The 144179-nt window shown below is 37.2% G+C and overlaps 2 protein-coding genes and 1 pseudogene across 3 annotated transcripts; all 3 read right to left on the minus strand.

Moving 5' to 3' along the window:
* Window positions 1–13396: 13396 nt before the first annotated feature.
* On the minus strand, window positions 13397–24151 carry Plekho1 (pleckstrin homology domain containing O1). Its single transcript, XM_047522959.1, has 6 exons — window positions 23783–24151; window positions 22983–23129; window positions 19212–19352; window positions 18409–18513; window positions 17959–18060; window positions 13397–16860 (listed from the first exon to the last, which is right to left on the minus strand). Exons 1-6 carry the CDS (start codon window positions 23810–23812, stop codon window positions 16156–16158), a joined length of 1230 nt encoding a protein of 409 aa, XP_047378915.1. The 5' UTR covers window positions 23813–24151; the 3' UTR covers window positions 13397–16155.
* Window positions 24152–28373: 4222 nt separating this feature from the next.
* Vps45 (vacuolar protein sorting 45 homolog) lies at window positions 28374–94583 on the minus strand. 2 transcript variants are annotated; one of them, XM_047520958.1, is made up of 15 exons: window positions 94408–94582; window positions 93679–93813; window positions 91069–91129; window positions 86444–86523; window positions 85368–85436; window positions 85115–85252; window positions 84587–84697; window positions 81682–81816; window positions 81171–81284; window positions 80624–80791; window positions 71537–71695; window positions 71192–71299; window positions 70077–70198; window positions 47596–47727; window positions 28374–29001 (listed from the first exon to the last, which is right to left on the minus strand). In XM_047520958.1, the coding sequence occupies exons 1-15, from the start codon at window positions 94498–94500 to the stop codon at window positions 28914–28916; spliced, it is 1713 nt and encodes a 570-aa protein (XP_047376914.1). In that variant the 5' UTR covers window positions 94501–94582; the 3' UTR covers window positions 28374–28913. The 2 variants fall into 2 exon arrangements, with proteins under 2 accessions (XP_047376914.1, XP_047376920.1); XM_047520964.1 differs by lacking the exons at window positions 85115–85252; window positions 85368–85436 and having other exon boundaries at window positions 94408–94583.
* Window positions 94584–110885: 16302 nt separating this feature from the next.
* Window positions 110886–111519, minus strand: LOC124988958 (GTP-binding nuclear protein Ran-like; annotated as a pseudogene).
* Between the last annotated feature and the right edge of the window lie 32660 nt (window positions 111520–144179).

Consider the following 144179-nt stretch of genomic DNA (forward strand, 5'->3'; position numbering starts at 1 on the left):
TTAAATTTAATCCCATATTCTGGATAACAAGGTGCTATTCTTTTAAAAGAATTATGCAAGAAAACAACAACAACAAAAACAATGCTGTCTCCTTTAGATTTTGATGTTCAAGGGCAAAGCATATTCAGCTCCTGTGGTGAAGCTGGGGCAGAGGCCCTAGGAGGGAGGTAACCAGATTTGGGAGATACTTAGGAAGTATGATATGTGAGTAAAACTTTGGAAAGAAATGATTTTTAAGTTTTTTTTTTTTTTACTTGAAACAGGAAACACACTCTATAGTAAAATCTGAATAGTACTAAAGATAAACAATGAAAAGTAAGTCTTTTTAATGAGAGTAAACCACTATTAATGTTTTTTGTGTATTCTTTAGGAATTTTTTTGTGCTTTGTAAGCTTATATTTCATATTTTTCATTTTATTTATTTATTTATTTCTGGCAGTGGGGTTGCCTTCTACCACTGAGCCACATCCCTGACCTTTTTAATTTTTAATTTTGGGACAGGGTCTAAGTTGCTTAGGGCCTCATTAAACTGCTGAGGCTGGCTTCAAATTTTGATCCTCCTGTCTCAGCCTCCTGAGCCACTGAGATTATAAGCATGGGACATCACACCCAGCTGGGCATTTCTTACAAGGATGAACTGAAGCTGGCCCAAACTGCTCCTTCACTAATTAAAGATCTTTCAGGGGAGGAGGCTGTCACTGTTATGAACGTTGACCATACTCCCAGCAGAAATGCATTCTTGCCCATCCACAGCTGTCGTATCCTAACTTGACCTACTACCATAGTTGTTTCTCTGGACACTCTCCCCATAATGAGAAATATGAAGTATTTATGAAAGACACAAAATAGGTTTCCTGGCTTGAATAGGAAATGGTGTCAGGGAAAAATGAGAAATGAGCCACTTGTTTAAGGTCACCTCCCATTAGTTCCTCCTTTTAATTTAAGCACACTTGGTCCTCTCTCTGCTGATATTGGAAGGATTAGTTTTAGATGTAGCCATTTACCAGTTTCATAATCTTGGGTAACATCTCCAATCTTCAGTTCCCCATGGTAAAGTGGCATAATTCCCAGCTGGCATAAGTGTTGGGAAGATTTAATGAACCAATTGATGGAGGTGGAAGGGCCTATGTTTCATTTTACTTTTTCCCAAGGCCGTGCAAGAATGGAGTTTATAATACAATGCATTATCTGACCCAAGACAATAGACAGAAGCATAGTCTTTTTTTGCCTGGGATGTGGCTGCCCTTGTCAGCCTCCCACACATTGTGTGCTTTATTGAAACTATTCCTGAAAGTTCATTACATTCAGGGCATTCTTAACAGATTTATTTATATTTGTGTTAGTGCTTTATGGCTGCCAGAGGGACGTCAGCAACAATTATCTAATTTGAACCCACTAAGAAACCTTCTGGGATAAGGCATATTTTGTTTCAGTGTAACAGATGATATAACTGAGGTTCAGAGAGATTGATATAAAGAAATTGAGTTTCAGAGTAGGCACATAAATAGTTGAAGCTAGAAATAATTCATTTCTAGATTTCAGATGCTCTTCCACTTACGATGGGTCATGTCCCAATAGTTGAAAAAAATCACAGAGTGAAAATGTTTTTAATACACCTAACCTACCAAACAGCTTAGCCACACAGTATACTGTAAAGGATCAGTCAGGTTTCCCTCCCCAACCCCCAATGCTGATTGTTGGATGTTTGGAGACTGTGATTCACTACTAACTGTCCAGCATTGAAAGAGAATATCTAATGCATTGTAGCTAGCCCAGGAAAAGATCAAACTTCAAAAATTGAAGTATGATTTCTATTGAATACACATTGCTTTTGTACCATAGTAAAGCTGAAAAATTCTAAGTTGAACCATTGCCATGTAGAGACTGTTTGTACTTCAAGACTGCTAAGGGAAGATATGGCTTCCCGGATCCCACTCTGCTTGGGATTTAAATTCTTGAGTGTGTTTCTCCAGTCATTTTGCTTTCTAAGGAAATGCGTGCCACTTCTAAAATCATTTTTTTGTTGTTATTGAAATAATAATACCAGCAAGGTATGTTATAGTTTGCAAACACTTTAAAATCCATTGACTCATTACAATGATCCTGTGGGGTAAGTAGAGAAAGTATGAGTAATTCCATTTTTTCAGATGAGGAAATAGATTTAGGAGTTGACACTTGTCCAATATCAACCAACAATAAGGAATAAGGCCAAAATGGAAACCTGGCCTTCCACAGCAACTTCAATGCCTTTTTATACTTTCATTATTATTGTTATTATAGTTTTATTATGTTTTCATTTTGCTCTGTAATTCTTTTTTTTTTTTTTTTAAACTAGTTAACTTCTTGTAGATATTATTAAAAACATTTATTGAGCACCTGTGTAAACTGCTCACCATCTAGTTTGGAGAAAGGTAAATAAACAAATGGTTACACTTGAAGACAAAACATACTTTGCAACTTGGAGACTTAATAAATGTTTATGATGACAGCAGGATGACAGTTTTTACTTTAGAGTTAATAGCCACTATCACATTTTGCAGAGTGGGAGAAAGAAGCCACATTCCGCATACCCCCACACACTGAGTAACCCACCACACACACCAGTGAAAGGCATCTGAAGTCTACATATGAATAAGTCACTGGCATTTTCTTGGTGTGTTAATCTGTAGGAAATTACAGTCTGTAGTGTTGTAGTGTATCATCAGAGAATGTCAAGTAGATTACAGTATTACATACTCTGATGTCACTGCCCAGCATTGTTTTGGTCTTTTTCTTACTAACAGATACATTTATTAGAACTTATTTCATATAAAAAAAAAAAGAAAGAAAGAAAGAAAGAATTTGAAGTAACTTTTAAAATAAACAGCACATCTCTTGTTTGATAATAAGGATTTTGCTGACTTCTGTTCTCTTGCTCTTTTCAGGTCAGAGCTCATCCTTTTAGTGCTCCAGAGCAACATGTGACCTGAAGCAGTATCTAAAAGTGGAAGAATGGGTCAAAGACAGAGTTCAACAGGATAGTGCCTTGAGAGCTCTAGATTTGAAATTAAAACAAAGAATGAAACAGGGAGTTTACAGCCTTGGCTGTTTGTTACTGAGAGATGATCTCTTGGCCCCGGGAATGTCTCGCCTCATAGACTGTCTTTGTTTGCCTGGGAAATTTGGCCACCACATGGTTGAACAACATGATTTGTAATGGGGGCTTTGGAATATGCCATATCAGTTCTGAAGGAAGTGGAGACTAAAGGTCAGCCATGTGGGTAAGCCCCCAGTAAAAACTCTGGACACCAAAAACTTGGATATGCTTCCCTGGTTGGCAGTACTGTTGAGCATTGTCACATACCAGGGTCAGGAGGAGGTGGCAATGTCTAGAACTCCAAAGAGAAAATGGAAGTTTTATATTTGGGCCCCTCCCAGATTTTGCCCTATGTGTCTCTTTTTTGTGGCTAGCTCATTTGTACCCTTTGGCTAAATAAAACTTTTCTTGTAAGTATCGGGCTTTTCTGAGTTCTGTGAGTCATTCAGGCAAATTATCAAACCAAAGAGGCTAGTGAAACACCTGAATTTGTGATTGGTGTCTGAAGTGAAGGCATCCTTGTGGAAGACTGTCCTCTTACCCTGTGAAGTCTGACCTAATTCTGGGTAATTGGTGTCAGGCATTATTGCATTTCCCAAAACACACTTTTAAATTTAGATTTTGGTACTTTCTGGTTTGGTTACTTCCCTCAGCTTCAATTTTTAAAAATCCTTAATCTGGCGGTGATTATGTTTTATTTTCTTCACAAGGTTAATTATAAAGGTCAAAAATTAAATAATGTGCCAGGTGCAGTGGTGCCCGCCTGTAATCCTAGTGGCTCAGGAGGCTGAGGCTGGAGGATCGCGTGTTCAAGGCCAGACTCAGCAATGGTCGAGGCACTAAGCAACTCAGTGAGACCCTGTTTCTAAATAAAATACAAAATAGGGCTGGGGATATGGCTCAGTGGTCCAGTGCCCCTGATTTCAATCCCTGGTACCCACCCCCCCCAAATTAAATAATGTGTATAAAAGTTATTATGAAAACAAAAATATGCTATTTTAAATATTTAAATATTATTATAATGGAACTAAATGGTGGAGATCGATGTGGCAGAGGTATGGCTGGCTTAGGCAAGACTTCTTTTTCTTTTATTTTTTAGTCGTAGGTGGATACAATACTGTTATTTTACTTATTTTTATGTGGTGCTGTGGATCGAACCCAGGGCCTCATATGTGCTGGCGAGCGCTCTGCCACTGAGCCAAAACCCCAGCCCAAGACTTCTTTTTCAATTATTTATTACACAAATAATAATTGAATTATATTGCATGTAGGGCCTTGGAACAGAGGACAAGTAAGGGCCTTGCCCCTGTGGGGCTTATGTTCTACTCAGTGAGAGAGATAATAACAAGACAAATGAGGCGAATAATTAAACTGCAGTCATTGTGAAGGTAGCAAACAGGATAATATTGGTAACAATCCCATTGAAAGAGGAGCTTCTCAAGACAGGGTGGACAGTAAAAGGTCTCAGAGGAGCTGATGTTTGAATAAAGATTTTAAGGAAGAAAACAAAAATATTTTATGCAGAAGGAAGAGCAAGAGCAAAACCCTGAGGTGTGAAAGAGGTTGACGTGTTTGAATAACAGAAAGGAGGTCTACTCAGAGGACGCAGGTTGGAGATATGTGTGGGTTAGATGAAAAAGGGCCTTATGTATCAAGGAAAATATTTGGATTTTTAAAAGTTATGTGAAGTGTGGATGATTTTTTATTTTTAGTTGTTGATAGACCTTTATTTTTTATGTATGTATGAATGTATGTATGTATTTCTATGTGGTGCTGAGAATTGAACCCAGTGCTTCACACATGTCAGGCAAGCACTCTGCCACTAAGCCATAATCCCAGCCCAAGTGAGAATGGTTTTAATAGACAAGTGGTATGAATCGCTTCAAGAAGATGTGCCATGGGCTGGAGATGCATGAAGCCCTAGGTTTGATCCTATACCTAACACCACAAATAAATATATACAACAGTGCTTTAAAAAAAAAAGAAAAAGAAGAAGAAGAAGAAGAAGAAGAAGAAGAAGAAGAAGAAGAAGAAGAAGAAGAAGAAGAAGAAGAAGAAGAAGACATGCCAGCTGCTGAATGGGAAGAGGAGAAACAGCGAGAGAGATCATCAGAAGACTGTAGCTGTCAGGTGAGGGTGGACAGAGAAGAGACAGAGAAATGGTCAGATTTGAGATGTGCTTTAAGGTAGACGCTCTAAAGACTTTCTGATGGATTAGAGGTTGAAGTTGGGGAAAGGGAGAGAAAGAAAGGTATGTCAGTTGGGCCCTCTGGGAAGCAGATGATGAGGAGTTAGGAGTGTAATAGCCATTTGAAGGGGTAATGCCTATAAAGGAAAGGGGAGTGGGACATGGTGAAACATGCCTGCATTCCCAGTGACTTGGGAGGCTGAGGCGGGAAGATCACAAGTTTGAAGTCAGCCTGGGCAACTTAGCAAAACACTGTCTTAAAATTAAAAAAAAAATAAAAAGCTCAGTGGTAGAGCATTCCTGGGTTCAATCCTCAATAAAACACACACATACACACACACACACACACACACACACACACACACACACACACGAAAGAGGAGAGGAAGCAGGGGGTACCTCAGACTGAAATCCAGATAAATGTTTGGGCAACTCATGGGGGAAGTCCAGAGCAAAGGTGTTTCATAGAAGAGTTCCTACTGGGCAGAAATTTCCAGACCCTGGTAACCCTTCCACTCTGCTCAGTCATTGGCCAGGGGCTGCCTTGGAAGGAGTAGGCCTTGGGTGGAAATCTGAGACAGATTCTGAAGGCACTAAAAGCTGGAGGCTGGCAGCTAAGTGCATCTCTTGCGTTTGAAAGGCAGGCTCTTTTTCAAGACAGAACTGGGTGGGGCACTTCTGTGGCTACCAGAATCTTTTTCTTATTCCATGTGAATCCACGTTTTGGTACACATCAGGAGTTGCTCTTTTGGACTTCCAGTTGGCTCTTTTCTTAAAGAGACTTAAAGTGGGATAACCACAGACTGTTGCGGTTTTGGGGCTGCAACTGGTACCTTATCTCCTTCCATTATCCATTCTAAATTCCATCCTCACTCTCTGCTAGAGATGATACCATTATCATCTCTGCTGGTCTTGATGGCTTACCTGGTAATGTAACATAAACCCTTATTCTCAAGGGGGTAGGAGGCCCTGATAACACTACCATCTATAGGCTAGGCTGCACTTACCATTGATGCCACAATAGGTCATGAAGATAGTGCCAAGAGGTGCCCAGGTGGATCATCTTTCCACACATATTCTAGTCCTATGGTACAATAGCAATTATAACTCCTTTTGATGATCAGGCTCAATATTCCTGTCCCAGTCCCACTCAAAACCTCAGCCTTGCATGCCACTCAGCATATAAGGTGAAGCAGTATTCTTGGATGTGGAATATTTTGTCTTCAGAACTCAGAGGTCCTCCTGGCATTGTGTTTCCATCTTTGTGTGTGTAAGAGGGAGCAGTTTGTCTTTTCTTCTAGTAGTAGTGTCCTAGCACACCCCTGACCATGGGACACCAGAAAATTTTACTGAAAGGGCAGGCTTCAGTGTATTTTCAGAGTTTATGTCCCACTTTCTAAAGTGCATGTTTCTTACTGAGGCTTCCAGGTGCAAGTCACTTCTTGCTCAGTTTTCCCCAATCAACCTGTCATTGATGCAGTGGGTTAATGCGATGTTCTGTGGGAAGTACAGTTGGCCTAGATCTTTTCTGAATATATCCTGATATAGACTGGGAGAGTTGCCATAACTTGGGGGTAAGGAAAAACTAAATGAATATTGTCTGCCCCCTGCAAATATTGTTTCTGATTCTCTTTCATTATTGCGATGAAGAAGAATGCATTTGCCAGATGAATGGACACAAGTTATGTCCTTGAAGCCATCTTTATGTGTTCTAGCAATGAGATCAGATGCAGTACAATGGCTTCAATCAGGACTTGAGCTGTCAGTAGTCTCCAGGACCCATGTGTTTTCTGCAGGAGCCTGATTGGTGAATTAAGTACAGGCATGATGGAGACCACTTTCCTTGATCTCAAGGAAGCTGAGAAAGTGGTCTCCATCATACCTGTACTTAATTAGATAGATTTCAAGTCTGAAAACTGACTCAGATCTAGAAAATGGGCAAGAAATTATGACTTTTCTTTTTGAGTATTTAAAAAATATTTTTAATTGTGGTGAACAATATAAAATTTATAATCCTAATCATTAAGTGTAGAGTTCAGTAGTGTTAAGTATATTCACAGTATTGTCCAACTGAGCCCCAGAACTTTTTCATTTTGTAATACTGAAACTCTACAGCCATTATACAATGATGCCTCATTTCTCCCCACCCAAGCCCCTGGTAATCACCATTCTACTTCCTCTTCCTATGAATGTGATCACTTTACATACCTTATATAAGATGAATCATGCAGTATTTGTCTTTTTGTAACTGGTTTATTTTGCTTAGAAAAATTTCCTCAAGTTCATCCACATTATAGTATGTGACAGTATTTCTTTCTTTTCTAAAGGTGAATAATATTCTATGTTCATACCATATTTTATTATCCATTAATCCTTAGATGGACCCTTAAGTCGCTTCCAGCTCTTGGCTGTTGTGAATAATGCTGCCATGAACATGGGTATGAAGATATTTCCTTGAGCTCCTTCTTTTAGTTCTTTTGAATATATGCCCAGGAGTGAGATTACTGGGTCATATGGTAATTCTCATTTTAATATTCTGAGGAACCATCATACAGTTTTCCATAGTGGTTGTACCATTTTACATTCCCATTAACAGTGCACAAGGATTCTAGTTTCTCTACTTCAGGATTTTTTTGACTTTGCACTGGGGCAACTGTGACCAATCTCCTGCTCATCTATTATATATATATTAAATTTCATTGTGTATATTGAGCAGTGTCCTTGTTGGTTTTCCGTCCATCTATTTTGTCCCTGGGGTTATCAACTTTTATTAACAAACTTAATTCCATGTGAGTTAAGTTCCCTTGACCGGCTGTTTGACTTTGCAGACCATTAAGATAATTGTGATTCCCTGTGTTCTACTACTGCCACCTGGCCTGCTTGCTTGGCGTGGGATTGGGAGTATTGTTTCTACTGCTATTAATAATCCCAGCTCTGTTACTCCCTCTCCTACCTTCATGCCTAGCCTGCAGAAGAGAGCCATCCATTGAGCTTAGGGCTGTTGGTGTTTCTCTTATTTGTACACTCCTTCATATTGTGGTGAATGTTGCGTCTCAGGGTCTTCCATGAAGCATAATCCCATGGTGAGTCTCAAATAGTAGATCCATTTCAGCATGTCTGCTTCCCTAAGCTTCTAAATTCCTTCCTTTACAGCTGATACGGCAATTCATGAATTTCAACTTTGCTTAGTGTAGGGCATCACTTTTTCTAGGATTCCGTAGCACATCTGAACCATCTCCTGTGGTCCATGCTGAAGTGTAAATCCTGTATCCCAAGAGGGTACCCTCCAACTCATAAACTCTTTCTTATTCAGGATTATATTCTGGTATTATCAAAATCTAGATCCTGGGTTGGGGATGTAGCTTAGTAATAGAGTGCTTGCCTAGCATGCACAAGGCCCTGGGTTCAATCTTCAGTACCATCAAGGGAGAAAAAAAAAAAAAAATCCAGATCCATGTGAACCTACACAGATCCTGTTGAAACATGTTGGGTATTATTTTCTTTCCTCCCTAATCAGGTCCAGCATGTTCTTGGCTGAATTATGCTGTGACTTGGCCCTAGTTATCATTTTGGCAGCCAGGAGAGGAGATGGGGCAGATCTAGAGGGGCACTTCTGTTACCTTATTAAAAAAAAAAAAAAAAAAAAAAAAAAAAAAAGACCTCTGCATTGTTTTTCCTGAGTGGCAGATGATGTTGCCTTTTAATGGGGAGGGGTGGGATGCTTTTGAAGGCTATGAGGGTTGAGGGGAAACTGCAAATTAAAAATCTTTGGTTTGCATCAAATGTTCCCACTAATGTGTCAGGGTTCCAGTTCAGATTTCCTCAACCAGAACCCAGATCTTGGCATGGCAGAGCTACCTGCTTCACTGGAGGGTAGTTCTTGAGGCTCCACATCTCTATTAAGCTCAGAGTTAGTCGTCTTCTTACACTCTTCTCCTACCTTGGCAGATAATGGCCTCTTTGTAAGTACCAAAGAGGACACTGACCTTCTCATACAGTTTCAATTGTTTGTTAACTGCTTTCCCTTATCTCTCTAAGATACCAAGGCAGTTTAGTAACAACCAGCCATTTCCATTGTCCTTGTATGCATTGTACTGCTGTACTTTTCAAATGTCCCATTTTTTTCATTGGCCAGGGTGGTTCCTTAGATCAGATCATCTTCTTAAATGACTACTGGTGAAAGTTGATATATATATTTTTTAAAGCTGGAGACTGTTCATATCTCTGTTTTCCTTCAAATATTGCTTACAAACTGAAAAGTTCCTTTTACTTCATCCTTCTAATAATATCATTCATAGCTAAGGAAGCCTTATTGGTACTTTCACCATTATGCCTGGAAATCATCTTAGCCATCTCCAGTGAGTTTCTTAGGTACATTTTCACTTCGACAGGTAATATAAATCACTCCATTTCTATAAAAGATGGCAGAACCTTTCTCTAGTTCCAATAGCAATTTCTTCCCTGATCATCCAGCCTCAACTAACATGTCCATGTTGCCCTTCTAGTCCCTGCCGCTGGTTCCAAGTCAATATCACATGTTTTAGGTTTTAATTATGGCAACATCCTACTTCCAAGAAACAATTTTTTAGTATGAATTGCTGAGTAACCAAGCACCCCAAAACTTGTCTTAAGTCAACAATGATTTATGATTTCCTCAGAATTCTGAAGGTTGACTGGGCAGTTTGTCCTCCAGTTTTACTTGGTTCACAGCCTTCAGTTGTATTTGGCTGGAGGCTTAGATGTTGGGATAGAGCCACATGGTTTGGGGGCCTCTTTCACCACATGATGTCACATCAAGGATACTAGGCCTGCCAAATGGACATGCAACTGAATTTTAAGAGGACCAGAGTGGAAACTACAACTTTCCTTAAGGCCTAAGCGCTGGAACTTACACCTATGGTATGTTCTATTATTAGTCCAAGCAAGTCATGAGATTTGAGGAGCAGTTGGAGAAATAACAATGCCTCTTGAATAGAAGAAACAGTAAACTCACATAATAGAAGAGTATATGGAAGGTTGATTGACGACTTTTTTTTTTACACTGAGGACTGAACCCAGGAGTGCTTAACCACTTAGCTACATCTCCTGTTCTTTTTTTTTTTTTTTTTTTTAATTATTTTGTGGACTGGCTGTGGTGGCATACACCTGTAATCCTACCAGCTCAGGAAGCTGAGGCAGGGGGATCACTAGTTCAGAGTCAGCCTCAGCAACTTAGCCTAAGTAACTTAGTGATACGCTAAATAAAATATTAAAAAAGGGTGGGGTGCTGGGGATGTGGTTTGGTTTTTAAGTGCACCTGGGTTCAATCCCTGGTTACCCCCCCAATTTTTTTTTTTTTTTTTTTTTTGAGACAGGGTCTCACTAAGTTCTTTGGCACTTGCTAAATTGCTGAGGCTGGCTTTGAACTTGCGATCCTCCTGCCTCAGCCTCCCAAGCTGCTGGGATTATAGGCGTGCACTCCTGCACCTGGCTGAGGACCATTTTTAAATGACCCATCACACTTACAGTGTTTAAGATTCCTTTTAGACAGGTAGAGATATCAAATAGGCACATGGCTATGAGGGCTTAGATGGGGGAGGTTTGGGACTTAGGCTTGAGAAATGCATTCAGAAGTCATCACCGTATGGACATGGCACATTATGTGAATCATCCTGCTCTCTGGGTTCTTGGTTACTGCCTAAGTCTGAATTGTGCAGGAGGCGTAGTGCTAGCAGAGTGCTGCCCTCTGCAGCCAGGGCTGGTGGAGGTTGGGGGTGAGGGGAGGAACAGTCTGTTTTTGAGGTGGATCTAAGTCCACTTCTCCTCCTGCACATAAAGCAGTTCACTAACCCTCTTCCTCCCTTCCTCCCTCCCCCTTCCATCTCCATAGAAATACACATTGGAGGTTAGGACACTGGGCTAAAGACAGGACAAGAAGCTATTCCACTATCTTGCTTTGTATCTAAGGAAAGGAACCCTGGGACCCGATCCACATGCTTGTAATCCCAGTGACTCGGGAGGCTGAGGCAGGAGGATTGTAAATTCAAGGCCAGCCTGGGCAATTTAACAAGACCTTGACCCCAAATAAAATACAATAAAAAGGGCTGCAGATGTAGTTCAGTGACAGAGGTCCTGGGTTCTATCTGTAGCACCAAAAAAAAAAAAAAAAAAAAAAAAAGAAGAAGATGAAGAAAGAAATATTGGAAGGGGATGTTTGCACTCATGGTTTTAATATCTGGAGAAAGGAAGAGGAAAAATTGAAGTTAAGTCTCTAGTATTCTGAAAAAAGGGGTGATTTCTAGGTTATCCCAAACAAATTGGAAGCAAAGAGAAGGAGAAGTTAAGAGCTGAAGGTCATGACTCAGATCTGGAGTTCCAGTGCTTGCTTTTCTATGAATTACTGTTCCTCATATTAAGTCTTTAGGAAAATTGCCTGAAGTCTATCCTTGCTTTAGTGGTATCAACCTCTATGCTTATGATCATTTAGGAGGAGATGGGAATCTGTAATTGTCCAACTGCTCCCCAACCTTAACACACTTCTCTCCACACTTGTTAACTCTCCAAGATCCTATATTTAAACTGGCTCTGCTAATTTTTGCATTCTCCCCATTCCTGCTTCCAAACCCTGGGGTTGCAGTGGGGTTGGGCTAAGGCATGTACACGACTTTCAGGCTCCATCTCTCATTTCCTGAGTGGAGTTGGGCTGCACTAATTGACCTCGAGGGTCTCAGCTGTGCTAAGTTGGGTGTTTGTTAGATCTCGTTAGGCTTGTAATTAGTGCAGGGAATCTAGGTCAGAGACAACCGTTGGAGTGATGGTCTCCTGGGGCATGAATAAAAGTGGGGAATAGCAAACAGGTTCCTCATTCTGTGGGTGGGATGAACTGGGGACAGTGGAACTCATGTGATACACACAGACACAAGATCACGTGCAGAAATGCACTCAAACTCTGGGGTGTGTGTGTGTGTGTGTGTGTGTGTGTGTGTGTGTGTGTGTGTGTTCGCTCCCGCTTTTACTCGGGTTTCCTTCCAACCTCTCCATATATGGTGTTGCTCCAGAGCAGGCTGGGGATTGGCTGCTGTTGGAAGGTAGAAGGATAGCAGAAAAAGAAATAAACCAAGCTTTGGGAGGGAGTGAGAAAGCTGTATGTGTGTGTGTGTGTGTGTGTTGGCGCTGGGGGGCACGGTAGCCCAGTTCTGAGGGTGGTAGAATGGGCTAGGTCTGCTCGCCTGTGAGGGGCAGATAGGGGAGAGAATCTTTTAGACTGGTTTCTGGGGAGAAGGAGGTAAATTACTGTTGGCAAAGGGGTTGGAAGAGTGGGTGAGGAGGAAGGCAAGAGCTATTTCCCTAGGGTTGGAGTTTTAAGCCTAGCATGGTGTTTATGAAAATTGGAGCAGGGGTTAGAAAAATGTGCTTTTTTCTTTTCTTTCCTTTTCTTTTTACCCTAGACAACCTACTGCTATGCTGTGGAAATTGCGTGCAAATTATCTCATCAGCTTTCCTGTCCAACATCTCAGACATTCTTCCTAATGGAGGAAGATCAGGACTGTGCCTTTATCAGCTCCCCCAACCTCTCACAATTTAATGGGGAGGAACAGGAAGAGCTGAGAAAATATCGCTGAAATGTGAATTAAGCATTTGGTTCTTTACCTGTCTTTATCTATCGCTATGTTTCAACTCTACTTCCTGGATTTTCCCTTCTCCCCATCCTGGGGCCACCCAAAGGTGTTTCCCTTCCCAGTTCATTTTGTTAAGAAAAAACATATAGCAAAGTTGCTGGGAGGGACGAAGGTAGGAAAAATACAAACATCCTGAAAAATGCCTGTTGGCAGCTGTGTAATAAGAAAGTTGCCCCATGTAGCCATGGAGCTCTTCTTTACTCAGTCCACCCATTTACTGCATACCACAGTTATTAGGAGGAAGTAAGGGAAATGTTGCAGAAAAATGATTTGGAACGAAGGGAGGGAAGAGAGGCACTGGGTGGAGGGGAAATTAGAATAATGCTTGATGATCCTGCCATGGTGCCTAAGCTCAAAACAGTTTACGTTTACAAAATTTTCTTTATTTTGCTAGGGCCTTCCACATGGTAAGCAAATGTACTAACTGAGCCAAATCCCCAGACCAGAACTCTTGATAGTAGCCCACCACTAAGGTATGCTTTGTTTTTCTAGTGGGAAGCCTGACTTTGTGTTAAGTTTTGAAATTCTTGAAGACCAGGAATAGTGTTTTCTCCCTCTTTATAGCTGGCACACTCTTTCCTTTGAAGAGGTATGAGCACAGCTTGTGGCCTGATCAAGTGTGTGGACTGAAACTAAGTGAAAATGATTTACTTTGTGCATTAACTCTCAAACTGGGCTCAGCCCCGTAAACTCCATGTGAACTTACTATTCATTGCCCTCTGAGCCACACTGGTAATAGCAGGCATAGCAGCCATTTATTGACTGACCTGCATTTTTCATATATCTACCTTACCCATTTAACAGTTCTAGTTTACGGATGAGAAAATTGGCACTCAGAAAACTTGTGTCTTGCCCAAAAAGGGATAGAGAACTTGAATCCAGATCAGTCTGGTTTCAAAGCCAGGCTCATGCCCCCAATCTTGTGATCTTGGATATCCTAGCAGTTGCTGGAGAACTGAAAGCCGCTAAATTTGGGGACTGAAAACCCTAGGACCCAATGCCCAGTTCTTGTCTCCCAAGGTAGCTGACATTTCTTTTTTGCTTCCCCTCACCTGCCATTCCTCTCTCCAGTGTCTCCCTTCATTTTCTGGTTCCCCTGGGAACCACAGATGATTGGCATGTTGGGACACATTATGTCATTCTTGCTTTTGTTTTTTTCCTCATTATGTGGGAGTGATAAGGAAGAGAGAAAAAGAAAAATGCTGATAAAATAAACAATACAAAAATGGAGACTCATAAGGAGAAAATAAAAATTTAACTCAGACTTTCAATATTTGTGGCAATGGGTGACTCTGATGACCAGGTTTGGAGTTTTGGAGAGTGAAGTCTATCTGGAGGACAGAAAACCTGAGAACTAGGTTCCCTAATCTCACCACCTAGGAGATGCTGGGAATGACAGTAAGTGCACTTTCCCTGACTCCAATAGAATACTTTTTCCTCCAAGAAGAGACTAGATAACTATAGGCTACATCTATAGAAAACATTCATGACAGTGAGTGGTAGGGAACTAAAATGAGAGCAAGAATTCCTTTTTCCTAAACAGTTTAACTTGGAGAGATCCCCTCATCTAATGTGGTTGTAGAAGCAATGTCAAGAATAGAAGAATGGGAATCGAAGGGTCTCTTTTTCCCCAAAGAATTTGCCTCTCTCCTTCCTACCCAATCTTCCTAACATCCAGCAGGCTCATGGCTAGTATCTGTATGTAGTTTATCCCTATTTCCTCCCCCTTTTCCCCCAGTGAAACTTTAGGACTTGGCTCTTGGGTGTGAGAACAGACCTAGGGAAGAGGATCAAGAAGTTCACAAGGGATGTATTTTTTTAATCCCTCATTTACTTGGTCCATGAGGTTCTCTGACCGCTTCTTTCCAAAAATCATTCATATTTTGCCTTCACAACATTTTTTCTAGACCTTAGCACTGTTACTAAACCTGATCTTAGAAATTTTAGAGAGCTGGGTGTGGTAGAACATATCTGTAACCCCAGTGACTCAGGAGGCTAAGGCAGGAAGATTGCAAGTTCAAGTCCAACCTGGGCAATTTAGAAAGACCCTGACTCAAAATAAAAAATAAAATAAGTGCTGGGGATGTAGCTCAGTAGTACAGCATTGGCACTCCTGGTTTAATCCCTAGTACTATAAAAACAAAAAAACTTCAGAGAAAAACAGCAAATGAAATGAGTTGTAGGGGACCAATCATAGATAAGCATGCAAGGACGAATGGCCACTCAAGGCAGTCAGGCACAATGGTGGTGTAAGCAGATATGTTTTCTAAAGCTGGTCTGCTTAGTGGTGGGAGTAGCCGGAGGAAGGACAGGGAGTGACTACAGGAAACCCTCACTTGGCAGAAAGAGGAACCTAGACCCAGGTTTGGGTTTCCCCTTCTTTCTGCCCAGCCTACAATTGCAAATCAGTTTCATTCTTAGTTCAGTTCTTCCATGGGGTCAGCTGTCCCCATTTCCCCTATGTTAGTCACTCCCTAGTCAAGTGACCAAGCCAGGCCCATCATCCAAAGGTGTATCTTTGAATCCATGCTTGGAAGGGCATGAAAGATGGATAAAGCACCTCACATATGAGATTCTAGCAGTTCAAACTCTCTTTTTTAAGATACTGGGGGTTGAACTCTGCTTCTCATGCATGGTGGCAAATGCTCCACCACTGAGCCCCAGCCCCAGTCCAACACAGTTCAATTCCAACCAGAGACCATTTTGGGGGAGAAGCCAGTGTTGGGCAGGGAGATTTTAATTCCACATATCCTCCTCAGGGCTGGGGTAAATTTCACTTCTCCTATGGCATGGACAGGTGGCACTATCCTCCGCATTCCTGGAACTAAAGTTGGGCAGCTGAAATTTCACCCTCAGATTGAAAACCCGAATGGGACATACGAGAAACTCTCCTCTTCCCCAGCTCCCTCTAAACTTAGAAAGCTGTGCAAGTACTTGACAATTTCCCACTGCCTGGCAGGTGGGAGGTATGTGTAAAATGAGCAGACTATGTCTTTCCCTGTGCAGGTGAAAGCTCCTTATTACTGTTATAGGGGTCGGCTCCTTCTCAAGTCTGAGGGGGAGTTAAGTAGGGAAAGAAAGGCTTAGGGGGTCAGGCATCAGCAAGAGCAATGAGTTTGATTGTGTGTGGTTTTTTTTTTTTTTTTTTGAGGTAAATAAAAAACTTTATCCTGCAACACTTGGAGATAAGAATCTGTAAGCCCCCCACAAGTTCCAGACCTTGCTCCTGTCCTTCACATCAGGCTTTTCCGGTACTGACTGTGCTGGGTGGTCTGTTTGAGGTGGGAGTCGGGGGTCTGTAGGTCCATCTGTCTGTACAGGTCCCTCAGCTCCCTGACTTCCTGCAGCACTCTCTTTGCCTGGCTCCAGTTCGATGACGCCTCTCCTAGCAGCCGCTCTGTCTCCAGCAGCAGCTGCTCAGACTCAGAATCGGGTGGAGACCGTGGGGGGTCCTTGGCCTTTCGTTTGCCATCTCCCAGTCCCTGAACTTCTGCCAGCAGCTCCTGTGTCTTCTCGAGTTTCCTTGCTACCAGGTCCTGGATCCGGGACAGCTGCCCCGGGTGGGGTGGGCTGTGGGCTGGGGATTCCTCAGCCCGCAGTTGGAGGGTACGGGTTGGGGCAGCGTCCCGCTGAGACAGGATTTCCTCCAAGGAGGCACATCGACCTTTCTCTGTGGGGGTCAACTTCTTGGGTGCCTGGGGGGTGTAGGTGGCCCCCTTGTCTGGCTTTTCCCAAGGTCGAGGGAAGCTGCTTGCCCGGTCTGAGGAGGACTGGATCCGGTCAGAGTCTGCTCTCCGCCGACTGCCTGCGAGCTGGGCCACAGACTTGTCCAGGTCCACCCGAAAGCTCTCGGCACAAGAGGTTGGCTCCTCAGGGGAAGGGTCTTCCTCTTGGATCAGGTCCAAGGTCAGCATCCCATCTGAGGTAGAGGTCGAAGCCTGGGGAGAAGGGGTAGGAATCACGGGGGTAAACTGTCATCAGTAGAGACTTCAGCAATAACAGACTGACAGATACAAGCTGCTGTCATTTTCCTTCTCACTGTGCCTTCTCTGAATGAGACCTCTTCACTCTAGACTAAGCCCTTCTATTTTATTTGCAATTTCTTAATTCTTTTGATGGTGATTTGAGCTTTTTATTTTTCCGTGACCTAATTTCTCCTGCTTGTTTCCCATATTTTCCCCTTTGCTACAAGCTTCCTCAGGAGTGTCTACTTCCTCTGTACTGTGGACTCCAAGCACAGCACTGGGCTTGGCACAGTAAATATCCTTTTCTATCTGCATCCTCTGAGCCACATACCTCAGCCACCAGGCTATCCTCCCAGCCAACTTGTATACATTTTTTTTTGAAACAGGGTCTAGCTAAATTGCTAAGGCTGGTCTTGACTTTGCAATCCTCCTGCCTTAGCCTCCCAAGTCACTGGGATTATAGGTGCACACCACATGCCTAGCCAAACCTTGGTTCTTATTTCCAGAATACTGTAACTTTTAAAAAGTGGTAATATTCAATACTTCATATGTAGTTTATAAATGTGTTGTTTCAATCACCCTTTGTAGCAGCCCTTCAAGGTAGTATGACTGTCCCATTTTACAGACATGCTGTTCCAAGGAACCACACAATTAACAGCAAAAGTTACGTTCTGCCTGACTCCAGAGTCTTTGTTCCTTCTACTGTATCTGACCGCTTCTCTCTCTAGAGACTTAGAGCTCAGATGAATGAAAGAAACCATTGCTTTGTTATGTCCACAGGGGTTTGCTGTGATCCTTCCTCTTCTGAATGCATGTAGTTTTTAACCTTGTTACCCATCAAGATACCCACCATACAGTTTATTTCATCTTGTATGGTATTCAACTCCTCTACTTTTTACTTTCCTGGGTAGTATTTCTCATTTCCCCCAAAAGACGATAAAATTACTGAGAGCAGAGATGTCTTAGCTCATGGTAGGTGTTGAATAAATATTTCTGATAAATAAATAGTTCGATCTGAGACTGACACAGAATCAGTCTTTTGGCAATGTTTACTTTCTTAGGCTTACATACCACAGCCATGAGGTGTCCCCGAGTTGGGGGGCGGCGGGAGTGTTGGATTTTTGCTCTGTCTCGAGTGGGGTGGGCGAGATAGCTATCCTCTTCGACGGTGACCTGAAGCGAAGTACCATGAGTAATCGGTCCTCTTCAGGACTATCTGTCCCAACCCAACATCCCCCAAGGCCTGAAAATGCTTGGATTGGGAAATAAGCTCACCCTATAAACCACTTTGGAGCAAGTCACAGGCAAAGGGATTTACTGGATATGAGAGGGTTCCCTAAGGCTGGCTCATGCATCATGATGTGGGGGAAGGAGTTGGCAGAAAAGACTCAGAATGTAGAAGGAGAACAGGGATTTCAAAAGGGAGAGAAAGAAGAAGGGCTAGTGGGAGAGCAAATAAATGAGGCCCCAAATAATAATCCTCTCTCTCAGCATCCTTCTCCCCACAGTGAGCCCCCTGACCTCATCCAAGATGCGGTTCTTGGCTCTGGTGATAGCAGAGTTGAGGGCATTGATCCACGACTCCTTTTCTTCTGGACTCACTGCCAGGAAGATCAGGTTGGGTGCCTGTGAGGGGAAGAGTCTTGTTTCAGCCTGGGTGTTAGAGTTGGCACCTCACCTTGACAGTGAAGAAATAAGAAATCATAATCTCATTCTCTTAGACCCAGCTCCTGGAAGGAGAGAGATTCTGTTTCCAGAGTCATCCATAACTCAAAGAAACCCAGCTTCTACTCCTGCAAAATGGCATAGCTTGGATGTTGTTTTAGAAATGACCAAAGAGGAGCTAAGAAGGGTATGTGGCACTGGAAATAAATAAAGGAGATTTGATAAAAGGACAGATATTTGAGATCTTTATATGTTTGAGGAAGTAGATGGTGACAGAAATGGCTTCCCTGGGTTTCCTTAGATGAGAGGAATCAGATTCAGAACCTCAATCACCTCAGGGCACAGAGACCAGTGATTTTTCTCCCAAGAGATATAAGTGTGTATGCAGGTATGTGTGTGTTAAGAGTGGGGAAGAGAGCAAAGGGGAGGCTGCTAGGGATATAGACAAAGGATTTTTGTGGTTGAACAGTTTAAAGGCCTGGAGGGAAGAAAATGGCCACGATAGTCCCTGGTTAAAAAATAAAAGCCAGCAGGAGAGTAACTCAGGGCCTCTGAGCCAAGACAGCTCAGAAAGGAGAATCTGAAGGGGGAAGGTATTCTCTTCTGACCCTTCCAACCCCATCAGTACCCTAGTGTCCAGGGTGGCAGGAGATACCTACTGTGTTGCCGGGCTGTTTGGAGTGGGCGAGAGTAAACTTGCTATGATTTTTCTTGCTCCTGCTCTTGGATTTCCGGAGCTCTTCACACTTCTCATAGTCACTCAGGTCAAACACCTCTTGAATATTTTTCTCATCTTTTACCTAGGGGAGATTTGGGGATGGGGTGAGAAGGATAAAATTACTTAGCCCCTCCCCCAAAGTTAGTTTAGATAAGTCTTGGGAACCCAACAATGCCTGAGGGGAGGGGAGGACAATGGGACAGGAAGGTCCATCCTATCCATGCCATATACATCACAGGTTCCAGACTGGTACAGTCTCCAAGTCCTAAGTCCTCAGGCAGCTTTCTCTTTAAACCACTAACCCTACTCTCCTCAGTCAGGCTACCATTTCCAGAGCCTCTCTTTACCCATGAACCCACTCTACTCCTGAAGGACACAGTGCCCAAGTTCAGAAAAGGCTCAAATCCTTAAAGGGACATGGTGAATGGGTGGGTATGATCATTTCCAAGTAAGGAAGACCTGCGTAGCCCTCAAAGGTTCAGAAGGAGATTAAGATGGACCCAGTATCAGGATGTCTGGAGGGAATGAAGGGCTGCCTATGGTCTCTCGATGGTAGCTTTCTTGCCCCCATCCTGTTTCCACCTCTAATATATGCTACTCTAAAGAGACTTATAGAGCCTGAGCAGTCTGTCTACCCTCTTCTGCTCAGTTAGAAACACCTCAGGAATTAGTTGGTCATGTTTCCTGGGATGAAAAGTAAAAACCACCAGCACTTGTTTTGTTAAAATTAAGTAAACTTGTTTAAAAAAAAAAAAAAAAAAAAAAAGGCAGCCTCAGGTCTTCCTTGGAAGACATTTACTCTTCCTGACTGGAACTGTTTTACAAAAGAGCCCCTACTTCCCAAACTCCGGTGTAAGAATTGTGGGAGTACGTGGCAGTGACCTCATCTATACTCTTGGTTATTATCAACTTTGAAGCTGGGTAGAGGGTCTCTCTTCTGTTCTCCATCCCATCTAGTATCTACCCATCTTTCTAAATTGTTGCTGGACCCAGGGGGTTGATGATAGTCACACAGCTCCCTTCAGGTGAGTGAGGGCTCCTTAGTCTATCTCTCTTTGTTTGGGCAAGGCTTGGCTCCTCTAGGGCTCTCTCCTTCCCAGCCATCCCTGGCTTTGGGCTGAGAAGTGACCAGAAGCCTTGAAGGATTATGGGTGGAGGTGAGACAAGGTGTTGCCAGGGGCATCCAAGAACAATTCCCAGAAACACAGGGCCAGGATGCAGGATGACGCATTATCCCTCCCCTTCCCCCTCTCCCCAGAGTCAGACTATCAGTAGAGGCCAGAAACCTTGGAGAGGAAAGTGCTGGGTGTGTATATGTAGCCAGGGGAAGAGAGTAACTTGTTCTGTTTTCCTTAGGGAGAAGGAAGGGCAGGGAGTTCTGGCTTGGTCATTGGCTGATAAGGAGCTCTGGGAGCAGGAGATGTTGACAGAGGTTAGCCACTGGTAGGGGAGGGGTAGGAAAGGAGGTGAGACAAATGGTAGGACAAGCATATTCTAATGCCCAGAAAAGAAGGACACTCCTGGGAGCCTTGTTCTCCACTGTTTTCTGTCCCCTCCCCCCAGCTAATTCTCAAAGTCTCATTTATAATTACTCATCTTCCAAATTAACATTTCCTTTCCTCTGATTTTTCACCCATTGCCCATAGGAAGGAATTTTTCACATGCTTGCTAAAAGTTGTCTAGAACCTGACTTCCTCTACCATGAGGTTTCCCTAAGGTCTAGCTCAGAAGATGCCCCAGCCCTGAGAAGGGGCACCCTTTGAGAATGAAGAAAATGATTCACAACAACACAGACAGAATTCTATGAGGGAAGTAATTGTTGGAGACCTTGCCTTTCTAAGTGGAAATTATAAAACTGATTGATGTAAATGCTGGGAAAAAGGGTTAGGAATTTTTCTAATAAATTTATAAATAAAGGTTAGGAATTTATAAAACAAATTACAAACATGCTATGCTTTTTTATTTTTGTTTAAATCTTCAATCTGTTGGTTCTGGAGCTTTTGGGAAGTGGACAGAATAAAACTTGGGAGTCTTTGGTCAGTTTCACATTTAACTGAGGCCCATGGTAGCATGCAAACTGGCTTTGAAGAAAAGTAACATCAATATGCTGTTCCCTCTTTTGCTGTGCCCTTCCCAATGGGGGGCAGTTGTCCTCAGGACTAATCAGATGCTCCTGACTCATAGGACACCATGCAGAGGTCATTGCATCCTTTTTCTGGCTTTGTATCCCTTCCTCCACACACAAGGCTCAATCAAGTTCTTTCACCCACAAGCTCTACTGTTTGGACAAATAAACATGAAAAAAAAAATGTCTTGTTTCTTCTACCCTTTCACTGTTCTCTAGTTTCTCCTTTGACGTGTAGGAAGTTCTCTCAATTGCTCACTGGAGTTTCCTGCCATTATCAAGTTGGGGAAAGACAGGAGATACACTTTGACTCTTTCTCCCTCTTTCTTTTCAAACTGGAAAGTCAGAAAACTGTGGAAAAAACTTTCTGTAGGATTTGTGATTGGCAGAGGTGACCCTTAAAAATAAATCCTCCTGTCGAAGTCTTCCCTTTACCTCACTCCTAAGACTCTCCAACAGCAAGTTCCCAACTTAGAGTGAGTAGCTAGGTTCAGACATCCCAAAGAGGGATCTCTTCAGCCCTGGCATGGCTTTGTTCTTCCCTCCTTGCCTCAGTAGATACTGTTTCCAGATGAGTACATTCTCTTGGGCTGCACATGTGTCTGTTTCAATACCATAAAAGGATTTATTTACCTAAATATAATCTACTGAATAAGAGTGCCTACTGCCAAAAGCAGAAGAGGTTAGACTCAAGGAGGGCTTCCCAGCTAGCCTGGGATGAGGCATCCTAAGGGGAGTACAGGACAGTCTACATCAACATAGTCACAGAATAGCAATTTCAGTTACTCAATATTACACCATGTTATCCATCCCAAGCATTAGGGACAAAAGGGAGAAGAGCTGGGATTTAATGATTTGAATGCTGGTTCTGACCAAATGTGGTCTATGGTTTTCATGTTTAACTACACAGCCAAAACCATGCAGAGACATAAAGGAACTCATAATTCCATTTTTCTTCCCTCTGATATAAATAGGGGTAGGCAGGAAGGGGGCAGAACATGAGCTAATTGCCCCCTCTTTTTTTAACTGGAGCAGTGGGGTACAGAAAGCATATTGGTTAGGGACACTGACTTCTACAAATATAACTATCTGGCATTCACAGATACACTACCTGAGGTCACAAGACACCAACTCTGGGTTGTGTATTTTCTATGATTCAGGGTGGCTGTACTACTGTTAACCCTACTGCAGATAGGAAAAAGAAGCCTAGCTGGGTTAGGGTAGTGGGACAGAACAGGGAAAAGCTGAACATCGTGTTTCAGCAACAAGAGCAAAGGGGGAAAATATCCCATATTTTGGGAGGCCAGCATAGGGTAGGAGGCACAGCAAGGGACACTTAGAACTATGGGACCTGTTACGAGGGGACTGTCGCTGCTGTCAGAGAGGTAACTGCAAAGAAAAATCATTTATAAGAAGCAAACTCAACTTCTGATTCTTACTCGGATCTTCTCACTAAAGGGTGACCTTTCTCTGCAGAATAAGATTGGGTACAGACTAATGTGACCACTGATTTTTCTTGGAGACCCTGTGGGCACAAAGTGGGGAATACTAGAAAACAGGGTTAAGTTAGAGGTAAAGGGCACCTACCTCCTTCTCAGAGATGTAGAGCTGGTCCCCTTTTAGCACCACATAGCGGTTTTTCCAAATCTCCCTGAAAATCCCTTTCCCGCAGAATTTCCGAACCCAGCCGACCTTCTCTGGCGGTGCAGACTGATGATTTCCATCCTGAAGTCCCTGTCCGGGGGACAAGATAAGAACCAGACCATTAGGTGATTATGGCTCGTTCAGTCTCCTAAGGCGCCTCTGAAGACTGGAGCCGGGAAGCCCAAGGTCCGCTCCCCACTTCTGCAAAGGTTTTCGCTCCGAGCAACTCTACATCGCTCCCCTCCCCCCTCCCAAATAAACAACCGAAACTGAGAGAGGAAGGGGCCAGGGCCCGGCCAAGTCAAGCCGAGTGATGGCTCTCGGATCTCTACCCAGGCCCCCTCCCCCCTCCCCCAGCCTCTCCTTGCAGCGCCGGGACTAACGGCATCTTATTTTATTTCTCATTGTCTTCTCGTCACCGCAGAGCAAGATGCAAACCGCTGCCTGTCGCCCAGGAGAGGAGGAGGGTGCGGGTCGGGCAGAAACTAAGCCAAGTTAAGGCCCCCCAACGCAAGTAAACAAACAAAAGCCCCCCTGGCGGCTCGGCGCGGGGCCGGGCGCACCGGGCCGTGGCGGAGGGGACCCAGCAGCCGGGCCGGGAGGAGCGGGGGCGCGGCCAGGGTTGGGGCTGGGGGCTTGCGCAGGCCGCCTAGGCACCAGCCCCGCAGCTCACAGCCCCGACGGGGCCAGGGTCCTGGCAGCACAAAGTCAGGTGCGGTCACGGGGTCGGCGGACGCACTCACCCTCTTGGTGGAATTGTTCTTCTTCATCATTCCGGGTGGGCGCGGGCGCGGGGTGTGGGGCCCAGTGGCGGCCCCGCGAGGGGGTCGAGGCCGCTTGGAGGGGCTCCTTCCCAGCGGGAGGGTGGCGGAGATGTCCCGGCGCCGCCGCTGCTCCGCCCTCGCTCCCTCCCTCCCTCTCCCGGACTCTCCCCCTCTTTGTAGCTCCGGTTACACTAAAGGCCGGCCTCCCTCGCACTCGCACTCGCACACACACGCACGCCGGCTCCCCGCCCCTTGGCGCCCTCCATCCCAGAGCCCACGCGGCCGGGGCCCCCGAGCGCGCCCCCGCCGCCCACCCGCCTGGCCCAGCGCGGCCGCTCCCCTGGCCCGGCGCGCAGTGGGCGGCCCAGCCCGCGCCCCGCAGCTCCATCCGCGGGCCCGCTGACGTTGCGAGTTCAGAATAAAGGGCGAATCGCGGAGCCGCAGCGAGTGCGCTCCCCCCGCCCCCCCTGCCTTTGTTTCTGACTCACGGAGGGTGAGGAAGACAGACCTGAACCCCGCCGAGACCCAGACTCAGACAGTCCAACGAGAGGTGGAGCCAGAAGGACAGACCGCCCTACCTGCGGAGACACCCTTCCGAGCCGGCCGAGTGGATAACAGAGACACACCGATTTGGGAAGACCGGAGATAACCAAGATCGAGATCATCTCCCTCTCAAACCCAAAACAAAAACAAGAGCGTGAGCCTGCAGGGCGCGTCACCAAGAACTAGCATCGGAAATTCTCTCTCCCTGGGTAGTAGAGAGTGACCTGGGCAGGTCAGATGTTGGGGAAAAGTTTTATGCTTCCAAGGGTATTGTGTTGGGGATGGAGTGGGAGAGAAGTTCCTATTAATACACCTCTCTTCCAGTTTACAAAGCCTCAGGCCTTATTTGAGCCGCTGAATAACCCCAAATAGAAGGTGGATCTTATGATCTCCATTTCACAGGGAGACAAGTGAGACTCAGAAAGACTGAGGATTTGCAGACGCAGCCTGCGTAAGTGCTGGCAAGAGAACTCTTGTTTCCAAGGCCATGATCCATTATACCAGAGGGCTTTAAATATAAGCTCCAGGTGAGGCTTAAACTTCCTGGGTATCCCTGTTGACCTGCTTTGTAAACATCAGATCCTGTCTACACACTGGAGTCCAGTGAAGGGAAGGGATCAGTGCCCAGAGGATGCTCTGACTAGGGGAACCTCGGCTGAACCCTCCTACCCAGATCTGCCTCAGAGCCTACAGGACACATCTTAATAACTTCATGTCTTTCAGTACACATGTACAACGGGAAAAGGGCGTTTGACTACTGGTTTCATCACGACTCTATGGTCTTTCAGCAAGTCACTGAATTTCTTTAAGCCTCTGTTTCTCTACATATTAAATGGTGAGGGATGAACAGCCATTTCCATCAACAAGGAAAAAGGAATATATGAGATGACCTGTGAAAGTCCTTCGAAGATAGAAATTTTCTTCTCTAGGGCTAATCATGAGACAATAATAAGCTAATAAACCCGTTGCCTAACATATGGTAGGCACACAATAACCACAAAATGAATTAAGAGTTTCTGGCATGGAAGAACAGGAAAAAAAGCAAAATTCTTTTTATGGAGATGTCTCAAGATAAAAGGTTGACTAAATTTGTGGATTGAGGGGCTGAGGATGTTTTGTATTTTTCAGGTATCTTGTCAAATTAAAGGGGGATACCCTCTCTGTTCACAGACCCCCCCTTTCCTCTTAACCCAGTAATATTCTTCTCAATCTCTTTCCATTTACCATACAAATGAACTAATTTATTTTAGCCGGATACAGAACTTTATCCTTTCAAAATACTCATCATTTCTTTAAATCTTTAGTGCCACCTTGTGAGGCATATAGAAAAAGTATTAATATCCCCACTTGGGAAATTAAGATATGGTATGGGGAATCTACTGACTTGTCCAAATTTACACAAGTTACTGGCTAAATGGATTTGAACCCAGGCTTTCTGACTCCAACTATTCAGATTTTACACACACACACACACACACACACACACACACACACATTTCTCAAACCATCCTCTCCACTTCCTACTATCTATTTCCTATCCTGCTTAAAAAGTGGTGAAAAAAAGAATGAGAAAATCCTGGATATCTTCATATAAGAGCAAAATGTACCAATATAAGGACAGTGGTGAAGAAATCAACCTGTATGATTTTTTGAGGGCTACTGGCCAGGCAGATTGGAATGGTTTGGATTAATAGTTTAAGTAGGGGTTGAGGGTGTAGCTCAGTGATAGAATACTTGCCTAGCATGCACAAGGCTCTGGGCTTGATCTCTAGAATTGGGGGGAAAATAAATAAATAAATAAAGTTCAAGTAGATTCTGGCTTATGGGAAAGAAAGATTTAATGACTTGACCCATCTTCCTCCCTTCACAGTAGCTCTTTTAGTCAATACCTGAGTCTCTTCTAAAGGCAAGGTATGGGGCTCCTTGTGTACTGCATCAGATCGGAGGTACAGCTTTGTGAAACATCAGGCAGAGGGACCCATAAAAAGTAACCCTCCAAAGTAATTTTCAGATTCTAGAGCAGATGCATGTGGGCTGCAAAACCTTCTCTGCCTGTCTGCTCCTTAAGATGTTACATAAATCTCTGGCTGGCTCTCTTTCTCCCTCTCACTAACCTGAACCATTGCACTGTTTCATCCTATCATCCTGCCCCTACCTTCCCTCACATTTTCTCTCTTTGTCATGCCAGTCACCCCTCTTTCCACATGCCATACTCTTACCCCAACCTGTTCTTTTTTTATATCTAACTTTATTTTACTTATTTTTATGTGGTGCTGAGGATCGAACCTAGTGCCTTACATATGCTAGGCAAGTGCTCCACCACTGTCCCTGCAAATCTGTTCTTAAAGCTAATTTCTTTCTTACCAAGTGAACTCATAGCATCTGATTTTAGATCTATGGGGGACTGTTTTCCAAAAGCTTAAGTGAGAAGTTGGAATAAGCACTCTTGGGTTTCTTTACACATTTTTATAGCACTGTCTCCTTAGTGAGCTTGATGCTACCATATACACAAATGACAAAAATAACTCTCAAGCTCTCAAGCCAATTTTTCTCTTTGGTAAAGATGAGATACTGGGAGGACTTATGATGGGGTTACCTCCCTAATTATGTCCATACTTAAGATATCACTGCCAGTAATTTTTCAGTTGAATATTTTATAAGTAACTGTACTTACGGGAAAGAGAAGACTACCAGAGGTAAAAACTTGTGAATTGCTGCCTGCAAATTTACTGAGCAAAACTGTTATCCAAATAGTTGTTTAAAAACAAATATCTTTGGCTTTTGTAAACGGGACACAGGTTTTCACTAGGGTGTTTCAGTCTATGGGGGGAGAGGGTTATTAACAGTTTAATTAAAATGATGTTTTTAAAAGGGAAAATTTAGTAATAATGGAATCAGCTCTATAAATCATATATAAAAATGAGTCATTGTTAGGAAAGAAATGCCAATTTTTTTTGACAGTGTTATTAAAAAAAAAATCCTGTGGGTAGTTTTTTAGATTTCTAGATATTGCTAGTTGAAAAGGCACAATGGAAGCAAGCAAATAATGAAGAGAATGATATAAAATTTTTTTTTCTTTTTATTCCAAAAATTTATTTTGCCAAGAGGAAGGGAAGCACAGGTAATTCTGTTTGAAAGAGGATGGAACTTTCCATTTTTTTTCCAAGACTATGTAACTTGTAAAATGCTGCATTTAACATACTGCCTCCCCAAGTGCAAAGTGTCTCAAAAACTTACAAAAAATGAAGAATTAAAAAAAATTATTAAAAAAAGACTTTGATCTTAGCTGTAATGTTACTAGAATCCTTATGGCTTTACATGGGTGAATGTAAAGAAACAACAGCTGAGAGCTGAGAGGAGTGGAGAAAAGTGAGATGGACACATTTTTCAGCTTTTCCCTGTTTGTTTCACTGCATTGGAAGCGTTGACAGGAATCCAGTTATTTTACACAGTAATTCTGTATTCCCCCACTTAGAGAAAGGAATCAATATTATTTATCATTATTAGTTAAATTATGTGCGAACAATGTTCTAAGCACTTTACATGTATTATCTCATTTAATCCTTAAAAATCCTATGAGGAAGGTACTGTTATTACTCCCATTAAATAGATAAGGAAACTGAGCCACAAAAGCCTAAAGGAGGGATTATATTGTGGTGTTTTTGCTATGATGATTTGAGAGTGCCTTAATTTCCTGGCATCATTGATGTTACCACTTTCTACTGCTTTCAAGAGAGGCAAATTGGGGATGGGCTTGTAGCTCAGTGGTGGAGCACTTGCCTACCATGTGTGAGGCACTGGGTTTGATCCTCAGCACTGCATATAAAAATAAAAATAAAGGTCCATTGACAACTAAAAAATTTTTAAAAAGAGGCAAATTGATACCAGGATTAATCTTTGCTTTGGTATACTTTAGGTAGAGGCAATGCCTGCATTATGTTTGGTGTAAAGTCATCTCAAGCCTCACCGTATAAATTTCCACAAAGGAACCCCAAAGAAATAAAATCAAATCACTCATATCTTTTCACAAAATGAATTTTTTATTGTGGTCATACATGGTTTCTTAGTGCCACAGAAAATTCCAAGGTACGGACAAACAATTTTTGGATGGCTCTCTAGAGAAACATGATGAGTTCTCAGAACTGAGTTGTGTAGGAATGTGGTTAATAGAAAGAAAAAAGGTTCAAGGGGAGAGGAAATTGAGGAAGGTGGTATGTATATTACATGATTAGTTTTTAAACCCCTCTTGGCTCTGACAACCCTTTTCCCAAGTAAGATCCCAAGAAAACCCATCACGAACTGGAGTGATTGTACTACCAAATACACAAAGAATACATTTACTTGATAAAGAAACCACAAGAAAAGTGGGTTGGGAAGGTTCAGACTTATTCTCAGTGCATCACTGGGAGTCTTGGTGTTTGTGCCAGCAGTTCAGGAATCGCAGGCTACCAGGAGATGAATTCTAACAAGAAGCACAAGACCCCTCTCCAAGCCCTCTGGTCAGTAGGGAAGGCCTGTAGTGGAGGCCAGAGGGGAAGCTGTGCTATACTCTTTGCTCTCCATCATCTCATCTTCTGCTTGCTGACCTGGAAGGAACTTGAGAGCTCTCCTTGCTTCGGCTGTGTAGTCCAGAAGCCAGAACTTCCTCTAGGAAACTAACAAAAACACTTGAGGTTACTTAAAGGAAAAAAGAAAGTATCAACAAAAACAGAATCTCCTTTGTTAAAAAAAAAAAGAATCTCTTGCTCATGACATTGAACTACATAGATATGAATAGTATGCAAAAGTACGGGTCTGAAAAAAAATATTGCCACTGAGGAAAAAAAAAAGTACAGGTCTGATATTTGGGTATAAAATACAAGTTATCAGTTGAGCCTTAACACATCCAGACTAGAAGGAAAGCCCCTTTGTGTTCTTCTCCAGGGTCCTCATTGTCTTTTTTAGATTGAATCTGTAAGGTCTGTTAAGATTAACATTTTGCCCATGATCCCAGTGACTCAGGAATCAGAGGCAGGAAGTTTTAAGTTCAAGGCAACTTGATGAGACCCTGTTTCAAAGTGAATATGTGGGGATGTGGTTCAGTGGTAAAATAACCCTGGGTTTAGTCCCTGGTACTAAAAAAAAAAAAAAAAAAGAAAAACAAAAGAGATTTTAAGTTTGAAATTTCTAGTTAGGAATCCAGAATTTTAAGGGGCAAGGCTCCTATATTAACTTGGGATCATATTACATCAGCATCTTCTATCTATAGTCTTAAAATTGCCTCAGAACTTATATTGTGCCTTAAGTTTCTTCCTTATCCAATCTACTACAAAGAGGCACCAGAGTAACTTTTCTAAAATACAGATTATATCCTATTGCATACTCACCTCTTCTTTAAAAACCTTTTACTTACAGAAAAATGTATATCAAGTTCAAAGTCCTTCATACTGTAGCCTGATAATAACTAGAATTTACATTTACTGTAGCCTGATAATACGTTGTATTTATTTTGTTCTGAGAATTGTTTTATCCATGTATATGTACATATATATGCATGCAGCCCTATTAAATAGCTGCTCCTATTATCCTTATTTTAGAAAATGAAGAAACAAAGTTATAGAGAGGTAAGTGACCTGTTAGGGTCACAACAGCTAGTGAGCGGCTTAGGTGGGATTCAGACCCATGGTCTAGAGACCATGCCCTTCAGCATGATGTAAGGCTGCCTCTCACTTGTCTAGGTCAATGTCCCACAAGATAGCCTGTACCATCCATGCCCAGCAGCACTCACTCTTCCCTAAACATAACACAAGCTTTCACACCTTCGTGCTTTTGCTCTATGCTCTATGTCTGAGATGTAAGGTTGTCCCTTCTCTCTTTGCTAAAATCTTTTTTATCTTTAAGGCTAAGAATCAAAAATCATTTTTTCTGCAAAGCCTTCCCAGACCCTTCCATGCTGAACTACCACTTCTACCACTATTATCACTTAGTCCCAGTGCTATTTTAGCACTATATTATTAACTTGGTACTGTATATATTCTTGTTGCCAAAATAGACCATGAACTCCTCAGGATGGGAATAAATTTTACTCAGCTTGTTTCTCCAGGGCTTAGCAAAGGTACCCAATAAAGGTAGGCTGAATAAATGAATTAATTAAAATAGCAACCCACTGGCAAGAGAACCTTCTCTATAACACAGGGGTTATTTGGCTGGTATTTGTAAGTATGCTCAGGACTTTCTTAGGAGACAGATCTACAGAAGACAAAGTGCTGGAAGAATGACCAGGAACCTTATTATTATCATTTTATAGTTCTAGACTTGGAAGATTCTGGGCTTGAAGGATTTAAATTCCAAACTCCTTTGAAAAACAAAAAATTTGGTACAGGGAAAGGAGTAAGTTAAATTCATTTACTCCTTTACTGAAATAAATATAGGCAACTCTTGTGTGGCGTGGTCTGTTAGCCAGTTGAACTGAGAACACTTGGAGGTCAGAAAACAAGTGTTAGGGAAAGAGGTAGTGCTGCTTTTTTTGAAAGAGAACATAACAAGTCTTTGATTAGTGACTTCTAGTAACAATGAAACAAATGTGCTGGGAAGCTCTATAGGAATTTATCAGGTGATCTTTGCTTCATTTCCAACACTGCTACAAAGGAAAAAATAACTTTGCTAAAATTATACTTAAAGATCCTCCTCTGTATATCAACAAGACCCTACATTCCTGACTGCAAAAGGAAAACACTATATTTTCCAAATCTAATTTTGCTTCTTACGGCCATTGTGACTTAAAAAAATCTATTTGGGGACTTTGGTGAGTCATTGCACAGAATGCTTAAAAAATTATGGGCAGTGAACATATTGGTAGCTGTAACCCTAAATTTAGTCTATGTTTAAAAGCAAAACAAAACAAAAAGAATGATTTTTCTTTCTAGATTTGTTTTAAACCAATCTTACTTAAAAAGCAAACTCAAAAATCCCCATCTCCTGTGGTGCTTTAATCCAATTCAATTCAGTTTAATTCAATTTAATGAATATTTACTGAGCATCCATTGTGAACAGACATTAAACTAGGAGTATGAATGAACACCTGTTATGATTCTTATCTTAAGGGGCTCTAAGTCAGAGACACAGAATCATAGCTCAACATGAGACATGGTATAAACAGAGCACCAAAGACTCACTAACCCAGTGAGTTAACACTACTGCTCTTCTTGGTTTGTACTGTCATCAAGGGTGCTTTCCTGACTATGGATAGAGGAAGGTGGGTGGGAAAAAAAGCGAATCCTCCACCCCTGATTTTAAAAAGTCATCCTCAAACAGTCTTGAGTCACACATCAATAAACAAGTGTCTTCACTGTTAAAGTCTCTGGTATAGGATTAGAGACCAACACTTACAGAATTAAAAATTGTAATTACTAAAGTAATTCAGCTAATTATATCCCTAAACTAGGCTATATAATATAACAAACAACATATGTGCATGTATCTATACTTAAAATATATACTCCTTTTTCACTATAATCCACAGATAAAAATTATAAGTGATGGGAGAGGGAACAAAGGGTTGACCAGTGTATACTAAGTTATAGTTAGATAGGATTAAGAAGTTTGGGTGTGCTACTGCATAAGAGTGATTATAGATAACAATAATGTACTGTATATGTTAAAAAGCTAGAATAAAGGATTTTAAATGTTTCTGCCATAAAGAAGTGAGAAAAACTTGAGAAGACAGATGTTTATCCTGATTTAATCATCATACAATGTATTCATGTATTGAAAGGTCATATGATACCTCATAAATATGTATTTTTATGTTTTTAGGTATCATTGAAAAATAAATTTCAATTAAAAAATTACACAGGAGTTTCTTGTAACAAAGACAACTTAGGGAACCTAAAATATGAAGAATGGTATGGTTAAAAAAAAAAAGGTGGGGGGAACTCATAGGCAACAGGAAAGTAGAAAAAGACTTTCGTAAAAATGAGAAAACCCCAAGGTATTAGCTTCCAATTAAGCTAAACACTTGGAGATGTTTGAGTATGGGAGTTGGTGAGGGAGAAGAATAGGAAGGAATTTTTAATAGCTTTAAACACTGAAAGCTCCCCTTCCTTCTCCTCCTGGTTTTCAGAGACACTATTATGTTTCATATATTTTTGCTTTTTACACATAATATTCCTTCTGCTTCCCATATTTTGTCTAGTAGAACTATGCATCTTTTAAAACACACCTTTCACATGATCTCTCTTTTATGAAGCTGTCCTTACCTGTACTTCCTTCCCCTTAAAGTTACCTACTTGCTTCTCTGTATCTTATACTATGTTGTTATTTGTCTACATGTCTATTTTCCATGTACACCTATGAGTTTTTTGAGGACACAAGTGATACATGAATATTGTAAGTTTTAAATAGCACACACAAGATCTCATGTCGTCCTTGAATATTCTTCCCATTATTCTTTTCAAAGATAAAAATGGATTTCATCAACAAATATTTATTGAGCACATACTGTATGCTAGGCACTGTGTTAGAAGCTATGAATATAGCAATAAAGAACATAAAAAACCCAACTCTGGACTCATGGAATTTATATTCCAATGGGGGAGTAAGGAAGATAAAAGTAATTAATGGGTAAATTATAATAACACACAACAAGAATAAGGAAGAAACTATGCCACTTTACAAAGAAATTGAGGCACAGAGAAGTCAGTCTTTTATCTTACAATACCAGGCACTCTAGCTTCAGAATTTGTTTTCCTAACTATGATGTTACACTGCCTTGCTACAGTATGTTAGATGAAGGACATGCTATGGAGAAAAATAAAGCAGTTTTAAAGAATTGGAGATGTTGTCAGTGGTGTGAGATTTTAAATTCAGTACTCCTGGATGACCTCACTGAGAAACTGACATTTATAAGTCAAGACCTGACTTATAGCATTTATCTGGGGGAAGAGCATGTGCAAAGGAACCAAGGCTCAGAATGTTCACTGAACAGAAAGGAGGTTGGTGTGGTTGAAGTGAGTAAGGTGTTGGGTAATAAGGAATGAGATCAGACAGATTAAGGAAGGAGATGGAGGGGAGTATGAAGATGAGATCGTTTAAGACCTGCTGATTCTTGTAAGAATTTTCATATTTTGGGTATGAGGAAGGATGTTTGTAGGGTTTTTCAGAGTGACATATCCTAAATTACATATTTTCACAAGATCATTGTACTCCTGTAATGATGATGTGATGGATCCAGGCAGGGAACCAAGAGGGCAAAAGATTCTGGACTTATTTTGAAAGTAAGGCTCACAGGATTTACTTATAAATCAGGACATAGATGTGAGAGAAACAGGGGCGTCAAGCAAACAGCAAGGTTTTTCACCTAAGTAACTCAAAGAAATGAAATGCCACTGAGTTGGGAAATCTGAGAAGGATTATGTTTAGAAAGAAAGATTATAAGTGTGTGTATTTTTAATCAGTACTAGGAATGGAACCTAGAGCCTTATACATGCTAGACCAACACTCCAATAGGTGGGTTGTACCTCTGGCCCCAGAAGTTTGTGTTTGATCTCATTAAATATGGATGTTTGTTAGACATTCAAGTAGAAACGACGGTATAGAGGGAATATGGGTATAGAAGCCTGGAGTTTGGGGAAGAGGTTCAGACTAGAAACAGGGTTTCAATGAAGGTGGTAGTATTTACTTTCAGGGGAATATATGGTAATTTCTGGTCACGTGTTTCAACATCATAATTGGCATCTAGTGGGTAGAGGTCAGGGATATTGCTGAAAATTCTACAATGCAAAGGGCATTTTCCTACAACAAAGATTATCTGGTTCAAAATATTACAGTGTTGGGGTGAGCAAGAATGGAGGAAGGGTGGATTGTATTGAGGAAAATGAAGGGTGGGGAAGGGGGAGGGAAGAAAAGATAATAGAAAGAGACAAACATCATTACCTATGTACATGTATGATTACACAAATGGTGTGACTTTACATTGTGTACAACCAGAGAAATGAAAGCTGTACCCCATTTGTGTACAATGAATTAAAAAAATACTAGAGTGTTAAGGTTAAGAAACTTTGGACTAAAAGTAAAAATTTGGGAGTCAGCAGTGGAGAAAGAGAATTAAAAGCCAGGATACCAGATGAGATTGTCAAGGCAACAGATGTAGATATAAGAGATGGTCTAAGGACAGCGTCCTAGAGATCCCCAAAATAGGGAAAAACAGCAAAAAAGAGAGAGAAAGAATGGCCACTGAGGTAAGAAGGGTAAAACAGTATAATTCCTGGAAGCTAAGTGAAAAAATGATTTCAGAGACTTTGGGTGTGTAGCTTGGTGGTAGAGTGCTTTCCCAGCACGTGTGAGGCTCTGGGTTCTAACCCCAGACCCTGGGGGTGGGTGGCGGGGAGGGAAGGTTTCAAAGTAAAAGAACTGACCAAATGTGTCAAATACTGCTGAAAGATCAAGACAAATGAGGAGTATATTCACTCTGGGTTCAGCCATATGGAAGTTCCTGGGGACCACGATAAAAGGATTTGAGGAATGAGTGGAGTGGTGCAGGAGAATGTGGGTTGAAGAGGGTGGATGAGGGGAGGAATTAGAGATAATGAGTATAAACAACTTTTGGAGAATTTTGCTATAAAAGAGACAGAGGGGCTGGGAGAACAGCTCACGTGTAGAACATGTGCTTACCATGCACAAGTCTTGGGTTCCATTTCCAGCACAAGGGGAAGAGGGTGGGAGGAAGAAAGGGAGAGGACACACAAGAAAACCCTGAGGGAAAAAGGCTAAAGAGAGGGTTTTAAAGGAAACGGTTGTATGTTTCTGTTTCTATGAATGATCCATTGAGGGGGGGGGATGATTTAGGAAAGAAAGGGGACAAGTTTGGGGTGATACTCTGGAGTAGGTGAGGCAGGATGGGATCTAGTGCCCACATTTTAGAAGGGCTGGCTTTAGCCCAGAGCATTCATCCAATGTGACAGGATGCAAGGTAGTGGGAAGCAGTGGTCGTGGAAGCTGTGGACGGTCTTTCCTAATGGTTTCTCTTACCAATTGACATATGTCTTCAGCATTACCATCTTCATGTGTGTATCCTTAGCATAAGGTAGGTATTGAATTAAGAGTCTGCTGAATGACTACATGAATCAGATACACATTTTTAAAATAAGTTAAGACCTCCCAGTATAGATGTCACCTACTACAATACATACCCAATAGCAATTGTAACAGGAACAAAGAAAAAAGGCTGACTTTCGGCATCTGTCTGAAATGCCAGGAATCTCATACACAGAGATCATCCTGCTCCATGGTGGATATATACTTTACCCATAAAGAACTTCTCATTATGTCTCAAGTGTGCTATTTTCTTCTTCTTCTTCTGCCTTTTTTTTTTTTTTTTTTTTTGTTACTGGGGATTGAACTCAGGGGTACTTGACCATTGAATTACATCCCCAGCCCTATTTTGTATTTTATTTAGAGAGAGGGTCTTACTGAGTTGCTGTTTTCTCAGCCCTGACTGCTCAGTCTTCCTATGGAAATCCTATTTATCCTTTAAGGTCGAGCTGTCCTCTGTGAAGCACTTCCTGATTACTCAGTTGGAATTTGTTATTTCTATGTAGGACACATTTTATTTATATTCATTGACACTTCTCAATTTTTTATCAGGCCTAAGAATGCCTAATAGCAGAATAAAACAAATTTCTTGGTCTCAGAGGTGTAGACAGGATTAGTACACCAGTTTATACCTTTCGTTGATTAGGGTTTTAAAAATGCATGATTTTATGTCATTGTTCATAAATTGACTTTTAATTATCAGTTAAATTATTTAATTCTTCCCCACATATCCCTCCAAATTATAAGAAAATGGTCACTGTAAAAAATAATATAATCCTGCCTCTAAATTATGTTAAAAGATGTGTCATGTTTATTTTGTGCCTTTGTGTGTCCCTAGGACTAATAAAATCCTAATTTGAGAAAAACAGATTTGTTTTATTCCCCCTCTGGATCATAAAAGATAGGCACATCCTACCTATTTTTGTATTTTAGCATCTACCTTGAATAGTAGCTTATAGCTACTCAAAAAATATTCTCCATCCTTGCTCTCAAGCAGTATAATAATATTCTCTTAATTCTCTTGGTTCATATTTCTTCTGTTACTGAAAGAAGCAACAGTGATAGTAAAAAATAAAATAAAAAACCTTAAGTGTCTATGGACAGGTGAATGGAGAAGAACACTGTGGTATATTCATATAATGAAATCTTACACAGTACTGAAAAATGAATGAACAAGGTTACATGCAATAATACTGATAAATCTTAGAAAGCAATGTTTACTGAAAAAAGTATAATACCATTTTTATAAAGCTCAAAAACAAGCAAAGTTAAACATGTTGTTTAGAAATACATAGATAAGTGACAAAAATACCACCTTCTTCCACCAAAGCAAGGGAATTAAACACCAAATTTAGGAGAGTGCTTACTTGTTAAGGGAAGATAAGGGATGTAATTGGAGAGAAACACATGGACAGATTTATGTTACTGACAATTTTCTAGTTCTCTCTTGAGTTAAGTGAACAGTTCAAGGACGTTCATTATATAATTATGTTAACTTACATGTTATATATCTTCTTTTATAAATACCACATGTTATACTAAAATACAATAAAAATCACAAAAGTTGGGGGCTGAACAAGATTCTTTTTCTTTTTTCTTTGTTTGTTTTTGGTACTGGTGATTGAACCGAGAGGTGCTTTACACTGAGTCACATCCCCAACACTTTTTATTTTTTACTTTGAGACAGGGTCTTACTAAGTTGTTTAGGGACTTGCTAAATTGTTGAGGCTGGCCTCAAACTTGTTATCCTCTTGCCTCAGTCTTTCAAGTTGCTGGGATTACAGATGTGTGCCAAATGTGCCCAGCCACAGTGAGATTCTTTTTTAAAAAATAAATACGCAGGACACAATACCTTTATTTATCTTTTTATGTGGTGCTGAGGATCAAACCCACTGAGCCACAACTCCAACCCCAGAGTGAGATTATTTACTCTAGATTTTCTCAGAATCTTTAACATGCAAATGTGAACTGTGATTTTCCAAAAAAGGGAAACAGCATTTTCCAAACTTGGTTAACTATAAAATCTTTTTAAAAAATGGAAAAACTATCAGAATCTCCCCAGATTTTCTATAGAATGGATCCGGGAAACAATTAAGGTATAAAATATTTCCTTGACTATAATCAGTTCCACTGAGGTTACTTTACCTGTGATACTTTCTTCCAAAAGATGTAACTGCCTATTAAAAAATATAGCTACTCCTCCTTCTCAAGTCCCACCTTTTTACTGGACACCTGACTTATGAAAAAATAAACACTGAGAAGAAACAGGACAAAAGAGAAAACAATGGAATTCTACATGCATACAGCATTGTGCATGTATTATTCCTTAAAATATCATGTGAAGAGAAAGGAAGAAATTACCCTTAGATTCCACAGGTAAAAGATGGATTCCTCGAGACAGAAATGCCTGTAATATCAGTCATACAGAGGTCTGAAAGGAGGTTATCATCTGAGAATGAAAAGAGCTATAGATGTGCTTTCCCACCACTGGGAACATTCAAGACCACATTGATTTGTCAGAGCAACCACAACTGCAGGAGTAGAATCATGCCCTCTATTAAAAAAAAAAAAAAAAGAAAGAAAGAAAGAAAGAAGGAAAGAAGGAAAGAAAGAAAGAAGGAAAGAAAGAAAGAAATAAAGAAAGAAAGAGAAAGAAAGAAAGGAAGAAAGAAAGCCCGGAATAACTCAGCTATAGCAGCAATGGAGGGTTAAGACTTTGCAAATCTTTAATTATAGAGGTACTGATGCTGGGGGCTTCAAAGGGAAAATTTTAAGTGAGCACAAATGGAAATGGAACTACTAAAATTTTTCTCCTCACAGACCACAAAGGTCATCTGGCATCTGGACTACCTCCACAGTAAATTTTATCATTGCCGTGGTATATTTCCACTTGGAATAATAATAATGATAATAATATAACCCTGCCCCTGAATCACGTTAAAGGTTCTTAAAATAAGCAACACAGTTTTGGTAGAGGAATGAAGTGACCCACTAAACAGAGTTAGCATTTTTGAGTTTTTTCTTCCATTTTAAAGTTTTATTATTTTACCCAACAAATCCTGGAAGAAATTTGCAAACATTGTATTGGATTTTATACACTACACAAAAAGGCATTTCTTGCAAACTTGTGAGAGAGAATGTTTTCCTATAACATTTTCCCATAAGTCAACATTCTGGTTGCAAGAAACAGAAACTCATTCAAATTAGCTCAAGCAAAAGAAAAATGTTTACTATATGGCACTGGAGGTGGAGTGAGGAGTGATGAATTGGAAGAGTGCTTTGGAACCAGACAGCCTCTACCTCTCTGATTTTTGTTTCACTCTTTAAGTTTTGCACTATTAGTCTAGTTCATTCTTCTTTGCATCTGGGTTGAAGTAAACTGGTTTTTAGCCAATCTTTTCACATATAAATTGGAGATTTACCAATTTAAGTATCATCAGCAGCTAACCTCAGTGCTGGCAAAGGCATGATGTGAAAGTATAAATATACTTTTAGGTATTTACATTATAAAGGTATAAGAAAAATTTTCTGGCTGTTAATTTAGTAATTCAGCATCTTAAAAATGCTTATATCCCCTGATGCAGTGATTTCATACAACATTGCTAGCATACAAATTTGAGCCTGAAGTCTAGTTTTATACTTCCTAGCTATCTGATCTACTTCAAACTACTTAATATCTCTATGTTGTAGTTTTTTCATTTAAAATTGTGATCATAATAATCTTACTTCTTAGATCATGATGATTAAAAGAGATAATATACATAGTGAATTAAGCAGACTGCATATAGCTTAAGTAAACAACTGAACACGTGTATAAAGATGTGTATATAAAGTGTTGTTTATTATTGCACTGATTATACAAATAAAAAAATTAGTATTAAACAATATTTTGTTCCCAACTATATGTCCAGTCTCAAGATAGTTCCTGGAACTTGGTGCATAGTAAGTATTTGTTGAAGGAACAAAAAACTGAGGACTGACTAACTAATGTGGCACAATATAATAGAATGTGATTCAGTTATTAGAAATGACATAGGTAAGTATTTTCATTGAAAACACATTAGTATACTTCCTTTTATTAAAAAAAATATATATTTATAGAAAAAGTCTATGCATCAGGATGCTGACAACATTCCCTATGATGGGATGGTGGCAGTATGGACACTTCTATTATCTGCTCCTTGTTTTTTTTTTTTTTGTTCTTATTTTTTCAAGCCAGGGCCAAGGACCAAACTCAGAGCCTTGAGCTTGCTAGGCAAGTGCTCTGGCCACTGAACTAAATCCCCAACCCCTATTATCTTCTTTTTACTTAGCTGTATTTAATATTTTTCCTGCAAGGATTATGTATTAACTTCGCAATAAAAATTTATTTTTAATTTAAAAATACATTATGTACATAAATAAACTGGAATCAGGAACCATATCTAGATTTGAGTCTTTGATTAAACTCAACTTTAAAAGAAGGATCTTATTAGATCTCATTTATATGTTTAATTTTGCATTAGACATTAAGATCTTATAGGTGTAGAACATGTCTTTATCTTTCTAGCACCTCGAACAAAACCTTACACATAATGGGTATTCAATAAATGCTACATTCTATCATGACTTCTGCAATGTTTGTTTAATACTTTGGTCAAAGGAGGAAAATAAACTCCCAAAGAAAATCTTTACAAAGAAGGTAATGGTTTCAACAGTTTCAAACAGGATCTTGAAATGCCCATAAGTGAAGAAGAGAGTTCTCTGGATTCTTTTCTCTTTGAAATGCAAATTCTGTCATAGTATCCTAATTTTTCTGTAAATAATTCAGAGATCGAACCAACTTGTGGTTACAGGAGAAGGTCCAAGTTTCTAGTGTTACTTGTTTAGGTAGAAATCTATAAAGTACCTCTTGATAACATGAATTGGCCTCTTCCTGGTTTCAAAATTTTCTAAGCTTTTAATTGTGTTCTCTACAAAAAGATTAATGTCACTGATTCACTGTCACAGAATCATTTTTAAGATTTAGACATCATTTCAGATAGTGATGAAAATAACAGCTATTACTAGTTATCAATTTAATCACTTTTATTCAAAGAGCAACATGGTCACTTAAGTCTCATTCTAAATCTTTCGTGTGTGTGTGTGTGTGTGTGTGTGTGTGTGTGTGTAAGCGCGTGCGTTACTAGGGATTGAACCCAGGTGTGCTCTACAGCCAAGCCAGAACCCCAGCCATCTTAATTTTTTATTTTGAAACAGGGTCTTGGTTATTGAGACAGTTGCTCTTGCTGGCTTGGAACTTGTAATCCTCTTGCCTCAACCTCCTGTGTTGCTAGGATTACAGGTGTGGGCCACTGTACCTCGCTCTTAATCATCTTTGAATGACAAAAATCACTTTTGTTTTATTTTCCTTTTGCTCTGGTTTACAGTATTTTTTAGTAGACAAAAAGTTCACATTTTGTCTATTTGGTAAAAATAAATTTTGCTGACATTAAAAGGGGTTAAAAAGAAATTGGCTAGGCAGATCTTCTACAATATTTCAATTGAGTGCCCACACACCCAGACTAGAAACAGACTGTGTTCAATTCCAACTTTACAAATTAGTTTTATGATTTTGGGTAAGATATTTAATGTCTCAGTTTTCTCAAATGAAAAACAAGGTAGATGATGATAATAAAATTATTTATCTGGGTTGTGACAAATGAAACTGAATGCATAAAGTATTTGTAAATCACAAACAAGGACTGCATAAGTAATTTTTTTGGCATGCACATGCTAGGCAAATGTTCTATTACTGAACTACACTCCCAGACCATGCATAGGTAATTTTAAATGTTTTGATAGTCACATTTATTTATTTATTGGCGTCAGGGATACTTATCACTGAGCCACATTCCCAGTCCTTTTTATTTTTTATTTAAAGACAGGGTCTTGCTAAGTTGCTTAGGCTTCCAAGTCACTGGAATTATAGGCATGTGCCACCATGCCAGCCTGAACTGTATCTTCACAATGCCATATCCTTCAAAAAACTCAACCCTATAATGCTAACTCATAATGAAAATCAGTCCTTGCAACAGTCTACAATGCCCCTCATGATCAGGCCCAAGGTGACACTCGTCAATTTTATTGATATGGTTCATTCCCTACCACCTTCAACTCTTCGCACAAATCTCATTTTACTGAGACTTTCCTGACATCATATTGAGTAGTGGTGACATACTCCCATTGTCCTCAAGCACTACAATTTCCCTTTACCCTGCTCTACACTTTCTTCCACAGCATATATCATTTTCTGATTTTGAAATTTATGCATTTATTAAGTCTATTATTTATTTCTGTCTCTCCCACACTAAAATGAAAAAAAAAAAGCCTCACAAGGGATAGGATCTTTATTTTATTCATGTATTCAATAAATATTTATCTATTCTAGAACTCAATTAGGGCAATATGACTTCTGACTTTGGTGAAAATACTTGTGGTGCTATAGCAATGATTGATATCACATATAATTCCTAAAAATTGAAATCTGACATCTCCCCGCAACTGAGGATCTATTAGTCTAATATGATTAATGAGACAAATTAAGAGGGAAATAGTAAGGGGAGAAAAATAATCCCATAAGCAGGGCACTACTGAGAGAGGAGAATGATAGTCTGTACATTGCAAGCCTGCATGAATTCAGAGATATACTGGACTGCTTAGGGCAGGCACTTGCATACGTTCAGATCACTTCTCTGCCTTAAAAAAAAAAAAAGCATGAAAATTGTACCTTTAAAGAGTTCTCTGTAATTGGTTAGTATGTTTTATTTCTTTATATTTCATCATATACAAAAAGGAAAGCAATACAAAATTCATATTAAATTTCATATGGCTATGAAAGAAAAAAATAATAAAATATTGACTGCCTGTCTTAATTCAGAAGGCAATTTCAGAAGGCAATATTGCTAAGGAGATAAGTCCCTTCTACATAGTTCTTTGGTATCTTAGCTGCAAATATATGCCTTTATTTTAAATGGTATTTAAATCTAAACAAAGGTAATCACAATTATAACTAATCAGAACAGGTCCTACAGAAACAGATTATACAACTACAGAAGGCCTGCATATATAGAACTCAGTTTCATTATAGCCGGTACTAGAACCACTAAAAACAAAAATCATAAAAGAATTGTCTTAAGTTAAAAAGAACCACTTATAACTTTGGCAACATATATTTCAGATTAAACTAATGCATACTTCCCTTCAAGATATAAGGGATATGTAATTCCAGGTACCTTCTGGGTTAAGATGAAGAAACATACTTACACAAAAACCTTAGTCTTTCATGAAAAATCATATTCATTTCTGGAAATATACCAGAGAGGGAAGGCAAGAATTGCTTTTCTTCTTCTTCTTCTTCTTCTTCTTCTTTTTTTTTTTTTTTGCTTTTATTCTTTAAGTTTTGTTTACAACTAAGATTTTGCTTAAATTTATAGTAAAGATCATCTTGATGTACGTTAAAAATAGAGGATATCTCAGGATGAAGAGTGTTAAAATTACTAAATGAGGGACTAACAGTATAATTTTCTGGAATGCAGGAACTAATTTTGACACATTAACTCATTACATTAAGTAACTCACCTGAATCATAAACTCTTATGGTTTATGTAAGTTTTATTAAGTGGTGATTTTGAATTTGACTGCAGAATAGATCTATAGTAATCTCAGATTTTATTTAAGAGTCATAAAGATCAGGGAAGCAAAGTGAACTGTATCCCAGAAACATCCCACAATAATTATTTGCCACTCTGAAAAGACAGTGGCTTCTGTATCAGCACGTCATACTGTGGTGACAGGATATGATTTATATCCTGCTCACTGGGGTACCCACTAATGCTGATCCTAATGGGGCAGCACATACTATAACTTACATGATTCCAAGTATAGAAGGAGGACATTCATCATGGCACATCTAAAAGCAGACTGTTTCCTAATCTCCATATTCTCTCAAAGTAATACTTCTGTGCTGTGGAGCTCTTGAAATTAAGGCTATTTCTTTGTTATTTATTCCTTTGACCTTTTTCTTAAGAAATAACCTATATATTACATTGGGGGTATAATAAAACCCCATTAAAATTAAGTTCTAATAATTTACAGCCACAAATGACTCAACTTTTTCTTCCCCATCAAAATTTTTGTTAGGACAGAGCAGTTTTTACTATCTCCAGCTTAATACCTGGTGGTTTTTAAAAAAAAAACACTGGCATTTCTCTTACTGGGAATATAAGATTCCCCCTGTCCCAGGGCTTTGTGTATGTCAGGCAAACACTCCACCACTGAGTTATCCATTTCCATTCCTAGGATTTCAATATGCATTACAAGTTGGATACACGGGCACAATGGTGTACAGCTGTAATCCTAGCAACTCAGGAGGCTAAAGCAGGATGATTGCTTGAGCCCAGGAGTCTGAGGCCAGCCTGGGCAACATAGAGACTCCACTTACTCAGTAGATTAGTAAGTGGTAGACCGCATTCATCATGAAATTGAGTCTTTCTACTAAAAGCTGAAACTGTCGCTTTCCATTTCTTAAGCCTTTAAACTAACTAGTCTCTGAAATGTAGGTCTTCTTACTGATAATGATAAATTTTACTATTTACTTATTGTTTAGAGGCTACGTATTTATAAAAGTATACTATAAAAATCTACTATTAGGTCATTTATGCACTGCAAACATCAACTAACCCACCTTCCCCAGTTTGTTAATTACCATAGCAACTCCTCCTTCCTAAGTTTTTTTGGTCTGAAGTCAATAAATAATCCTGCCCAAGATTTTGCTGAATCTCCTATTGTTATTTGCTCAAATGTGAATAGTTTATCATACTGTTAGGTTAGACAAAGAAATACAAAAGCTGGTTGAAGTTGGAAGAATCTGGCAAAAAAGTTTTTGCAGGGATGACTCAACTCTTAATTTTACATAAAGGATTTTTTTGCTCAGTAACCTTAGACACTAATCTAAGGAAAAACCTAGGTGTTTAGTTTTTTCTTTTCCTTTTTTTAAACAGCAAAATAAAGTGTTATTTACAGTATTATTAATTAGACACGTGAAAATATGCGCTTTTATTAGTATGCATTGAAATTAAATTACAAAGGTATATACAAATTGCTAATCTATTTTCCATCTAAATTAATTTTTAAATTTAGATAGAGATGCTTAGTTTTAAATTTCTGATATTTCAAGTTAAAGGGAAGATGCTACAATTCTTAGGCACATGGAGTTACCTTAAAAACTCAATAGGAATATTAACACTCAGAATGATCATTTTAGGGTTAATTAATCTTTTCAAATGATGATACTAGAGCCTATTTGAAAGCATATGATTATATAAAAATACTTGAGAGAACTCATTTGGGTCAAGAAGATAAAATCTGGGGGGCTGCAGTTGTGGCTCAGTGGTAGAATACTTGCCTAGCATGTGTGAGGCCCTGGGTTCAATATTCAGTACCACATGAAAATAAATAAAATAAAAAGATTCATCGACAACAAAAAAAATTTAAAAAAAGAAGATAAAATCCCATGTGGCTATCAGCAAATAAACAAAACCTGTGGAACTTAAATTATTAAATATTATTTAGAGAACAATATAGTATCAGGCATTTAAATAATGCTTATAAAAATGCATATGGGGGCTGGGGAGATAGCTCAGTTGGTAGAGTGCTTGCTTTGCAAGCACAAGGCCCTGGGTTCAATCCCAAGCACCGAAAAAAAAAAAAAAAAAAAAAAAAAAAAAAAAAAAAGCTTATGGTTTTCAATACTGGACTATGAGAGTTATATTAGCCATGTTTACTTGAGTGTGTAGTTAACCACTCTGTGCTTCAAGTTTCCATACAGAGATGATAGCATATACAAGCATTAAATGAATTAATATAAAGTACCTAATACAGTTCCTAGAGCATAGATATGCTTAATAAGTGTTAACTATCATTATTTATCTTATCAGCAACAGTAGCAAATGGAAAAACAAGAATTAAATGGTTGGAACAATATTGTGTCATGTCTGTGATCAACAATGTTCACGGTTACCCCACTGGCCACTGAATTATGTATAAAACCTACCTTTGTCATTTTTGGATGCAAGGCTACCCATCTACACAATAACATCTAATAGTTCTTAAATTAAAGTTCATACAATGTCACTACCATTTTATATTCTCCCAAGATCATAACTACACTGACATTTCCATTTCTGGACTTAAGGCAGATTATATAAGGTGAAAATTGTCTTATAGTAAATACATAGAAAGGCAGGATAAAAAGCCCAAACATCCTTTAAATGAATATCCAACCTCTTAAGGAGAAAAGAAATCTCCAAGGGTTATCACGAATATGGAATCAGGCTGGGCATGGTGTTGCACGCTTGTAATCCCAGTAGCTCAGGAGGCTGAGGCAGGAGAATTGTGAGTTCAAAGTCAGCCTCAGCAAAGGCGAAGCACTAAGCAACTCAGTGAGACCCTGTCTTTAAATACAAAATAGGGCTGGGGCTGTAGCTCAGTGGTCGAGTGCCCCAGAGTTCAATCTCCAGTACTGGCCCCGCGAAAAAAGATACACAAAAGGTCAATGAGCTCTGGACACTGACAAGATGTTAAGTAATTTGCCTGAGTTTAAAAAAAAAAATATATATATATATATATGTATATATATATATGTGTGTATATTTAACACTAAAGGTGTTTCTATCAAACTATGAAATGGAAATTTTAAGGCAGAATGTACAGTGAGATCTATTTCTGTCCATATACTCAACATAAATGTCTGTACAGGCTTAGAAGAAATCTGAAAAGACCAGTATGTAACAGTGGTTAGATTATGGGAGCTTTGTGTTCTCTATATACTTATTGAATTAAAAAAAAAACTTCAGAATAAGCATATATTACACATCATTGCCCTATGTAAACGTATGATTACACAAATGGTATGCCTTGACTCTATGTACAAATAGAGAAACAACATGTATCCCATTTGTATACAATAATAAAAAAAAAAAGAAAAAAAATATATCAATCACTAAAAAAAAAAGCATATATTACATTCATAATAAAGGTGAAAGTTATGTGCATATATATATATATATATATTTTTTTTTTCTTTTCTTTTCTTGCAGTGCTGGGGATTGAACCCAGGTCATTGTGCTTGTGAGGCAAGCACTCTACCAACTAAGCTATATCCCCAGCCCAAAGTTATATATATATATTTATTTAAATCAAACAATAATACACAATGAAAAAGGACACAAATATCTCTAATGATTCCCAGTTATCCGTGCATTGCTCTCTCAGGGTCGCTAAATTCAACCATCTTGCCCCAGTTCTCCAGTTTCTTTTTCTTCTACTCTTTGCTGCCAAATGAATCTTCCTAAAGTACTGTGACCCTCTTAAAATTTCATTGCTTAAAACCCTTCAATAAAGTCCAATTTTCTACATAAGAAAGTAGAAATTCCTTAGCCTAGCATCTAAGCTCTTCCATAATTATGACAAGCAATCTTTTTACTTTAACACACATTCCAGATAGTAAATTACTGTTCTTTGTATGTGTATGTTGCCTACAGCTTTCATAAATTGTTCATGTGGTTAACTCCACCTACAATACACTCTTTCCATATGCGCTAATGTTTTACCTAAAGCTTAGTCTGTTTACTGTCTTCTCCATGAAATGTTTGCTAATTTCTTATAGCCATTCTAAGAATCCATAAGTCTCTTCTTTGTCTCACACTTTTTTTCTTACTTTTTTGTTCTATCTTTCCTAACAGACAATGACTAACTTGGGACAAGATCTTCAGTTTGTTTATCTTTGTAGTCTTCTTATGAATACTTATTGAATGAACAAAATAGAAAAACTGACCACTCAATGCCATTATGCTAGATATTTTTAAAGTGCCAGCCTATGACTACTGGGTTTCTCCTTTGAACACAGAACACACAAATTGTTAACAGTACAAGATGGTTCTCCAGGTCTTTGACCTAATAAAATGACTGATAAACTTAATGGACTATAGATCCTTCATCTCACGAATGCTAAATTATTCTATGAACTGATGCTACATACACATAGCATTTGGTTAATAGCAGTTTGGTCATCATTGATCAATCTCTTCAACATATTAGGAATTTAAGCTTTCTTTTCTGGGAAAAGGGAAAGAGTTGTAGGGATGATTGTTGTCTTTTACCTTTTTGTATTATGCACTGTGGTTCCTCCCAGGACAATCCTAACTCCAGGAGTGGTACGGTTCAGGGTATAAACTGTTAGAGCCTCCTCATAGGTGGCTCCTCCAATTACAAATACAATGATATCCTGAGGTCTGCAAAAACCAAGATAGATAATGTCACAGGATAAGAAAAAAATTAGGGCAAAGATTCGTTGTTATTATTATATACAGAGTTTTAATTTCTTAATCTTTCTTTTTTTGGTGGCGGAAGCAGAAATTAAAGCAGAATAGAATAAAAGGTTTAAAAAAAGTTTTAATTATCTGAAATTGGCAGGAAACAGAGCAGGAAATGCTGAATAGTGATTTGCTTTCTGTTTATGAGCGGATGTCTTATAATTTCTGTGCTGTGGATTTCAGAATAGCACAATAGTGTTTGCTGGAACCAAATGTAGAAATAGTCTTTCATATTCAAGAGGCTGCAGACCACCACACTGTGACATGATATCAATATAGCACTAATCTGTGCTTGTACCATACATCTCCTTTCATGTATAGCCCTGTGTCAAATACTTGGTACAGTGTAATTACAATCACTTCTGTCCAAGGACCTCAAAGCATTTTGGAAAATAATAGTATATTTGGATATTCCCATAATATGGGAAACATTTAGTATTTTGAGTGTATAAAAAGAATGTAATGCATAAATTAATGGCACTTCCAAGAATTCTACCTCTTCTTAAATTTTTTGTTTTGGAGTCCTTTGATATGCAAGAAAAAGAAACCACGGAAACCAAAAACCAAAAACAAAACAAAACAAAAAAAGAGTGGGTGGAATCTTATTTTTGGCGGTGCTGGGGATTGAACCCAGGGCCTTGTGCTTGTGAGGTGAGCACTCCACCAACTGAGCAATCTCCTCAGTCCCTAGGTATAATCTTGATACTGGACATGTTGACATATCACATATTAGCTCAGCCACTAGCTTCATTTGGGTGGCACTATGTTGTTTTACTATATTTCAATCTTTATCAAAATGGCTTCATAACAAATGAATGGTTCTCCTATTAGTTTCATTTGCAGATATCAACAAGCAACTCATATATATATATTGTGTGTGTGTGTGTGTGTGTGTGTTGGGGATTGGACCTAGGTCCTTGTGCATGCAAGGCAAACACTCTACCAATTTAGCTCTATCCCCAGCCCCACAACTCATATATATATATTTTAAATTTATTTTTATTGTAAACAAATGGGATACATGTTGTTTCTGTTTATACATGGAGTAACAGCATACCATTTGCATATTCATACATTTACATAGAGTAATGATGTTTGATTCATTCAGTTATTTTTTTCCTTCCCCCCACCCCTCCCACCTCTCTTTTTCCTCTATACAGTCCCTTCCTCCATTTTTGCCCCTCTCCCACTCCCCATTATGTGTCATCATCCGCTTATCAGTGAGATCATTCATCTTTTGGATTTTTGAGATTGGCTTATCTCACTTAGCATGATATTCTCCAATTTCATCCATTTGCCTGCAAATGCCATAATTTTATTATTCTTTATAGCTGAGTAATAATCCATTGTATATATATACCACAGTTTCTTTATCCATTCATCAATTGAAGGACATCTAGGTTGGTTCCACAGTCTGGCTATTGTGAATTGAGCAGCTATGAACATTGATGTGGCTGTATCTCTGTAGTATGCTGATTTTAAGTCCTTTGGGTATAGCCCAAGGAGTGGGATAGCTGGGTCAAATGGTAGGTCCATTCTAAGTTTTCTAAGGAATCTCCACACTGCTTTCCAGAGTGGCTGCACTAATTTGCAGCCCCACCAGCAATGTATGAGTGTACCTTTTTCCCCACATCCTCTCCAACACCTATTGTTGCTTGTATTCTTGATAATCGCAATTCTAATTGGGGTGAGATGGAATCTTAGTGTAGTTTTGATTGGCATTTCTCATATTACTAAATATGGTGAACATTTTTTCATATGTTTGTTGATTGCTTGTAGATCTTCTTCTGTGAAGTGTCTGTTCATTTCCTTAGCCCATTTATTGATAGGGTTATTTGTATTCTTCGTGTAGAGTTTTTTGAGTTCTTTATATATTCTGGAAATTTGTGCTCTATCTGAAGTATGAGTGGCAAAGATATTCTCCCACTCTGTAGGCTCTTTCTTCCCATTGCTGATAGTTTCCTTTGTTGAGAGAAAGCTATTTAGTTTGAATCTATCCCAGTTATTGATTCTTGCTTTTATTTCTTGTGCTATGGGAGTCCTGTTAAGGAAGTCTGATCCTAAGCCAACAAATTAAAGATTTGGACCTACTTTTTCTTCTATAAGATGTAGGGTCTCCGGTCTGATTTCAAGGTCCTTGATCCATTGTGAGTTGAGTTTTGTGCAGGGTGAGAGATAGGGGTTTAGTTTCATTCTGTTGCATATGGATTTCCAGTTTTCCCAGTACCATTTGTTGAAGAGGCCATCTTTTCTCCATTGCATATTTTTGGCCCCTTTGTCTAGTATGAGAAAATTGTATTTATTTGGGTTTGTGTCCGTGTCCTCTATTCTGTACCATTGATCTACCTGTCTATTTTGGTGCCAATACCATGCTGTTTTTGTTACTATTGCTTTGTAGTATAGTTGAAGTTCTGGTATTGTGATACCCCCTGTTTCATTCTTCCTAGTAAGGATTGCTTTAGCTATTCTGGGTTTCTTATTCTTCCAGATGAATTTCATGATTGCTTGCTCTATTTCTGTAAGGTATGTCATCGGGATTTTAATTGGAATTGCATTGAATCTGTATAGCACTTTTGGTAGTATGGCCATTTTGACAATATTAATTCTTCCTATCCAAGAACATGGGAGATCTTTCCATCTTCTAAGGTCTTCCTTAATTTCTTTCTTCAATGTTTTGTAGTTTTCATTGTAGAGAGCTTTTACCTCTTTGGTTAGATTGATTCCCAAGTTTTTTTTTTTGTTTTTTTTTTTGAGGCTATTGCAAATGGAGTTGTTTTCCTCATTTCCCTTTCAGCTGTTTCGTCGCTTGCGTATAAAAATGCTTTAGATTTATGCGTGTTGATTTTATAGCCTGCTATTTTGCTGAATTCATTGATGAGGTCTAGAAGTTTTCTGGAGGAGGTTATTGGATCCTCTAAATATAGAATCATGTCATCTGCAAATAGTGACAGCTTAAGTTTCTCTTTTCCTATTTGTATCCCTTTAATTCCTTTGGTCTGCCTAATTGCTCTGGCTAGATTTTCGAGGACAATGTTGAATAGAAGTGGTGGAAGAGGACATCCCTGTCTTGTTCCCGTTTTTAATGGGAATGGTTTCAGTTTTTCTCCATTAAGAATGATGTTGGCCATGGGCTTAGCACAAATAGCCTTTACAATGTTCAGGTATGTTCCTACTATCCCTATTTTTTCTATTGTTTTGAGCATGAAGGGGTGTTGTATTTTGTCGAACGCTTTTTCTGTGTCAATTGAAATAATCATATGATTCTTATCCTTAAGTCTATTGACATGATGGATTACGTTTATTGATATACGAATGTTGAACCATCCTTGCATTCCAGGGATGAACCCCACTTGATCGTGGTGCACAATTTTCTTAATATGTTTTTGGATACAGTTTGCCAATATTTTGTTAAGGATCTTTGCATCTATATTCATCAAGGATATTGGTCTAAATTCCTTGATGTGTCTTTTCCTGGTTTGGGTATGAGGGTGAAATTAGCTTCATAGAATGAGTTCGGTAGGGTACCCTCCTTTTCTATTTCCTGGAATACTTTGAGAAGTATTAGAATGAGTTCTTTTTTGAAGGTCTTGTAGAACTCGGCTGAGAATCTGTCTGGTCCTGGGCTTTTCTTGGATGGTAGGTTTTTAATGGCTTCTTGTATTTCATTGCTTGATATTGATCTGTTTAAATTGTGTATGTCCTCCTGGTTCAGTTTGGGAGGAGCATATGTCTCTAGAAATTTGTCAATGTCTTCAGTAGTTTCTATTTTGTTGGAATACAGATTTTCAAAGTAGTTTCTCATTATGTTCTGTATCTCAGTGGTGTCTGTTGTGATATTTCCTTTTGCATCATGTATTTTAGTAATTTGAGTCTTCTCTCTCCTCTTTGTTAGTGTGGCTAAGGGTTTGTCTATTTTGTTTACTTTCTCAAAGAACCAACTTTTTGTTTTGTCAATTTTTTGAATTGTTTCTTTTGTTTCAGTTTCATTGATTTCAGCTCTGATTTTAATTATTTCCTGTCTTCTACTACTTTTGCTGTTATTCTGTTCTTCTTTTTCTAGGGCTTTGAGCTGTAATGTTAGGTCATTTAGTTGCTGACTTTTCATTCTTTTCTGGAATGCGCTCCATGCAATGAATTTTCCTCTTAATACCACTTTCATAGTGTCCCAGAGATTTTGATATGTTGTATTGTCATTCTCATTGACCTCTAAGAATTTTTTTATCTCCTCCCTGATGCTTTTTGTTATCCATGTTTCATTCAATAGCATATTATTTAGTCTCCAGGTGTTGGAGTACAACTCATATTTTTTTAAAACATTTTTTAGTTGTAGATAGATGGACACAACGCCTTTATTTTATTTATTTACTTTTACATGGTGCTGAGGATCGAACCCAGTGCCTCACGTGTGCTAGATGGGCACATTACCACTGAGTCACAACCCCAGCCCATATTATTTTTAAAGCTGTTATTTGTCTTGTTTTCTTTTTCTTGTGCCATCAAAAGAAGATACAATTATGTCAACTTAGTAGGAAAGCAATTTTGGAAATTATTTAAAACTACATCAAGCAGAAGCACCCATTTTGGAGGTTATGGCATAAAACTCAACAGAAACATCTTTAATCAAGAGGTACACGTTTATGTATAAACTTTGAATAAAACTCCACATTTCCTTTCTGTTTGTCTGTCTCTTTCTAAAACACCTTGAAGGAATTAATGTAGAGGGTATTTGTTTTTGTGGAACTTCATGGAAACAGAATCAGATATTGTAGCTACTTAAGTATGTTCAGATAGTCAAATTTCAGAGATTTCCCAATTATGAAGAGGTGGTTATTTTGGAATTAACAAGGTAGTAAAGAGTCAATTATTACATTTCTATGTGGATTTGGGACTTAAAACCATACCTTTGAGACACTAAATTAACCTAACTGTGATTCTCTTGCCTCAGTCTCCAAAGTAGTGGGAATTATAGGTGTGTGCTACTGTATCCAACTTCTAAATTTGCTTTATTTTTGTATTGAGTATTGAACACAGGGGTCCTTTACCACTGAGCTATATCCCAGCCCATGTATTTTTTTTTATTTTGAGACAGGGTCTTCCTAAATTGCTTAAGGTCTTGTTAAATTGCTGAGACTGACCTCAAACTTGCAATCTCCTGCTTCAGCCTCCTGAGTCACTTGAATTACAGGCATGTGGCAATGCACTGGACTAAATTTACTTTTTAAGACAAAATAAACATCATTCAAGACTACCTACCTGAACTAATATCCTAACACCATATCACTTTAAAAGTTAGACTATTGTGTATATATCTAAAATTATATTTTGTTATTTAAAAAAATAATGGTTTTTAACCTCCTCCAGAAAACTTCTAGACCTCATCAATGAATTCAGCAAAATAGCAGGCTATAAAATCAACACGCATAAATCTAAAGCATTTTTATACGCAAGCGATGAAACAGCTGAAAGGGAAATGAGGAAAACAACTCCATTTGCAATAGCCTCAAAAAAAAAAAAAAACAACAAAAAAAAAAACTTGGGAATCAATCTAACCAAAGAGGTAAAAGCTCTCTACAATGAAAACTACAAAACATTGAAGAAAGAAATTAAGGAAGACCTTAGAAGATGGAAAGATCTCCCATGTTCTTGGATAGGAAGAATTAATATTGTCAAAATGGCCATACTACCAAAAGTGCTATACAGATTCAATGCAATTCCAATTAAAATCCCGATGACATACCTTACAGAAATAGAGCAAGCAATCATGAAATTCATCTGGAAGAATAAGAAACCCAGAATAGCTAAAGCAATCCTTACTAGGAAGAATGAAACAGGGGGTATCACAATACCAGAACTTCAACTATACTACAAAGCAATAGTAACAAAAACAGCATGGTATTGGCACCAAAATAGACAGGTAGATCAATGGTACAGAATAGAGGACACGGACACAAACCCAAATAAATACAATTTTCTCATACTAGACAAAGGGGCCAAAAATATGCAATGGAGAAAAGATGGCCTCTTCAACAAATGGTACTGGGAAAACTGGAAATCCATATGCAACAGAATGAAACTAAACCCCTATCTCTCACCCTGCACAAAACTCAACTCACAATGGATCAAGGACCTTGAAATCAGACCGGAGACCCTACATCTTATAGAAGAAAAAGTAGGTCCAAATCTTTAATTTGTTGGCTTAGGATCAGACTTCCTTAACAGGACTCCCATAGCACAAGAAATAAAAGCAAGAATCAATAACTGGGATAGATTCAAACTAAATAGCTTTCTCTCAGCAAAGGAAACTATCAGCAATGTGAAGAGAGACCCTACAGAGTGGGAGAATATCTTTGCCACTCATACTTCAGATAGAGCACTAATTTCCAGAATATATAAAGAACTCAAAAAACTCTACACGAAGAATACAAATAACCCAATCAACAAATGGGCTAAGGATATGAACAGACACTTCACAGAAGAAGATCTACAAGCAATCAACAAACATATTAAAAAATGTTCACCATCTTTAATAATATGAGAAATGCCAATCAAAACTACACTAAGAGGGGTTTTCAAGATGGTGGACTAGAGGGCGGCTGCATTTCATGTTGCTCCAGGACACAGGATTCAAAAGAGGAGATAGTGAGAGACTTCGGACCAACTCAAAGCCGCCGGGTGAGTCTCTCCCGTTGGGGAGGCATCCCGGATGGGGCGGTAGCCCTGGAACGCAGGGAACTTTGTGAAGTGGGGTTGCTCGGGGAGATGCCCCTCCTCCCCGCTGGAGCGGTAAACACGGACAACTGGGATCATAGTAGAGGAGGCGGCTCAGCACAGCGCTTGGACTCGGAGCAATCACTGGGGCTCCGGGCGGCTGCCTGAGGAGGAGCTGCGTGGTGAGCTGTTTGGACTCAGAGTGATCGCTTCTGAACACCTGGGGGTTGCTGGGAGGAAGAGGAGAAGTGCGGCGGGTCGCTTGGTCTAGGAGTGACTGCATCAGAGCTACAGGCGGCTGCCTGAGGAGGAGCTGCATGGCGAGCTGTTTGTACTCAGAGCGACCGCTTCTGAACATCGGGGGGTTGCCCGGAGGAAGAGGAGAAGCGCGGCGGGTCGCTTGGTCTAGGAGTGACTGCATCAGAGCCACAGGCGGTTGCCAGAGGAGGAGGCGAGTGGTGAGTTGTTTGGACTCAAAGCGACCGCTCCTGAACACCGGTGGCCTGCCTGGAGGAGGAGCATGGTGGGTCGCTTGCTCTCCGAGCGACCACTCCTGAACACCCGGGGGGTTACCCTGAGGAGGAGGAACAGGGCAGTTCACTTGGACTCAGAGTTACTGCCTAGGGCTACGGGCGGTTGGCGGGGGGAGGAGGAGAGGTGAAGTGAGTTGCTTGGATTCCTAGTGATGGCGTCGGAACACCGGGCGGCTGTCCAGAGGAAGTGGTGTGTGGCGGGTCTCTGGGTGTTGGAGCTATTGTACGGGGCTCCAGGTGGCGGCTCAGAGGAGGGGCCGCATAGCCAGGCGATTAGGTGCAGAGCAGGGTCCCAGGATCTAGGCGGTTTCTTGGTGGAAGAGCCACACAGAGACATGCCTAGGGGCAGAGCGAAGGTTCCAGGACTGCGGGCAGATTCTCTGAGGAGAGGCAGCCTAAGGAGACTCGTCTGTGAAGGGTGAGGCTCCCAGGCCCAGGAGGTAGATCCGGGCCCCTGGGAACGTTGCAGAGGAAGACAGCCCAGCCCAGGCGGTAGTTGTAGATTGAGGGGAACCTCTAGGAGGGGAACTGACCAGCGAGACCTCCCCACTGGGTAAGTCTTCCCCGCCGGTTGAGGTTTTCCCACAAGGACGGTAAAAACAGAGACACAGGTACAAACAGGCCTTGCCTCAGCCCACAGCCTAGTTCCCCTTTGGATGACCATTGGTCCACAAGTGGAGGCACCTTTGCCCACTATCAGGGAATATACCCCACCTGAGGGTCACCAACCCTAGAGAGGCAGCTTCCTTGTGGAGCATCGCATTATCAACTTCCTCCGAGACTTCAGGCTACTGAAGGATAAGAGGGGATATACTAGAAATCTTCAGGGACATTATAAGTCAATAGAGGAAATCTGCAATATCTTAATGACCCACTGATTCCTGAACAATATGAGAAAACAAGGGAAGAAAATCCCCCAAACAAATCTAGATGTTACATCAATAAAATTCAATGACAGCATGGCAGAAGAAATGACAGAAAGGGAGTTCAGAATGTACATAATTAAAGTGATCAGGGAAGCAAACGATGAGATGAAAGAGCAAATGCAGGCATTGAATGATGAGATGAAAGAGCAAATGCAGGCATTGAATGATCGCACCAATTGACAGTTAAAAGAGCAAATACAGGAATCAAAAGATCAGTTCAATAAAGAGTTAGAGATATTGAAAAAAACCAAACAGAAATCCTTGAAATGAAGGAAACAATAAATCAAATTAAGAACTCCATAGAAAGCATAACCAATAGGATAGAACACCTGGAAGACAGAACTTCAGATATTGAAGACAAAATATTTAACCTTGAAAACAAAGTTGAACAAACAGAGAAGATGGTAAGAAATCATGAACAGAATCTCCAAGAACTATGGGATATCATGAAAAGGCCAGATTTGAGAATTATTGGGATTGAGGAAGGCTTAGAGAAACAAACCAAAGGAATGAACAATCTATTCAATGAAAGAATATCAGAAAATTTCCCAAATCTGAAGAATGAAATGGAAAATCAAGTTCAAGAGGCTTATAGGACTCCAAATACACAAAATTACAACAGACCCACACCAAGGCACATTACAATGAAAATACCAAACATACAAAATAAAGACAGAATTTTAAAGGCTGTGAGAGAAAAGAACCAAATTACATTCAGGGGGAAACTATCAGCAGATTTTTCAATCCAGACCCTAAAAGTTAGAAGGGCCTGGAACAACATTTTTCAAGCTCTGAAAGAAAATGGATGCCAACCAAGAATCTTATACCCAGCAAAACTTACCTTCAAATTTGGCGATGAAATAAAATCATTCCATGATAAACAAAAGCTAAAAGAATTTACAAAAAGAAAGCCAGCATTACAGAACATTCTCAGCAAAATATTCCATGAGGAAGAGATAAAAAACAAAGAAGCAAATCAGCAAAGGGAGGAATTATCCTAAAGGAACTGTCAAATAAAGAAGGAACCAAGTTGTGTCAAAAAAATAAATAAATAAATAAATAAAATTTAAAAAATGAACCAAATGACCGGGAATACAAATCATATCTCAATAATAACCCTGAATGTTAATGGCCTGAATTCATCAATCAAAAGACATAGACTGGCAGATTGGATTAAAAAGAAAGATCCAACAATATGTTGCCTGCAAGAGACTCACCTCATAGAAAGAGATACCCATAGACTAAAGGTGAAAGGATGGGGAAAAACATACCATGCACATGGACTCAGCAAAAAAGCTGGAGTATCCATCCTCATTTCAGATAATGTGGACTTCAAGCCAAAGTTAGTCAGAAGGGATAAAGAAGGACATTTCATACTGCTTAAGGGAAGCATAAATCAGCAAGATATAACAATCATAAACATCTATGCCCCAAACAGTGGCTCATCCATGTATGTCAAACAAATCCTTCTCAATTTTAGAAACCAAATAGACCATAACACAATAATACTAGGTGATTTTAACACACCTCTCTCATCACTGGACAGATCTTCCAAACAAAAATTGAACAAAGAAACCATACAGCTCAATAACACAATCAATAATTTAGACTTAACAGACATTTATAGAATATACCATCCAACCAAGAGCGAATACACTTTCTTCTCAGCAGCACATGGATCCTTCTCTAAAATAGACCATATATTATGCCACAAAGCTAATGTTAGCAAATACAAGAAGATAGAGACACTACCTTGTATTCTATCAGATCATAATGGATTGAAGTTAGAAATAAATGAAAGAGTAAAAAACAGAAACTACTCCAACACCTGGAGATTAAACAATATGCTATTATATGATGAATGGATAACAGAAGATATTAGGAAGGAAATTTAAAAATTCCTAGAGGTAAATGAGAACAAAGAAACATCATATCAAAATCTCTGGGACACTATGAAAGCAGTACTTAGAGGAAAATTTATTTCATGGAGCACATTTAATAAAAGAAGTAAAACTCAACAAATAAACAACCTAACACTACAGCTCAAAGCCCTAGAAAAAGAAGAACAGACCAACACCAAAAGTAGTAGAAGACAGGAAATAGTTAAACTCAGAGCTGAAATCAATGAAATTGAAACAAAAGAAACAATACAAAAAATTGACAAAATAAATATTTGGTTCTTCCAAAAAATAAACCAAATTGATAAACCTTTAGCTACACTAACAAAGAGAAGACGGGAGAAAACCCAAATCACTAAAATTCGGAATGAACAAGGAAATATCACAACAGACACGACTGAAATACAAAACATAACTAGAAGCTATTTTGAAAATCTATACTCCAACAAAATAGAAAATTTCGAAGACATCAACAGGTTTCTAGAGACATATGAATTGCCTAAACTGAACGAGGAGGACATACACAATTTAAATAGACCAATCTCAAGTAGTAAAATAGAAGAAGTTATCAAAAGCCTACCAACAAAGAAAAGTCCAGGACAAGATGGGTTCTCAGCCGAGTTCTACAAAACCTTTAAAGAAGAGCTCATTCCAATACTTCTCAAAGTATTCCATAAAATAGAAGAGGAGGGAACCCTCCCAAACTCATTCTATGAAGCCAATATTACCCTGATACCTAAACCAGACAGAGACACATCGAGGAAAGAAAATTTCAGACCAATATCCTTTTTTTTTGTTTGTTTGTTTGTTTTTTTTTGCAGTACTGGGGATTGAACTCAGGGCCTTGTGCTTGCAAGGCAAGCACTCTATCAGCTGAGCTATCTCCCCAGCCCCAATATCCTTAATGAACATCGACGCAAAAATTCTGAACAAAATTTTAGCAAATCACATACAAAAACATATTAAAAAGATAGTGTACCATGATCAAGTGGGTTTCATCCCAGGGATGCAAGGTTGGTTCAACATTAGGAAATCAATAAATGTCATTCACCATATCAATAGACTGATTAAAGTCAAGAATCACATGATTATTTCGATAGATGCAGAGAAAGCATTTGATAAAATACAGCACCCCTTCATGCTCAAAACACTAGAAAAAATAGGGATAGTGGGAACATTCCTTAATATTGTAAAGGCCATCTATGCTAAGCCCATGGCTAATATTATTCTAAATGGTGAAAAATTGAAAGCATTCCCCCTAAAAACTGGAACAAGGCAGGGATGCCCTCTTTCACCACTTCTTTTTAATATCGTCCTTGAAACTCTAGCCAGAGCAATTAGACAGACCAAAGAAATTAAAGGGATACGAATAGGAAAAGAAGAACTCAAACTATCCCTATTTGCTGATGATATGATTATATACTTAGAGGAACCAGGAAATTCCACCAGAAAACTTTTAGATCTCATAAATTAATTCAGTAAAGTAGCAGGATATAAGATCAATGCACATAAATCTAAGGCATTTTTATACATAAGTGATGAATCTTCAGAAAGAGAATTTAGGAAAACTACCCCATTCACAATAGCATTGAAAAAAATAAAATACTTGGGAATCAATCTCACAAAAGAGGTGAAAGACCTCTACAATGAGAACTACAGAACACTAAAGAAAGAAATTAATGAAAACCTCAGAAGATGGAAAGATCTCCCATGTTCTTGGATAGGAAGAATTAATATTGTCAAAATGGCCATACTACCAAAAGTGCTATACAGATTCAATGCAATTCCAATTAAAATCCCGATGACATACCTTACAGAAATAGAGCAAGCAATCATGAAATTCATCTGGAAGAGTAAGAAACCCAGAATAGCTAAAGCAATCCTTGGCAGAAAGAGTGAAGAAGGGGGTATCGCAATACCAGATCTTCAACTCTACTACAAAGCAATAGTAACAAAAACGGCATGGTATTGGTACCAAAATAGAAAGGTGGATCAATGGTACAGAATAGAGGACACGGACACAAACCCAAATAAATACAATTTTTTCATACTAGACAAAGGGGCCAAAAATAAGCAATGGAGAAAAGATAGCCTCTTCGACAAATGGTGCTGGGAGAATTGGAAATCCATATGCAACAGAATGAAACTAAACCCATATCTCTCACCATGCACGAAACTAAACTCAAAATGGATTAAGGACCTCGGAATCAGACCAGAGACCTTGCATCTTATAGAAGTAAAAGTAGGTCCAAATCTTCAACATGTTGGCTTAGGATCAGACTTCCTTAACAGGACTCCCATAGCACAAGAAATAAAAGCAAGAATCAATAACTGGGATAGATTCAAACTAAAAAGCTTTCTCTCAGCAAAGGAAACTATCAGCAATGCGAAGAAAGAGCCTACAGAGTGGGAGAAAATCTTTGCCAATCATACTTCAGATAGAGCACTAATCTCCAGAATCTATAAAGAACTCAAAAAACTCTACACCAAGAATGCAAATAATCCAATCAACAAATGGGCTAAGGAAATGAATAGACACTTCACAGAAGAAGATCTACAAGCAATCAACAAACATATGGAAAAATGTTCAACATCTCTAGTAATAAGAGAAATGCAAATCAAAACCACCCTAAGATTCCATCTCACCCCAATTAGAATGGCGATTATCAAGAATACAAGCAACAACAGGTGTTGGCGAGGATGTGGGAAGAAAGGTACACTCATACATTGCTGGTGGGGCTGCAAATTAGTGCAGCCACTCTGGAAAGCAGTGTGGAGACTCCTTAGAAATCTTGGAATGGAACCACCATTTGACCCAGCTATCCCACTCCTTGGCCTATACCCAAAGGACTTAAAATCAGCATATTACAGAGATACAGCCACATCAATGTTCATAGCTGCTCAGTTCACAATAGCCAGATTGTGGAACCAACCTAGATGTCCTTCAATTGATGAATGGATAAAGAAACTGTGGTATATATATACAATGGAATATTACTCAGCTATAAAGAATGATAAAATTATGGCATTTGCAGGCAAATGGATGAAATTGGAGAATATCATGCTAAGTGAGATAAGCCAATCTCAAAAAACCAAAGGACGAATGATATCGCTAATAAGTGGATATCATGGGGGGTGGGAGGGGTTAGTGTTAGGGTTAGAGTTAGGGTTAGGGAGGGGGCAAGAATGGAGGAAGGAAGGACTGTATAGAGGGAAAAGAGGGGTGGGAGGGGTGGGGGGGAAGGGAAAAAATAACAATGAATCAAACATTACCCTATATAAATTTATGATTACACAAATGGTATGCTTTTATGCCATGTACAAACAGAGAAACAACATGTATCCCATTTCTTTACAATAAAAGAAAAATCATACATAGAAAAAAAAAAACCTACACTAAGATTCCATCTCACCCCAATTAGAATGGCGATTATCAAGAATACAAGCAACAATAGGTGTTGGAGAGGATGTGGGGAAAAAGGTACACTCATACATTGCTGGTGGGGCTGCAAATTAGTGCAGCCACTCTGGAAAGCAGTGTGGAGATTCCTTAGAAAACTTAGAATGGACCTACCATTTGACCCAGCTATCCCACTCCTCGGGCTATACCCAAAGGACTTAAAATCAGCATACTACAGAGATACAGCCACATCAATGTTCATAGCTGCTCAATTCACAATAGCCAGACTGTGGAACCAACCTAGATGTCCTTCAATTGATGAATGGATAAAGAAACTGTGGTATATATATATATACAATGGATTATTACTCAGTTATAAAGAATAATAAAATTATGGCATTTGCAGGCAAATGGATGAAATTGGAGAATATCATGCTAAGTGAGATAAGCCAATCTCAAAAATCCAAAAGATGAATGATCTCACTGATAAGTGGATGATGACACATAATGGGGGGTGGGAGGGGGGCAAGAATGGAGGAAGGAGGGACTGTATAGAGGGAAAAGAGGGGTGGGAGGGGTGGGGGGAAGGAAAAAATACGAATGAATCAAACATCATTACCCTATGTAAATGTATGATTATGCAAATGGTATGCTGTTACTCCATGTATAAACAGAAACAACATGTATCCCATTTGTTTACAATAAAAATAAATTTAAAAAAAATAATGGTTTTTAAAGGATAAATGCATATACATAGTATAAAATACAAAAGTTTACACTGAAAAACTAAGTTCCCTTCTCACTTATGCCTTTTTCTTTAAATATTTTTTTCTTTTGGAATTAGGGATTAAACCCAGGAGAGCTCTATCACTGAGTTATATCCTCAGTCCTTTTTATTTATTTTATTTTATTTTAATTTTGAGATTGAGTCTTGCTAAGTTGCCCAGACTGACCTTGAAATTGTGATCTTCCTGCCTCAGTCTCCTGAGTAGCTGGGATTACAGCCCTGGGCCACCATGCCCAGCTAACAGCAACTTTTGACTAAGTTGATCACCTGCTCCTCCTGAATATATTTTCTTCTCTTGGCTTCCAGGACATTATATTCTTGGTTTTCTCCCTACTCCATTAGTTGTTACTTTTTAGTGTCTCTTGATGGTTCAACTCTCTAAACTCTTAATGGTAGAGTGCCCAGATTCTAGTCATTGGTCCTTCTTCCGTCCTAACCTTACATATTCCTTAGATCTGCTCTAATATAGTGTCCACTAACTACATATGGTTATTCAAATTTAACTCAATCAAAATAAAATGTTCAGCTCCCTTAGTACCATTAGACACAATTCAAATGTTCAATAGCCACATGTAGCTAATGGATACCTGCTAAGGTTTAGATATTATTTGAGGGAGTCCCCCAAGGGTTCATATCCTGAAATTTAATTCCCATTGTGAGGGGACCATGGTGTTTAGAAGTAGGACCTCTGGAAGATGATTAGAGTTAGATAAAGTTATCAGGGTGGAGCCCTGTGGTTGAATACTGGTGGCTATCTAAGAAGAGATAGAGACCAGAGGATACAGACAACATATTCTCAGAAAAGGAGCATTTTATTTATTTATGTTTTGGTACTGGGGATTGAATCCAGGGGCACTTAACCTCTGAGCAACATCCCCAACCCTTTTATACATTTTACTTAGAGACAGGGTTTCACTGAGTTGCTTATGGCCTTGCTAAGTTGCTGAGCCTGACATTGAACCCACAATTCTGCCTCAGCCTCCAGAGTCTTTGGGATTATAGGCATGTGCCACTGCACCTGGTATTTTTTTAACAGTAAGATTCCACATGCCATGTTCCTTAGGGTAAGAGACAACTCTACCAATGTCTGTTATATGGTTTTATCTGAATAAATACTGATGAATTACCCAGATTGTTGAAATATACAGATTAGTCCATTAAGAAGAGGAGAAAGAGTTTCTCCCCAGGGGTACAGTGACCATCTTGGTGTTGGGAGAAATCAGACAGTAGCACCTTTGTTTTGAGCTTCTGATTTGATAAGTCAATTTAAAAAGCAGCTAAGTAGACAGAATCATACTGGAAAATGATGATACTTTTCTGTAGCTACTCTCTATCATCTACCTCAAGGGTATAGTTGTCTCTATGGAAAAGAAAAGTGAGAACTGGGAGAGAATAAACTCAGGTTCCTAGAATGTTGTCCTTTGGTTGATAATTTCAGGTTGCCAGGGTATTTTTGAAGAGGGAAGAAAATGTCATGGATAGTTATCTGTAGGTACAGGTTATATAGATGTATGAACAAAACATAAATACAAGGATAGGGTCATAGTACTAGGTTCAACTATATACCTAACAAAAATGACTGTGCTACATTTGGTTATGAATACATGAATACATGTTTTCCTGAGCTCTTACTACTTATTCAATTTGGTTTAAGGAAGAATATCTATGAAAAAAAATTTTTAATATCTCTGTTGTTTTTCCTTTCCATTCCTTTCCTCAGTGAATTTTAAAAGCAGATGTTCTGATGAAGCCAATGGTAAAATATTCAGCAAAATCTTTTATATGATGGTCAAAGTTAAGTGGAAAATACAAGTTCAATTTTTTGTGTACATCTTCCTGTGTTCTGTAACTCACCATAGCAACCAAAGGCATTAATGAATGCAGATAGCAAACACTGGAAAACAGCAGCCAGTTTATGCTGTAGCCAGCTATGGAAGGACATCCTAAGAACCCAATCAATTTGTATTTTACTTTGTTAGAAAACTTAAAAATTTTTCACATACAGTATTTTTGCAAATCATTATTTTTGAATGTAAATAAGTTAGGCAAAAAAACAAATTTTCAAAAGGCAATACTTTGTCTAATTTGTGGACCTTATATTTATGTCTAAAATTCAAAATTTTCAAATACTTACAGATGATAAAATTCTTATAAGCATTTACTGCAGGGAAAAAAAAAAAAAGCCAGTAAAAAGAACTTCTGCTTTTATAGAAAGAAAAGTAACTTGATGCAACAAGATTCTACTAAACTTATAGAAACATGGAAAGTATTTCCTTTTTAATTGCTTGACTCTGGAAGGTATGATCATATAGCTCCATTTTCCCAAGTGAAAAGTTTTCTTCTTATTTTTTTTTAAAAATCAAGGATAAGAAGCAATTCTGGAGAGGAAAAAAAATAGCCTAATAATATTATATGTGGGAATCCCATCTGTAGGATAAAGATCAAATCCAATTTATGGATATGGCTATATTGCCAAACAGGTTAACCATTAATTTAATAGCTAAGGGCTAGAAAATTTCTACAATACAAGTGTTTTGGTTTTGTAAAGTTATATTCCTGCCACATCTCCTCTGATACTTTCCAGTATTATGACACTAATAAGACCAAGATGTTCTAGTATGAAATTTAAATCATTATAAAGATGACTAAAACCAATGACTTTTTCAATGTGATGAACTAGAGCCAAGAAAGTACCTAGACCTGACTGTGGAAACAAGTAGATGCAAAGTCAAAATATCATACAGGGTTAGTAGCAACCTGCAAAAATCTAAATTTTCTGTGCCATCAACTAAATTTATCCTTTGGTTCAAATTTTCCAAATACAAATCTTGGCAAACCAACTGCTATACATGCCTACATAATTTAATGAACAAGTATTGAATACTTATTAATTGTAAAGCACCATGTTAACTGTTGTGAAAACCTCAAAAATTAATAAAATGTAATTTGTACTTCAGTAATACTTAATATAATAGCATATATATTATATATATAATATATAGCATATATATATATAATAGATATGCATATTACAATTAACTACTGTCTCAATATCCAGAGATAAGGTCTACTAATAATTTCTTATTTATTCTTTTTTTTTTTTTTTGGTGTGTATTTGTGCCAGAGATTGAACCCAGGGGGGCTTAACCACTCAGCCACATCTCAGTCCTGTTTTATATTTTATTAGAGACAGGATCTTGCTGAGTTGCTTAGGGCCTCACTAAGTTGCTGAGGCTGGGTTTGAACTCATGATCCTCCTGCCTCAGCCTCCTGAGTTGCTGGGATTACAGGCATAAGCCACTGCACCCAGCATCTTATTTATTCTTTTAGAAATAGTTACTGTAGCCGAGCATGGTAGCTCAGGCCTGTAATTCCAGCGGCTCAGGAGGTTGAGGCAAGAGGATTTTGAGTTCAAAGCCAACCTTAGCAACTTAGTGAGGCCTAGCCAACTCCATGAGATTCTATCTCTAAATAAAATATTAAAAAAAAGGGCTGGGGATGTGGCTGAGTGGTTAAGCATCCCTGGGTTCAATTCCTGGTACCAAAAAAAAAAAGTTAATGTATGAGTGCTTGTGTACATATACATGTTTGCATATATATTTATTTTCAAGCATATATTCATTTTATACACACATATATAGTCACATTTATGCTTATATATTTTTAAAAGTGATATGATAGCATCTTGCTTTCTATACAATAAAAGTTTTGCATATCATCCCATGGAGTTATGCCATTTTAAAACAAGAATGCATAGTAACATACTGTAATTTAGATAACCAGTCCTTTATTAATGGGCATTTAACTTGTTCCTAGATTTTGCTATTACAAATAATGTTTTGGTGAATAACTTGTTTATATATTTTTGTATACTTGTGCAAATATATTTGTAGGGTAAACTTTTAGAAGTGAATTATCAAGAAGGATTCTTTGAAGTCTTCTGCAGTCTTACTTCTGTTAAGCAGAGCCAGGAGGTCATGCAGACATTTGTTGTTTTGTAAACATTTCTCTGTATTCCTCCAAAATTTCTTCAATTTTAGAAGCTTGTAATTTAGTTTCACTGTTTTCTCCTGACCTCCTTTCCTGGTCACTCTTATTCCCTAAAGTATTTAGTTCTGGCTTACTGTCCTCCTTTTTATTCCTTCTCTTTTCAAGATATTCAGTGACTCTGACATCAATGTAGATTACTCATCTAATACCCTGGTCTCCTCACTCACACTGATTCTTTTATTCCAGCCTTTGTAACCACCTACATCCCTGATTACAACCAACTATTCATTACACGAATCTTCAATTTAACATCTCTTTATCCAAGAACCACTTCTCAATTATTAACCCAACTACAAAAATGTTCTACTATGATAACTCTTTGACCTCATCGGATTCACTCACTGATACTTTTTTCACTATCCAATATCTTCATTCTATTTTCATTTTCTAAAATCCTGGTTGGATCCAACTATCCCCCTTCTCCACATTTAACCCAGAGTATCTAAAAGTTGCTGGAGAAAACCACACAAACCAGACTCACTATTCCAAATTAATGACCACTAATAAGCATTCAACTGTGCCCAGAAGGTGTATTAACATTTCCCTGGTAAATCTGATTCTTAACCTACAAGATGACAACTTCACAATATTACCTGTTTTCACCCTCTCCCTTAAATGATAATCTGGCATTATATTTCACTGAGAAAATCAGAGAGGATGACTCCAGGTCCTCATGATCAGAACTATAAACCTAGGGTGACCAGGTGTGATGGTGTACGCCTGTAATCCCAACAACTCAGGAGGCTGAGGCAGGAGGAACAGAAATTCAAAGCCAGTCTCAGCAACTTAGTGAAGCCTTAAGCAACTTAGTGAGACCTTGTTTTAAAATAAAACATAAAAAGGGCTGGGGATGTGGCTCAGTGGTTAAGTGTCCCTGGGTTCAATACCTGGTACCAAACAAACAAGAAATGAACCACAAACCTGGTATACTATACATATTGTTTTTTCTCCTGTTAAAATGAAAGTACCTTCACCACTATCAAAGGAAATCCCTTTGTGCTTTAGAAATCCTAAGGATTTTACTTCTGCAGTTCTTCCTCTTTAGCTTTTTCTTCATCTATTTCTGCTTCTTTATTGGATAACTCTGAACATATGCTCTAGAATCTTTCTCTTGAACTCACAAGCTCTTAGATAGATACCATCCCATTTCTCTGTCTCCTTTATGCAAACTTTCTTAAAAAGTGTTATGTATACATGTCTCTATTTTATTGTATATCCTGTAAACCTAATTTGGTTTTTAGCCTCACTGAAACTTAGGAATAAGAACATCAAAGACGTTCATATTGCCAAATCTGACAGATTCTTTCCTTCCTTCACCTTCTTTACCTCTCAGAAGACTGGACACAGTTTATCACTCACTTGATGCCTTTATGACACCATGTTGTCCTGGACTCCCTTCTACCACTTTAGTTCCTCCTCAGTCTCCATTGCTGGCTCCCTTCCTCTAGACAGTACTTGATCCTTAGTGATCTTTTCTCTCTCTATTCTTTCTTCTTAACTGATCTTATCTAGTCCCATGGCTTTAAATATCACTAACATGTTGTTAACTCTCAATTTAGCATATGATATTTCTATCTGGTTAATAGGCATCTCCAATTAAACAAGACTATTTCTTTAAAACCTGAGCATTATTCTTGACTTTTTTATCTTTGTTCCATTAATCTACACCACTAAATAAATCTACTGATTTTATTTTCTTCCTCAACCTCCTATCCAAACCACTTTGATTTGTTACTTGGACTTTCATGGTCATCTCCTCCTTCTATTTTTGCTTTCAAGAATCCATTTGCTTGACAAAGTGATCTTTTAAAACATAATTCAGTTCACACTGCTTACATGCTTAAAGCTCTTCAATGACTTCCTATGATAGAATAAAATGAAAATTAAACAAAAACTTTTCAACAAGGGCCTACAAGGCCCTCTGTGATCCAGCTCCTATTTAGCTTTTCTTTTTATTTTTTTTTATTTTTTTTATTTTTTTTGGGTGCTGGGGATCGAACCCAGGGCTTTGTGCTTACAAGGCAAGCACTCTACCGACTGAGCTATCTCCCCAGCCCCCTAGCTTTTCTTTTTAAAAAAATTTTTTTTAGTTGTCAATGGACCTTATATGTGGTGCTGAGAATCAAACCCAGTGCATCACGCATGCTAGGCAAGCGCTCTACCACTGAGCTACAACCCCAGCCCCTATTTATCTTTTCAACCTCTCATTTCCTCCTTCCTTATTATACTCCAGCACACCAGGCTTCTTTCTGCCTACCTACCAAAGTCTCCCTGTCTTCAAAGCCTTTGATCTGGTGTTGCCTCTGCTTGGGATGCTTTTTCTTCTAATCATTATGTGATTGGCTTTCTTGTAATTCAAAACTCATTTTAAATAATCACTTCCTCAGAGAGGCTCTCTCTATCTAAAGTAGTTCTCCCCACTTCCACAGTTACTTTGCAGCTTATTATCCTATTTACGTCCTTGATAGCACTTAGGTTTGTTTACTTATTTTCTCTCTGTCTCCTTTATTTTAGTTCCTTGAGGGCAGGTACCTTTTCTTTCCTGCCACTTCTATACTCCTATTATCTAAAACAGTTAACATATTGAAGGTATTAAATAAGCATCTGTTGTATAAAAGAATGAAGTGATTAAATTATTAACTACATACATATTTAGACTATAGTGACAAATGCTAACAGATGCTAACAATTGATAAATGTGCCTTTTTGGGGAAGAGCATTATTTTGAGCTTTGTCTGGGCATGAATCATGCAACTTAGAAAGATTTGCTGTTGTGCACTTATCATACACAATATATTCTTCCAGCCTATGGTTTCCCTTTAGCAATATGTACCTAATTTCTTCCTCAGCAATTCTTATATGAAATATATGTTAACATTTTACTTTATTCAAATTAATTGTCTCAAACATAGAGTTACATTTTTCAAAATTCCTCTCAGATGAATAACTTGGGTTGGTTTTCATTATTCCTACTTAGCTGACATTTCTGAATCTTGATGCCAAGATCCTTAAACATTTTATGTGAATGAATGTACTCTCTGAATTTAACACCAGATGTTCAGCCTTTCAACCTTGGATTTTTAAAAGATGATCTTTTTTTCTGTTTTACATCAAATTATAGAGTTTTTTTTTTTTAAAGGGACAAAGTGAAAAAATAAATTTTATCATATAAAAGAGTCATCTCAAAACATTTTCCCTTTTCAGAAATTCATTTTTTAAATACTATCCTCCCAAGGCTCTCAGATTATTAGTAGCTGAAATAACAGAAGAATTAAATTACTAGTATAAAATTTTCACATTAAACTACCTAATAGGGTTCAGGTATGTATCTTAGGCCTTGCAAAACATGTGGTCCAAGTAAGAAATATAGAAATGTATTTTTAACTAGTAGAATCTGTGTATATTTAAAATTTCAGATTGATCTAAGTAAATTGTTTTGGACAAGTTTTATATTTATTAAAATTTACTAACTACTGGATTTAAATTACAACTAAAAGAAAGTCATCTTTTTCTCCTTTGTAACACATGGTTTTTATTAATTAGGTCTCTCAATTTGTGTGCTGACCACATTTGGCAAAGTCCAGTCCTCACCAAAATAGTAACAACCTGCTCTCAATGGCAATCAAGCAGCAAATCTATTTTTGGCTTTAATGTTTGAAACTCCAAATGCCAGATGCCATAGAACTGAACCTTAAATGGCATAAGTGAACTGGTCTGCTACTAAAACACAAAATATTAAGGATTGGGATCCTCCAAAACACCTCTTTATTCCAAAGTAAATAAGTGTTTCAGGCTTACCTGGGGAATTCATATCTAATATTGACGTATGTAAAACAAAAAGAATATTAGAACTGAAACAGGAAGGTGGAACATGACATAACTTTGGTGTTTGTCCCTAACATTACTCTAAATGTCCTATTCTCAGAGTGTTTCCAGTTTTTATTATTAATATATTTATTACCTTACCTGTCTCTGAGTGTGCTGGGGCCTAGATAAGGATAGAGGTTTTCTTTAAGCTTTCCTTTGATGAGATGGTCCAGGGTCTCATGCAGGAAAGGCTGATGCTGGGTATACACATTTTCTACTCCCTAAAACAGGGGAAAATGGTTCTTATGTCATTTTGGGAAAACTAGCAATACAACAGTTGATAATACTCATATTGGAAAAGGACATACACTCAATAGACATTTCATAGGATAGATTCAAATAAGTATTTTATGATATTAAAAATTATTTGAATCTTCAGGCATGGTGGCACACACCTGTAATTCCACGGGCTTGGGAGGCTGAGGCAAGAAGATGGTTGAGTTCAAAGCCAGCCTCAGCAACTTAGTGAGGCCCTAAGAACTCAGTGAGACCCTGTCTCTAAATAAAATATAAAAAAGGGCTGAGGATGTGGCTCAATGGTTAAGCATCCCTGGGTTCAATCCCTGGTACCAAAAAATATATATATATATATTTTAATCAAAAATTTAATCAGAAATGTTCTAATCTCATAAAAATACTAAATTTAAATCTTTTATTATGTCTTTGATGAGTCTTGCTCTTTGGTGAAAATGTTAAATGACAAGTAAAGCAAACAACAGGAAAGGACTGTGTAGAAAAGGAGACTTGTAAATACGGAAGAAAAAGAAAAAAAAACTTCAGGAAACATGAGAAAAGGTAGTAAATTAAAACTAATTTTTGACCATTAAAAAAAGTAGGTTAGTATTTTTAAAAGATCAAAAGTGTTTGCTTTCTCTTTAATTTCCTTAAAAGAGAAACTATATAAATCCCAAATTCCAAACAAATAACGATGAAAAATAGCTGTAACTAATAGAACGGTTTGTCTTTTTACTCCTAAGTACTTCCTGGAAATATCTGCAGCTATTTCCTGCTTGGCTATTTGGTCCAGTGTGGATACTGCTCCAATACAGAAAGCACTGAAAGAAAAAGTTTTCAAGAGAATGTCTGATTTAATTTCATTTAACTGATCTAGTACTAAACCAGTGGCACTCATGAAGGTAATTTGAAGATCATAATCATTCATTCTCTGCCTTACGGGCTTTGACTGTTTCTAAGCACAGAAGAGATGTCTATACCTTCAATCCTTTGAGGAACTGTTTGGTAATAGCCACAGCATCTTTGGGGCTAAAGAGATCACTTCCTCTAACCCGTTTACCACCATATTCCACAACGGCAGACACGAGCTATAAAAAGAAAAAAAAGAGAAATGATCTTTTATTGTTTAAGAATCAGGAAGCTCATTTAATTAAAAAATACCTTTATTAAGGAAATGAAGACATGACAAGACAGAATTACACAATTCTGTCTGTACTTAAATCATACTGTTTTAAATAAAAACAGTATGATTTATCATTTGTTGGTGCTAAGAATATGACAGAACTGGTTCCTATTTATTAGGTTCGATATATAAAATTGATTACCTTTCGATACTTCTCAGAAACACCTTTATTCCTGAGGTCCACTATTAATCCTGGCAGGCTGTTACTGCTGTGTCGTTCATAGTGTAGAGCATAGAGCATCACCAGGCGAGCAGCATCAAACTCTGTCACTTTGGGGTTCTGTAGGAGCCTCTTTACATTCTGAAGGAAGAGAGAACTGATATTTATCTTCACCTTCACATGAGTGATGTCTTATACAATGCTTTAGATTTAATAATTATTGAGTAGTAGTGATATATTTGAATTGATGAGATGGCTATGAAGACATTGCACAGGTCATACTGTCTCAACTATAGAAAATTAACTGCCTTTGCTCAAGATAAGAATTAAATAAGGAAATATATTCCCAGTATAACTGCTTTAGAAAAAAATGAATTTAATAATGGATAGCTCCTGTTTTCTAATAACCCAAATTGTCATTTCCTTGCTAAAATAAGGAACAGATTACTATTTCCATTACTTTAGTCAATACAGCCCATAACAGAATTGACCAGTTGACTTGCAACTCTACTACTTTCTCTTTGTGCTATTAACCACTGAAGTGGAGATGAGTTGGTAGAATTTTACATAGGACTGGACTTAATCCCCAAGAAACATCAGAAGTAACAATATGTCTCAACATAGGTGACAAGAGACATGAGTATGTAAAGCATGCAATCTCTAAATTGAGTATTTATGCTCTTAAAGTACAGACACAGACAGTAAAGGGAACCAAAAGATGTTTAGATTTTTTCATTCTCACATTAAGGGTCTTCCATATGGTACAGATTTATATTTATTATACAGCAGAACAAATAATTCAGTTTAAGCCAAAAAATACTTTTTAAGTCCCATCAGGTACTATGCCAGGCATTGTTGGGGAAACAGATGAATTAGAGCCAATTTCTATCCTCCGTGAGTTCACAAACAATGAAGTAAAGAGGGTGACATGAGTATACTCCATTCTGTAACAAAGCATGTTTATTTAATGTACTTTAGCTTTAGAAGAACAGTAAAAATGGAAATGTATCAGTTTAACACAGAAGGCATATTGATTTATGTGTAATTTTTCCCAGCATGAACAGGCTTCCTGATATTTAAAGAAGCTTTACCAAAATTTAAGAGGGGGAAAAAAAAAAAAAAAAAAGAGATGACAATCTTACAGAGGTATTTCTGCAGGAAGGATCTGGTTTTATAGCTTTAAGAGCTGCTGTATTTCCACTATGTTAAACTATCTGGAGGAGGAGCAAGTGCCAATGAAAAGTATGCAGAGATATTTCATTGTGTTAAAAATCAAAACAAAACAAAATGACAACCAAAAACTGACTGATAAAGAAGGCTACCTCAATGGTATTTTTAATTTTGATGAAACTAGTCTCTATGAGAAGCAAATGTCTTCAAGACCTTGAATCTTTTTCTTTTTTGGGTGCCAGAGCCTGAACTCAGGGGTACTCAACCACTGAGTCATATCCCCAGCCCTATTTTTTATGTAATTTAGAGACAGGATCTCACTGAATTGCTTAGTGCCTCCCCATTGCTGAGGCTGGATTTGAACTCTTGATCCTCCTGCCTTAGCCTCCCAAGATGCTGGGATTACAGATTTGTACCACCACACCCAGCAAGACCTTGGATCTTTAGAAAACAGGAGCCCCAGGAATAAGGCTGCAGAAGGTAGACTAGCTTAATTTCTATGTGTAAATTCCAGTGGAGATTTTATTTGCTAACATTTTTATTATGATTGTCATTATTATTAGTGCTCTGATTACAACATTATATAGATTCATTTTTTTAGATAAAGTGATCTGCTTATAAGCCTATATTCCCATAATCTGTTTATTTTTATTGCATGATTTTGTAGAACATAAGAGTTTTCAGGAACAAATATGTGGTATTATAACAGATACATATGTATTAAAAACAGGCTGAAAATCAGTGCAATGGAAGTTAAGACAAGTACATCTGATTGTTGAGGAAACAGGAAAGACTTCGTAAAGGAAGTGACATTTGCAAAAGACCTCAAAAAATCAATAAAAGTTGGAATTAGTATAAAGGAGTGAAAGCAGTGCCATCATTAAGAGAAATATGAAAATTTGAGGAAGGAATGTGAGAGTGGCAAGAGATTTGGTGGGCACTAGATTCTGAGGGCATAACAACTACCCTCTGTATGGTACTTTATAAGATGCTGCCATATACATTATTTCTTTAATATCACACAACCACCATGTCCAATGTCTAAGAATTCTTCTGTACATAATGAGTAAGGACTAGGATGACAATGGGGAGCGTCCCCAGGACCTCTCAAGTAGAAAGTTCTCTGAGAGGGACTCCTGTTGTTGCTTTTCTGGGTTAATATTTTACTACCATCATCCTTAAGAGACTAAAAAGGAGGAAGTTTCTCCTTTAGACCCATATTCAAAAGGAATTTCTTAATTTTTTTGCTCCCTTTGTGGTATACTTTCCACAGAGCAGTCATGGAATATAGCTTATTTAGAATATCTGCTAATAATTTCCACTATTTTCTACCATAATGTAAAGACATTACAGGGTACAATTTATTCATCAAGTACTTACATACAACTTCACATATATTTTATCACATATATTTTAATCAACTGGGCATAAATTTAAAACATTAAGAAATCCCACCTTGGGAATCTCTGTTGTCATTCTTCTTATAATAGGCACAATATTTCATTTCCTGCCCTTGCAGTCACTCTTTCACCTTTAATCTACTTAATTTCTGGCTGACCTGTCTCTACTTTAAAGCAAATCTGAGATGAGATACCCAAGTAACTATAAACCTGGATAACTGGCATGGAAACAGACCATTTTCAGTTAATACCCTTCCTGCTTGCTTCCTTCCTAATTACCTTCACTTGGATCTTGACTCTTGGTTCTGTTTCCCATTTAAGAATCCACTCCTATTTCTTGAGATATGGTACTGGTATTTAGATTCCCTGACTTGACTCAGCTCTCCCTTGGGGACTTTGCCCAGATCTGACGTAGGATTACTTTGAGTAGATTAGTTTGCCTATTTTTTAGCTCTTAGAACCCAACTCAGGCTCAGGTACATGATCTGGCTAGATTTATCTATTTTCTCATGAAAAGAAACCTGTAGGTAAAAGATGAGTTCTTTCTTCTCTTTCAGCTATATCAGTCCTTGAAAAAGCAGGACTTTTTTGTCTGACTTGATCCCACGCTATCTTTTGATTTTAAACTATCTCCCTCATGGCCACTTGACTCATCAACTTGATTGAGAGTGGCATAACATTATAATGAGATTCCTGAGTACTAACCAGAGAAGAGGAGGAAAAGAATTAGAGAGGCTTCTAACTACAGAGCAGGTATGTGCCACATGGTAGTATTTATTTGTTGGAAATATAACTGAATTACATAATACATTTTTTTACTTAAAAACTTTTTTTAGGGCTGGGGTTGTGGCTCAGTGGTAGAGCACTTGCCTACCATATGTGAGGCACTGGGTTAGATTCTCAGCACCACACATAAATAAATGAATAAAATAAAGGTCTATGAATATCTAAACATTCTTAAAAAAATTTTTTTAGTTGTAGATGGACAAAATACCTTTATTTTATTTATTCATTTTATGTGGTGGCTGAGGATTGAAGCCAGTGCCTCATATGTACAAGGCAAGCACTCTACTACTGAGCCATGAACCCAGCCCATATACATTTCTAAATTTCTCATTTCTCAATAAAATTTCCATAAGCTGCTGTGTGTGGCAGGGTACATGCCTGTAATCCCAGCTATTGGCTGGGGTGCAGTGTTGAGTAGTGGTGGTTGTGGGGGGTAGGGGGTTGTTAGGGCCAAGACAGGAGGATTGCAAGTTTGAGGTCAGCCTGGGCAACATAGTGAGACCCTATCTCAAAAATAAAAAATAGACTCAGCCATAAAAAATAATAAAATTATGGCATTTGCAGGCAAATGGATGAAACTGGAGAATATCATGCTAAGTGAGATAAGCCAATCTCAAAAAAACCAAAGGATGAATGATCTCACTGATAAGCAGATGACGACACAAAATGGGGGATGAGAGGGGGGCAAGAATGGAGGAAGTAGGGACTATATAGAGGGAAAAGAAGGGTGGGAGGGGTGGGGGGGAAGGAAAAATAAATAAATAAATAAAAGGAGATGGGTATGTAGGTCAGTAATAGAGGACCCCTGGGTTCAATTCCCCCTATGATAGATAAAATTTACACAAGCCTTGCAACTACCAAGAGAGAAATGTACATGTCTCATAAGGACAATAGATGAATAAAGAAAAACTACTGTTTATTTAAGAAGGTAGGATTCAAAAACTTTATCCTGAACTCTGACATTTGTGTACGCCTAATCAAGGACAGGAAAAGAAAAGCAAAAATACTGTCTTCAGAGGTCAAGATTCCAAAAGGAACTAATACTCACTCATAATAAGAAAACAATTATTTTCCAATATTTAGAGATTTTCCATTGTTTCTGTTGACTGCTTTTTGTTTTCTTCTATTAAAATTGATGAATTAACACAGAAAAAAAATCTTTTATAATATACACACATTATACAAATTACAGATAAACTCAGTAATTAAAGAGTCTCCTTTTTTTCCCCCTTTAGTTTAACATAAAGAACAGGATTCCTTCCTTGCTACCATCACAATAATGTAGTAAAATAGTTAATGAATAAGTAATTAAAATAATAGATTAGGATAAAGAGCTTATTTAAGAAAAGTGATAGAAAGTACTCAGAACCCAATACTACTGACTGATAAATACATGTGAGAGTCAGTGTTCTTTTTCTTTTTTTTTTTTTTTTTTTTTTTTTGTTCTTTTTCTTAATGACTAGCTAACATAAAACTTAGCTTTCTAGTAGGTCTCCTGAGGGTCAACATTATTTCTGAAATACTGGTTAAGTGGTGGTTTAGAGGAAAAAAGGTCATTTTTACTCTAAATTGATCAAAGTAAAATAATCCAACGTGTTCCAAACAGTTTTATTATAATTTTACAGAAAAACCTTTCTGAACTCAGGAAGAAATCCAAAATCATCTGTGGACTAAAAAACATGTCCTGAATACTAAAATGAAAATAGAATGTACCATCAAATAAAATTATACTTTATGGTGACAATAGTTGTTGAAAATTTTAAGTACTTAGTACATATTTAATGCTTTACATGTGTTAGCACATTATACCCTCACCACAATCTTTAAGTACTATTATTTTCCTGCATTTATAGATGAAGTCTGGGGCTTACGGTAATTAAGAATCATTTTCAAACTCAAGTCATCAAAGGTCCAAGCTTTTAGGCACCATGCTATATTGCTTCAAAGAGGACTCATTCTCCTCATTTTTCTAACAAATATTTATTGAGTTTTTACCATGTGTCATTAACAGTATGATTTGAGATCTTTCAAGATCAGGAAAAAAGGATATAAAATAGACCAGTTCCTCCTTCCAAATAAAAAACTGTGATATGACAACGTGAGTGGGACTGTGGGGGTAGGGTGGGGATTGCTCACTTTCTGGAGATGTTTCTTTTAATGATATGAAAAATCTTCATTACTAATCGAATCAATCTCTTTTGAGAATGTGGATGTGCTTCAATAGTAGTACACTGCACTTGGTTCTGGTAAAATTCTTTATAAATAATATTTTTGTTAACCTGTAGGATAGAAGTGGCAGCAATTTATAGGTTAATTTTTAGCAATATATGAGCTTTTCTTTTGCTAACCATGATATGCTTACTATTCAATAAAACAACCCCATCTCTACTCAAAAACCTCAATTCATTGCTTCATGACGTATTATTCTCTAAGGTCAAGTCAAGGAATGCTATAGCCATTTAGGGATCAGGCCCCTGGCATCAACTTACTATCAAACAAAAGTTCCCTTTATAGTCTATTTAAATCATGTTGCCAAAGAAATTCTTTATGGTGGGAGAGTCCAAATCTACTGCTTACTGTAAAACCCCAATATCCTGGACAAGAAATCTTCAAAAGATAAGTTTTAGAAATATAAAGTAGACCATAAATAGGGTTCATATTTTTAAAATATCTACTTTTAAAGTGAACAAAATTTCAAAGAAGGAATTACAAAACTTTTTCTAATTCATTTCCATATGGTAGAGAGATACAAATAAAGATACTAAAATTGGCTAGTGATAAAGTTTCATTTTTTTTTTTTCCTTTCCATACTGAGGATTGAATGCAAGGGTGCTCTACTTCTGAGTTATACCCCAGTCCTTTTAAAATTTTATCTTTGAAACAGGTCTCCCTAAGTTGCCCAGGCTTTTTCTTGAACTTGCAATTCTCCTACCTCAGCCTACCAAGTTGCTAGGATTATAGGTATGTACCATTACACCTGGCTAAGTTTGGTTTTATTCTTTTAATAGAGAAAAGTCAAGTGATAAACATAAGAAAATTTAAATTTAGCTATAAGACAAAATTTTGTTTGTATTTAATAAGAGGTAGAAAACTCATTTTATTAATATAAAGGTAGAAACATTTCTATTAGGCCTACAAAACAACAAAAAATTAAGATTAGTGGGGTTGTTTAAAGTAAACTGGCAAAGTTAAATAGATTTTAATACATGTTTACAAAGGATACTATTTAGTGATTAAAAAGAATGAGACTTAGGTTCTGATCTGAAAGAGTCTCTGAGATACATGGCTAAGTTAAAAAAATGCAGATTTGTGTCCAGTATGGTAACATTTGAATTAAAACACACACGCACCCTTGTATGCACATGGAATAACTGAAAGGATGCATATGAAACTATTAACAAACTCAGTTTTTACTATACGCCTCTTTTACCAAATACTTATATATTCTATTTAGGAGTTAAAAGTTAATGCACTATTAAAATAATGCCAGTCTAAAGAACAGAGTCCTTTGTGAAGATTTAGAAACACGGACAAAATAAAACAACGATAGAGAAGCACTTTACATAAAAATAAAAAATAAAGCAAATATAACTTTATAATTTTCAAAATGATGGTATTTTCTGAGAAATCCTGATGAACACTTTAAAAAGTTAAAATCAAGAACTAAAAATTTCATAAAGATCTTGATGTAATAGAGCATCCATAGGTGGGTTTCCTTTTTTTGACTATACCATGCATAAAAATATTGTGCTTAGAGGAAGGTAACCGATATTTACAAAGCAACTATCATTGCATTTTATTATCACACTGAATCTTCATAACAATCTGAAAGTTCGAAATCACTATCCTTGATGCTTGGACAAAGTAAAGAATTTTTCCCCCAAAACTTTGGCAAGTAGAGATAAGATACTATCCAGGACAGCCTAGCTCCAAAGCCTGTGATGTTTCCAATAAACCAGACTGGCTTTATTTTATGAAATCAAGTAAAATTGCAATGGGGAAAGTAAGAAACTAAGTTTTAGCATATAAAATCCTATTATTGAGGAAATGTGCTTCTTACAGGTGGCTTAGAAATGATTGCCTCTCAGAGGACTGTTATTCCTAAATTACTTCTTGGTGACACCACATTTTGTTATTACTCATAAACCTTGGAATTACCTCTGATTTGTTCTTTCAATCCTTATATCCAATCTGTCATTTAATTGTTTTCTCCCTTTGCAATGTCTCTCAGATTTTCCCCTTACTATACATTGTTATTAATATCACTATAAGTCTATAAGGCTCTCAGTTTTTTCACCTGTAATGCATCCTTACTAGATTAAATTTCCTAAAATACTGCTTTCATAACATCAACTTTCTACATAAGATCCTGCACTGGATCTCTGCCTATTTCAGCAAATATTAACTCCTCTTATAAGCTTCTTTATAAACTGGTTCATGTTTACCAATTCAATTTTATCTTCTCTTTTTCTTGCACACCCACTCTCAACAAGTCAAACTGTTTATTATTTCCTGCATACTTCTGCATCTTTTCTTTTGCTGTTATTCCTGACTGAAAACCTCCTCTAAATTCTATTCATTCTTTATGGTTCATCTGAATATTGCCCTCACTAAGGAAGTCTTCCTAATAACTTAAAATCCTATTATTGTTAGTATCACAATTTTGACTTTATTAAATATTATCTTGAAACATATTTTTTCTTGTGCTTTAGTTTTGTTTCTTCAAGTATACTATAAATTTCTTGAGGTCAGGGTCTGATTATGTCACTTTTCTTCTAAATCCTCTGGTAGCTCTTATCATTTTAACATTAAAGCCCAACCTCCTTTCAAAGGCCATAATTGGTTCTAATCTATCTTTCTAGTTTATCTAAAACCTCTCCTCAGCTTGTATCCTACATTAGCTACACTGAAATATTCTCTGTTCATACATACAACCCTCCATACTTGCATACTGTCTACTGAGAATCCTAATCTTTGCTCTGTTTGGTGCTCTCTTACTTATTTAGCTGTCCAGACCCAGTTTTCATGTCACATTTCTCTAGGAAGCTTTAAGAAGCCTCATCTTTGTATTTCCTCTGTACTTCCAGATTCTTGTAAATACCTTTATTATAGCACTTACTGCTGCATGGTATTATAATTCCTTACCTCCCATAATGTGAGTATACTGAAGAAAGGGATGGTATCTTATTCATCTCTGTACTCCTAGATCCTCATAGCAGTATGTGCATAGAGGAGGCATTCACATATTGTGAAATGAAAAGTAATCTTCAATAATTTTTTAAAAACTTAGATAATCCATTTTATCTTTAAAGGTCTTCTTAACAACCCTGTGAAACAAGTAATTTGTATCTATTTTACAAATGAGGAAACTGGCTAAGAGATTTAAGTCAACAGCTTCAGGTCACAAAGCCAGTAAGTTGTAAACCAAACACTAAAATCCAGATCTTCTGATTCTAGTCTACTGCTCTTTCTAATTAACTAGGCTGCCCTCATAAATACTCAATTAACTTACTGAACCTTGGGGACTATACTTTATATTTCTTCTGTCGCTCTTGTTATATATTTCTCTTAATGGTGTTCATTTGTGTTCTTGTCTTAATTTCTTGTTAAATGAAATTCCATGTTGATGAAGAAGGATTACTTGCCTTTGTATCTCTTGCTCTGCCTGGCACAGTGCCTTACACATAGTGGGTGCTCATCAAATTGGACTGACCTGAAGAGCACTAGAATGGTCATTTTGACAGGCCAGTTCTTGCTCAACCTCTGAAACCTCCAGCAGATTCCGCTCACTGACCAACCGAGACAGTTCTCCGACCACTGTCACATGCTTTGACACAGTCCCAGACATCTTCTTAAACTGTGGATAATTCTCAACAAAGGCCTGCCATGATAAAACATCAATGGGAGAGGTTCTGTTATTTTTTGACTGAGAACATACATATGTGAAGAAGGAATAAAAAAAAAAAAAGGCAGGAGTAGTTTTTCTGCACCGGCTAAGGCACCCACAGCTCTCTATCACATAGCATTGATATATGTCAACAGACTAAGTCTTTAAAGAATACAAATATGACTGAACAATGGAAAGAAGCACATGGCTTTTTATGAACTTCTCACTATATTGTTTACTAAAGAGAGACATTACAGAAAATGTCTCAACCAAACCAACTGAATCAAGGTAGAAATCATACCCGGAAATTCCAAGAATCATGAATAATTCCAAAGTGTCACATGTAAGTCAACGATGTATATATTCAATTTACCTTCATGTCTGCTATTGATTCTAGTTTTTGCTGTTCTTTTGGTTTCTTCTTCTGAAAGTCTTCCATGAGGTTCTTTATATTGCTACCAATCTCTGCAAAGTTCAGGTACATATTCTGTGAAAAAGGAAGTTGGAAGACAGTTCATCAACTAGCCTTCCAAATAGTTTAAAAGAAGTGAAAAAGAATCCTGAACAAAGAATTGAAGGGCAAATTCCATTTTAATTACCAAATATGGATATTAGCCAGGACACCAGTGATGAATACCATTATTATTCTCACAAAAAACCACTGGAAGGGAGGGAAGTAAATAACTATGTGATCTCTTTGGAAAAAAATACTGTTAAAGGATCAGAATCCAAGTCTTTTACATTCTCTTGAGATGCAACTTAATCTATAGTATGCTTCTATCATTTTTTCGCATGAAATCCCATACGTGTCCCCATTCTAACAAGTCAGTATTGACCTTCGTACATAAAAACAAAGAAAATTTAAAAATTTTAACACCACCTACATTAGCATAGAATTCATCATTTTCAGCAGATAGAACCACCTCTCTTAAGTCTTTACTAATCCCCGGCACTCTGGAAAGATCAATCCGATTGTTGTTTATGCCTAGTAGTTCATGAACCATGGCCTGATATGTCCACTAAATAAAGAATTAAGACAAAAAAATTGGTTATTGACAAAACATGGATATAGTACATACTCAGGAAAATAAGTAAAATTGATAACATTCTTAGTAACTAGTCTGCTTTACATGAAGATTCTCTATTTTGTTCAAATTTTATTAATAGTTTATGTTATAATAAGCATTAAGAATATCATTTTAATCGGATAAACACCCAAAAGTCAAAATACTTTTAGATTTCACACTTCTGGAAGAAAGACAAGAAGATTAATATTCTTGATAGAAAGAAAACAAATTATATTCATCATTAGCTCTAATTTTTGCCTGTGAATTAAGAGTATATTTTTGGCTTCACAGATAGGGCTATATTGGTACTGCAGTTACAAGCTGTGCCATTTCCTGTACGCTTCTGTGGTTTTTCTGCAGCATGAGAAGTGTGTTCTTGCAGATCTGAGTGATGCTATATTTATCCTGGGAACACTAATATTATCAGAAAAAACCTTGTGAGTTGGTCAAAACACTGGCATATTCAGACCTGCCTCAGAATCCATTTTGTTTTATATTTTTACTTAGTATAAATTACAAAGAAGATTGCTTCCTAAAAATGTAAATTTATTTGGTAAAACTGGAAAGGAGAAACTCCCAAATTTTGCCTTATCTCCACTAATGGAGAATGGATTACTTTTTGTCATAAGTCCATAACACACAATTAAGTATTTTCCAGCATATTATCTTTTAAATATAGAATTCAAATGCTAGAAATACTTAAATAAACATATTTTGCTTAAATAAACTAGATTTTTTAATAAATAACATGAATAAAAGAAGGTGCTTTATTTCTTAAAGCATTTGCCAAAGGAACCCTTGAAAAAGCAAGTTCCATTGGTATTTAGAATAAATATAATGTATTGCTTCGTGCTTCAATGGGCAGGATTCTGTATGTGGTTCTACCACATCACTTTACTATGTAATTAAAATTATGTGTTTTCTGCTTTCCTCATTGGACCATGAGCTTTTGAAAGCAGAGACTATCTCTTTTAACCTTTTATCTCCAGTACTTAGTTTAGTACATGGCACCTAATAGATTCTCAGTGAAATTTGTTGAATAAATGATTGCTTTACTTTATGAGACAGAATTATATGCAATTTTTTTTCTAATATTTTATATTATCAAAAGTTTCTTTAGTGAACATATATTACTTTCGGTTTTAGAAATACAAGATTATCTTATACTATAAAAAAGTTTCTTTCCACAGCCACAGATTTCTCTTAGCATTAACATTATTATAAGCTTGGCAGAAACTGAAACATAGATTCTACCTTTCCTTATAAATCCAAAATCACTATTCATAGAGCAACTACTAAGTGCAAGGAACTATTATTTTATTTGAAGGAGAACAAATACTGGTGAGACAGTTTGAGACAGTTTGCGTTAACAGAACATGTAATCCAGGGAAGGGTAAAAACAACCAAAGACAGAACTCAGAAAGTGTAGCACCAGATATAAGAGACACAAAGCTCTACAGTGATTTTAGGGAGAAAAGAACCTGTCTAAAGATGTTATAAGACTTATGTGGTTTTAAGGGAGAATATTTTGATAAATGAAGATGGGAAGAGAAGGTATTCCAAACATTCCAGAGTTTAGACAGTGGTCACAGTAAAAGCAGGATGTCAAGAAACCATGTGGCTTCTATGTAGCAGGGAGCTATCAGGTTTTGTTTTGTTTTGTTTGTTTGTTTTTGGGGCACCAGGGATTGAACCCAGGGGCACTCAATCACTGAGCCACATCCCCAGCCCTATTTTGTATTTTATTTAGAGACAGGGTCTCACTGAGTTGCTTAGCATCTCACTTTTGCTGAGGCTGGTTTTGAACTGGTAATCCTCCTGCCTCAGCCTTCCAAGTTGCTGGGATTACAGGCATGCACCACTGTGCCCGGCGAGCTATCAATTTTATTTGAGGTTCAGCACACACTGTTAAGACTCTTGTATACCAAATTCAGGGGTGTGTGTGTGTGTGTGTGTGTGTGTGTGTGTATGCGTATGTGTGTGTGTTTCAATCCAGCAGGCAGATGGGAACCAATGAAGATTTTTAAGCCAGAAGTAATAGGACTACAACTGGGCTTTAAGAAAAGTAATTCAATAACATTGTGTTTTAGAATATTTTAGGGTGAAAAGAAATTAAAAGAAAGGAACCAAACAGATGACTATTTCAGTATTCCTGTAAGAGATTAGGGTCTACACTAAGGCAATAGCAATAATGGAAAACAGCAGACAGAAGAAAACACTGGATATTAGAATCTATGATTAGGCAAAAATAATTAATAAAGGAAGATCAACAGAGGAGAAGAGAGAAAATAAGGGGAGGTAGGAGGGAAGAGAAAAGGATGGGGAATGAGTATTAAAATCAAATTCCTTACATGTATGGTTTTGTCAAAATTAACCCAAATACTACATATACTTATAATGCTCTAATAAAAACACAACAAAGAAACAAAAACAAAAAAAGGAATCCTTGACTGGGGTAAAATAAAAAGGGCTGGGGATATAGTTCAGTGGTAAAGTACCCTTAGGAGTAGTGGCAGAGAGGACTGGAAGGATGAGGCAGAAGAGGGAGTGACTGTGACTGTGGTTGGAAAAACAGTAATACCAAAACACCAAGAAATACAAGGCAAAAAACAAGAATAGATTAAAAAAAAAAAAAAAAGGCAAGTAGAATGGACCACATTTGCAGTTTGATGAATATCACTTTAAAATTATCCTTGTATCATGCTAACAAAGGGTTCTGCACCTGGTTAAGCAATGGAGTGATGGCATCATCGCAGCGATCTAAAATAAGTAGCAATGGAGGAACTTCTGTCCGCCGGAATTCAAACAGCTCATATTCTTTAGTTATTACTTGCTATAGGTAAGACAGAAAGAAGATTTGGACAACCAATTAGTTGTAGATAGAATAATAAAAATAGGAAATTAATAAATAAAACCACTTTTAGCAGTTCTTCATACTCTCATAGGCCTTTCATACAAGCATTCAAAACTTTACAACATGCTATTTAAGAGCTTAGGATTTTACCAGTTGTTTATCTGGACCCACCAAATTAAAAAGCTTGTGAATGTTTATTAGGTTAAATCCAAACTTAGCTCTAATTTGCTGGTTTTTTTTTTTATTATTATTATTATATAGACATCCTTCTTTGCCAGTAAACCTAACACACCATCATCCCCTTGGCTGTAGAGAAAATATTCTTGATAGTTTCTAAATACAATAGGGAAATGAATGGCCTTGATGTTTTGGAACCAGAGACAGGCAATGCTATACCTTTACACATTCTGCAAGTCTCTTTGCTGCCTCTGATGAAAGTTGATAACGAATCATGGGACACTTTTTCAGAGATAAAAGGAGAGCTGTCAGTCCTTGAGTTGTTCTGGAGAGCTGAGCTGGATCCCAATTTCGACCCTTTTAGTTAAAAACATATATTCAGAGAAAATATTTTATTTCCCTTCCAAGTCCAATTTCTTGCTGGATTAACTCCCACCTGATAAATTATTTTTAAAATTCTTTCCTTTCATACCTGACAGCAACCCAAAATATTGAGGGAAAACAAATGTGGATTCACAGCAATATAATCACCATAAAATTCCTGTAAATAAAGCACCAAGATCAGTCATTCCATGAATTCTATCAAGCAGAAATATCTTCATATGTGATCTAATACTATGATATAAAATGGTAAAATACAGGTGAGATATGAAAATGTTCAAATAAATGTATTCTCATGAGGAAGAATATGATTTAAAATAGGTCATTTGAAAAATTTATCAATCAGGCGTGGTGGTGCATGCCTATAATCCCAGTGACTTGGGAGGTTGAGACAGGATTGCAAGTTCAAGGTCAGCCTCAGCAACTGAGTGAGACCCTGCCTTAAAATAAAAAATAAAAAGGGCTGGGGATATAGCTCAGTGGTAAAGTACCCTTGGGTTAAATCCCCAGAACCAAAAATATAAAAAATAAAATAAAATAAAATAATAATTCATTTATCACCTAGCAGTTTTTCTGAAAAATTCAAAACTAGTTTATTTGCTACCCCTGAAGACAATATTTTCCACTTAGATAAGAAATATATTCAAACTTTTGTGAAAAATGTATTTAAGAACACTAAAGAACTCAAGAAGGAAAGGTAATGTAATATGTCCTAATGTGATTTATTATATAGCATGCAGAATGAAAGCTTAGGAGTTTCCTAGTTTCAACCAAATGACAAAAGTCACACATTACCTCCCACAGAATAATAACCACAAATAGAATTTTAGGAAACTTCATTCACAATCTTTCTTGTTATTCTTTCCCCATTAACCCATCCTGTTGAACATTCTTATAGTGTGATTCATAGGACATACTTGACTGTCTCAACTCAGTGAAACTCTTCCTACCATTCACTGGCCTGCTCTCCTTTTCACTTATTTCTTTAATTATTCCTATTCAGTTTGATACCTCTTCCAAACTTTGTGAATATAAGTAGAGTCTGGCATATTTATTCTATCTAATCAACAGCTTCCCTTATTTTGAGACAGCACCTTCCTTCCTTTTAGACTAAGATCTTTTAAAAGGGCCATTATAAGACACGTGTTATAGAACCAACATGTTTACCTGAACCTCAGCCACAACTTCCTGTTCATCAGCTTCAGCTAATGACTTCACATCACTCTTGCTGATCACATTACTGAAATCTGAAACAGATACATGAGTGTGGGTGTCTCAAAAGAGATTATCTCTGCAGCAATAAGACATAAATGGGCCTGAGAGTTAAAGCCTAATGAATAAGCAATATTTGATATCTTCTTTGGTATATGTCAAACCATACACCTTCAAATTGGAATGAGAACCATAAAGGTGTTTAAATGCATAAATTCCTAAAAATACTAAAAGAGGGGGGCTATCTTTGGAGGATACTAAAGAACCAAGTAATTACACTGAAAATAACAAAGGGAGAGAAATAAGCTCTTATCCTCTTATATAGAAATTGTACTAAATAATAAACAAGGAAATATTTTCTTTATGGAAATATTCCATCTAAAAACCAAAGAAAGAATGTTAATAATTAGAGTTTCATCAATTTTCCCAACCCTTAATCAATAAATAGATCTAAGCCTTGCTTATCTACAGCTGCTAGTATCACAAGAAGAAACATTCAATGAAACTATACCACATCACTTAAGTATTCTTGCCCAAAGGAAACTGAAACTTAATCTAATTAAGGCTCTATATCCACCTACAAATTTATAGGTACAAGGATAGAAGTACATTTTAATTTGCAAGGAACATGTAAAACTACCCCCATAGGGATACAATCAGCAAGATCCAGGCTGAGAAAAACTTAGTTTCTTCAATAAATAAATCGAATGGAAGGGAGGGACCTATAGAAGATTAAAGATATTCAACATATTGACCAATAGCAATGTGTGAACTTTATTTTAATCCTGATTCAAATAAATAATGAAAAAAAAGACATGAGAGAATTTGAAATTTGAATACTGAATGAGTAGATGAAAATGGTAAGGAATTATTTTTCATTTTTTATTTGGTTATAATACTAGTATTTTTTTTTTTTTTTTTTTTTTTTTTTGCGGTGCTGGGGATGGAACCCAGGGCCTCGTGCTTGCAAGGCAAGCACTCTACCAACTGAGCTATCTCCCCAGCCCCAATACTAGTATTTTCAAAAATGAGTCTGTATCTTTTAAAAAGGCATACTGAAATACTTATGGATGAAATGTATGATGTCTTAAATTTGCTCCAAGATAATACTGATGGAGGAGAAGGTGTTAGCATAGCTAAAACAAGATTGGGCATGGTTTAATAATAGCTGAAATTGGATAATGGTTACATTGAGATTTATTACAATGTTATACATTTGAAAATTTTCATAATAAAAAGTTTTTTAATAAGAGGAAGAGCCTGTTATATGATAGATTTAGTAGACCTAAAATATACCAAAATGTGATTAAGAAATAAGATGAACAGAAGGTCAGTTTAATGTCAATATAAATTGTGCTGAAAATGTATGATGAATAAAATTACTATATAAAAATGTATTTTAGTTTACTTTAACAAATAAAAATTTGAAACTGAAGTCTGTACCCTAAAAAATTTCACGTCTATTTTTTATAGATTTAGTAGTAACTAATGAAATTTTTTCTTCTGCTTCATAATTATATCCCAAATTAAAGAGTCTTTAGAAACAGGAGAGTAAATACTAGATTTATTATTCTTAATCACAATTATTGCACTAAAGAACTTTCTTTAGAGGAAACAAGGGTCTTATGCCACATGACACCATTTCAGTTTTAGCAGAGATTTAATAAGAGTATTTTTATTTTATATTCAATTAAATCTGGCAGCATAGAGAATATGAATATGTAAAGATATTCCCTATGCTGCCAAATATATACATGTGTATGTTGTACACACACATACACACAAATACATAGGTAGATTTTTATTTACATATATAAACTGACAAAGGACCTAGCTTGTGATCATACTAAAAAATTCTGGAAATAAAATACAGAGACACTACCAAATGCCTGAGAGGATGCAAAGACACCAGATCACTAGTATATTGCTAGTGAAAATGTAAAATGATGTTGTTATTCTGGAAAACATTTGGCAGTTTCTTAAAACACTATAAACATGTAACTACCATATGACCCAGCAATTGCATTCCTAGGCATTATTTATCTGAACAAAGGAAGACTATATTCATATAAAAACTCATATAGAGATGTTTACAGTAGCTTTATTTGTAGTAGTCAAAACTGGAAACAACTCAGATATCCTTCAATGGTGAATAGTTAAATAAAATGTACAGTGGAGTACTACTCAGCAATAAAAAGAAATGAACTGTTGATACACATAACAACCTGGATGAATCTTCAGAGATCTATGCTGAAAAAAAAAATCCCAAAAGTTTACATACTGTATGATTCCATTTATTTTACACTTTTGAAATGATAAAATTATAGAATGGAGAACAGAACAGTGGTTGCCAGGATTAATGATGGGGTTAAGGTAGGAAAGAAGTGAACATGGTTCATAAAAGCCCAATATGAGAACCTTGTGGAGACAGAAATGCTCCGTAAATGAAATGTATCAATATGCTGGTTGTGATACTGTACTATTGTCACGTACCATGCTATATTAGGGGAAAATGGGTAAAAGATATAGGAGACTTTTGTATTATTTTTTACAACTGCATGTTCTCCAGTTTTCTGCTGCTAATAACACAATACCACAAACTGGGTAATTTATAAGGAAAATAAGTTTATTTTGGCTCATGGTTCTAGTCCAAAGATTAGGGCAGCATCTGCAGATGGCCTTCCTGCTGGTATAGTCCTGAGGGAGTGCAAGGCATCATAGAGACAGAGAGACCTAGCCAAACTAAGCTTTTATAGCACATCCATTCAAATAACACTTTAACACCTCAATCACATAAATGGATCAATTACCTCTTAAAGTTTCCACCAATTACTTCTTAAATTTTCCTACCTTTTAATATACCACAATAGGGATTAAATTTCAACATGAGTTTTGGAGAGGACAAACCATATTCAAATCATAGCACATGTAAATCTACAATTATTTCAAAAATAAAAAGTTTAATTAAAAAAGAAAACCTGCAGGGGCAGTGGCTCATGACTGTAATCCCTGAAACTGGGGAAGCTGAGGCAGGAGGATTTCAAGTTGAAGGCAACTTAGCAAGACCATCTCAAAATAAAAGCAAAAATGTCTGGGGATATAGCTCAGTGGTACAGCACTTGCTTAGCATTTGTGAGGCTCTGGGTTCAATCCCCAGTATTGCAAAAAAAAAAAAAAAAAGGAAGAAAGAAGGAAAACAAGAAAGAAAGGAAGGAGGCAGGGAAGGAAGAAGGAAAGAACTAAAGGAGGGAAGGAAAGAAGAAAGAAAACTTGTGACTATTAGCCCTAAACAAAAATTAGGAAGAGAGATTAATAAAAAAACCTATTTTTACTTCTTGGAATGTGGTAAAGGGCCAAATGAAATAAAATGAGACCATTCTATAAAATATATAGTCTTAATACAAATGTTAATTCTGGGTATCAATATTAAAAAAAATATGTATGCTTTATAGTCTCAACCCTAAAATTCTAAAGCCTTTAAGTTATCTTTAAAACCTCTCCATCTACAACTAAAAACAAAAAAACAAAAAAACAAACAAACAAAAAAAAGGGCTGGGGATATAGCTCAGTGGTACAGCAATTGCCCCTCATGCATGAGGCACTGGGTTCGATTCTCAGTACCACATAAATAAATAAAATAAAGGTATTGTGTCTATCAACAGCTAAAAACAACAAAAAAAAATTTTTAAAAACCTTTCAAAATGCCTTGCTTACTGTTAAGTAAGTTAAGTGAATGTTATGTTTTGTTCTTAGTTTTGAAAACATTACCAAATAGGCTATACCTATTCTTCAAAGATGAATAATGACATCTAGAGGAGAACAGATGTAATTTCCATAGCAGAATGTATTAGATCAGAAAAATCCATATAAATTGTATAGCAAACATAAACCTAGTTTACTTCCATAGTTTCCCTATGCTCTCCCTACCCAAAAAAGATATGCATATAAGATATGTATATAACTTCCTGATGGTTTATACTTTCATGTATTACATAGAGTGGCAAAGAGAAGTGGGATATTTTTGCCTGGTGTGTAAAGGTAACCTCTAGTTTTCTAACAAACTCAAGTATATCCTCTCCCAAATAAATCAGTTTCTATACTTCAATTAGTAGGTGAAAAATAGGAATAAGTATACACTTTGTTTTGATGAAGGTGGGATGTAAAATTTGGTTACTTACAACTTTTGACTTATTAAGCATCTTTTAAAAAAAATTTTTTTTGAAGTTCTAGATGGAGAATGTTTTATTTGTTTATTTTTAATGTGGTGCTAAGGATTGAACCCAGTGCCTCACATATGCTAGGCAGTGCTCTGCCACTGAGTTGCAGCCCCAGTCCCTTACTAAGTATATTGAAAGGCAAAGTAAAACTTAAAATTTTTAATCAAGGCAATCAATGAATAAAAACCATATTTAGTTCTTTGAAAGAGAATGCTGGTCACAATACTTATAATACTTTGAAAGAACACTAAATAAACTAGACTTTTAAAGTGATGAATTCAATGAACTTGATATGAAGTACTCAGTGGAACATACAAGCTGGGATATAAGTACATGATTGAAAAAGTGAATTAACATACTTACAAATAAAATATATACTGTATTTGGGTCTTCGAAGCTCCTGAATTAGATAATCCACATTTTCCTAGAAAATAAAAGAGCAAACAAATTTTGAGGAGAGTTGCTTAAGTAAAAAAACAACAAGTATTATCCAGTCATTTATTTACTGAGTCTATTGTATGCTGAAATTGAGATTGTGTGTATGTTGGGCATTGGGGGCTGGGGACAGAAAAAGAGCTAAATTAAACATAATGATTAAAATCATATACAACTTAATATTACAGACATAATATTAATTAATATTAAATATTAATTAGCTGAGTTATCTTGGCCAAATTAAATATACAAAGGAGACACATTGAAATACAACATAAAATTGATAATAATTCTTCAAATTTGCCTCAAGTTGTCTGTCTATAAATTGTATTCATCTGATGAAAATTTCCATCCAGAACATCAAAATGTGTCAACAACATTCAAGAGAAAATATAGTTAAGTATATTCACTCTGTCTTTTAACTTATTGGATCTAAGAGTCTGAACAATTAGCAATATTTGTAAACATTTTCAAATAACAGGCAAAGATCTTTTCTATAATTGTATTATTTTAAAATAAAACGAGTATTAGAAGCAAAAAATGGTTATTTTTATACAGTTGAAATATGAGAATTCCAATTATACAAGATCAGACTACATGCTTTTTTATGATAGAACACATAGTTCAATTTCACTATAAATTGGACCTCCAAAGTAAACATGATATATAATTTTTGAATTTTTAAAAAATAGTACATTTATATACAGTATTAAAATTAGTTTAAGAAATGCACATTGTAGTTGGGCACAATTGTGCACACCTCAATCCCAGCTCTCAGGAGGCTGAAGCAGGATTGAAAGTTTGAGGCCAGCCTGGGAAATTCAGTGAGATCCTGTCTCAAAAAAAAAAAAAAAAAAAAAAAAAAAAAAAAGACTAGATTGTAGAATGTAGCTTAGTAGCAAAGAGTCCTGGGTTCAATCCCCAGTACCACAAAACAAAAACAACAAAAAAGAAATGCACGTTGCTTATTAAATGGGGAAAATGTTTAACTATCATTTAGATTTAAAATGAATTAAAAATTAATTTTGTGATATAATCTCAAGAACAAATTGTTCTTAATAAAAGTACTTTAAACCTAAAATTACTTCTTCATAATGTTCTAGATAAAAATGACAAAGTCTCAGAGTTTGAGAGAAAATATGTAACTGTGAATGAGATTTTCTCATTAAAAATGTAGGAAATAATGAACTTAATGATCTCTAAGATTACTCTCAAACCAAAATTTCTTGAGTACAAATATGAAACAATTAGAAACCACCATAACACAATATGTATTCATTAATTCAGCAGCTATTTATCGAGTGTCCACCATGAGGGACATAAAAGTCAGAAAAACAGATAACATCTCTGCTGTCATGGAGGTTTCTGCTGATGAGATGGATATTAAGTAATCATACAAACCACATAACTTCAGTCATGACAAGTGATGAGAGGAAGGTGGGTGCTGGAAGTTCTTATAAGAGGGGGGTTTTACTTGGTCCGGAAGGCCAGGAAAGTTTTGTTCAAAGAGGTGAATAAGTTCCACGCAAAGGAAGGAGACCATGCAAGGTCCTTTGGTCTGAGGAACAAGGTGAATAGAGTGAACTAAAAGATTATTGTGGTTAAGGTGTAGGGTGTAAAAGGGAAAATGGTTGGAATAAGATTATTTTAATAATCTTATTAAGTACGATTATTATCCTATAATAAGATATTGTAGGATTTAGACCCACATTGGGCCTTGCAGAAAATAAGGAAGAAGTTTTGTTTTTATCCATAAAAGCAATTAGAAGTCATTCAAGGATTTCAAATAGGGATGACATGATCAGATTTGCATTTTGGAAAGTACAAATGTGACAAAAGTGCATTTAAGCTTAAGAATATGAATGAGGTAAGAGAAAGTACAAACTAAGATTAAAATAGGAAAGAATATTTAAAGGAGATCCTCAAGCTAGATTTAGAAGCTGATGGACAAAAACTGACAAATGGTGGAAGACCCTTTGATTAGGGGAAAATAAACAAATAAGGGAAAGGAATGACCATGTAGAGGGATGATTAAAAGGCCTAGTTGGCTATAGTGGATGAACAAAATGAGTACATAAAAAGGTTGGATAAGTAAGGGCAGATCAAACTAGCTAAAGGAGGGCTTTAACTGATGGGCTATTAATCATGGAAATCAAATTGAGCCATTATAGGTTCCTGAGCATGGATGTGAATGAAATGGTAAAAGCTCAAGAAACTAATAGCTGTATGTAAGATTAAGTGGAAATGGCATTCAGTAATAAGTATGGAGGTCAGTCCAGGAATAAAAGTGATGTGAGTCTCAGAGTTGTTAATGACTTTGGGGATAGCAGTGAACCTAAATGATATCTTGAAGGAAAAACTGGCTATAAGGGGTGAACTGAGCTATGGAAAGGAGAAGAATGAAGGTTATAACTCTGACAAACCAAGCTAATTATGATGCCACAAATGATGATAATACAAATTTATTTTGCCTAAATGCTTTCAGATCAGAGGGTTCTGCATTTATCTGGGCAGACAGCAGATCAGTTTACATAGTACCTTCGTAGGTCGAAGAAAACAAATTGCCTTCAGGTGTTTCATGATCTCTCGATTTTGAGAATCAATGCGTTCAAAAAGGTACACTTCCTTCTGAAGAATCTCTGATTGTGTGTATACCATACTCACTATGCCAGTCTGTAAAGAAGAAGAATTAACTAAGATTATAATAGGTCAGAATAACAAAAATAAGCCTCAATATTTAAGCCTTTTTTCCATTAGTACTTAGGGTAATTTAAATATTAACATATGGAATAACATTTATGGAACATTCAAAACATATAGTAATGTACCAGAATGAAAAACATGATCTCTCTGAACACAAACAATCCATAAATTTCTAAAAATAATTTCTCCATAGCCTTAGAGTTTTAAAAAAAATTAAGTCTGTGGCCAACAAATAACCTGTCGTATCAGCCTGAGCCCCTAACAGCTTTACTTAAAAAATACAACGTTGAGTGGAAATAACAGGGCCATCCTGAAGTATTCCAAATGCTCTGTCTCAATGGTAAAGATTTCTTGGCAGAGACGCTGTTCCAGGTACAAAAAGTCTGTGGGCAGCAGTTAAAGTCATTTAACTGAAAACTCATTGGGCAAGCTTTATACAACTTTTCAGTTCCACACAGAGCTGATCCTTATTATCTTTAATTAAATACTATAGTGAAATGGAACCAGTTATTCTCAGGGAGGGAGAGTTCCTTCAAAACAAATACTGAGCAAAAGCAAACTCACCGTCTCTTTATCCATGAGAAGTACTTTCATACCGGGCCCGCTGTCCTCTATCATTTTGGAAACATACTGCTTAACAGCAAAAACAACGTTCATGGTGGTAAATTGACAGGTGCCCTACACCCCTTCCCGCCCCCTTTTTCTTGCTGAATTAACACTCGGCCTGTTGGCGGGGTCTCAGCGGCTTCCGCCGAGGCGAGGATCGGCTTCCGGGAGTCCGGGCAGCCACAGTGTTGGGAGTTGTAGTTCCGATGCAGGGTCCGATGAAGTCTCCGCGGGAAAAATGCTGCTGAGAAGTGAGCTGCCACGCACTGGCGCGATTCCCGACAGACAGTCTTTCAGCCTGGAGGTGTTGGAAGCCTGGACTCTTAGACCCCAGCTTTTGGTGCCTTAACCCGGCCTCGACCTGAAATCTCTCCTACTTGGGTAGAAGGTGGCACCTCACAATATAAGGCAGGCTCGGAGGCAAGAACGACTGAGCGTGGCCATGACCACTGTTTGCCATTAACGCTTTTATGGGTGGCAGGGGGGATGAAGCGAATGAAGGTGGCATAATTCTGGCCACTTGGTTCTTGGAGGAGCGGCGTTTGGTAAATCCCCCGCGGTATTTACTAGGCAGTGGCTGAGATTCATCATCACCAACTTATTTGGGTCATTAAGGCGGGGGTAGTGCTCTGTGTTGAGGAAGAAAGTGAGGCCCGAGTTTGTTTTCCGAAGACAGAAATAGCTTAAATATTTGCTGAATGGGTGAACAAAGGGAACACTTTTTAGCTATGTTGTGGGAGAGACCATAGATTGATTTCCCAGGAGGGCTTGGACTGCGGTGGCCAGCGGGATTATAGGAGCTGTGAACTCAAAAGTTTTGGCGCCCTCCGCTGTTGGGACTTCCCGGGATCCGAGGGGCGCAGTGTTTATAGGGTCCGAAATGGATCGCGACACTTGCGCTATCCCTTGAGGTTAGAGCAAACTAACATGGGAATTTAAGGGGATAATGACAGATTTTTAAAAGAAACGACAAAATTAAAGCAACAAAAATTATCTTAAAACCATCCACTTCCAAATGTCTGCATTTGTGTTTACAACACACAGGTGTCTCCATCATGTCATTTCCGGAAAAGGAAAGTTGGTGTTTGTTTTCCGATCCTTTACTTTGGGGAATTGTAAAATCTGGAAAATAACAAGAAACAATTGCAAGAAATCAGTGCCTATAAATGCTCATAAATATTTCCACTAAAATAATGACCAGCGTTTTGGGATCAGTTTGATCAATGTATTCAGCATTAACAAGTAAATTATTTCAGTATCTTGTAAGAAGTATTCAATTAAAATAGGTCCTTAATCTGGCTAAGATTATACAATATATGCACTTTTCAAATCCTTTAAAAGAGACCAGAAGTCACTTGAAACATGAAACTTGTCATCTCTGAAATTACGAAGAATGTTCTTTTCTGTTTTCCTACCAAGTAAAGGTGGCTTCCTGTTGAATGTTTTATTATTATTATTTTTAAAAATATTTTTTAGATGCTGATAAACCTTTATTTTATTCATTTATTTTTTTATGAGGACTGAACCCAGTGCCTTACACTAGCTAGGCAAGTGCTCTACCACTGAGCCACAACCCCAGCCCCCTGTTTTATTATTTTTGAGATATGTTTTGAAACACGTCTTTAATAACTATATTAAATGGATACAGTAAAATCAAATGTTATATAAATTGTTATTTAAAAAATTTTTTTCAAGTTGTAGATGGACACAATATCTTTATTTTTTTAACTTGGTGGGGAGGATCAAACTTTGAGACTCACATGTGCTAGGCAGGCACTCCACCACTGAGCTACAACCCCAGCCCCTAAAATTCTATACTTGTCAATGAATAATGTTCATATATTACAGAAAGCATTGGAACAATGCTAATGAAAAAAAGATTCACCTACAAATCCCACTAGTTATTAATGCTTGTTTTCTTATCTTTAATTTGGGCTGTATTATAGTATACTATAAGTTTATTTTCTATTTTCTGCATTTTTTAGAAAGAAACAGGGAGGAGAAAAAAACATGTCCATGACCTTTGTGGCTTTTTTTTTTAGGCCATAGTCAATTTGCCAAAAATACATGGAAAGAATCTGTATCCTTCTGGTTATTTATACTTGGACAGTTTTTAACTTTTTGAGGGAGGAGGAAAATAACAAGGCTTTCTAGCTTATTCCATTTCCCATAAAATTCCATTGATGTCAGTGACTGTGTTATTTTACACATTGAGTGATAAGATATGGAGCATAAAGATTTTGAACGAAATGATTATGTATTTAAAGGGTGTTGTGATGGTCCTCAAGTTTGATAGCATACTTTCTTTCTGAAGAAAGCCACGCAAGCCATTTTCAATGTTTCCAGATCAAGAACATTTTTTTGTATCCCCATGTCTCTAAAAATAGGGCTGAAACCAATGATAAAGTCCAAACTCTTGCTCTATGACTCATCCAGAATAAACCCAGGGTGATTTGTTATAGGCAACAGACAGAAAATTCAAAGTCAATATGAAGTACTTATTTAGACTGTAAAAAAAACTGTAATCAAGAAACATTTTAAAATAAAGACCTTAAACTTGGAAAATAAATTGCATCTTTCAAATATGATTGAATGATTATGCCACAAAAGCTTCAAATGCAGTTACGTGAGATATTTATTTTTACTGGGTCCAAGAAATCAAAACTTTAAGGATAGACAACAAGGAGTTAAAGTGATTATTTGCATTTGCACATTTTATTTAGAGTTGTAGTATGTAAATTAGTTAATGATAATTATCAAATAATTACATGTATTTCAGCTTCCTCCAAAATATATATTTAGAGGTTTAAATGCTGGTTTTATATTTAGTCAAAATCATGTTTTTCCCCCATCAGAACTGGAGGCTTCAATATAAAACAAAAAATATCAGAACTAAATATATATTTAGAGGTTTAAATGCTGGTTTTATATTTAGTCAAAATCATGTTTTTCCCCCATCAGAACTGGAGGCTTCAATATAAAACAAAAAATATGTAAAGTAGGTTCAGTATAATTACAGTAAATAAATGGCAAACTTTTGGTTATTCTGAATTGTGAATTTTCTATTATCTCTCAAGTAAAGATGAAATTCAATGAAACTGCGGTTATCTAGATTTCCTACTTGATAGAAATTGAAAAAATATTTGGAAAAAGAATGTAGTATTGGTAGTGTCAGACAAGCAGTCCTTAGGCAGTATTCTTAACCTCTCTAACCATGCTCTCCTCTGATAAATGGTGATAACATAATCTATCACAAGAAATTGTGAGAGTTAAATGAAATGATGTGCCAAAAGTGCACAGAGCTTGGCACATGGTAAATGCTATACATACACATAGGCACATGCACACACAGACACACAGGCATATTAGCTTTAGTTATTGGAAATAAAAGATTGAATATTTCCATTAACAAGAAAGTTTAAAAATAGAATTGATTTCAGAATTTGTAAGCTATAACTTCTAAATGTAGTTTCCATAATAATTTTATTTTCTGTTACTGTATAATAATAGAAATATGCATGGGAAGATTTGGCCATTCCATTGTAATTTGTAAAGCATGCAGTTTTTATGAAGGCAAAACAGGAAAAATATGCTTCAAGTGATTTCAAAATTGATTGTTTAGAATCAAACTATGTAAAATTTTCATCCCAGTTGACTCTGTGAAAGCATTAAGTAAAAAATTGTTTGCATAAAGAATTCTATCTGCATATTCAATAATTTCAATGACTTCAGCTTTCTGGGTAAGTTAATTGATAATGGTCCCAGTGAGTGGTGGTGTAGCTTAGCTGGGCTTGTATATAGCAAGACTGTCAATAAGCTGTTGTCTTGTGCAGGCTTTTTAAAAAGCAAAGATTGTGAATTCATGGTTTTGATTACAAATAAGTTCATTTGTGAGAACTTGAGATTACCTAAGAAGAGCTGGATTTCTGTGTGGGAAACACCCCATAGCAAGAACCATTCCTATTTACAGAAACCACAGTCAACATATTGAAAGACCCAGGTAACTGAAAATTCCTTTAAATAAGACCTTGGCATTACCAAGGCTGAAATGATCTAGTTTGAGTAAATTTTGATTCTATGGATTTGGGGTTATTGTGACTAATTCATGTTTTCTTGTCCTTTTTTTTTTTTTTTTTTTTTTTGCAGTACTGGGGATCGAACTCAGGACCTTGTGCTTACAAGACAAGCACTCTACCAGCTGAGCTATCTCCCCAGCCCTTCTTGTCCATTCTTTAACCAATTCTATACCATTGTATAGGTTAGCACTTTTCAAATGTAGACTGGACCAGGGTAGTTTTGTAAGTAATTCTGATATATAATACAGAATGTACTTTTTTGTTTAAGAGACGATCCTAGCCAACATAGGTAGAATAGTTGTTCAGAGTAAGAAAAATTTTCCTGGACAAAAGATTGGTGAAAATGTAGAAAAAAATCAATATATTGCCAGGAGGAGTGTAAAAATTGGCATAACATTTTGAAAAGCAATGTGGAAATATCTTAAAAAGCTGTCAATATATGCACTCTTGGGCTCAAAAATTCTGCTCCTTGGTACACATCTAGAGCAGAGCTTTCCTTCCTTATTGTTATGCCAAGAGTGGCCAAGCAGGGCTTGGGTCAACTAGACTCCCTGAGCAGGTCCTTTACCTATATGCTTTCCTAGTGTGTGTGGTCCACATAAAAGAAATTTCACCACTCTAGAGAATTCTGCGTGTGTGTGTTGGGTGTTTTCATTACCTGGGATTGAACTCAAGGACTTTTTTGCCTCTAAACTATATCCCTACTCTTTTATATTTGTTAATTTTTAAAATTTGAGCCAGGGTCTCACTGAGTTACCCAGACTGGCCTTGAACTTGCAAGCTTTCTCCTGTCTCAGCCTCCCAAATTGCTGGGATTACAGGAATTCTTACATGTTTATGCAACATGTACACAAATGTTCTTAACAGTATTTCTGATAATAGTAAAAGAGTTGAAAGCAGCCTAAATGTCCATCAATAGACGAATGAATAAAGAAATTCTATTTATAATAAATAGTAGTTTCATAATAAAATTTTATATCCAATGGCTATAAATGAACCAGAGTTAAGGGCATCCGTATGGTCGAATCTCAAAAAAATGGTAGGGGGATAAAAACAACATGCACAGTCTTTATAGAATATATTATTTACATAAAATTTGGAAGCATGCAAAAAACAATAGCATATTGATTAGGACTACAAGCTGTAGAAAAATGTAGAAAGAAATGCTGCATGCAAATTATAACCAAATTAAAATTAGTGGTTGTTTCTAGAATGGAAACAAGAGGGTTAAACTGGTGATCAGAACCAAACTTCAGTTATAATGCTGATACTATATTCTTAAAATGAGTGGAGGGTACATGGGTATTCCTTGTATTATATCATTTTTTCCATGTTTTATTTCATTAAAAATGTTTTCTCAACTTTACTGGTGGAAAGTCAGCCATCAGTCTCAGCTTTGAGCAGAATTAAATGCTGGAAAAAATATAACATTCATTCCTTCAATAATATCTATAACAGATTTTATGAATTGCTAAAATAATATGCTAGGGTTGCAATAATAAAGTACCAAGACTGAGTGACTTAAACAGCAGAAGGTATTTTAGGAGGCTAGAAGTCCAAGATCAGGGCATCTGAGGTCTTTTGCAGATAGTGATCTTCTCCCAGTGTTTGCGTGGTCTCTCTGGGTGAGTCTGTGTGCTAACCTCATTTTATAAGAATACCAGTCTGTTGGATTTGGGCCTTCCCTAATGACCTCATTTAAATTTAATTGCTTCTTTAAAGAACCTATCTACCTATGTTACATTCTAAGGTACTGGACATTAGGACTTCAACATACATATTTTGGAAGGGATACAATTCATCCCCTAATAGATGCTTATTGCCGAGTGAGTCCTTCAGCCCTGGATGTTACCTAATAGCAAAACAATATGTGGGAAGAGCCATGGAAAGTTCTCTGAAGAAGCCACTGCTGATGTGGTATTTCTATACTTCAATCTTAAATAAGAATGTACAGCCCTATGTCTATCTTTGATTTCCCCCCTCTATTAAATTATCTTATACTTTATAAAATGGTTGAGAATACCAAAAATATACAATATCGAAAAATGGCTGTTTTTTTCCTGTTGTTGTTGCTGTTTTGGAATGTCAGGTAAAATTGATCATGTAATCCATATGATTCCTCCCACTTTCAGCTGAACCATTTATATTTATATTGTGTAGTTAAGCTTTATGTTAATAAACATTATTAGTGAAGGTTTATTTACCCTAACTAGCATTAAAGAAAGAGAATAAACACTGGGCACAGCAGCACATGCCTATAATCCCAGCTACTTGGGAGTCTGAGGCAGAAGGATCGCAAGCTCAAAGCCAGCCTCAGCAATTTAGCAAGACTTTAAGCATCTTAGTGAGACCCTGATTCAAAATAAAAAAATAAAAGGGCTGGGGACGTGGCTCAGTGGTAAAGCACCCCGGGTTCAATCCCTGGTCTAATAACAACAACAAAAACAATAATAATACTATTCTTTACTTTCCTCTAAACCTTCTGTTTCATAATCCTTTATCCATTTCTGCTAGTATTTACTCCATGAAATGAACTTGTAACTATGCTCCAAGAACCTGAGGGCAGTGCTTTCACTGTTACTTTTCTTCTTTGGATTTGGTTAAGACATTTAGGGGTTTAGTTGTAATGTTAGCTAACTATAAATCTGTTTATTCACATTTATGGTCTTTACACAGTTATGTCCACATTCCTATAGGAAGGATTAGCGAGTGTATGTGTATAAAGCTTTATGATAATGAAAAGTACTTTATTAGACAAAGCTTAACAGTGTTATTTCACTGTATAATATCTTATAGTATTAAAACACAAACTTTGGAATCATAAGCAATACTTTTATTTCATGATTAAAGACTTATGGATACTATCCTAGGAAAAAGATTCTTTGGATCTTTTGTTTTAAAATCTTTGTTTTATGACTTATAAATACAAGTTTACTGTATAATGTCATCATCCAATCTCATTCCAGAAGTATATAGTACATGAAGGACAGGTTTGATGCTTGGATAATTCTTCTTAGCTCCTCTCCCAGTGACCCTAGTCACCTCATGGAAGAACTTACCAATTTGGACTCTGAGGAGAAAGAGGAAGATAAATTAATAAGCTCGAATTATGAGTTTTAAGAAAATTGTTACTTTTTCAACTTTTTTATTTTGAAATAAGACTTAGAGAAAAGTTGCAAAAATAGAGTTCCCTTATAACCTTTGCCCACCTTCCCCTAAAATTAACATCTCATAAAGATTTTTGTACATAGTTCAAAGATCAAAACCAGGAAATTAACATCAACAAAACGCCATGAACTAAATTAAAAACTTTGTTCAAATTTCACCAGTTTCCAATTAATGTTGTTTTTTCTGGTCCAGGAGCCAGTACAGAATCCCATGCTGCATTTAGTTGTCATGCCCTTGTTTTCTCCAGTTGGTAACAGTTTTTCAGTCTTTCGTGACTTTTTATTGATGATGTTAACTTTGATCACTTGGTTTAGATGGTGTCTGCTGGGTTTCTCCACTGTAAACTATTTATCTCCTTGTAATTAGCATTTATCATGTAGAGAAATGTACTAAATAAAATGATGGAAAAAATATTGTTTTTCATATTTTCCCCTGTTTAATCTTATCAGAAATCCATTGATAGATCTTAACTGAAACAATTGATGTTTACCTAACGGGATTATTTTCCTCATTTCTTCTACACTTATAAATTGATATTCTTGCTGGGCATGGTGGCGCATGTTTGTAATCCCAGCAGCTTGGAAGGCTGTAACAGGAGGATTGTGAGTTCAAAGCCAACCTCAGCAATTCGGTGAGGCCCTAAGCAGCTCAGCGTGTTGAAAATACAAAAAAAGAACTGAGTCTCACTTCAGTCAGAATGGCAATTATCAGGAATACATGGGGCTTGGGATATAGCTCAGTTGGTCAAGTGCTTGCCTCTCATGCACAAGGCCCCTGGGTTCAATCCCCAGCACCACCATAAAAAAAAAAAAAAAAAAAAAAAGAATACGAGCAATAATAAGTATTGGTGAGGATGTGGGGAAAAAGGTACACTCATACACTCATACACTGCTGTTGGGACTGCAAATTGGTGCAACCACTATGGAAAGCAGTATGGAGAGTTCTAAGAAAACTTGGAATGGAACCACCATTTGACCCAGCTATCCCACTCTAGGTTTATATCCAAAGGACTTAAAATCAGCATACTACAGTGACACAGCCACAGCAATGTTTATAGCAGCTCAATTCACAATAGTTAAACTGTAGGACCAACTTAGATACTTCAACAGATGAATGGATAAGAAAATGTGGTATAGATACCCAATGAAATATTATTCCGCCTTAAGAATGAAATTATGGTATTTGCCAGTAACTAGATGGAGCTGGAGAATATTGTGCTAAGTTAAAATAAGCCAATCCCAAAAAAGCAGAGGCCAAATATTTTCTCTGATATGCAGAAGCTAATTCACAATAAGTGGATAGCTAGAGGAGAATAGATGTACTTTGGATTAGGAAGAGGGGGATGAAGGGAGGGGAGGGGCCATGGGGGTAGGAAGAATGAATAGGACATTATGTACATACATGATTATACAACCGGTGTAATCCTACATCATATACAACCAGAAGAATGAGAAGGTATACTCCATTTACGTATGATGTGTCAAAATGCATTCTAATGTCATGTATAACTAATTAGAACAAATAAAAAAATTTTATTTGCCTCAAGTGGAGATATATATAAATAATTTGTAACTTTTTATAATATTTTTCTAGTGAAGAAAAACAGTGATCTTGATCAAATATTTGATTGAATTGATAATGTCATTTCTAATGGGATAATTTCTTTTTAAATTTTTTTGTAGTTGTAGATGGACATAATGGCCCTTTTGTTTATTTTTATGTGGTACTAAGGATCAAACCCAGTGCCTCACATGTGCTAGGCAAGTGCTCTGCCACTGAGTTACAGCCCCAGCCCTATTGGAATAATGTCACATGAAAAATATATATTCTAGACTACTTTACCCCAAATGAGGTTGAAGGAGTTATTAGAATATGAATTTTTTATACTTAAGTCAGATGACTTGCCTGTTCCCTTGAAACATTATCTAAGATCTAAAATAATTTAATCACATTTATTGTCTTTTATATATCTAACACCATGGAGCAGCCCAAGAACAGAATCATGATCATAGCAATAATCTAATTTGATGTTTTTAAGAAATTAGAACTTATTATGAATCTCTTAACATTACAAAGCATTTTAAAATTTATTTCATGAATTTTTGTAATTTCTCAGGAAGGCAAGAATATAACGAATATTTTATATTCAGTTTGTAGATGTGGAAACATAGTGAACTAAGCACAGTACAAAATGTTTGCTAAAAAAATTAAGTTAGGGCAAAGACTACTTGAATTATCTCAATCCTCACACTAAGCAGAAGTAGCTATTACCTTCTTCTTTTACCAATGAGAAGACTGAAACAGAGAGAGGTTATGTAATTTGCCAAATTCACACAGAAGAATTAAATCCAGTTTTGATTTTTTCCATTCTGAAACTTTAACCTCTATATTATATTCTTCCTATTACTTAAAATAATTTTCTAAATATTTTGTGTCTGACACTAGTACCTGATTGAATAAATAAATGGGATGATCTTCTTTACAGAATTTCAACTTATTTATTTGTTTATTTTTGGTACAGGGGATTGAATCCATAGGTGCTTACCCACTGAGCCCATCCTCAGCCCTTTTTAAAAAATTTTTTATTGTTCTAATGGGTTATATATGACAATAGAATGCATTTTGACACATTGTACACAAATGGAGAACAACTTCTCATTCCTCTCTCTGTGCATGGTGCTGAGTCACACCAGTAGTGTAATAACATGTATGTAGGGTAATAATGTCTGCCTCTTCTACCGTCCTTTTCATCCCTACCCCCCACTCACTCACCTCTGCATAATCCAAAGTACTTCTTTTCTTCCCTACCCACTGCCTATTATGGATCAGCATTCACTTATCAAAGAAAACATTTGGCCTTTGGTTTTTTGGGATTGTTTATTTCACTTAGCATGAGTTCTCCAGTTTTCATCCATTTACCTGCAAATGCCATAATTTCATTCTTCTTTTAAGGTGAGTAATATTTCATTGTGTATATGTACCACATTTTCTTTATCCATTCATCTGTTGAAGTATCTAAGTTGGTCCTACAGTTTAACTATTGTGAATTGAGCTGCTATAAACATTGCTTGGCTGTGTCACTGTAGTATGCTGATTTTAAGTCCTTTGGGTATAAACCTAGGAGTGGGATAGCTGGGTCAAATGATGGTTCCATTCCAAGTTTTCTTAGGACTCTCCATACTGCTTTCCATAGTGGTTGCACCAATTTGCAGTCCCAACAGCAGTGTATGAATGTACCTTTTTCCCCACATCCTCGCCAATGTTTATTGTAGATTTTATTCTTGATAATTGCCATTCTGACTTTTGATTTGCATTTATTTCACCAATGGCTAAGAGATGTTGAACATTTTTGCAAATATTTGTTGACTGATCGTATTTCTTTTATGAATTGTCTGTTCAGTTCCTAGCCCATTTATTGATTGTGTTATTTGTTTTTTTTTTTGGTGTTGAGTTTTTGGAGTTCTTTATATATTCTGGAGATTAATGTTTTATCTGAGATGCATGTGGTAAAGATTTTCTCCTGTTCTGTAGGTTCTCTCTTCACATTATTGATTATTTCCTTTGCTAAGAAGAAGTTTTTTTAGTTTGAATCCATCCCATTTATTGAGTCTTGACTATACTTCTTACACTTTAGGAGTCTTGTTAAGAAGTCAGTACCTAAGTCAATATGGTGAAGATTCAGGCCTACTTTTTCTTCTATTAGGTGCAGGGTCTCTGTTCTAATGCCTACGTCTTTGATCCACTTTGAGTTGAGTTTGTGCAGGGTAAGAAATAGGGGTTTAATTTCATTTTACTACATATGGATTTCCAGTTTCCCCAGCACCATTTGTTGAAGAGGCTATCTTTTCTCCAATGTATGTTTTTGGCACCTTTGACTAGTATGAGACAACTGTATTTATGTGGGTTTGTCACTGTGTCTTTGATTCTGTACCATTGTTCTACATATCTATTTTGGTGCCAATACCATGCTGTTTTTGTTACTATGGCTCTGTAGTATAATTTAAGGTCTGGTAGTATGATGCTTCCTATTTCACCCTTGCTAAGGGTTGCTTTGGCTATTCAGGGTCTCTTGTTTTTCCAAATGAATATCATGATTGCTTTTTCTAATTTTATGAAGAATGTCATTGGGATTTTAGCAGGAATTGCATTAAATTTATTTAACACTTTTTGTTATGACTATTTTGACTATGTTAATTCTGCCTATCCAAGAGCATGGGAAATCTTTCCATCTTTTAAGGTCTTCTTTAATTTCTTTCTTTAGTGTTTTGTTGTTTTCATTGTAGATGTCATTCACCTCTTTTGTTAGGTTGATTCCCAAGTTTTTTTCTTTTTCTTTTTCTTTCTTTCTTTTTTTTTGAGGCTATTGTGAACAGGGTGGTTTTCCTAATTTCTCTTTCAGTGGATTTATCACTGATGTACAGGAACACATTTGATTTATGGGTGTTGATTTTTATCCTGCTACTTTGCTGAATTCATTTATTAGTTCTGGAAATTTTCTGATAGAATTTTTTGGATCTTCTAGATATAGAATCATGTTTTGGCAAATACTGGTAGTTTGAGTTCTTCTTTTCCTATTCGTATCCCTTTAATTTCTTTCTTTGGTTTGGTTAGAGCTAATTGCTCTGGCTAGAGTTTCAAGGATGATGTCAAATAGAAGTGGTAAGAGGGCATCCTTGTCTTGTTCCAGTTTTTAGAGGGAATGCTTTCAGTTTTTCTCCATTTAGAATGATGTTGGCCCTGGGTTTAGCATATATAACTTTTACAATGTTGAAGTATGTTTGAAATTTAATGTAGGACATTATTATTTAAGATTTTTCTTATAATGATTATAATAAATAAGTCACCTTTACAAATATTTCAATTAGCCTTCACAATTTTCTTTTGAAATGGGTATTATCTCCATATTACAGATGCATTGAAGTTCAGAGAAGCTGAGTAACTTTCCCAACGTGCCACAAAGCAGCAAATTGAGAGAAGCATACTCTTTCGTGGGCCTTTTACTATGTGTTTCTTTGTATATATCCTTTTGTTGGAAACTAGATTATCATTTCCTTAAGAACACAGAAGGTTTTTTTCTATCCTTTCTACTTAGTACAGTGTGCTGCACTTAGAGGATACCCAATAAATATTTTATGTTGGTGAAACTCATTCCTGGGCAAACTGCTACAATGGCATGTTAAATACAGTGTAGTTTTACATGGGCAGAACAAACAAAGAGGTCAATAAACTTACCTAGGTGATTCATACAAATTACTTTATTGAATGAATAAGAGAAATTCTGAGAAAAATATGAAACTTCTTTCCAAATTCCCAAGTAATTTACAGAGAAGTGTAGATTTGAATATTCTGGTGGTCTTTTAATGATTAAAGAAAGGATCAATTCCATAGAACTATTAATGATTTACTTTTGAGAAAGCATCAGTTTTTATTATTTAATTTGGCTTTGGAGTTGCAGTCCGACAGAGGGCGCCATTGGACTACCAAGAAGGTACCAAGAACTAATGGGTTCTTTAAAATTGGGTGCTCTTCCATTGAGTAATGGTTACATGAATGAGAGAGGGAAGCATTGTTTTGACTGAAATAGATTATTAAAAGCTTGTTTATCACAATCTGAAATTTTTTTTTCTTCTGAGACAGAGGTCTTGCTAGGTTGCCCAGCTTTGTGGTTAACTGGGCTCAAGTGATCCTCCTGTCTCAGACTCCCAAGTAGTTGGGATTACAGGATATGAGTTGTTTTGTGAATTGTCTACTATATAGTTTTTTCATTTCTTAAAGACTAGATAAAAATAACTGCTGTAGGTTTCAAATGAACAAGCATTCTAATTTGGAACATTTTTTAGTAATTATCTAAAGTTTGAAGTATGGGATTATGATTATAATTTCCATTCATGTCTGATAGTAATACTGATTAAGAAGAAGCATTAGTATATCTGTCAATATGAATATGTATATGTGAGTGTGTGTGTACGTGTGTGTTAGGCCATGGGCTAAGAATTTTCCGTGCATTATTCTCAGAACAACTCTATCAAATAAGTAATGTTATCCTCTTTTTATTTTTTAAATTTTTATTTATTTTTAATTGACAAAATCATGTTTATTGCATACAACATATTATTTGAAATATGTTTTATCTGCTTTTAAAAAAGAAAGAAAAGAAGTTGGGCATAGTGACACATACTGGTAATCCCAGTTACTCAGGAGGCTGAGGCAGGAGGAGCATAAATTTGAGGCTGGCTTCAGCAAATTATCAAGTCCCTAAGCCAGAACCTGTCTCAAAAAATAAAAAAGGGCGGGGGAAACTCGAGTACCCCTCTAAAAAACATTAAAAAGACTGGGGAGGTCTCAGTGGTAGCACTCCTGGGTTCAATCTCCAAAACCACAAAAACAAAACAAAACTCAAAGAGAAAATAAACCAGGTCCAGTTGTGTATGCCTTTAATTCCAGCTACTTGGGAGGTTGAGGCAGGAGGATCCCTTGAACACAGGAATTGGGGGACCAGTCTAGGTAACATAGCAAGACCCTGTCTCTAAAAACAAAAACAATAAAAAAAAAATGAGAAAATAGCATATTAGACAGGTTAAGATGATTTCCACTGATAAGTAACAAAACCGGGATTTGAACTTGGAGGTTCAAATCCATGCTTATATCTGGTATATTTTACCGCAAATGACTTTCCTCTGTTCATGACACAAAATATGCAAATAATAGTGAATTGGGGTTTCTTTTCCTTTACTTTCAGTTGTTGTTAAAAGTTTGCAGCATATCCTGACCCCCTAATACTTACTTTAGGAATACTACTGGGAAATTTGACTTTTAATTTCCTGGTGGAATAGTAATTTAAACTCAGATGCCTTATGATGTTTTAATTGCTGGTCAAAACACTCACAATTAGAAAATAGTGTGATAGGATGAAAAGAAACTGAATTGAAAACAGGTAATCTGATTTACAGTGTATTTTACTAATATCTGAATGAGTTTCAGAACTAATCCCTAGACCACTGTCTTTCAGAAGAAGGACTGGGAAACCTCAGTTTACAAATCTGAGTTCTTGGTTTTGTATGTGGAAATCTTGTTTTATATCTACATTAACATGTCTCATTCAATTTCTAGGAGCAGTGTATTAATATAAATGTGATAATGTCATGTTCTGCTTTAGCACTGGTGTAAGTGCTAAAAAGATGTAAGATTCAGAATCATTTGTCTTGACATTTGTTAGGACATGGTCTTTCTTCTTCCTGTGCATGAGTCCCTAGAATAGCTTGTACATTCATCCTTTAATTTTTGTTAAAGCATTTCCTTAGAGGAAAAGAAGGCTGTATCTGGTCTTAATTCTTGGTGAAGGGGTATGGAATTTTTCAATTTTTTGAGAGAAGACTGCAAAATAATAGTATCAAAATCTCACTATTCTTATTCCTTAGCTTTCTTCTATGGAAGGCATTAAGAATTATATCTTTCTGAAAGTAAAGTGATGGCATCAATTCTTAAGAAAAAAGTGAAGAGAATGGTCACCTAATTCTTATGTGAATGGTTAATAAAATGCTGCTTTTTTTTTTTTTTTTTTGGCACTGAGGTTTGAACCCAGGAGCATTTTACACAGAGCTACATCCTAGTCCTTTAATTTTGAGACAGGGTCTTACTAAATTGTTTATGCTGGCCCTCCAATTTGCCATCCTCCTGAGTAGCTGGGATGATAGGATTATAGGCAAGTACCACTGTACCCTGCTAAAGTATTTTTCTCTACAGTTCTTAGAGAAAAGTCTTTGGGTCATGTATATTGGCATCTAGCTCTTACTGGTTACTAGAGGATTTGTAGATGTTATACATTCATTCAACAAAGTATTTGTTGGACACTGTGTTAGCCAAGGAAATATAGCATTGAACAAAACACAAATATCCCTAACCTCATGGAATTTATAATCTAGTGAGGACAATGAGATAATAAAGAAAATAAATAAAATATGTAGTAATTATGTGGTGGTAGAGTCTATAAAGAAAAGCAGAACAAGTTTAAAGAAAGGAGTTGGAGGGGTATTGGAATGTGTAAGGTTTGAAACCAGTTATAAATAGGGTATTCAGCTAAGTATGGTAGCACATGCCTGTCCCAGCATTCAGAAGGCTGAAGCATGAGATTGCTTAAGCCCAGGAATTTGGAGGCAGGCTGGGCAAGGTAATGAGACACTGCTTAAAAAAAAGGAAAAAGAAGCTGGGCGTTATGGCACATGCCTCTAATTCCAGCAGCTCAGGAGGATTAGGCCAAAGGATAGCAAGTTCAAAGCTAGCTTCAGCAATTTAGGAAGGCCCTAAGCAACGTAGTGAGAACTTGTCTCAAAATTTAAAAAATTTAAAAAGGGCTGGGGATGTGGCTCAGTGGTTAAGCACTTCTGGGTTTCAATCCCTAGTACAAAAAAAAAAAAAAAAAAAAAAAAAAAAAAAAAAGAAAGAAAGAAAGAAAAAGGGAAAAAAAGATACAAGTAAAAAAAGTAAAAAAAAATAGATAAAGTATTCAGGAATCATCTGCTGAAAAGTGGACATGGAGGAAAAACCTGAAGGAAGTAAAAGGAATAAGCCACATGACCTCTTAATTAAAAAACAAAAACAAAAAACTTTCCAGGTGAAGGAAGAGCAAGTGCAAAATTCCTGAGGTGGGAGTGGGCTGTTATAAAAGAGCGAAGTGGTCAGATAATGAGAAGTAGTTTGTGCCGGATCCTAACGTGAGGATATTGACTTTCACCTTCAGATAGGTGTCACTGGAGAGCTTTGAGGAGAGAGGATCACTGCTGAGAATAAATTTGAAGGGGACCAAGGCAAAAGAAGGGAGATCAGTTAGGAGTTTTTTTGTTTGTTGTTTTGTTTTTAGATATTTGGAAATACAAGTTTATTCTGGTGCTAAAGGAATGACAGTAACAAGATTCACCACTGAATATTGTGATGTGACTGTAGCAGTCACATTTGAAACTCAAAAAAGGAAACAACTGCGTTCAAACATTAAATATGCAGGTCCAAACAATGAAGGTATTTTTTTTTTAACTGTTACGTGCACTCCGACGCCATTCATCTCTTTCGGCAGTCCACAAATGAAGCACCTGTTCGCTTAACTAGATTTAGTAAAGGGCACACACGCGGCACCGCTGACGTCACAGGAAGGCTGCCTGTAAAACTAGACTTCTGACCGGAGCTCCAAGCTTCATCTTCTCACGGTTCATCCTCCTCCTCTGGTACAGCAGTTGTCTGAGCAACGTCTAAATCATACTCATACTGGGTTCCAAAGCAGGGTCTATGACAACCTCTGGTGGGGCTTGAGCAGCATGGCAACAAACTCCAAATTAGGGTCTCAATGAGCTTTCTAGCAAACCAGAGGAAGAGCTTTTCAAAGTTGTAGTTACTTTTGGCTGAGATGTTATAGTACTGGAGATTCTTCTTTCAGTGGAAGACAATCGATTTTGCCTTCACTTTCCTGTCCTTAATGTTCACTTTGTTGCCACACAACACGATGGAGATGTTTTCACACACTCGTACCAGATTTCTGTGCCAATTAGGCACATTCTTGTAAGTGACTCTTGATGTCACATCAAACATTATAATGGCACACTGAGCTTGGTGTAGTAGCCGTCCCGCAGGCCACGAACTTCTGGCCCACCGTGTCCCAGACGTTCAACTTGCTGGGCCCTCTGTTGGTGTGGAACACGAACGGGTGGACCTCCACTTCCAGAGTGGCTACGTACTTCTCGAACTCGTCGATCAGGTGGCGCTTCACCAACGTCGTCTTCCCGGTGCCGCCGTCGCCCACCAGCACGAGCTTGAACTGCACCTGCCACTGCGCGGCCATCGGGGCGTCTCCGCGCCGGTCTGACTGAGACTGGAAAGATGGCTGAAGCCCAGTTAGGAGTTTTTAAAATAAAGAGTTTAGGTAGGAGCCGGGAGATTTTAGCTGGGGACCTGGAGATGTGGAGGGTGTGGTTGGATTCTGGAGATTGTGACAATAGACTGTAGGAAAAGTGGGTTGTGGGGGCAAGACTGCATTTACCCCTTAATTTCACGGTTACTTCTGTCACCTATAGGCCACACAACTGGAACTCGGAACAATCAATTTTTATCTTCTTCCTTTTCCAAATCATGCTGTTTGCCATAGGAATTAAGACTAGGTTGTTTGGGAGAAAGTGAATGCTAGAGCAATACAAATTAATTGGATATTTGCCTGTGTATCTATTGTTTTTGACATTGTTTTAAAGGTTCGATAAACTCTGATGGAACTACAAGCAATCTCGTCATTTCTGCTGCTTTATTAGAAATGCTTGTGTAATTGTGTTAATTATATTACTTTAACTAAATAAGCCTGTGTCTCTTCCTTATAATTGATGTTTATACCCTCTGTAAAAATAAATATAAAGGCTTTTTTTCACTATTTTATATACTTGAGCACTTACTGTAAGAATGTAGTAATTGGCAGTAGAATGGTGGATTTATATTATTAGTCTGAGTTTACTGTTGTAACATAACAATTATGCAAAATATATAATTAGTTTGTTTTTGTTATTTAACATATGTAGAACTGCAACAGCACAGACTTAGCAAAGATGACATAAGGTAGAAAAGGCAAGTAAACGGCTATCTAATTAAAACATTTACTTTCTAACATTAGTAGGATAAGAGTTTCTCAGTGCTTTCTTTGTTTCCATGTCCAAACGTCCGCTCAACTCTGGTATATGTCTATTGAGTAAGTACCTTGAACCCTCTCTCTCTTTTCAGTGCTGGGGAATGGAAACAAGGTCTTGTGCATTCTGGGCAAACAGTCTACCACTGGGCTACATCCTTAGCCCCAAAATAATATTTCTGATTTTAATAATGTAGTTTAAGTACAACACTGGATGTGGTGTGCATACCTGTAATCCCAGTGACCTTAATGGGCTGAGGCAGATGGATCCCAAGTTTAAGGCCAGCCTCAGCGACTTAGCAAGGCCCCTAAGCAACTCTGTGAGACTCTGTCTCAAAAGACACAAAAGGGTAAGCACCCCTGGGTTCAGTTCCCAGTTCCAAAAAAGAATTTAGTTTAAGAAGAAATAAAATGTTAACTTTTTTCCCCCAATCACTCTCAGTGTTTTGTGTTAGCCAGTTTCTTATTACTGTAACAAGTACCTGAGATAATCAACTTAAAAAGAGGTAAGTTTTATTTTGGTTCATAGTTCTGGAGGTTTAAATCCACGGTCAATTGATTCCTTCGCTTTTGGGGCAGAATATCATGGTGGGCAGTGTCTGGTGGCTGGGAAGCAAAGGAAAGAAGAGTAGGGGCAAGGGTCCCAATATCCCCCAATGACCTAACCTCCTCCCACTAGATTCCACTTCTTAAACAGTTTCACCACCTCCCTAGAATGTCAAGCTGGAGCCTTTGGGAACATTTCAGATTCAAGCTATGGCAATATTATCACTAATTCCTTGACACCACTGAACTATTTTCTGTTTAAGGACTTGGTTACAACTACTATATAAACATAGTGATTTATAATTTTTTTGTTTATTTAGTTTTTTAATATGGGTGCTGGGATCCAACCCCAGTGCCTCATGCATACTAGGCAACGCTCTACAACTGAGCCACAATTCCAGCCATGATTTATAATTTTTCTTACATTATAACTGTTTCTTTTTCTTCCTGTCAATTTAAAGGTACACAATTGAAGAACCATTTTCACAGATAAATAATTCATCTCATCTCTATGTATAATTTTAACTATTATTTTTCACTTTATGACATTGAAAGGAGTAGATGAGTTATGTTATAGACATTATAATGTTGGATTGTTATAAGAAAATTTCCTTGCCTCACATCCTTGAACTTCATATAGGCAATAAGTAAGGTATTTGGTCATTGCATATCTTTTGAAAAGATTTTTGTGTTTTTATCCCTCAGGATATTTTGCACATTATATATATGTGCAAAAGTATGACCTAGACTAAACCTTTAACAATTCTTAAAATTTAAAACATATGATTGTGTGAAATTTTATTTATTATGACCAATTTTTTTTTTTTTTTTTTTGGGTACCAGGGACTGAACCCAGAAGTACTTAACCACTGAGCACATTCCCCAGCATCACCTCCCGCTTTTTTTGGTTACTGAGTTTGAACTCAGGGGCACTTAACCACTAAGCCACATTCCCAGCCCTTTTTTCTATTTTATTTAGAGACAGGGTCTCACTGAGTTGCTTAGGGCCTTGCTAAATTGCTGAGGCTGTCTTTGAATTCACAGTTCTCCTGCTTCAGCCTCCCAAGTCTGTGAGATTTTAGGCATACACCACTACACCTGTCTATTCAGACCAATTTTTGTATGTGTTGTGTTAAATTACTAAGTGTGTCTGAATCCTTAACTATGAGGAAATGGGTCTTAGCATCAGTATTATAATCCTTACTGAGCTCAGGTACCTAAAATTAGAGAATCTTAAGAATCCTGAGGATTGGAAAGTGTTCAACCTTAGGGCTTCAAAGTCCCCAGCACACTGTTTACAGATCTGAATGAAAGAACTTGTAGAACTCAACTGAGAGGCTGGAACATTTTAATATTTATGCTCCTCAGTGACAGTGGGCCAATATACTATAAAGGGCTGCCCCATTCCCACAAGCAGGGGGAAAATATAGGATAGGTTGCACGCCCACTGTGCAGATGGATTTCTTCAGATGTTTATGTGTATATTCTTTTACTTTACAAAGAAGATGGTTCTGCTTTGATCCCCACCTAAAGACTGGAGACAATGAAAGTGCCCAGTTTCCCTTCTAAGTTTCCTTCATTATCACATTCCTTGGAGTCCTTCTTATCTCACCTGCGTGGAACAAATCTTTCTAAGCACCGATTAGTGTTTAACCCACAGAAGGGAATATAGAGATCATCTAGTCTGATGTAAAAGTCTCTTTTCAACATTTCTGGCATAAGTCATCCATTATCTGCTTGACTATGTTCAAATGGGGTGAACTCACTAATTCACAAGAACCCTATTCTAGTTTTGAAGAGCTTAAATTGTTGGAAATGTAGTCCTTACTTTAGAGCCAAAACTGATTGCCAATTTTGTCATTTTTGCCTTAACCCTCTGAAAACTATATGGAATAAATGTAAAGGACCTTTCACATGAGTGGCATCTCTTAGGTTCTGCCCACCAATGCTTTACCACTGGAGCTACAATCCCAATCCCAATATAGTAATTTTTATATGACATGATCCCTAGTGGAGTTGCTCTGAACTTACCTAAAGCATATCATTATGTCACTTTTGAGCAATAGTTTGTTCCTTAAATGTGCTAGAATAGACTCAGCTTGTTAGAAATGGAGATTCTGGGACCCTACCCCAAAAGACATAATAGAGCTGGGCAGGTGGTACATGACTAATCCCAGTGACTCAGGAGGTGAGGCAGGAGGATCATGAGTTCAAAGCCAGCCTCAGCAATTTAGTGAGACTCTAAGCAACTTAGGGAAACCCTGTCTCAAAATAAAATATAAAAGGACTGGGGATATGGCTTTGTGGTTAAGTGCCCCTGAGTTTAATCCCCAGTACCAAAAAAAAAAAAAAGACAATAGATGTGAGATGGGACTCAGGAAGCAATATTTTTAATTAATACCACTGGTGATTGAATGCAAAGATTGCTGGACCTCCTTTTAAGAATCTTTGTTTCAAAATAGTAATAACAGATCTCTGAATTCCTTACCTTAGGGCCTTAGCTGGGCAGGAAAGATAGATTATAAAGTGACCCTTACAAGGTGGAGCATGGTAAAATGAGTGTCTGGGGACCACCAGCTGAAGAAGGCATGCTAATCTTTAGCTCAATGGATGAGGCCAATTTTGACAGTGTTTGCCCTGAGGTGGGGAACTGATTTTCTGGGTGGAAATGAATGTGAAGGGAGAGATGGGGTGAAAATATATAGCACCAACAAGTAACTAAATGAATAACTGTAAGATAAAAAGAACTTTTGTAAATAACTCTTGAATTAAAGGGTAAATAGAAATTGGAATTTAAGACAACACTGAAAACATTACAAAGAAAAACCTTCAGTGTACAGAAAGTGGTATTTTAAAAAATGTATAGCTTTAGAAATCACTAGTGTTTCACTTAAGAGATTGAAAATCAATGAACCACACATTAAACTCAATAAGCTAGACAAAGAACATCATCAACAATCCTTGAAAAACACTGAAGAATACAATCAAAAGAAATAAAAGCAGAAATTAATGAGGCGGAAAACAAACAATAAAAAGTATACTTGAGCCAGGCATCCTGGCACATGCCTGTTATATCAGAGACTGGGGAGACTAAGGCAGGAGAATCATAAGTTTGAGGTCAGCCTGGGCAACTTAGCAAGACCCTGTCTCAAAATAAAAAAAATCAAAAAGGACTGGGGATGTATCCCAGTGGTAAAGCTCCCCTGGGTTCAACCCCCAGTATCCCTCACCCCTTCCCCAAAGAAAGAAAGAAAAAAAAAAAAAAAGATGCATTTGATTAAAAACTGATTCATTGTAACTGTCAAATAGATAAATCTTTGGCAGTTCTGATGCAAAGAGAAAGAAAGATGGAGAGAGATTAAAATATAAAAAACATGAAAGGATAAAAGGGGAAAAACCGAAATAGGGAAAATTTTAAAAGCATAAGAAAGTATTAGATATTATTTTAAAGCACTAAGTTAAAATCTAGGTGAAATAGAAATTGCTGGGACTACAGAAACCAAGTTGACTCAAAAGAGGTAGAGAACTAATAAACCAATAACTATAGAAATAATTTAAAAGGTAGTAAAAATTATTTAAAGGCAAACAAGCACAACAATAGGAATATAATTAACATTACTGAACTACACACTTAAAAATGGTTAAGGGGGTTGCATGCAGCTCAGCGGTAGAACACTTGAGGTCTTTGGTTCAATTCCCACCACCCAAAATGGGGAAAATTAAGATGTAAATTTTATATGTTTTACAACAATTTAAAAAATCACAATTTAAATCACAACTTAAAATATTTTTAATTAAAAAAAAGAAAAGAAGAACTCCTGATTTAGGTGGTTTTATGGGTGAGCTATAGAAAACCTCTAAGAAAAAGAAATTTATCAGTTATTTATATATTCATATAGCACGGAAAATAATGGAACACTTGCAATATATTTCTTTCTTTTTTTTATTGGTACAAGGAATTGAACCAGTGTTTCCTTTAAAACATTTTTTTTAATTGTAGGTGGACAGTATGCCTTTTTTAATTTATTTTTTATGTAGTGCTAAGGATCAAGCTCGATGCCTCATACATGCTAGCTAGGCAAGTGCTCTGCCACTGACCTACAATCCCAGCCCCAGTGGTTGTTTGTATTTATTTATTTGTTTATTTATTTATTATTTATTTTTGAGACAGGGTCTTGCTAAATTGCTGATGCTGGCTTTGAACATGTGGTCCTCCTGCTTCAGCCTTTGGAGCTATTGGGATTATAGGGTTATACCATGGTGCCCAGCAATATATTTCCTTAAGGTTAACCTAATCTTTAAAGGGAAGTCAACAAGTTTATCATAAAAACATAAACAAAGAAACATAACTTAATCAATCTCAGTTATGAATCTAAATATAAAAATGCTAAGTCTAATATTAGCAATTTAAATTTGGCAATGAATTAAAAGAAATATAGACCATAAGTGTCTATAGAATATAAACTCCATGTGGGTGGAATCATTGCCAGTTCCCTAATACATGCCAACTGGCAAGAAAAGAACCTATATATATTAGGTACATACATATTTGTTGAATTGAATAAACCTAGTTAATCAAGATTAATCCCAATAATATAAGTGACAGTAGGGAATATGTTCACTCTACTGAAAGATAAAGATAATTGTTTAAAATACTGAAAAAAAAGTTTTGATAAACTTAACTCCCACTCTTAATAAAAGCTATTAGAAGTAGACAAAGGAGATTTCCTTAATTTAATGAAGGCTAGCTATTTAAAAACTTAATTAAACATCATACTTTATTATGAACTATTAGAACCCTTTTCATGAATAAGACAAGAATGCCTATTGTAACTGCTGCTATTCAACAGTGTTCCAGAGGTGTTAGCCTATGTAAAAAAAAATAAAGAAAGGCAGGTTAAAGGGCCAGGGATGTAGCTTAGTGGTAAAGTGTTTGCCTAGCATGTATAAGGCCCTGGGTTTAATCCCCAGCATGCTGCCAAAAAAAAAAAAAGAAAAAAAAAAATGCAGATTGAACTTGAGTCATAGTAAGAGAAAAACGATGTTCAAAAATATATATTCTACATTATACTCAGTGTCTAATTTTAAAAATTAGCAAATATTTATGATTTTGTTTTTTCATGCCTTTTAATTTAAAGAATTAAAATGTATGATAAGGAATCATCTGTATGATAAGGTTTCATCTGCTAAGTTAGATACTTACTACCCAACTTCAAAAATTTTGTTGTTGCTGTAGTATCTATTCTCCCATTCTCTTTGTTCTTGGAGATAAATGTCTTTATTACCAAAAGGTACTTTCACTAGCTCTTATTTCTCATATATGCTCATAATAGCCATAGGTAAAGAACATATCTTACTTATTAATAATTGTGTTTTTGTCTGTAGGATGAATATGAGCAAAGGAGCAGTTTATCATTATTTTTAAACTACTGGATAACAAAAGTTATCCAGGGTGACAGAGTTTATGTTGCTTGCATATAAGTCTACCAGATGAATAATTCAATTCTAAACTGAACTAAAGACATGCATGACCTCCCATTATTCAATTTTGTATGTGTTGTTGATGTTGATAAATTGGGACAAGTTATTTGTTTCATTAAGTAAGAGGAATCAATGATTTTAATCATTATGGAAATCACCTGAAAGCATTTCTTTTCTTTTCTTTTTTGTACTGAGGATTGAACCCAGTGGCACTTTACCACTGAGCAACATCCTTAGCCCTTTTTATTTTTTCATTTTGATATACAATCTCACTAAGTTGCTTAGGGACTCACTGAATTGCTGAGGTTGCCTTCAAACTTGAGATCCTCCTGCCTCAGCTGCCCAAGTCATGAGCCATTGAACCCAGTCTGAAAGTTTATCAGGATTTCATACTGGGATTTTTTTCTATATTCAATCCTTTATAGACCATTCTATTAAAAAAGTTTTTAAAATATTCACTACAGCAGGGCTCTGTGGTTCATGCCTGTAATCCCAATAGTTTGGAGGTTGAGGTAGGAGGATTACCAATTCAAAACCAGCCTCAGCAATTTAGTGAGGTCCTATGCAACTCAGTGAGACTCTGTCTCTAAATAAAATATAGGAAAGGGCTGGGGATGTGGCTCAGTGGTTAAGTGGTCCTTGGTTCAATCCCCAGTACCTCCCCCCCAAAATTCATAGCTTTATTTATTATCATAAAAATATCAGGAATGGGATGATGATTGATTACATAATGATGACTTCACTTCTTGTGTCACCAGATAGGAATTGAGGAGGTTCTTCCAACAGGGTAGTGAGACCTCAACTCAGCCTGGTAGGGTTCTTGACTTATGCTGCTGAAAAGAATTTTATGATGCATTGAAAGCAAGGCACAAGTAAAAACTGATTAAAAGACAGCAAAGGTATACACTCCAAAGGCAGGGTGCAGATACCCCTCACCCCTCAGAGAAGATGATTTTCCTGGGAAGAAATGTGCAGGTTCCCAGGCAAGCTTTTTTGGAAAATCAAATCTCTTTTCAATTATTTGATATTTGGGTTCAGAATAGTTCTTGGTTAAGTGACCTAGCTATAAATCACTTGTGGGCAACTTGTGTAGGTCCTTGAATCTGGTAACATTTAAATTGATTATGTTTTTGTTCTAGTTGATCTTGTATGAGCATAGGCTGGAGATTTTGTTCACCTAATTAAAGACAAGCATGGTTGGTCACATTCTTAATTCTAGGTCTCCACTTAGTAAGGATCTATTTCTCTTCCTGAGAGTCCACCTATCTCATTTGGAATATTGAACAATCACAAAATAAATGATGAAGACCATGTAGTAACATGGTAAAGTTTCATAACAGAACAATATATGAGCAAATAGTAGACAAAAATATGTCATGAGGAAGTAGGATGATGTCATGAAAAGATTGACTTTGAACCTGAAGCAATCAGAATCCCAATTTCAGCTTTGTTCCCTCACCAGCTATGTGACATGACTCCCTGGGCCCCAATGTTCCAACTGTCCAATGGAAGATATAATCAACTGTTTTGTAGGTTCACTGTGAAAATGAGAAATCCTTTCCTGGCACTCTTTGGCATACGGTAGTAACATTAATTGAGCACTTATTATCATTGCAACCATAAAAGAGATGTAAATTTATTTAGGTATGAGGGATTTAAACCAGAGGCACTTTATCACTGAGCCACATCCCTAGCCCTTTTTATTTACATTTTTTTTTTGAAACAGCGTGTCCCTAAGTTGCTTAGGGTCTCACTAAGTTGCTGAAGCTGACCTCTAACTTGCGATCTTTCTGCCATGTCCTCCTCGGATTATAGGCATGCATCACCATGCTTTTCTAAGAGACGTACATTTAAAGGAGACAGTAGAAACCTGACATTTGGTAACCCCCATAATCAGGATAGGGACTGGCATATTTTCTTTTTTCTAGAGACTGGAAAGTAGGAAGCTGACAGTTTTGTGTTAGAGGATATTCGATGTTCTAAATGTCACTATATTTTGTGAGGGTACACATACAACCCACATCTGCACTCTGTGTTCCCCCTCTGTCCCTTAGATACAGACCTTAGGTCTCACGCTGTCTTTCTCTGCTGCTACTATACCCACTCAGTGCTTAGGCTCAATCTTTACCAAGCCTTGCCCTGAATTGAAATGTTGTGTGCCCAATTTATCACTCACTAGAAAAAAAATTTAAGAACAGAGAAACAGTCAAGTGTTGATCTTTATTAAGAAAACTTCTAAAATTAATTATGCAATGAAGCTTATAGTACTCTGAAGCATAGGGGCATTTTTTTAAGTAAACAGAAATAAAAAACTGCAATGTCCAAAATATGCTATTTTGGACAAGCCAAAATCCACACAGATATTCATATTTCCTGTTTAATCTAATGGCATAACATCCTCCCCCAAATAGTAAAAACTCAAGCACTTTTATTTGAGCATTGGAAAACAATTTCTAGATTATTCTGACAGAATCCTATTTTGTTAAAAGCCAGAGGGATGAGCTGCTTCAAATGTGTTTGCAGAAATGATTTCTTTTTTTAAAAGTAGCTCTGTCAGCTGAGAGCAGAAACAGAAAAAGAACAAACTTGCTGAATGAGGATGGGGTGGAGTAGGCCAGAAATCCTGTCATAATTCTGTAATTGGCATTCCTGATGCAGCTAAAAGAAGCCTGAGTGGAAAATCTATAGGGCTGTCCTCTATATCTAATGCAAAGTGCTTATAGGAGTAATTTTTATGTTCTAATTGTAAATATAGAACTGGTTATGACCTTAATGGAAAACAACAGACACTGGAGGTTTTGTATTTATTATGACTGTATACTGCAACAAATTTTGGCTTACTTACCTAATCTGTAAATTGATTCTAATACCTCTCAATTACATCCTACAGACTTTCCATCAGGGCCAAACTATGTGTATGAGAGCCTTTTGAGGAAGTAAAAGTGCTAAATGAAAGAGGCTTATTAGTAATAATAATATGCTTAGAGCCATTTAGTATTGTGGTTTTGGAATTTAACTAGGCTGGGCTTGAATTCTGGCTTTGCTGTTTATTGTCATATACTTTTACACAAGCTTCTTTAACCTGTGTGATCCTCAGTTTTGTCTATTATAATAGTTATAATACTGATCTAATGGGTTATTCTGAGGATTAATCAACATAGTAAAGTCAGCATAGATGAAGCTGCTGCTTTTATTAACAACTACAGTAGTAATTACACTAATGTTAATTTTATACCTTAATGATAGAGGTTACCAGAGACTAAAGATATCCCATATCTTACTCCTGTTATTTACCACTGGCAAGTTCTTTGAGGTATAGAGACACTTGAGTAATCTTGGATGTCATTTAAGGATATAGCTAAGATTCTTATCTTCTACTTAGTTGTCTGGGCAGCAGAGAAAAGAATGAATTTGGGAGGCTCAGGATAGGAAAATATTTTGTCCTCAATAAGCCATATTTAAGCAATGTATATTATTATATTAATAGACATCTTCTTGTCAAAAGTTAAAAAATAGTTAACACCAGTATCAGTAAATGCTCAAGGCAATGGACTGGAGGAAATATAAAGCAATACAGTTTTTTAAAAATTTATTTTTATGTGGTGCTGAGGATTAAACCCAGTGTCTCCCACATGCTTGGTGAGCACTCTACCACTAAGTCACAACCTCAGCCCAGCAATACAATTTTTTTAATAAGGCAATTAATATGTTTTAAAGATCTAGGCCCTAAACAACTTAGTGAGACCTGTCTCTAAATAAAAATATAAAAAAGGGCTAGATGTGACTCAGTGGTTAAGTGCCCCTGGGTTCAATCCCCCGTACCATAAAGGAAAAAAAAAATAAAATAAAATAAAAAATATTCAAACTTTGACCTAGCATTTCTATTTTCAGGAAATTTCTCTACAGAAAAGAGATGTAGAAAAGATACAAACATATACAATAGAATATTACTCAGCTATAAAGAATAATAAAATTATGGCATTTGCAGGCAAATGGATGAAATTGGAGAATATCATGCTAAGTGAGATAAGCCAACCTCAAAAATCCAAAAGGTGAATGATCTCACTGATAAGCGGATGATGACACATAATGGGGGGTGGGAGGGGAGCAAGAATGGAGGAAGGAGGGACTGTATAGAGGGAAAAGAGGGGTGGGAGGGGTGGGGGGGAAGGAAAAAATAACAGAATGAATCAAACATCATTACCCTATGTAAATGTATGACTACGCAAATGGTATCTGTTACTCCCTGTACAATCAGAACAACATGTATCCCATTTGTTTACAATAAAAATAAATTAAAATTAAAAAAAAAAGAAAGAAAAGATACAAACATATTTAAATGGATGTTCTGGGGCTGGGGAGATAGCTCAGTTGGTAGAGTGCTTGCCTTGCTAAGCACAAGGCCCTGGGTTCGATCTCCATCACCCCAAAAGAAAAAAAAAAAATGGATGTTCTTCCCCAGCATTATCTATAAAAAGTTAGACAAGTTAAATGTCTAACAGTAGAAATTGGTTTAAGAATGGTCTAGTCATGGAATGAAATAATATACAAACTATTAAAAGTCATGTTTGAGGGTTAAATACCTCAAATGCCTTGAGATTTATTTGCTGTTTGGACAATAGGAAGTGGTAAGAATTGTGAATTAGAGTTCATGCTCTACCTAAAGGCATTAAAATTCAAATTATTAAAACATGGTTCTTGTAAAGAAAAAGCAGTCTGAATTCTGCCTACAAACTTACTCTTGAAACATCAACTATTGAAAAATATTAAAATGTGAGCAGATATTTATCTTGTAATTTTAAGGACAAAAGTAAATAAGACACACGTACATATATGAATATACAACAGTGAATCTCACTATCCTGTACATCTACAAGACTGGGATCCTAATTAGAACAAAATATATTCCGTGCTCGTATAAATATATAAAAATAGATTCTACTGTCCTGTATAAATAAAAAGAACTAAAAAAAAAAAAGAAAAAAAAAAAAGGTAAGTAAAAAAGTACTGATAGGGATTGGAGATTTAGTTCAGTAGTAGAACATTGTACTGGTTTTGCTCCCCAGCACTGCAAAATAGAAAGAAAAAAGTTTAGGTAAAGAATGATTCCAATATTTTTAGAAGTATGTGTGGTTATAGATAATTCCTTTTCTGCCTTTTGGTTGATTTCTCTTACTTATCTGGAAGATATTTGCCAAAATAATAATAGCAAAACGCTTAACATATACCTAACACCCACAGATTGTTTAAAGCACATATGTTACTAATTTAATCTTCTTGGCAATCATAGATACTAACACTAACCCCTATTTTACAGATGATAAAACTGAAACAGAGAGAGGTTAAATAACTTACCCAAGGTCAGACAGCTGAAAGGTGATAGAGGTAATTCAAGTTTAGGCAATAGAGTCTGGGCTCTTAAGTGCTATGCTGTATTTAAACCAAAATGCTATGATTTATCTGAGATTTCTTTTCTTTTTTTTTTGTTTTCTTTGTAATTTTGGTGTTTAATTTTTTCCTGTAATAAACATATTTCATAATCAGAAAAAAAGTCAAATGTTTTATTAAAATGCATATTTATTACCTAGGCCTGGGCTGCCTTTGGCTTCTCCAATTACTGTTTTCTATTAATAAAAATTAGTTTGTCTGATTTGCTGGCTGAAGCCTTAAGCCCTGAGGAAATAAAAAATAGGACAGGTAAATTTTATGGAGGTAGAAGGGAGAGGAACAGGCCTAACAGGCGCTGTGGGACAGCTGAGAGCATTGAGCCAGAAACAGCAAGAGTAGGTTAATGAGGAACCCAATGAGGAGTGCAGCGCAGGTGGTTGTCACTGGAGAAAAGCTTTGTTTAGGCCTGGCCTCGTGCCTCATCCAAAATGTGGTGGCACAGTGCTCTTTCAACTTATTTAAATTAAATTTTCTTTAATTTATTTCACAAATATTCTTTTTTTTTTTTTTTTTTTTTTTTTTATCAGTGATTGAACCCAGGAGTGCTTAACCACTGGGCCATATCCCTGGCCCCTTTTTATATTTTATTTAGAGACAGGTTCTTGCTGAATTGCTAAGTGCCTCGCTAAATTGCTGAGGCTGGCTTGGAACTCTCGATAACTCCTACCTTAGCCTCCTGAGTCACTGGGATAACAGGTGTGTGCTACCACAACCAACTTCACAAATATTCTTTACATTCCTCCTTGCTAGACACAATTAAGTATACTGTGAAAAATCATATAAGAAGTTAATAGTAAGGGTAATAAGGAATTCTATAACATTTCCTATGATAGAAAATAATATTTCTGCTGGGCACAGTGGATCATACTTGTAATCCCAGCAGCTCAGGAGGCTGAGGCAGGAGGATCTCGAGTTCAAAGCAGCCTCTGCAAAAATGAGGTATTAAGCAACTCAGTGAGATCCTGTCTCTAAATAAAATACAAAATAGGACTGGGGATGTGACTCAGTGGTTGAGTGCCCTTTAGTTCAATTCCCAGTACCACCCAAATAATAATAACATCCTTATAATACAATTCTTGATATTATAAGGAGTATTATAGAACATAATGACTACCAATAAAAAGATACTATGTGCCTTTTTATAAATAGGGAGAGTTCTATTTATCCATTATTTTTTGACCCCCTTCTAGCTATTAGGCTCTGTTCTAGTTGCTGGGATATTAGCAGATGATGAGACAAACACAGTTCCTGCCTTCAGGGATTTTACATTTCAACACTGGAGATAAATGAAATAATTATTACTTAACCAAGTGTAAAAACACTGAAAAGAAAAGGGAACACTCCAGCTTAGTGTATACACTGACAAAGCCAGCCAGGATATACAAACTGCACATATTAGCACCAGAAAAGAATATTATAGGCCATTCTTATTTATGAACACAAGTCCAATGTCTTAAATATTGGCATATAAAACCAGCAGTATATTAAAAGAAAAGCATCATGACAAGTAGGATTCATCCCAGGTTTATAGGAATGACTTAATATTAAATAATAAATAAAATTCACTTGATACTTTAGAAGGGGGAAAGAAATATGATCATTTCAACAGATGTATAAAAAGGGTTTGATAAAATTCAATATCCATTCCTGAGTAAATAATAAAAACTCATAGCAGGGCTGAGGTTGTGACTCAGTGGTAGAGAGCCTGCCTAGCACGTGTGAGGCACTGGGTTCAATTCTCAGCACCACATTAAAATAAATAAATAAATAAAGGCATTGTGTTCATCTACAACTAAAAAAAAAAAAAAAGAAAGAAAGAAAGTTTACAAAAAAACCTCATAGCAGAAAAGGAATAGGGAGAAAATTTTTAAACTTGATAAAGATTCTTAATGTAACTGGGGGCAGTGGAACATGCTTGTAATACTAGCCACTTGGAAGGCTGAGCCAGGAGGATTGCAAGTTTAGCAAGGTCCTGAGCAACTTAGCAAGACCCTGTCTCAAAATAATAAATAAAAAGAGCTAGGAATGTATCAAAAGAAAAAAAAAAAGATACTTAATGTATAAGAAGATATTAAATATATGTATATGTGTGTGTGTGTATATATCTATTTATTTATAAACTTAAATATAATATAATAATTAAGTGTATGTATTATATATAGTTAATGGTGCAACTTTAGAAGAATTTCCAGACAAGGGAATTCATCACTACTATTCAACATTTACTGAAAGTCAAATCAATGTGATGATAAAAGAACTATTGTATTGTATTGAGGTGTATATACTGGGAAAAAAACTGTCTTTATTTGAAGATGACATAATGATCTACATAGAAAAGAAAATAAATGAGCAAATTATTTGGGCCATTCAGAGCAGGCTAACATACAAAAATAATGTGTTTTTCTATAGCAGGTTTATAGGAATGATTTAATTCCTATAAACCACTTTGAAATAACCACTTTGAAAATGAAATAAAAAATATTTCTTTTCACATCAGAAATAGAAGTATAACATTATAACCAAATCTAACAATCTGCATCTGTATAATTTAATAATGAAGAAAAATGTCCAATAATTGCCTACACAAAATTTTAAAACTGTGTTCAATGAAGAAAAAAGAATGCATACATCAATAGTAGTAATCATTAAAGGAATGACAATTACAGATGTTGCAGACATTTGCTAGACAGTTTCAGTGAACTGGTGGAATTGGAAGTCCAATTCAAGTGTTTTGAAGAGCAAGTGGAATTTGAGGAAGTAGAAATGTAAGATTTGGCGTAAACTTGGGTTTTTTTTTTTTTTTTTTTTTTTTTTCCTTTTCTTTTCAAGAGTAGGAAAAATTTCTTTTGAGCTCATGGCTTCAGAGGTTCAGTCCCTGGTTGGCCGACTCCATAGCTCTGGGCGATAGTTTAGGCAGAACATCATGGTGGAATGGTGTGATGGAGGAAAGTTGCTCAGTTCATGAAGTTCTCTTTCAGGAAGCAGAACGAGAGATGAAGTCGGTTTTTGTTTTGTGTATTTTAAAATGAAGGTGAGATGGGTTTAAGGGAGAGAGTAATTGAAAATACAGGAGATAAATGGAACATTAATGGCAAAAGTTTCCTGAGGAAAAAGAATGGGAGGGGACTTTTGCCCAATATGCGGATAAGTAATCTTGAATAGAACGGATAATTCTCCTAAGCTGGAAGGGAAAGATTTTATCTAGAAACTTGTGTAAGACTTGGATGGATTCAGCTGTATATGGGTTTATAAATGTAGGACCTAGAGGTTAAAGAAATACCTTCAAATATACATGAAGGGCTCAATGTCTGTGAAGTGGAAGGTGAAGTCATCTTTTGAGAAGGAGTAAAGTGATGGTTATAAAGAGAAGATGATGCTAAAAGTTTGCAACAGTGACTAAAGGATTTAGAGAGTGCTTTTTTAAGTATAATTTGATATTTAAAATGATCTATTGTTATCAGTCCACAGGCATAATTTTTTTCCCCGCTGTGCTTAGAATGTAGTAGAAGAGGAACCAGCTTGACTGATCTGGGATTAGAAGTTTGTGGGTTATGTTTGTAAGGACAAGAGGTAGCCAATGCAACAATTTGATGATGGGACTCAGGTTTCCCTGGAAGAAAGTGTTGCTGGAAGACATCTGGAACTTGAGATGGTTTGGATGCTAAAACAAGTGCGAAGAGTATAAGGAACATCTGGAGGGATGGAGATTATTATGGGTTGTAGAATATGAACTTTTAGATTTCAAAGATGACAATATGGTATAATAAAACAGACTTTGAAGAATCCATTGCAACTACCCTGCTATATGATTTAGGGAGAGTTATATAAATCTCTGATCTTTGGTTTCTTCATATGAAAAATGAGAAGCCAGGAGAATGCTACCACCAAATTGCTTGTCCTGGAGACTATGGAGATTGAAAGAATAAACAACCTCTACTGGAAGTGGTTGCAAATAAATGTGTTTTTAGAATTTGCATTGGGTTAAATTGTTGAAACTTCTCCCGGACCTTTTTTTTTTTTTTTTTCCTTTTTTCTTTTTGGTACTGAGGATTGAACCCAGGGTGCTCTACCACTGGGCTATACTCTCAGACCTTTTTGTTTTTATTTTGAGACACGGTCTCACTAAGTTGTCTCAATTGCTAAGTGGATGAGGCCAGCCTCAAACTTGCAATCCTCCTGCCTCAGCCTCCCTCGTCCCTGGGATTATAGGTGAGTGCCACTGTCTCCTGGACTCTTTAATAAATTTATTCCTGATCTATTGGTAGTACAAATCTAAAACATCCTTAAACAATGGAGTCATAACTGCAATTATTTACAATGGTTATTTGTTGAACATATCTTCTAAGTATTGGAAATGACCTCACTTCAAACACAATTTAAATATAGATAGAATTCTTCTGTTTTTGTTTTTTGGGTTTTTTTGGTACGGGGGATTGAACCCAAGGATGCTTTAACACTGAGCAAAGACTGGGTTGATCAGTGGCTAAAAGAAGAGCCATTGAGAATATTAAGTAAAAAAAATCATCACTATTCCTTTAATTTTACATAGGTCTAACATACAGCATACTCTAAAATGGTAGCTGATATTATTTTTATATATTGAGGCATCCATTCTCAACTATCTCTATTTGTCTTTGTATCTTAGGGTAAACTCCTAAAAGATTAATAATAATTTCTTTAGTTTTTTTTTTTTTTTTGGTGCTGGGGATCGAACCCAGGGCCTTGTGCTTACGAGGCAAGCACTCTACCAACTGAGCTATCTCCCCAGCCAATTTCTTTAGTTTTTGAGAAGAACACTAAAGGTAGTGCACAGATTAGTATCTTTTACCCTCTTTTAGCTTTCTTCATCATGCCATCTGTTCCTAGGCTTTATCACCTTGTGCTTAAATCCCTTATCCTCTTTATTGTTCTCTTCCGATTTAAGATATTGTACCTCATAAGCCTGTGAGATCCTTTATTCTCCAGAGTATAGAGGCAATAATCAGGGACACACTCCTGCTGGAAAAACTCTTACCTTGGCATTTTTTGCCCTGGTCCAATTCTTACAAACAAAAATGTAAATGTTTCTACTTGAATAGTCTTATAGTTTATAATCTAAAATAGATCATAATCCCTTAGAAAGTTAAGCAGGGACTAGATTTAACTTGTGAAATGAAATACTTATTCCATTGACTTATGTGCTTATAAAGTGTTTCTGTTAATATGCCAAGTAGTGGTGCGCCACTAGAAATAATTGTCTTTTATGTTCCTGACCACTATCTGATATATCAAAATGAGGAAGGAAATATGATTGCTCTCAGATAAAGTAGTTAAATTGTCATCACTCACTCGTGTATAGGAGGAAGTATTGATGTCACTGTGTCAGGTTACTATCTCACTAAATTTTTTAAAATTCGCAAATAATTGTATGTATGGTTTTTGTGGTGAGAATGTGTAATATTTATACTTTTAGCAATTTTGAAATATGTACTGCATTATTATTAACTATGGTCACCATACTGTGCATGAGTTCTCTAAAATATATTCCTCTTGTCTAACTGAAACTTTGTACCCTTTGACCAATACCTCCTCTATTCTTTCTGTTTTTATGAATTTGACTTTTTTAGATTCTGCATATGAGTAAGATCATACAGTGTTTATTTTTCTGTGCCTGACTTATTTAACTTAGCATGATGTCCTCCAGGTTTATCGATGTTGTTACAAATGACAGAATTTCTTTGTTTAAAAGACTGTATAGGGCTAAGGGTATAGATCAGTGTGAAGCAGTCACCTAACATGTGTGAGGCCCTCCACTCTAACCCAGCACTGTGAGAGAAAGGAAGGAAGGAAGGAAGGAAAGAAGTTCGTATAGAACACCATATTTTTAAAAAATCCACTCATTCACTAATGGACACTACTTCCATATCTTGGCTATTATGAATAGTGCTAAAATAAACATGGGAGCTCAGATATCTCTTTGATATACTAATTTAATTTCTTTTGGATATATATTCAGTAGTGGGATTGCTGATTATATGATAATTCTACTTTTGGTTTTTTGAGAAACCTGCATATTATTTTTCAAAGTTGATTGTACTAATTTACATTCCCTATAGTGGACTAGGTTTACTTTTTCTCCACATCCTCACCAGTGCTTGGGATCGTTCATGTTTTTGATAACAGTGGTTTTGAGTGTTCTAGGGATTAAGATTCCACACTTTTGCCTTAGTGCATTTGAGGTTAGTTCTTCCTGATTCTGCTTTCAAAACATATATACTAAGTAAGAGGAATTTCTTGTCTGAAAGTACCCAAATATCCACTTCCAGCTATTACTTAACTGTAATAAAGTTTTTACTCAATGGTGGCAAATAATAATATCTTGATGGATGCTAATGTTGTTTTCTCCAGTTGCTGCTGCTGAATAAAGAGGCTTCCTGAGCTCTTGAGGATCACTTGAGTGCAGGACTTTGATGCCCTCCAAAACACAAAACAAACCCCTCAAGAAAAACAAAACATGCACAACCATAGAAATGAAATGATGTACCCCATTTGTGTACAATGAATCAAAATGCAATCTGCAAAAATTAAAATAAAATAAAATAAAATAAAAAACAAACAAACAAAACCCCAGAAAATCTCAGGGATTCCTTGGTAACAAGGCACTTTGAGATTTTTTTTTTCCCTCTTAGGTTCTTAAATATACATATCATTGACTGGGCTCAGTGGTGCACACCTGTAAACCCTGCAGCTTGTGGGGGGTAAGGCGGGAGGGGTCACAAGTTCAAAGCCAGCCTCAGCAAATTAGTAAGGCCCTAAGCAATTTATTGAGATCCTATCTCAAAATAAAATACTAAAAAAAGGACTGGGGATGTGACTCAGTGGCTAAGCACCCCTGGGTTCAATCCCTGGTACCAAGCGCCCCAAAAATATATATAGCATTGTACATAAGATGCATCCGGTGGGATACTAAAGAATTGAATGACACTGAAGGTAAATAGAGAATGACTTCCAACCACTTTCCCAGAGGATAGACTCCCATCTGTAGTTAGTGGTTTTAAGAAGACTGTTTTAGAGAAATGGTGATAAGATGTTATTGTATAACTTGTGGTGTCTGTGCCCACAAGTCTATTGTCTGCATTTCCAGTGAGCTTCCAGGTGATACACTGTGGCTGGGGCTGGGTGCCACAAACTGAAGCCTATGAAGTATGTTGTGCCCTGCCCACGTGAGTACCTGTGCACATGGCTCTCTTCCATGTTTTCCCAGCCAGTTCAGCCTCCTCAACCCTCGAGGCAAATGTCACAGTATTTGTCACAGGTGAAGACTGCGGAACTAACCCTGACTCATTACTTCTATTATGAGTTCCAAACTCAGACTGAGAAGAACAATTAAGAAAGAGAGAGAGAGAGAGACTAGATTTTCATTTGTTTTAGAATAAGAAAAAGTTTGTTTCTAAATGACTGAATTAGATAATGTATTTGGCGGCAAGAAAAAGTCTAAAGCAACCACTGAGTCTGTAATTTTAGTGCATTTTAAATGTCCACACCTTTTTCTTTCTTCTGCCTTTCTTTAGGAAAGCTGCTGAATTTTTGAACCACATGCATATTTCAATAAATCTTATATATTCTCCATAAAAATTGTTGACTAATGAAGAAATTGTTTTCATCATGTGAAGCGTATTCGTTGAGCACCAGAAGCTGATTCTACTGTGCTGGTGTTGCTGTGTCTTCTCTCACTAAATCTGACCCTGGTTTATTTGGAGTTTGCTCATCCCATAATAGGAAGCATCAGGACTCCACCTACTTCACTCCTTAGCACTGGGCTCTCATCTCACCTGCTTTTACCATAGGACTTGAGTTTACTGAGTTCCTGATTTCTGACTTCATATCCTATTTTTGGCTCTGAATTTGACCCTTAGACTTGATGAGATTACAAGATTTTGCTTCTCCAGATTAATGTTTAACCCACGCCACACCTCCCCCAATGTAGTTTTATACACACCCTCTGGCTTCATTCCCTCCATTATTGAAAGCTTGGTCCTTGTCCCAGGTGCTCATCCAATAGCAAGGACATGGTTTTGAGAAAAAGGAAAAAGTTTTATTGCTTTGCTAGCAAAGGAGAAGCATAGGGGACTCCTGTCCCAGAGGCTGTGATTCCATCCATCCTGGGGAACAGCAGGGGTTTAAAGAAGTGATTCCAAGGAACACTACATTCCAAGTTTTCTGTCCTCAGTTGTAATTCACTTGTTAATTTGGAGGTAGTCATTTCCGAGATCTCCTGGAACCATCCCCAATGTCTGAATTACTTTGTTCTGCTGGGTGTGTGCTCAAGGGCAGATACTCTGTTTAGGATGGGGAAGAAAGGTAATCCTGTTTCCCCTGAGATTATGAAGGGGGAGAGATTAGGGAGGAGCAGGGAGAGAAGAGAAAGAAACATGTCCCTTTAAAAAATAACTCCCAGTGGCAGAGCAGCAAGGACTACGTTCAAAGCATAAAGTAGATCACTGTTACAACTCCCACCTGCTGTGGGAGGTATTGAATTCCATTTGTAGGTCACTGCCCACCTGGGCTTACCTTCCTCCTCACTCCCACTAGGAAAAAAACCAGACAGCAAAAGCCTTAACAATACACTATTTGCTATAGCAAAACGGAATGTGTTTCCTTCTAAAATATGAGTCATTTTAAAAAATAGTCGTTAGCTGATTTTTGCCTGTTTTTGTTTTAAATAAAGGAATATAAATAAGCAGCTCATTTGTTATTTTATTTTAGTTTTAAGTTTTGGCACCAGGGATTGAACCCAGGGGTGCCTTACTGCTGAGCTATATCCTCAGCCCTTTTAATTTTGAGTCGGGGTCTGGCTAAATTGCTTAGGGCCTCGATAAATTGCTGAGGCTGGCCTCAGAGTTGAGATCTTCCTGGCTCAGTCTCCAGTTACTGGGATTACAGGCATGCACCATGGCTCCTGGCTCCATTTGCTATTAAAAAGAAAAACAACAAAAATCACACAACCAAATAACAGAAAATCTTTTCATGTTGTAATGAAAATGGGGGGAGGGAGACTGAGGCCAAACTGAGGAGAAGAGGTGAGAGGGGCTGCCCCAGTAGGGATCAGATTGGGGCCAGATAAAGCCCCCTGAGGATAAGGATCCACACCATTGTTTGGGAAGAGCCAGCCCATTAGTGGTTGTGTTTACCTTTGAGAATCTGGGCATAGGGAAGTGGCCTACACAGGCTCTGAAAGGGGCTCAGGCCATTTGAGCTGGAAACTCCAAATTCCTGGGCACCATAGAGTGATCTTGGAAGGAATCTTGAACTCTAAAAGTTCATGTGTCCTGGTTCTATAGATTCATTATTCAATAAGGAGGGATGTGGCCTGAGGAAGGACAGAATGGGGCCTTTTCAAATTCAGGACTTTGGGCAGTGGTAAGGACCCAAGGACCCAAGGGTAGTGCTGATTTTTCACTGGGGAATCACCCTTTGTTATTCCTACTCTACTACTAATCCCCTCTCTGTCCTTGTTTTTTGCCTCTTGTCTACTATTTTTCCCTCAGGCCACAAGGAGAGTGCCTATTGTTCTCCTCAGATACTGGTTTTACTAAATAGGACAGTAGGATGGTGTCTTCCACTATTTCTCTCTTTGATTCCAATTCCCTCTACTAATTATCTGGGCCCTCTCCTATTAGCAAAGTTTACCCACAGGAGACCTGTCAGAGAAGAAACAGCAATAAGGGCGGCAATAAATCTGGGGAAGAGACAGATTTTCTTTTTTACTAAGAAAAAGGCCTTAGATACTGGGTTTACCCAGATTCTACACCTTGGATAGAGAGGGGAGATGACTCCAAGGAGCAAACATTTATATTAAAAATGAGCAAAATTGCTTGCTGACCACAGCTTGAGAGAGACAGAAACTCCATGATGGACCAGGCCTCTGAGTAGACTACTTCACATGAAAGGAAAATGGAAGAATGTCAACATCATCACTACCAAAGTCCTTATTTTCTACTCATATGGTGGGCAATGGGAGCCACACAGGGCGCCAGGGATATTCCAGGGAAAGTGAGTGAAAGGGAAAATATTTAATCTCTTATGAAATTGTAACCCATTCCTGTGAAGGTACTCAGTGCTTCGAGATTGAAATGAATTTGCCTTAAGCCCATTTCTCCCTTTCGCTAGGATCCTCCTAATCTCTCCAGGGATTTTGGAGGGCCTGTCTTATGTTTTCTCTGACTGATTAGCTCAATGGATGACTCGTTGCACTGTCACTGACTAGCTGTTGCTGTTTTGCACCACATAGCACTAAGATGTGAAACAATTGCTTCTTTTGCACCAAAAAAACCCCACCACTCACATAGAACATTTGTGTATATATGTTAGGCTCTGCTGAAGATTTGGGGGCAATGGCAAGGTCTTACATTGCCATATTGCTTGGTTCCTTCTCTTCTTTTAAAGACTCCTGATTTTTCCAGTATCCTTCCATGCGTCTCCCCTTTTAAAATTTGTTTTGTTTTGTTTTTTGTTTTTTTTTTCAGTGCTGGGGATTATGAACCCAGGGCCTTGTGCTTGCAAGGCAAACACTCTACCAACTGAGCTATATCCCCAGCCCACCAAGGACTCTTTAATATGTCTTGTTAGTTAAAGGAATATTCCTTCCAGTTCCCATCTGAGACTTAGAAGAATGAAGAGAGACTTGCAACAGCCGCCATTCTGTTCTTCCAGTTCTGTTAGGGGAAGAAGTCAGTGTGAAGAATAATTTCTTTGCTAAATGGATTATGTCATCTCCCTCAAGGGTCAGTGGCAGCAGTTGGTTTTTATTTAATAATATTTTCTCAGTTATACAATGATTCCAAAACAACCTATGAGCTCTCTGAATTCTTTTTTTGAAAATATTTTTAGTTGTACATGCACATGATATCTTTATTTTTTTATGTGGTGTTGAGAATTGAACCCAGTGCCTCATACGTGCTAGGCAAGCACTCTACCACTGAGCCACGACCCCAGCCCTCTTTGAATTCTTATAGTCCCTCAGGGATGGGTAATACCAACAACAATAATAATGATAATATTATTATTTTTTTGTTAATGGCAGTAGATACATTCTTCTTTAAGGAAAATTGAAGACTTTTAAACAGGGGAATGATGTGACCAGATCTTAATTTTCCACAAGACATCAAGAGTAGGTGGGAGAAGAGAGATGAGAGTCAACAGATCAATTATAATTTTTACAATGGTTTAGGTCAGAGGTAATGAGCAAGAACTGCAGCAGTGAGACTTAAGAAAGGAATTGATGCGATTCAATGTAGAGGTATTGACAATGAATTCAGACATTAAAACAAACAAATAAAACTAATTTAAAGTTTAAGTAGGAACACTGTGTATAGTTTTTCCTCACTGTAGTTGTGTGTATGTCTAATATTGGGGCATCCCATAGGAATGGATCAGAGCAACATCAATTAACTCCCTTGGTTGTGCTTCACTTAAGAGTAACCACTATATTTTCTTGCTGAGTGATAGAAGCTGTTTGTGTCATAAAGGCCTGCAAATACTATCCATATAGAGAAAGAGGGAAGGAGGAAACTAAAGATGAAATGGAATGTCTCAAAGAAAGCAGGAAATCAAAGATAATAATTCTATGGGCAGCAAGAGTAGTTGTCCTTTTAGTTTATTTCAAGAATAATACCTGTAATCTAAGGTCACATTGTCCCTGTATAATCTATACCACCTTCCATACCTTCTCCCTGACACCCCCCTGCCCCCACCCCCATAAGATGAAAGGCATGTTAAGCTGAGAAGGAGTTGGACTTCCAACATTTTCTCATGCAAGTTACTGGCAATGATTGCATCTTCGTCTGTCTTTGTACATAGTGGGTGTAAGGAAAGAAGCTAGGGGAAGAAATAGAGGAGGCTTAACAGTAACACAGGTTTATTCAGGACAAACCTGCAAAGAGGGGCCCAGTGGAGACTGAGACCCATCTTCTGCTTACCATCTGGGGTAGATATAGGGGAAATGAGGGAGGGGAGAGTTAGACTGTTGCTCCAGGGTTGTTAGGGAAGGGTTCTTATGGTGTCACCTTCACAAGGAACTAGGTGTTTTCAGGATTTCAGTCCTGATAACAATTTTCCTTTTTTTTTTTTTTTTGCGGTGCTGGGGATTGAACGCAGGGCCTTTCCTTTCTTATGTTGGAGTGTTTGGGGTTTCTTTTCATGATGATGGAGTATTGTCTGAGGTTTAGATCAGGCTGAGTTAGAGTGATCTTGAGGTGACTTTTGTTCTAAGATGGAGGATATGTTTCAAAATGGCATCGCCTTTGTCAAGTTCTAATAGTGGTTACTTAAAAATATCAGCAGAATTCATATATTGTATCAATTCCCATTTTTGTTGAGCCCTTGGTGCTCATGTAGAGGGTCTACATAAGGAGGCAAGCAGTTTGGTGCTTGATTCAGCATCATTTACTGGCAGGTAATGGTGGAGCTTCCACTTGCGTGTGAACTGTGGTCCAGGGAAGAAGAGACAGGGCACTACTTGGGGAGCAGCTAACCCATTTAAAAGTGTTACACAGCCAGCACCTCCTGATTGGTACTTGGGACCTCCTTCTTCTACCAATTCTCATTATTCAGATCCTCATTTTCCTTCCTTTCTCATACCATGGTCAGTACTTTCTTTAAAACTTTTCTTACACTTTTCCCTGGGTACTCCTAGAGTACTTTACCTGTCCATGGATACTTCCTTAGTTCTTCATCTTCTTATTCCACTAATATTTTCTGACTTCAGGATTTTAGCTCTTCTTAAATAAGAAAGGTTACTTAAAAATAGTGACACTTTTCAAGTCCAGGTATATATTTCCAGTTGAAGACACTGACTTCCATTTGCTTCTCTATGAGCTGTAGCTGTGCTCTGCAGGCTGGTCCACAGGCCACAAGCTTCATGGAATAGCAATAATGTTTCAGTTCATTAATCTGGAAAGCAACAGTCAGGGAGTACATCACTGAGAGATTCTAGTAGATGCCAGATAGATATAGTCACTCAACCTTTAAACTCTCTCAAGCAGGAAAAGAAGCATATATTTATAATTTAGGAAAACATTCTTAGTGTGTAGATTCTATAGAAGTCAAGGTGGGCCATTAGTCATATATAAAGGGGGTGGGTGTAGTTAACAAGAAGATTTTAGTAAATGCCCTGAAGCAATAATCAGATCTTGATGCAGTCTCACATCTTCTATCCCCTCCACCTCCCAATGCTCTGCAGTTTGTAGTAGCTTCAGTTTGGCTTGCCTCCCAATGCTGACCTAGTCAGGGGGCTAAGGGACTTAGTCATTTCATTCCTGGACCTCTCCTCATTGCCATAACCAATGTGTTGGCAGACTTAATTATTTGTTTCCTCCAAGCTTGTGGGTGTGACACCTGGGAGGTGGAGATGAAGCTGACCCACCTGGCTGGCATTCCAATCAGGTAAAATAGTACTTGTTCCTCTCACAGCCTAAGGAACTGGCTTCTCTTCTTTACCTACCTGTTGACCTCTGATGACCTTAAAAGCCCATTCTGACATCCTCAGGAGATGTGACAGGACCAGAACAGGAACATACTCAATCTTGCTAAGAGACCTTTAGTTAGTGTTCTAACATCTCTCCCAGGGACTGGCACTTGCAATCATTGGGAGCGGATAAGTCCTATTTATAATAAAGTACCTCCAGCAATCTTGAGGGCTCACATGGCCTACAGGCAGGGATTTTCTTCTTAGGAGTTCCCCTAATGCCTAATCCTAGGAAGACTTAGGACATACAGGAAGGTAATTGAGTGTCACTGAACTCTTCTCTTTTAGTAGTTTTATTATTTCTCTTTTTTTGAATTAATTGATTAGTTGACTTATGAACAAATACCTGTGAAAATTAACAATTTAAGGCAATTGTCAAATTCCAGCTGATGGGTAAAGATATTTATAGTTTAGGAATTTATAGGAAATCTTTTAAAAGGAAGTGATATAGGTTGGGCCTTGAACTCTATCTAGGGAGAAAACTTGGAGATGGGAAGAAAGTTGGATAGTAACACAGGTATGCTGAAATGAGCTCAAGTTGTATTTCACTGTATCTCCAATTCCTTTCAACAATTCAAAGCTCCTCCTTACCCCTACTGCAGAACTGGTTGTAAATAGTTACCAGCACACCACTTGTGGTAAAGGAAGAAGAACACGAATGTAGATGGAAATTAATAAGTTATTATATTCTAGAGTTAGGATCAGCTTGAATCAGCAAGTATAGGATCTTACAAGCAAGCTAAGGAATTTTGACTTTTTCCTATAGTTACAGAGGATTATTGATGACATTTTATTAGTTGAGATGTTTTTGGCTATAAGTAATAGAAAATTCATTCAAAATTACTTAAAAATGTATTATTGCTTATGTTAAGAATTTCAAGTATGACCACTCCAAGGTTGGTTAATTCAACCATTCACCAAAGATCTAGATTCTTTGAATCTTTTTGCTCTGCCATCCTGTGTATTATCTAGTTTTATGACCAGTACAATAATTCCAAGTAAACATTCATTAGCGGAAGAGAAGAATATATTTTTTCTGTCCCTTTGTAAGAATAAAGAAATCTTTCCCAAAAACCTCCATCTGATCTCCTCGAATCTCATACTGGTCAGAACTCTATTACCTGCCTAAACTGAGCACTGGCAAGGAGAATGGAACCTTGCCATACAGCAGTGTTTCACCCATCTCTCTCTCATTCAGCCCTCCCTGCCCCAGACCAATCTTCCACCACTGGACCAATCTTCCCTGAAACTCAGTCTCACAGAGAATGGCTATTTGAACATAATCAAGTTTCTATAAATCAAAGAAGAAAAGGGGGGTATGGATTTGGCCAAGTAACCAATATGTCTGTGAGAGCTTTGAAAAAGAGAGAAAAGATCAATGAAATATTTTAGGAAGCATGATCTAGCAATGATGAGCAGCAGACAGAGGGCCTGGGAATAGAAAGGCCCAAATATACATATATATTTTTATTTTATATATATTTTTAATATATATTTTTTATTTTGAGACAGACTCTCACAAAAATTGCTTAGGATCTCACTAAATTGCTGAGACTGGCTTTGAACTTGCCATCCTCCTGCCTTAGCCTCCCAAGCTGCTGGAATTAAAAGGTGTGAGCCACCATGCCCAGCTCCAATTATACTTTTGTAAGAATCTGGATGTGAGATAATAAGCTACCAATGCAATGGTTCTTAACTACCAACTAGCTATAAATTAACTAATTCATTCAATAGCTATTTAACAAATGACCACATAAGCCAAGATACCATGCTAGTTACTGTATATGAAATTGTGAACTTACCATTTGCAGCTTTGGAATCTAATGGGTTAAGCAAATAAGTGGATGATCCAAAAATTAATATAAACTTATAAGCTGGTTAAGGACTACTGAATCTTTTTTTTCTATTTTTTGAATTGAGGTAAAATTTACATGCACCATTCTTTTTTTATTCTGTTTAGTTATGACAGTAGAATGTATTTTGGCAGATTATACATACATAGAGTTTAACTTATTCTATTTAGGATCCCACTCTTGTAGTTGTACATGGTGTGGAGTTGCTCTGATAGTGTATACAAATACAAGGGTAGAATTAATTCTTTCCTCTTCCCTTCCCCCTCCCTTCCCTTCGTTTCCCTTTGTCTAATCCAGTGAATTTCTATTATTCCCTTCCCCAACTTCCCTTGTTTTGGATTATCATTGGCAAATCAGAACATTCTGCCTTTGCTTTTTAGGGGTTGGTTTATTTCACTTAGTATGATATTCTCCAGTTCCATTCATGTACTGGCAAATGCCATTTCATTCTTCTTTATGACTGAGTAATATTCATTGTGTATCTATACCACAATTTTTTTTTTTTTGGGTGCTGGGGATCGAACCCAGGGCCTTGTGCTTGCAAGGCAAGTACTCTACCAGCTGAGCTATCTCCCCAGCCCCACCACATTTTCTTTATCCAGTCATCTGTTGAAGGATACCTACGTTGTTCCCATAACTTGGCTCTTGTGAGTTGAGCTACTATAAACATGAATGTGACTGCATCACTGTAGTATGCTGTTTTTAAGTCATTTGGGTATATACCGAGGAGTGGGATGACTGGGTCAAATGGTGGTTCCTTTCCAAGTTTTCTAAGTAATCTCCATACTGCTTTCCAGAGTGGTTGCAACAATTTGCCGTTCTGCCAACATTGTAAGAGAGTGCCTTTCTCTCCTCGCTAACATTTATTGTTACTTGTATTTTTTATAATTGCCATTCTGACTGGAGTGAAATGGTGGAATCTCAGTGTAATTTTAATTTGCATTTCTCTAACTGCTAGAAATGTTGAACACTTTTTCATGTATTTTTTTTTACCTTTTGTATTTCTTCTTCTGTGAAGTGTTTGTTCAGTTCCTTTGCCCATTATTGATCGGGTTATTTATTTTTTTCTGGTGGTAAGTTTTTTGAGTTCTCTGTATATCTCTGTATATCCTAAAAATTAATGCCTTATCTGAGGTACTGGTGGTGAAGGAGTCTTGTTGAGGAATTTGGCTCCTAAACCGACGTGTTGGAGAGTTGGCTCTACTTTTCCTTCTAGTAAGTGTAGGTTCTCTGGTCTAATGCCTAGGTCCTTGATCCACTTAAAGTTGGTTTTGACATATACCATTCTTTTTTTTTTTTTTTTAAATTTTGTTTTAGTCGTAGGTGGACCCAATACCTTTATTTTATTTTTATGTGGTGCTGAGGATTGAACCCAGGGCCCCACACATGCCAGGCAAGCACTCTACCACTGAGCCACAACCCCAGCCCAACATATACCATTCTTAAGTGTGTAATCTGACATACATGTTCAACAGCCACCCTTAGCAATATATATAGAACATTTCTACCAACCCAGAAAGTTCCCTCATATCCCTTTCTATTCAATCATTCAACCTTCACCCCTCCCATGGGTAAAAATGGCTGCTTTCTATCATCAAGATTATTTTTGCCTGTTTTTGAATTTCATATAAGTTTTTTCCCCTCTGAACAAATGCTTTTTAAAATTTTTCTTAGTGCTGGGTTTAAACCTGGGCCTCATGCATGCTAGGCAAATGCTCTACTACTGAGCTATAACCCCAGCCCTCAACAAATGATTTTGAGATATATCCAAATTGTTGTGTTTAAAGATTGTTTATTTTTTAAAAATGTATTTCACGGTATGATCAATATAGGTTTCCATTCCTTTGAGATATTTCTAGTTTGGGATTATTACAAATGCGGTAATGAATATTCATGTACAAATTTTCATGGATTTATATTTTCATTTCCAGTGAGTAAATACCTATGAGTAAAATTACTGGGTCAAAGGACAGGAAGGCGTTTACCTTTAAAAAAGTCTTGAATTGAAAAAAAAAAAAAAAAAATATATATATATATACACACACACACTCTCAATGCATGATCTTCAATCCAAAGAATTCTGAGTTAGTCTGAGGTTTCTAGGTATGTATAGTACATAGTTTTAAAAACTCCTCAGAACCACTGGTCTAAATTATAGTGGTGGTGGTGGAAAGGAAGTTATTTTGGTTTGGGTTTTTTTCCCCCCACCACAAAAACTTATAAATGCACATAATTTTTCTCTCTTTTTCTTCTCCCTGGACAGCAGCAACATAGCTTTCTCTGAACATTTCCCCCTACTCTATCCATTAGTCCCAGTATTAATATATTTCTCTTTTTAGTTCCTCTGGTGAAATTCAAGGCTGTGGTTTTCTGCTGTTGCTTAAAGTGAAGTAAAAGCTCAGGGAGCTCCTTGAAACAGCCCTTAGTAATCCCAGTGGCTCAGGAGGCTGAGGCAGGAGGATCATGAGTTCAAAGCCAGCCTTAGCAACAGCGAGGCACTAAGCAACTCAGTGAGACTCTGTCTCTAAAGGAAATACAAAACAGGACTGGGGATATGGCTCAGTGGCCTAGTACCTCTGAGTAGTTCAATCCCCAGTTACTGCCCCCTCCAAAAAAAAAAAAAGAATTGCTAAGATGAGTAAACAAAGACAGGTCATTATGGTGAAAAGAACTCTGAACCTAATAGCAGTTGAGAGTACACAATGTGTATACTGGTAGGATTTTCTCTGCTGCTTTTTTTTTTTTCTGTACTATTATACTTCCACCTGGCAGCAAAAATAATCATCTGTGTTGGGGCTGCTGTGACATTTATATCAGACAGCTGCTTCTAAACATCTATACAGTGACAGCCTAAAGGACTGGACACCACTAGAGAAGAGGCCTCTAGTTTCTAGGGAGAGAAAGACACATAGGAATGGGAAGGGAGTCACTTAATGGATTAGGGGCTGGCTGAGCTGGGACCAGAACCCAGGTGGCCTGGCTCCCAGCCCAGCTGACCACACTGCTACCCACACAGCCTGAGCTGACCAAAGACAAGCAGCCCATTGACCAGTTGCACAAACAACAATGAGTGATGGATGGTCAGAGCAAGAAACAGGCACAAAGCAACTGCAACCCCATCACTTCCTGGTCCCTAAATTTCCAGGCAGGACTATAATGTGTGGTCACTTAAATGACTTTGACCAGCAACTTGGCCCAATTTTTGAATCTGGAAACTTTTCATGGTTGCTGCCAAAAGAAAAAGTCTGCTTATGCTGAGGGTAGAGAGTGCTTTTGAACTCCATACCTGGTTTATTTGTTTATTTATTTTTGGTACCAGGGATTGAACCCAGGGGTGCTTTATCACTGAGCTACATTCCCAGCCATTATTATTGTTATTTTTTAAATATATTTTTAGTTGTTGATGAACCTTTATTTTATTCATTTCTTTATATGTGGTGCTAAGAATTGAACCAGTGTCTCACACATTCGAGGCAAGCACTCTACCACTGAGCCACAACCTCAGTCCTATTACTATTATTTTTTAAATTTTGAGACAGGGACTTGTTAAGTGTGTAGAGCCTCACTAAGTTGCTGAGGCTGGCCTCAAATTTGCCATCCTCCTGCCTCAGTCTCCTGGGTTGGTGTGTGCCACTGTGCACATCTAATATCTGGTCTCAATGAGTGCGTGGTGGTGGTGGTAAGCTTTGATAAATGGCTTTCAGAATTTTGAGACTTCTCATCTGCCCTCCTACCTGAGATTAACTGATAAGGAGTGGCTGCAATTAATGGAGTTCAGTTAGAATCAGCATTGGTGACTAAATCTTATCTTACTCTCCTCCTTATGTTTGCCATTGAACAGTGGCCAAAATTTGTGGTCCCTATTTGAATACTTTAAAGCCCAGGTCCAATGTCTCTGTTTGTTAGCCTGTACTGTAGGTCCTGTACATGTGCCATGCCAAGCCTTCTGACCTGTTTGACCTAGGTATGTATGCAAGCCTCTAGGCCCATTCCTAAATCTTCAACTCTTCCTTCCTCCTTCCTTCCTTCCTTCCTTTCCTTCCTTTCCTTCCTTTCCTTCCTTTCCTTCCTCCCTTCCTTCCTTCCTGGGGATTGAATCCAGGGACGCTTTACTACTGAGCTACAGCCTCAGGACTTGTTTTACTTTTTATTTTGACACAGTTTCTTGCTAAATTGCTTAGGACCTCACTAAATTGCTGAGGCTAGCCTTGAACTTTGGATCCTCCTGCCTCAGACTCCTGAGCAGCTAGGATTATAGGTGTGTGCCATCATGTCCAGCAATCTACACTCCAGGGTATCCTGAAGAGTCATAGCTGTCTAGGAAGTTTCCTGTTTCAGGTGTCAGAAACTGAACTGCAGGAAGTAGTGAGAAGAAGGAAAAGTTGACTATAATATTTGTTTTACCTAGACCTAATGAGCACAGTTTAGACGATAAACACTATCTTGAATATGCAGATCAGGTGCCATAATGGTAGGAATCTGAATTAAAATTTAGGATTTCTTAGGTTGTATTGTAACAGGGGCTGATCCTTTTTGTCAGAGATACTTATTAAATGGCTCTTATTTGAAACAGTCCACATTCTCCTATTTATTTATTCATTCATTTAACAAATGTGGAAGTCCTACCATGTGGCATAGATGGCATAGACGTTCTCATATTCATAGCTCACTGTAACTCACAGCACATACGTGAGTTCTGCCTTATGTAAAAGTTTTATGTATTTACTAAATTGTAAGATCTTTGATGTCTGGAATTACGTTTTGATTTTGACATCTACAATATCACTGAGCACGTTGCATTGCACATAGTAGGAATTCGATAAATATTTGAGTTGTTATGCTGTAATGTTGTAAAAGCCATTACAAGCACAAGTGCTATATAACTTTATTGATTGTGCTAACAGTCTAAGGCAGATGTGTCAACAGGGTATCATTGTTATGCAAGTAAATATTAAGTGTTTATAGAGAAGGGTATGTTCACTTCAAGAGTACAGGAACAAGGG

The sequence above is a fragment of the Sciurus carolinensis genome, chromosome 1 (assembly GCF_902686445.1).
Source record: "Sciurus carolinensis chromosome 1, mSciCar1.2, whole genome shotgun sequence".
Classification (NCBI taxonomy): domain Eukaryota; kingdom Metazoa; phylum Chordata; class Mammalia; order Rodentia; family Sciuridae; genus Sciurus; species Sciurus carolinensis.

Bases quoted from the DNA above. Each gene is read 5' to 3' on its own strand.
- Plekho1 (XM_047522959.1), bottom strand. From the start codon at position 23,812: ATGATGAAGAAGAACAATTCCACCAAGAGG. The intron at 23,130-23,782 runs GTGAGTGCGTCC...TCCCCCGGACAG, and splicing joins AGAACAATTCCACCAAGAGG to GGACTTCAGGATGGAAATCA. The intron at 19,353-22,982 runs GTAGGTGCCCTT...AATCTCCCCTAG, and splicing joins TCTACATCTCTGAGAAGGAG to GTAAAAGATGAGAAAAATAT.
- Vps45 (XM_047520958.1), bottom strand. From the start codon at position 94,500: ATGAACGTTGTTTTTGCTGTTAAGCAGTATGTTTCCAAAATGATAGAG. The intron at 86,524-91,068 runs GTAAGTATGTTA...TATCTGTTTCAG, and splicing joins ATACAGTATATATTTTATTT to ATTTCAGTAATGTGATCAGC. The intron at 85,253-85,367 runs GTATGAAAGGAA...TTTAACTAAAAG, and splicing joins ATATTTTGGGTTGCTGTCAG to GGTCGAAATTGGGATCCAGC.